This window comes from Neltuma alba, unplaced genomic scaffold (genome assembly GCF_004799145.2).
Source record: "Neltuma alba isolate B1F8T4 unplaced genomic scaffold, ASM479914v2 tig00011299_pilon, whole genome shotgun sequence".
NCBI classification, from domain to species: Eukaryota; Viridiplantae; Streptophyta; class Magnoliopsida; order Fabales; family Fabaceae; genus Neltuma; species Neltuma alba.
The window spans coordinates 1-143,078 of NW_021636008.1; the positions used below are offsets into that span (position 1 = coordinate 1).

Below are 143,078 nucleotides of genomic sequence, written 5' to 3' on the forward strand. Positions count from 1 at the left end.
ACCTAATTCCAAAATGCAAGCCATTAGGGGAATATCAAATACACGTCAAATATCTAATTACTGCCACCTAATCTAGAATTTAACTAACCAGACAATACCTAATGTTATGCTTCTAGATCCTGCTTGTTGACTAATGAGGAAGAACGAGAAAAGTTTGTGCTAACATTCACCTCTTAACTATACTAAGTGCAGAATACGCGCAATTTGTAAGAGGTAGATTTTTTTTTGGGGGGGGGGGGTTACCTAACTTAACTTTAAGCTTTTGCTCAATTTAATTTAATTTAAATCAAAAAAGATATCATTCATGACCAGCAAGACATCCAACTACAACAGTATAAGCTATTCATTCACAACAAGAAAACCAGCATCTGCAGTCCTTCTTTTGGCAGTCAGCATTAGCCATCTTGTTATAGCATGTTCTAACCAAATCGAACTTTGTTCCTACTATTAAATAAGCCTTTGCAAAATACTTTTTTAAGGCAATGGCGCAATGCCAAAATATAGTAAACATCTCATTGTTAATTTAAAGCACTGAAATGAAGGTTAAACAACAAAATAGTTTTTCAAGGAAGTCGTTCTTTTGTAGGTATTGTAAAGTGATACTAATACAGTAAGTGATCAGTAGACACATTTCCATCTGATGGATACAAACCTCTTTGCAGTGCGAGACCATGGTGCACAAAGGCTTTTCTACCAGAACGTGATATGCTTTGGGGTGATTGATGATGTCCATTAAGATCCTGTGATGGGTCATATTTGGAGTCGCTATTACCAAAACGTCACAAAGTCTGCTGTCCAACAGCTCCTGGTGCCCTCCGAAAACCTTCAAAACTTTCAAGTCATACACCTTGCAACGCAGTATTGTCTGCTCAAGTAAACACATGTCCTAATAATTGTAACTGATGTCAAATTATAATACTACCTCCGGTCCTAATTATAAGAGCCAGTTGACTAATTTGAAGAGATTAAGAAAGTAAGTTGAGTTAGTTATTTGTCCTAAATAGATGTTGTCTTTCCTAAAATATCATTACTAATCAAGTGTATTGACTAAAACTATCATTGTTAGAAGGGCTATTTTAGAAAAAAATATAAATATGAGAGATAAAGTGGATTGAGATCTTATATTTAGGATCAAAATAAAAATCAAACGGTTTTATATTAAGTACCGGAGATAGTATACAATTTATACGCACCACTCATTAATCATATTCCATACAATTCTAATCTTAGCTGAATGTTCGCAAATGCTATATGCCACCGCAATTTGAAGTAATTAAACTACGAATCATCACAGCAAAAACCCAATCCAACTACATAAACACGGATAAGAATATTGCTAAAGGGAAATGAAAGAGAGCAGAATCTTACTTTGAGAGGCCAGTTAAAGGACTGTGCTAAATCGAGGGCGTGCTGTTGGGAAGGAACGTGAGGGTCGGCTATGGCGACGACGACGACGCCCTCGGTGCGAAGATGGTACAAATTGATGAGATGCTCTCTGCCCATCATTCCAACGCCTATGATTCCGTACTTCACCGTACTAGTTTTGTGATCAGCAGAATCCATGGATTCTAATTTCTTAGCACAGAACCAGCAGAGGCTTCAGCCTTCAGCTCTAGTGGTGGTATCTCACTGAGGAGTCCGGAGGGGTCATCAACGGTCCCATGCTTGTGAATTGTGATTCTTTGGAGATGCTATGTTCCGTAGCTTTTTTTTTTTTTTTGTGGTACAAATGTCCGTTAATTTAATGATATAATAAAAAGCAATTAAAGATTTGTGCTTTGGTCAAAAATATAAATATTTTGTTGAATCTTTTATCTGATTATTATAACACTGCTAATATTCTTAATATAAGACTATTTAACTAATCTAATTAAATTAAAAAGGTTATATTAGTTAGTTAATTATAAGATATGATATGTTTTTCTAAAAATACTATAATCATCTTCCTTAATATCTTCCCTTCCTCCTCTATTTGATCATGGTTGAAGAAGTATCAATACGGATGATTTAGAAAAAATTGTTAAATATGATAAATAGGTCTTATATTTAAAACCAAAATCAACTCAACAATTAAGTCTTATATTGAAGACCGAAAATATTTTGTAATTGATTCATTTAATAATTATAAATTAATATACTTGAATGTAAAAGATCAAGTTTTTCATGTTGGGTTTCCAGCTTTGTCCAATGATCGCCCGATCAGCATCAATGAACGATTTTTACCACTATCTTTTTCGATGTTTTCTTCTAAAATGTTTTTTTAAATGTTTTCTGGAACGTCTCACTCTATTTTGAAATCATTTTGTTACTCAAAAGGACATTTTTTTTCCTCGTAAAATTACTGCTTAAAAATTGTGCGTGTTATCTGTTAAAGGGACTCGAGCAATTTAGGAGTGTGCTTTTCGTTTCCTGGTTTTGTGAGTTTAATGCTGGTACTTTTTAGTGTCTTTAAGGAGTGGGCTCGCCCCAATTCTACAAACATGGGCTTCATTTAGGAGTTTTCTTTTTAATATAGACAACTCAGGGCTAAAATATAACTAATAAATTAAGAGTTACTATAATGCATGAACCTTATAATTTGCTTTCATTTGGTTTTGCTCCCTATAGCTTCAAATTATTCACAAGCTCTAGTCCCTCAAATTTTTTTTCTTCTAAAACTTTAGACCTTATTTGTTCACCCAAAAAAAAAAACTTTAGACCTTACATTTTAATAAAAATGTTGACATTACAAAAATCTATGATTTCAAATTATAAGGATCAAAACCAAGATGGAAACAAACTATAAGAACCAAGCCTTGTATTAACTCTTAAACTACTGCTCGGGTCTATTTACAAGAAAAAAAGTCACGATTAAAATTTAATTATGGCTTGTTTCTTATGAATAAGCCTAGACATAGTAAGATGAATACTAATTTAAATTTAAAACATCATAACATATTTTCCATATCATAATAAATTAACATTTTATAGATAAATACACATTTTCACAGTTACTCGGTATGCCCAATATTCTCATATCATTCTTCATCAGCAAGTATGAGTAGATGCCCTCAAATGTTTGTTTAGTCTTCAAATTCTCTGGAATGACAAAATCTGCTAGCAGGGTAGAAGTATTTCACAGTAGTGCTGACTACTTCTTGACCATTTTGTGTCCAATGTTTGGTCTGTGCGTACGAACAGTATTGCCTGTAACCATGGATTTGAGTATTTCTACTGGTTTTGGAACTTCGTATACAATACCACTTTTTGTGGATATCCATACTTTATAGATTTATGTCTTTTAATGGGAGGGGCAAAAAACAGACATCCATGTACATTATAGAATCCAGAATTTCTGTCCGTTCTATACATGAAACTAATAAATACTTCAACAGCAGGAGTTCACATGTAAAAATCAATCGACATCCAATCACTAGGTACAAAAATTTTGAAACCCCATTTCACATCTATCAATATGAAAAACACGGCATCCAACACCAACACTACATTTCCTAGACACTTAGGTAATTATAAATTTTGATTAATGACTAAACTTGTTCCGTTGAAACTCATATTGTGACTAGCATTTGTTGTTGCAGAATAAACCAATTTAAAAATAGAATAAGATACTCGATAAAGCATGAGTTCCAGTATCAGAAGTCTTTCCATTTACGAATTTCATGAATTCCTATTTGTGTTGTAAGAGTAGAATACCCAGAAAGACAAGTGATCAATGATAGTGAAACTGAATGCTAAGTAACTAGCAAGATTAAGATCTTTCTGCTTCCTTTCAGGATAAAATATAAAAGAACAACGACATTTTACGGTGTAATATTCCCCAACCCATAATAGAAATTAGGGAGCTACAAGAGATTTCAGATCCGAGAGAAAAAATGGAATGCAAGTCCCAATCATATAATTTCTTGGTATCGGAGTTCAGAATTTGGAGACGAACCCACTAACAAGAAACAGGATCTCATTGCATTTACAATTGACCTAATTTTGAATCTGGTTAAGTCTCCTATAAATCAACTTCAAACATAACCTGACAAATCCAGATCCAGTAAATCGCAGCTCTCGCATTCGGTTACGTCTCTATATCAGAACCTTGTCCCTGAAAGAACAACACACGCCGTCAAATTAGTCTCAACCAATAGCACTCTTCAATCAGACATTCCGAGTTCGCTATTCTGGATCTATTAATTTCTTTCCAAATATCCGCCCATCAGACATTCAAATACTACAGTAGTTTCTATGGCCAACAAAGATATTAGAAAATTGAAAAAAGAAACGAAAAACACATGCCGATAATGCTGATCTAATTAACTAACATTGGTTAGAAAGAAAAGGGAAAATACGGAGGAAAACAAAGGCACACCTACGTCTGTTTGGAATAGGAAGAAGATGAGGGAACGCGCTTGTTCCGGAACATCATGTAACCGACGGGTAATACGACTCCGATCATCATAACGGCGGCTCCCATTAAGTATCTGAGTGGGCTTGGAGGTTCCACCTCTAGGAAAATCTTACCCTGCATCGCGGGAGAACACGACCACAAGAAGAAACTCAATACCAAAATGAGCAAATTTTCGAAGAAAATGAGGTGATCATGAAAACCTAAGAAATACTGATGCAGATCGGGGGGAAATCAATTACAGAAAAGGCAAGAGGGAGGAAATTATTACAGGCATATCGTGCAAAGTCAGGGATCGAATTGAGGGGAAAGTACGGTACTATGCTCTCAATTCTCAAATCTCGACTCGGAATGAGGGGCAAAGTCAGGGATCGAATTGAGGGAAAGTACGGGACCATTGGGTGATTGGAGTATAGCCGGCGGTTTGCGCTTATTGACCTACCGTGAGCATTTTTGTTTGAAAATAATTATGGCCAAAACCCCAATTTAAAAATATTTTATTGGGAGGGATCATGAATTTATGAAATTATTATAAATATTTTCATATTTTTTTCTGTAAAACTTGTGGACTTTCATTGTGATTTTATAAATTCATAGTTCGTGAGAACAAAATATATATTCTAGACTTGGTTCTTTTATTTTTAATCAATAATTTTCTTATGAATTTAAATTGTTATTTGAAATTTTTATATATGGACATTATTTTTATTCTCTTGTTTGGACAGCACTCCAGACAGAAATTTAGACGGTACCGTATGCATGCATTGAGACATTTGCATGACTTAAATTTGATTCAAATAATTTTATTTTTATTTAAATTAATTTTTATGGTTAATTAAAAATAATTAAATACAACGTTATAATTTTGCTGAAAAATTGACTTTAAAAATTTAAACGGTTGCCTATATCGGGCTTCTTCTTTTTTTTAAATATATATAATAAAAATTTATATTTTCTTTAAGCAACACAATCTCAATGTGAACTAACTACATAATAAAATTTATATAAAATTTTTATTCACACAATATTAAATTTGTAATAATCGTATGATAAATATATATTTTTAATTGCTGTAAATATATAATTGTGACTGCTCTTTTTTTTTTTGGTTATGAGTAGCTTTCCGTTCTTAAAAACTAGAATGATGTTGCGAGAATTAAAATGAGGTCTGAAAGAAAAAAAAATAACTATAAAAAAACCATAATAACATATGAGAAGTTATTTTCTAAAACTTATTATTACAAACTACTGATATTAAACTTTTTAATAATTATAGGCTTTTTTTAAACTTTATAACAATTCTTCCAATGATATTTGTTCGAGCTACCTTTGAGCCTTTTGACAATTTGTCTAGGCTATAAGCTGTCTTCCATTTAGTATGCATGCAATCACGAGTCTCAAAATGAAAAATCTAAAAAAGAAAAGCCGTTGTAGTTCTATTCTGTCACCAACCCTTTTCCATTCGCAAAATCATGAAGCAAAGCAACTTTAAAACAAATCATCAAATGTAACCCCGATGTTTTCGGGACCATATCAGTCATGGTCACTGGATTTTCTTTCTTCCTTTAGCTTATTCTTGCAACTAACTAAGAGTATGGTTGGATTAGCAGTGAGAGAAGTTACTTTTTTTTAATCTGATTTTTATAAAAGTCAAATTGAATAAAAATCAAGTAGTGCGATAGGATTCATGTTTAGATTGACTTTTGTAAAAAAAATTAATTTAAGAAGGTGAAACTTGTTTGAATGATTAATAAAAAAATAAGTTTAAATATAAAATAACTGAAAAGAATATAAATTTTATTATATACATTACATATGTATAATGTGATAATTTTAAGAAAATATTAAATATCAAAATTATAAAAACAGAAGGACTTGTTGTATTATTGAAAAAGTTGTAAAATATTTCTTATTTTAATTATTATTTGTACATTAACAAATAAAAATAACAACAAATAAATGTGGATAGCATGATTATTTTCTATGCAAATGACACTTCTTTTGAGGCAAAGGTAAAAGTTACTTCTTTTCATGAAGCTCCTTTTTTTCTATTAGAATCCCAAACAAAAATTTTGGCCAGAAGTTGCTTTTATCGATGAGAAGTCAGTTTGGGATCTCAAAATACCATTGACAAACTCAATTATTTTTACATATTTTGATATTTTTTATATGAGTTTTGTCAACTTAATTGGTTCCTTTTGGCCTTAATTGATTATTAATTGGTTTGATATGTTTTATTTTGAATTATTATTTTATAGGGGCAAAATTATCATATTTTGGTTTAATTGTGACTAATTGATTTTTGAGAACAATTAATGTTACCTTATCTTTGAATTTTTGTTACAGGTTTTTGGAAGATTTTCAAAATAAAAAAATAAAAAAAAAAAAAGAGAAAAGAAAAAAATAAATTAAAAAAAACTAAAATAATAAAAGTGGGGAGCAAAACGTTGCGTTTTGCCCCCTCCCCACTAAACCTATTATTCATATGATCAACGCGAGCAGCGCACAGGAGGAGAGAGGAGACAGACACACGCGAGGTGGGCAGCACACGAAACAGAGGCGACGTTGAACGAGCTGTGAGGCGGGACACGCGAGAGGTACGAATAGAGGCAGTGAACCAGCGGCGTGAAGGAGAGGATTCAGCGTGAGCTTCCACAGCGAAATCACATCCCAGCATTCATCTTCTTTTTTCTTCATGGCTGAACCGAATTGGTTTGTTGGAGCTGTGGTTGTGATGGTTAAGAGTAGCTAAATCCTCCAATTCTCTAGAACAGTGTTTATGGCTTGAACTTGGAGCTTCAAATGGGAGTTTCAACTATTCTAATCTTTACTTCTTTCATTATAATTGTGATTTCTATATCTTAGAATGAATTTTATAATGTTTGAATGGGCTGTGATGATTTATATTTGTATTGAGATTGGTTGTAGTTGTTGGAATCTTTGATTAGCATTTAACATTATGCTATTAGCTTTAATTTCTTTACATTGTACTGGGTCAGACTATGTTTTGAAATTATTGTGAACATTTAGTGGTAATTCAAGATGGTTTGGTTATTGGACTAAAAATGTTAATTGCTTTTCTTTGATTTTCTTTTTGGCTAATTGTACTGAAACAGTTTAATTGTGAATAATTAATATGCAAGGTGACTTGGTGTTGATTATTCTAATTAAACCGAGTCTAGGGGGTGGCCCTTAGAGTCTTTTGAATTTAGCTAACTCCCAAATTAATTGAAGTAATGATAGCCTTAATCATTGTGCTAGAGGATTGCTCTTCCATTTGCTATCACTTGTTAATTTTTTTTATTCATTTAATTCATATCCATTTTATAAACTAAAAATCCAAAAATTATTTACTCATTTTGCATCCTTTTAAATTTTGCCAATTAGTTAATTAAAAAGAAAATCAATCCCTTTCCACGTCAATTCTTTATTTTTGATACTTAGTTGCTTAGGATTTCAAATAAAGGCTCCTCAAAGTGAAATAACCCGAATTTTGTACTATATTGCATTACTTGGATTTATTTTTGATTGGGAACCCCAAGACAAACGACAAAGGCTCTCATCAGCCATCCCCAACACGGTCTAAGGGTGTGTTTGTATTCACATTTTGACCCCAAAATGTATGATTCAAATGGCAAACGGTACTTTTTCATAAAAAGTGGTGTTTGGTTTAATGTTTATACAATTTGACTTTTGGATCTCAAATGGATTTATGAAAGAAGCTAATCAATCCTGTTTTTACCAGTAGGATGTAACGGTGCGGTGGAAAGGTAGCATTTTTCAATTTCTTTCTAATAATAAATTAATTTCTTTGCTTTAAATAGTGGGATGTAACGTGCGGTGGAAAGATAGCATTTTTCAATTTCTTTCTAATAATAAATTAATTTCTTTATTTTAAATGATTTTATTTTCAATTTTTTTTACAATTGTCGCATTATATACATTTAATATTAAATATATACTACTTCCAGTTTTTAATATAAAAGCTAGTTAATTAATTTGGAAAGACTAAAAAAGTTAGTTAAATTAGTTATTTATAATAAATAGTTGTTGTTTTATATTTAGAATCAAATTTAATATCAAACTAACTTTTATATTAAGGACTGGAAGTAATATTACTTAATAAAATTCATATCTTTTTTGTTCATTTTACATATAACTTAACTTTTTCGTTAGTTATCGAAACAAATTTTAGTTTCTCAAACTGACTTTTTTACAAAATCTAATTCAAACATAAATCACATTATACTATCTGACTTTTATCCAATCTCACTTTTATAGAAGTTAGATTAAAAAAAAATTACTTCTCCCCCCACTAATCCAAACACACTAAGGGAATTATAACATGAATATTTCCATTTGATTAAATTAGTGAGTTCACATGTAAATGCACCTCGTTTTGGTGCATATTGTTATATTCAAACAAATGATTACGCTATAAAATACAAGAAGGATGGGAAAAAGAACTATGGCAATCTCTTTCCGACACATGTAGCTTGGCGTCTCATTTTGGCGCTTTGTAACCCATTAAAATACAACTGTCTTCTTTCCTTCATAAGGTAATACTCGAAGCTCACAATAAGATCTGATAGCCTTTGAAAGACATTGTTTCTCAAGGCTCTCTGATTTCTGCACAAAGCTCTGCAGGTTGTCCCTGTGGGATACCCTCTCCACCTGCAAATATAAGATTCAGCCATTTTTACTCACACGAGAAAAAGAAAGAGGCATACTCTAGGCTGTGTCCGCTAAGTTTAGGATATAACATGCACCTTCACAATTTATTCAGACTTCTTCATATACTTTGCAATATATCTTAGTGCTTATAACTGATACAGAAGCCCAGGGAGGCTACACAGATTTTTCAGCAGCAGCATCTGTTTGTATTGTCAATGGGATGATGATCTAAGTCTAACTGCAAGTTAAACTTAAAAGTAAATTTAATGGTCTTCCTTTATCAATGTCACCTATAGCCCATTCACATCAATGTTACCATTTACGCATTGTTGTGAACTAGCCACTGTAACCTGAACAAAAATGGCTATAAATGTTTTATGTGCTCACCATTTGTTCAATTATGGGCCCCGCATCAAGTTCGTCAGTCACAAAGTGACTCGTTGCCCCAATTAATTTCACACCTGCATCAAAGGCCTGCCAACACAATCTAACATATTAAAACTCATGTGTGATTAGGAAGCAACAAAAAGCACAAATGATTAAGTGTCAGCGACTAACCTGCCTAGATGGATTGCCACCCCTGAATGATGGCAACAGACCATGGTGAATGTTAATGATGTCCTTCCCATAGCCCTTTAAGAAGTTGCCAGATAGTATCTGCAGAGGTTAATTAATGCCACATACTTTAGAACAGTTTAGGAAGGAAAAAAAAAAGAAGTCGAACTCTTCAAATCAATTTTATGCGAGATAGTGGCATGGAACGCAACCGAAAGGTAATTATATACCCAAGTCACATTGTCATAACTTCTAATGAATAGCCAATTCTTGCAGAACAGAAAATAGAACCAATTACCCAAATCCCTCTCTTAGACATTAGAGCAATTAGTAAACAAAAAATATGAGTTATTTACCTGCATATACCTTGCAAGGACTGAAAAATCTGTATTCTGAACCAGCTCCAAGATCTCCCCTTCTCTTTTATTCTCTTTGGTTGTGCTTAAAAAATGATAAGGAATGCCATGCCTCTCAAGAAAACGAAAAACATGGGTATTTGGTCCCCTGTCGTGGTTACTGCCAAATGTGCCATTGAAGACATTATTTAGATCCAAGAGGAGGTCAAGGGGGAAATAAAACAAAACAAACGAATGAGAGATATCAATCTAAAGGTGTTATTTCTGAACTTGTACCTAATTACACACTTGATATCCACTGGAAGTCTTCCATCCTGCCACGCATGTAGTAAATCAACCAGGCAATGATCCTACAAAAATAGAAAGAGAGCTTCAATACCCAAACAACAGCAGAAAATGTCACAAGAGAAATAACAACGTCTACCTGCTTTGACACCAGAACAGCTATCCTATATTTAGGATCCAGCGCTGGCACCCTTACAACAGATCTCATTGCATTAAATTCTTTTGAAAGCTTTAGAAAGTCTTCATGCATTTGCACGCGTGGCCATTTAACAGGATCAAATACAAAATCACTGCAATGATCAGCACAAGGTACAGCTTCATTCATAGGTTCAGTAAACCAAAAATACCTCATTAGCTTCTTGTGCCACAGAGCAAAAAGAGAAAGAAAATTGTTGTGGACTTCTTCAAGTCATAAAAGAAGTTTTCTTAGAAAAATAATAGAAATAAAATTGGCAGAATATAAGACATCCGCTTTAATTTTTGAGAAATTGTTTACAGCGAAGTTTTTATTGCCCTCAGTCATTCTCCCGACATTAAAAAGCCAGCTTTAAGGATCAATGGCAAGAAGATTAAATGGGTAATCAGTTACCAGTTTAACTGAGCTCCCATGCCCCCTCCTTCTCTCTCTCTCTCTGTGTGTGTGTGTGTGTGTGTGTGTGTGTGTGTGTGTGTGTGTGAGGTTTAACCTTTATTGGCTTTGATGGGAGCTCAAGCACTCACACTGAGGCAAGCTTGATAGTACACTTGCTAAGAAGTGTCCCTCATGCCTAGGAAATACAAAATTTAAGCTTTACAGCACTAAGCACAGTCCACATTGGTGAATGAGAGAGGATTGGGAAGGGCAAAAAAAAAAAATTCCTTTTGAGAGAAGATGCTTTTTATATCAAAAGGCTTGAAAACTTGCATTGTTGGCAGCTAAGAATTTATAATACTAGCATGGATAAATATGTTAGTTTTTTACTGCATTTGACATGTTGTATCAGTATTTGAAAGTAATTAGAAGTGTCTTATCAAGTACGACGTAATTCTGGATCCGAAATCTTGATTTATCATAGGTTAGCAGCCATAAATAAAACAAATTGACACAGATTGGCTTGATCAAAAATAGTACACTTGAAATAAAAATGAACCAGCACGATAGACTGTATTTCTAAATTCACGTACAAGACATTGGAGCTACCTTCTAGAGTAGAAGACTCGTTTATTTTCAGGTACAAAAACATCAGCGGCGAGAATGTTTCCACCTCTAGAAGCAATACAATCCGACAGCTTGGCTACAATTCCGACCGTATCCTATCACAAAACCAATTCAATTCCCACCTGGGCACCCAGAACGGAACCTCTTCCCACCCGCTTACGAAACTTGGCATCAACAATAATAATTTTCTCGGCAATTAAAAGAGAAATGACCGGAAGAATGAAAACTAAAAAGCGCAAATAAGCATCTAAATAGAAAAGCCATATCATGGGGGTCAAAAATAACAGAAAAGCTAAATGAGAATGTAACTTACAGGGCACTGAAATACATGGATTCCATGGGTGAGAAAGGAAGAGGATGGTGATCCAACAGAGTCGTCAGGGAATTTCAAAGAATTGAAGGACCTGTTTGTCAATCCAACAACTTGAGGGAGGCTGCAAGAGACTCTACGTGCTAATGCCATCCTCTGCTTAAGTTTGCCTCTCGATTTCTCGCTCTATAAGATCGATGAAGTAGTACCAACCACCCGCTTGGTGGGGTTGGTTTGCGAGAGAAGTTGAAGCAGAGGCTTCCTCTGGCTTTGGGTCGATCCAATCCAACCATGTGCTCAGCTCGACGACATGCCGTTTTGCCGTGTAAGGATATTCACAGAATTATAGAACGATAAATAAATAATAATCATAAAATTCTTGGCTTAGAATCAAGAGGGGAAAGGCAGAAGATAGGAATGGCCGAATGGATTCGGAAAAACTGAAATGGGAATTTAAATTAATGGATCTTAATATAAACTCCCTCTGGCCTTAAAGACTATTTTGAAAAAATATATATAAATATGAGAGACAAAATAAATTAGAGTCTTATATTTAGGATCAAAATAAAAGTCAAACGAGGTCTTATATTAAGGACCAGAGGTAGTAATTCATAATTATTTTAAAATTGAGTATTATTAAGTTATTTTCCAACACATAATACTACTGATTCTTAATATAAAAGTTAAATAAATAATTTATGATATTAAAAAGAACTAGTTAAATTGATTAATTGTGTGTTGACTTTTCTAAATTATGTTATTTAATTAATCATGTACATTGGACTATGGAAGTTATCTCTTAATAAAAACCTCTTACAATTAATAGAGATATTTTAAATTTAATATTATAAATGTAGGAGAGAAAATGTATTAAAATCTTTATAACACAATCCAATTTTCAAATAGCCATTATATTATAGAAGGAGGGAGATAGTAGTTTTTTTATAAGTTTTATTATACATATTGTGGTGCATTCGTTATATATATATATATATATATATATATATTGATTACTGTTATAATAATTCTTGTCAAAAAATTGGTGAATTTCTTTTTTTTCTAGAGTATCCTCCTACCGGAACGATAAGAGACTAATCTTTCAGAATACTGTCAGGTACTATAGTGGGAATTCCTTTCAACAGTGGTTTTTACATACATATCGTTCTAAGAATCAAACTCAAGACATGATATTTAAAGTGTCTAAATCTCTATCATTTGGATCAATACTTGTTGGTAAATTGGTGAATTTTAAATTTACCTTCTTTTATTTCTATCCACAAGCGCGCCCACAAGTGTGGGCTGGTCATGGGCGGCTGGTGAGAGTGACCCTTCTTGACGCTGACACTCACAAATTCACAATTTCTTAAAGCATTCAAAGAATGCAAAACCTGACACCTCAGATAATTATTAAGAGATTAAAAATGAAATTATATTGTATTTAGTAAAATTCTCCATTTATCCGAAAAAATACCCCACCACCACCATCACCAGCACTTGCTCCGGAGCCACCACCGATGGCCATTGAAGCATAAATTACCTATTGACTCAGATTTTGACAAATTCTTTTTTCAACATTAAGAAGTTTGAATTTTGACAAGATGCTGTTTAAATAATTTTTTTGATAGTGTAATACTACGTGTTTAACAGATTCTTAAATTTTAGGGCCCTTAGCGCAAAATGTGTATTTCATTTGGTCCTGAAAAGAAAATTTTCCACGTTTTAACTTTTAAATACTACTTCCCGTTCTTAATATAAAATCTAGTTAACTAATTTGGAAATACTAAAGAAGTTACTAAATTACTTTAAAATATTTATATTTATTATTTTTTTTAAATAAATTTGACTCACTTATAAATTAATGTATAATCTAATGATATATATAAATATTTTAGAGATATTATATAACATATGTTATAATTAAGTATTGTTTAGTAACTTTCTTAATCTCCTCAATTAGTTAATTGAGTCTTATATATATTAAACATCAGAGCTAGTATATTATGAGTAAAAGTCAACTGTTTGATTCTCCTGATCTTCATAACCTTGCTTGCTGTCAAAGGTGCAACATTATTACATTCCATTTCTATTCAGATTTTGTATAGATATTTCCGTGAGACCAGGTTCAATGTTCAATGTCAGTTACATTCTCTAAAATCCTGGACTATCTTATCTTAAAATTCGGTAAAAATTAAATTGGATAATTTGATTTATATTTGAATTAAATTTTATAAATAAACAAGTTTATAAAAATAGAAATTGTTTCGATTATTATTCAAATTTTTGTAAGAGTTTGACATTACCGCTATATAAATTGAAAGGCAATGACAAATGAAGATGACAAGCATGTAATTTATTTATTTTTTTCACGCCACAGTACTCATTATACTTTTTAGGTTTGAAATTCGAACTCAAAATTAGAAATTCTGGAGAGATGTGATTGGTGTCATTTGAACTGCAAGACTCCGACGTAAGCACGTAACTTTGCGGACTTTAATGCTTCTTCCATGAACTTATATGGTAAATAAATAGAGCTTCGTTCGGCTTTAATTTGCCAATTTAATTACGTTCTTATCACCAAAAGCCAAATCAAAGCTCCTTGGCTAAGTGGAAATCAAAAGCACAACTTCCACACAAAAACAAGACAGCAAATGATGAACAAATTGGAAACACAAACAATAACTACTCATCAAGGGTAGGCTTCAGAGGTAGGAACAGGAGCATATGAGCCAATGAATATGTCACCGTAAATCAACCCGGCCAAACCGCCACCGATCAAGGGTCCGACCCAGTAGATCCAGTAGCTGGTGAAGTCCCCGGATACAGCGGCCGGGCCGAATGAACGGGCCGGGTTCATTGAGCCGCCGCTGAATGGGCCGGCGGCCAAGATGTTGGCACCCACAATGAACCCAATTGCGATGGGTGCAATAATGCCCAAAGAGCCCTTTTTGGGGTCAGCCGCTGTGGCATACACAGTGTAAACCAGTCCAAAAGTGGCCACAATTTCAAACACTATGCCCTCAAAAATTCCCACTCCTGACGCAAGTCCATGGACAGGAACGGTCTGCATCATTTATAAATTTGATAATTAGTTTACAAACGATCCATCATATCCATCTAAGCATAATACACTTAATTAGAGAGATCCCCTGTATCTTAATTCCAATGTGTATTTTCAGATTAGGATTGTTGGCTATCTTTCCTCAAAGACGGTAAATCCTCCTAACTAAGTTTGTCTCATATGCAAAAATTGGGTATTGAACACCAATCATTTGAGACAACAACCTCTGCTGCTCACATCATTGGTTGATTCATGGTCCCAACTTAGTGCATGTTATGGTAGTTAACTAATTTGTAAAGATTATAAAAATTATAGTTAAATTAGTTATTTATAAAAAAAGAAATGGGTGTTGATTTTCCTAATTAAATATCCCTATAGTTATTTGTATTGGAAATTAACTGTTGACAAATACCCCTTAGTATGTATAAGGAGAATTTGGAAAAAAGAATTATAAATTTAAGAGATAAATTAATTGAAATCCTATATGTATTTATATTTAGGACAAAATAAAATATTTCTACTAGCTCTTATATTTAAGATCAGATGTATTATTAATTAGAAAATTAGAGAAGTCTACTGGAACTTAAACAAAAAAGCTAGTCAGATAAAAATATGATGTTTTGACATATATGGTTTTCGGGGCAATAAACTTTTTTTTTTTAACTTGATATTTTTCCTTTGCTTCTCCAAACCGACTTTTTAATATATCATTCAAAAAAGTTTTGCATGTCAAACTATTTTTTGATAAGCCTATCCAAATATAAACTATTACCTCTCGTCTTATTTATAAAACCTTATTTGTAGACTATAAATGAGGTCTTATAATTAAGATCGGAGGTAGTACTTTACACTAATTGACTTTTTTAGCCAAATCTCCCAACATTAATCTAAATTAAACAAGCTAAGCTAGCTCATTAGTAGTATTTAACTTTATATTCTTATTTCTCTTAAAAAGTTGAGGATTGAGAAGAGATTAGCGAGAAGGCATACCGGGGCACTTGTGACAAATTTGAGGAGGAGGCAAGCGACCAAGGATCCCAGCATTTGGTGAACCCAGTACAAGAGAGCAGTTAAGACGGTTATGTTGCCTCCAATGGCCAATCCAAAGGTGACAGCTGGATTCAAATGGCCGCCGGAGATGTTGGCCGCCACGGAAACTCCGACGAACAGTGCGAATGCATGGGCCACCGCCACCGCCACAAGCCCCGCCGGATCCAACGCCGCATCCTTTGTAACGGCACCTATATATATAAATCAATCCCAACCAACGTCGTCGTCAACCTCATAACATCATTCATATATGTACATATATATATACACACACGTGCATTTTCGATCTTCTTCTTCTTCAATAAATACATAATTCACAGAACGATTATTTAAACTAATGGAGGACTCACCGTAAGCTATGGCTGATCCGACGCCGGCAAAGACGAAAAGCAAAGTGGCGATGAACTCGGCTATATAAGCCTTGATGGCAGCGACACTGAAAGAGTCACTGAAGCTACCCAGAGTTATCTTCACCATTTTTTCTGTCACTCTGAAACAAACCCTAATGGTTAGTAGTTTGATCAGTTTCTGAAACTTGATGCATCAGAACCCTTCCGCAATGGTTTTATATATAAAAGGAGGACTTACGAAAGGGAAGACAAATTGCACCGTCCATGGACCCAAAAAGAGTGGTTAGATAATATGTCATTATTGAAGGCCACCACCCCCTCTCTAGTTTTCGTTGTTTTTTATGTTATTGTCTTAGCCAGACTTTGTTTCTTCTTTTAATTTATTGTTTGTGGGCTTGTTTTTATTTTTTTTAATTGGTTTATGAACGTGGTGACAACTAAGTTAACTTGTATCATATATTAATAATAATAGTGATGAGAGAAATAGTTCAGAGGGACCGTATATATGGATAAGTATTAATTATTCCATCAACTTCTTTTAGATGAAAATGGCTACTCTACCTTCTCCTAGCTACTTCTTCTTGCGTGAGAATCTGAGCAAGGGAAAAAATGAGAGAGATTGATAATTATGAGCAAGTTTTAAATATAATTGGCCATTTAATTATGTTTACCAAAAAAAAGAAATGGATAATTGTGAATCCTTTCTTCTTCTTTTGCTATGCATGGTATCCTATTGAAGGCAATTATATTTAAGATACTGTCGGATACAAAATATGAACACTTCTCCTACAGGCAAAGATTGATTCGCCATGTTGTATCGGATTAGCTCCTTCTGCTAGATTCAATCCTATTGATAATTATGAGTCCTCTCTATACTCATTCTCTTTTTCCCCTCAATTTATGTGCATATGTATTGTTGAATATTCCTTTTAAAGAATTTAACAGTTTGCCAAGAAAAATTATTGTAATCATGAATCCTAATCTCGAATTCGAAAACCTCTAATTAAATTAGTATAACAAATGCGTACATACATACATATATGTATGTATTGCAGAATTTATAAAATAAAAGGAAAAAAAAAGAAGCTGAAAATTACCAAATTTCAAATTGGGTTTAGTAATAACACTTTATTTGGCATTGAAAACACTAAATTTGCAAATAACAACAAATTTTTTTTTGACATTCCTTATTTGGCATGTAATAATTTGTCATTTTTTCAAAATAAAATCACATCATTTATCATTTATAAATAATGCAATTTACTTTCAATTTTATACAAAGCGGCGCAGAGGCCGTAGTGTCTAATTTGCTATAATATATTAATGAGATGTGGACTATTTAAGTCTAAATTAAATAAAGGCAAACCCAATCTTCATGATCGGCTTGAAATAATCAAACTGAGCCACAAATTAATTAAAACGAAACTTTAATAAGGAAACGATTAGATGGGCCGACCATGTTTCTATTTCAGTATTTATAAAGTATACGCTATATTGTTTGGTGTGACATCTTATAAGAAGGTTAAAAAAAAGTCATGTTTATAATTAATATGATTAATTAATTATCAAATACTCTTTCTAATTCTTAATATAAGATCTATTTTGTAGTGTAAATTACATTAAAAAATGAATCTTATATTAAGAAGCTAAATATTTTAATACCACTATGCCATAAACAACCAAGGAAAAAGGCGATAAGAACAGGTCACTCCCCATCCTCACATGTCATCCGATAATTATTACCCACTAATTGCATTGCGTGTATAAGCTTAATAAGGTGCCAAGACCGACCTTACCTTAATATATATGGTTAGGTTTCAACTCTCGTTCCAAGGTAGAATATTCCTAAAATGGTTCTGTAATGATTAATTAGTTGATTAAAAGACAATACTCCTCTCATTTTAAATGTAGGAAGTAACCAAGAGTTGGTTTTAATGCAAAATATAAGTTCTTAAATTATTTCATCTTTCATATTTATCATTTTTTTAAAACTAATCTGTATCTAATCTGTAAACTAATTCTACCTCTGATTAGGATCGGAGATAGTATAATTAAAATCAGATTATATTTGTTATAATTAATTCAATAGCTCTTATATTAAGAACCAAATCAGAAGGGTACTTGATATATAATAACATTTGATTTCAGCAATTAAATAGGTAAGATACATTAGTAAGTGCAAGAATTGTCACAAATTAGCCAATAATATCTTGAATTTTCTCACAAGCAATCCACATGTAGACCCTTAGGGTGTGTTTGGTTTGAGGGGAGGGGAGGGTAGGGAGGAGAGGAGAGGAGAGGAGAGGGTAGGATGGGAGAGGCGAGGGGAGGTTTTATTTTAACCTCATCTTATTTGGTTTGATTAAAAATGAGGAGAGAGAAGAATATTTAATAATCCCTTGTTAGGTTCAAGAAAGGAAGGGGAGGGATGGTAATAATCAATTTACTATTTTACCCTTATATTTTGATTTATATTATTTTTATGTAAATTAATTTAAATATTAATTCAAATAGTATAGTTTATAAAATTCACGCTAATGAAATAATATATGCTAAAAAATCAAATTAATAATTTTATATTGAGGACATTACTTATTATTTGGATTATTATCTTGTGGGTATTGGGTAATATCAGTAAAATTGTTAAATTTTTTATTTAAAGTTGATACCAATACTATTTGTTTAATTTAAAAAAGTTAGCCTCATAATTTAATTTATTTGTTTAATTTAAAAAAGCTAGCCTCGTAATTTAATTTATTTATATGATTGCTGTTAATATGTAATTAACAAATTTCTCATAACATTGAATAGATTCCTATGTAATTTTTTTTACAACAAAATACTTTAATTGATAGAAAATAGTGCACAAACATAATCCAAAGACTATAAAATTAGAACTACAAATACTTACAACTTCGAACCTATCATGCAAATAAATACAAACTTTCATAGTTTATAGTATTTTGCTAACAATACAAAAACTTTCAATAGAGCATATCCATGATAGTGCAAATCAAGTCATCCCTACTATTAAAAAGCTAAAATTGTTAGCACATATCAAAATATACAAAAAGCATCAGTACCTAGACATTATGTTAGGCTTATATCAAAAGTTATCATAATCAAGTCATCATAATACAAAAAGATGTCTTCATCTTTTGCTTAAGTAAAAAGATGCTCCTTGGACTCTCCAAAACCCAAAGTTACAGTAGAAAAATTTATAACTGTTGATAGCTAAACTCAGTTTTCTTAGACATTTCCTCCTAGCCTTTCATGTCTTCTCCGAGAATCTTATAAAATGTCTCCTCTCTGATAAAGAAGGCACCATACAACCTGTATGTGTTTCTTCAAATATGCCCGCTTTTGAGGAACACAATCAGGATTTCTATGAGTACAAATAAGAGGGTAACAGGTGTGGCTGTTTCCGAGTTTTTGAGTGATTAAAATTTGAAATTGTCTCGACCCATTTAAAGAATGAGAGTGAATTGGATGGGATTTCGAAGAACAATCATAACAAAAATATCTAAGAAGCAATTACAATTTGGGAAAAGGAAATTTTGGTGATTCACGCACCGAATATGATTAACTTCAAGTACTGCCACAACAATCACAACTAACTTATATGCTCGGTTCATGGATCGTGTTGCAAACCAAAAGTTAAAAACAACAGCAACAAACAAATCTACATGTAGTTAAAGAAATATACCTGAAAGAAAGTGTTGAACAAGAAGAAAATAGTAAAAGAAGGCATAGATCCGGTAATGAACGGTGAGGACGACGGGCAGCGACAATGTTTTTTGCACACAAGTCGATAGTGAAGGGAGGAGAAGAAGAGAGAGCAGCGAAAGAAAAATATTGAAGCATCTAAAAGAATAACTTTACTTTTTACAGAGGGGCATTTGATGGAATATTATATAGCTAATGAGGGTAAATTAGTTAGAATATTTGGTCTCCCTTCAAAAAAGCCCCAATTTGGAGGGAACCAAAATAGGGGGTGGCCCCTCCAAAATTTTCAACCAAATGAGGAAATGGGCTTATTTTCTCTCCCTTCCTCTACAACCAAACACACCCTTATACATTAATCCGGGGGGGCTTAAAACGCATACACACACTTACATATCTTTCACATGAAAAAAAAAAAAAGAGAATATGTTTGGGTGATGGTTAGCATTAGATTAAATCCCTTTGATAATAGAGAAATGGAGAGATGGGGAGGCTTGCAAAAATTTTAATAAGCTCAATTTAAAAAATTAAAAAAAGTAAGATTAAAAGTTTTTAATTAATTTTTATTACTCTTTTATTTTACATATTTTTTATTAAAATTTTAAAGCTCTATTTTTAAAATTTTTTAAATCAAACTCATTAAAAAAAATTTTCCCTCCATTTCTCTGGGCAAAGTTTCCCTTGCGTGTAATGCTTTCTGATGAGCTCAGGCTTTTTTCTTTCCTCTTTTAAATTGACATGACTGAAAACTCTTGCATATTTGTCACAATGTCTCTAGAATATTCTTAAATTTCAGCGGCTCAATTGCAAGTTGCTTTGATAAATGTGGGAAGATTCTCTCCCTGCTTTTCCATCCCGAGGAAAGTATCTCTATTACGATGACTTTCCATTTTTGCTTCGCTGGCTCAGCTAGGGTCCTATGCGTATATAGCATCATGTGGAGCCCAGATGATTTTATTATTTGAGTATGTATATATGATGAATCAGTGCCTGTTTGGATTCACTTTTATTAAGCTTAAAGTGGGCTTAAATTATAAAATAAGCTAGATTGCAACTGAGGCCTGTTTGGTTTCACTTATATGTGATTGGGCTTATGGAAAAAAGGGCTGATGGAACGCTCGATTCTCATAAGCTCAAGAAAGGAGCTTATTGCTTAGCCCAGAAGAGCTTCTCGCGGGGAAAAAAAAAAAAAGAAAGTGTGGGGTGTCAGATGCTCAGTTGTTTTTTTCCTCTCCCATTTTCATTTCCGTCTCACACAACTCGTCTTTTTCCTCTCCCATTTTCGTGCCTGTTCCTTTTTTCCTCTCCCATTCTCTCTTGCCGCCGTGAGCTGAAGGTCGCCCCGCTGAAGGTCCCTCTCTGGTCGCCGTGAGCACCGTCGTGCGCTTCGAGTCGTGGGTGTGAGGTGTCCGTGGTCGGCTGGAGGTGCTTCTTCCTTGCAAGTCTGAGCTGGTCATGCCGTCTGCAACCGAGGTCGCCGTCGTCTGCCTGTGGTTTCGAGCTATGCGTCGATCTTGTCTTGCGATACACGGTGGGATCTATCTCTAGCTGCCTTCGATTCGGTTGATCTGTTACAGGTTGGTGATTACAATTTTTTCTTTCTTTTCTGGTTTGATTCTTGGTCGGATTTGCTGTCGCCGGTGGAAGTGAAGAGTTCTCCGTCGTCGGTGTTCGGTTTATGATTTTTTCAGTCTGGTTTGTTGCGATGCTCTGTTTCTGTCGCCGGTGGAAGTCAAGTGTTCTCCGTCGCCGGTGATTTTTTCGGTTGGTTTATGATAATTGATTTGTTTTCCTTCTGGTTTTCCGACGGCTTGCTGGTGGTTTTGTGAATTAACGGGGAGCAGAACGTAGATGGTGTATACGTGATGAATCATTTTTTTTTTGGTGAAAACGTGATGATCATTCTGGATATTGTATAAGTGCGCATGAGCTTGTGTATATGTGTATATCAGAGTGTTACACTGATTATTGGGTTGCAATGGTCCTGGAATTTTGAAAGAAAAATGTACAAAAAAACAAAATTTTTTATGTGAAATAGATTGAAGTGTATATCAGAGTGTTACACTGATCATTCAGTGGTTTTATGTGAAATAGACTGAAGAAAGTAATTTGATAACAATTTTTTAGTCATTATAATGCTGGTTTTTAATAATGTAATTAACTACTGAATTGTCTTCCCTAATTAAATTTCTATTAAATAAGTCATTATTAATTAAGTTTCTGTTAAAATATGGCAGTTCTAATTGAAAGATGAACAATTTTTTTTCAAACAATAAGAAAAACAATTGATTAATTGAGTTTTTGAATAAGAAAGCAAAACAGTTTTTGCAATTATAATGTGTTAATTAATATTTTTATATTTCATAATAATAATTGGAGTTTTGATAACAAATGCATTTACAATAATATTAAGAAAATAGTATATATGTTTGTTTGGTGATTACATAATGTGGCTTTCATTATTATATATTTAGGGTTTTGGTTGATTTAGTTAGTTTTGTTTCCATCAAAAGGATAAAGAAATGGACAATGATAAGGGAAAAGCGACATGGGATCCTTACACGACAAAGATTCCAATCAATGTTTGTGCCGAGCAAATAGTGCACAAGGAACGACAAGGAACATCATTTACAAGGCCTGGTTGGGGAAAAATTGAAAAGAACTTTCAAGAAAGGAGTGGGAGAATGTATGACAGAAGGCAATTGAAGAATAGATTTGATATATTGCGAAAAGATTGGAAATTGTGGGATAAACTGATGTCTGGAGAGACTGGGATTGGTTATGATGTAGCCACAAATAGGATTTTAGCCTCCGATGAGTGGTGGCAACGAAAATTACTGGTAATTATTTCCGTTGGTTGAGTTTTAATTTTGAATATCCGTTACGACTTTGTTTGATTTTGCCTAATTATGTTAATGTAATGTAGGTTGACCCTAATTTCAAGAAATTTAGATATCAGGAGTTGATGTTTGCATCAAAGTTGCAGAAAATATTCAAAGATGTTGTGGCTTCGGGAGAGTATATGTATGCACTATCAGCCTCACAGCCCCAGTCGACACTTGTGACACAGGCTGGTACAGAAGAGGAGGAGGATGTTTATAGAGTTGGCCTGGACCAACAGGAAGGGTCAGGGGACAGTGAAGATGGAAATTTTGGAGTTGACCCAACAGCCACTGCAGGATTCACCGATGACTTTGCCGGTTGCAACTTAAACACCCCTACGAGTACTGGACCAAGTGGCTCAGGAAGCTATGGAAAGAGGAAGAGGGGTGAAACATCTGATGTAAAGAAGAAGAAAAAAGTTTCCGCGTCTACTAAAATTTCTGATAGTCTTAGTGTTATAGCAGCTGCTTCTGACAAGCGAGCAGCGGCACTGGTTGAAGATCCCCAAGTAGTTGACAAGGTTTTAGCACACCTGACTACCGTTGAGGAGCTTAATGCATGTGCCAAGATGCTTACGCGGTTGAGGTGGGCTAGGCGAGCCTATTTGGGGTTTATGCATGATAGAAGGAAGTTGTTGGCGTGGTTAATACCGGCAGCACAAGATCCAGACACATGGAAGTAGGCACCTCTAGAATAGGATTTAGTTTAGGATTTAGTTGTTGCACTTGTTAACTTGAAATGTTTGCTGTTTGAACCTGAACTAATGTGACTTGTTGTAGGAACTTTAGTAATGACTATGTAATATATTTATGCTAATTTCTAATTGTCATCTATGTGTTTGGTTTTTCTGTTTGTAGTGTGAAAATTATTTACATGGGGTTTAGTATAGTCCTTATAATGCTTACACTTTGTTGTTATTATAGTTACAGGGTTAACTCCAAAAATGGCTAATTGGAATGATGATTCACAGTGGAATGAAGATACTGTGAGGGATTGGGATGATGATTCACCGTGGAATGAGGATACTTTGAGGGATTGGAATGATGATTCACAGTGGAATGAAGATGACCATTCAAGACGGTTATCCATGATTAATGAGGAATTAACACAACATGAAGCAGTAGGTGCATTGGTTGGTCATTACTGTGAAATGTATATGTTTAAACAACCCTGTAGAACTAGTGAGCAAACAGGAAATTTATGGGTACAAGACATTATGAATGGGCATGATGATCGATGTCCTGAAATGTTTAGAGTGGATAAACATGTTTTCCACCTCTTATGTACTAAATTGGAGGAACATGGTTTGCGAAAGTCTAGGTACATAGGAATTGAAGAAGTGGTCGCGATGTTTTTAAATACGATTGCACATGGACAAAGTAATAGGATGATCCAGGAACGATTTCAACGTTCAGGGGAAACTGTAAGTAGGCACTTTCATAATGTACTACAAGCTTGCCTTGGCCTATCAAGTGAACTCATTCGACCTGTAGATCCTACATTTCGTGGAAGTCATAGAAAAATTGAGAATGATCCACGTTATTATCCATTTTTTAAGGACGCAATCAGAGCAATTGATGGTACTCACATACCGTGTGTTGTCCCCGCTGCAAAACGAGATAGATTTATTGGCAGAAAGGGAAATCCACCACAAAATGTCATGGCTGTATATGATTGGGATATGTGTTTCACTTTTGTCTTGGCAGGATGGGAGGGATCTGCACATGATGCTCGTATATTTGATAGCGCTATTACAAATTCATCTCTAAATTTCCCTCATCCACCTCCAGGTATATGTTTATATGTTCCAATCATGCACGTTTTTAATTATTTTATATTTTCATTCATTTCATAACGTCTGAAATTGTTTCATGAATCTTTAGGGAAATATTACTTGGTTGATGCGGGATATCCAACACCAAATGGATATCTAGGTCCATACAGATCTGAGCGCTACCACCTTCCGGACTTCCGACGACAAGTAGGATTCCAAAATAGTAACGAAGCCTTCAATTATTATCATTCCAGTTTAAGGTGCACAATAGAAAGAACATTCGGTGTCTGGAAGAATAGATTTCAAATCCTACAAAATATGCGCAGTTACGACTTCCAAACACAAGTGTACTTGGTTTGTGCAACAATGGCCATTCATAACCTTATAAGGAGACATTCAAGCTCTGACTTCTATTTTCAACAAGCTGAAGATGGTAATGTAATTGGCGAACATGATCAGACTGAAGCTAGTCAACTATCACCTTCAAATGTCAATTCACAGTCTTCATCTCATATGAATCGCGTCCGTGATGCAATCAGAGACCAAATTATCCATAGCTTATCAATTAATTAATTATGTAATATTATTATTTCATTTCACTTTGTCGCAATACTACTAATTGGAGTTCAAAACAGTTTTATTCGTTCAAATTATGTTTTGCTTTTATTTGCCTAATATTTTTTATGATTTCTCTAAAATTTTCAATTTTAATTCACTCTAAATTTCACCTCTTCATTATATTATCTCAATTCTTTTTTTTTTTCATGTTTCACTTTATATTTCAAATATTTTTTGATTTTTTAAATATTTTATAATTTAATCCACTCATTAAATTTTATTTCTTCATATTATTTTATTTTTATTTTATTGTATTGTCTTAAATCAATTTTTCATCATGTTTCATTATTTATTAAAACTCATGCCCATTTTGGTAATTTTTCAGCCAAAATCACTTTTACTCAACTATAATCCAAACAAGCTTTTTCCAATCTCATTTTTCTAAACTAGCTTGTCTGAACTCCAATCCAAACACAATTCAACTTATCCAATTTAACTTTTACCAACTTCACTTTTCCATAAGCTACTTTTTTTTAAGCTGCTTTTCCAATCGCTGATCCAAACGGACCCTCAATTGAAAGACCAAATCAAACTGACCAAAATGGTTTGATCTAATTTAAATGCTGAACCTAGTAAAAATTAAACCGGTATCAAGATGGTTATGTTAAATCGGCAAAAATCAATAATGAACCAGTTTGAATGATTATATTATTATTATTAGTTCTATTTTTTTATTTAATTCCAAATATTTCAGTTACTATAAATTTGAATAAATTTTAATAATAATTTTGACATTAACGATTATTAATTTTATTTATTGAGAACGACTATTAATTTTATTTATTGAGAAATCATAAATATAAATATTCTCAATGTTATTATACTTTGATATTGTTACAATTATATTATTGTTGTATTTTCTTGTATTTTGTTATTAATAATTACTAATTTTATTATATTTTGTTATTTTTAATTAAATTATATTATTTTAATATGATCGATTTAATTTTGAATTGATCCTAGTTTGATATGCTGACTTTGAATCACTATCTCAACTAATTTAATGTTCATTCTGATTTTTTACTCCTTATATATAATTAAACTGTTCGTTGGAATATTCTCACACATGTCACATACTACTTAATACTTAGTCACTAGAAATTAAATAATTATTTTTTAATGATAAATGTATATTAATTTTTTAAAAAAAATTCTATCTCAAGGGTTGCAAGCTCTAAAAATTTTTGTTTAATTATTTCCATTGAAAACTATCGTAATTAATTGAAAACTATCGTTATTATACACCTATTCGTTAAAGGTTTTTTGGGTTGAGCATTAAAATAATTATAAAAAAACAGCTGTTTAATGCAGCACTAATATGTAGATGATCATCGAGCAAGTCACATGTTGCTATGTATACAACAAAGATTGTGCCAGCCAAAACAGAAATGGGAAATCTCATATGCCTTCCGCATTAGGATGGAAAACAGAGAGAATCTTTCCATATTTTGTCAGCCAAAAGCCCAAAATCGCAATATTTGGATCATGAGATGACATATAATATGCTAATTTTGGTGTTTAATATAAGAGTCAGATAACTAATTAGTAAATATTTAAAAAAAATTAGTTAAGCTAATTATTTATAATAAATAAATATTACCTTTTTAAAATACCTTTGTTAATCATCTGTACTAGAATGGAAACATTTTAACATGTATAATCATTATAAAGACTATATTAGAAATAAATAAATAAATAAATATAGAAGACAAGTGAATTAGAATATTATATTTGGAACCAAGTTGAATCTCCAACGTAACTAGCTCTTACATTTAGGACAAAGTAAGTCGTAGGAATTTGCTAAGTCTTGATGTTAAGGAAAAAAAACTTGTTAATTTTAATTTGAAAGTTGTTAAAATGTATTGTGATTTTGTTATTTCCAACTCAATTGTAAGCATTTTATGAAGAGGCTAGTTTTATTTCCAATTTGTTAACTTTTGATTTTGGAAAAAAAAAACTTGTTAATTTTAATTTAAAAGTTGTTAAAATTTGTTGTAATGTTATTATTTCCAAACCAATTGTAAGCATTTCGTGAAGACACTAGTGTTTCCCAGTTTTGTAAATCTTGATACTAGAAAAAAAACAACTTGTTAATCTCAATTTAAAAGTTGCTAAACGATACTATTTCTTAATTGAAGTTGCTAGTTCCTAATGAAATATAGTCAATACCTATATAAAAGTTGCCAATAAATTGAAAAGTGGCTTGTTATTTTTTAATTGAAAGTTGTTAATATCTATTGAGATATAATCAATACCCATAAGCAAAACACTGATGGCATAATGGTTATACCATACTTTGGCCCAGACCAGCATGGGGTGATGGGATCCAATCTCATCGGTAGCCACCTCGCCAGTTTCGGTGATGGTCGGAGAGGGGTTGGTTTTTTTTTAAAAAAAATAAAATAAAATGTATTTTTATCATTTCACTTTAATTTTAAAATGATAATTTATATTTTTCTCTCATTTTGGCACTGGCATTATGCAGTGTTAGCTTCCCAAATTGGTATCTCATATATTCAAGGTTGTTTTTTTGGGGTCATTTTTCCATTTTTATTTCACGTTGTTGGCCGGGAAAAAAAAAAGGTCAAATATTACCTAGTATAATAATCGATATATCCCCAAAAACCACCTTTCATAAAATTTGGACCAGTGGGCTTGTAATTTTGTAAAGAGGCCTAAAAATCCAGGTAACAGGCCCAATATTATTTAAGGTTGATGCTCAGAAATATATGGTCCGGTAGATCAACGCATATTTTTGTTTAACCGAAAACTGTCAGTTTTATCAAAACATCAAAACAACTCAAACTTGGTTCCTATCCAATATGCCCAGCCAACTTGGGTACTGTAATTGGGCTTTAAAGTGTAAAATGTTGAAGTTGAACTTGAACTGGGTAGTTGCGTGGATAACATAATGCTGTGATGATTGATTTTTTTTTTTTAAATGCAGGCTCAAGACATTGCGAGCTAAAGTAACCCGTATCTTGATAGGTTGGCTCGTATTACCAACTTTATTAATAATATCTCTAAAATGATTGTCTCTAATAGAAAATACCTATGCTAGCAAAAATAAAATACTTACTAAAAAAAAAAAACCTCAAAATATGTACAAGCTCAAAGCTGAGCACCTGAAATATCATCAAGGACATTACTTTTCCTAGATTTCTTTTCAAAGCCTTTCCTCTGATTCTAGACCAATGGATTTCCTTTTTTTTTTTGTTTAAATTTTTATGGTCTGGCTTCCTTCCCTTCAAACAGATATTCCTAATCTGGAAATTGCTCCATGACGCCTAGCCCGCTTATGAGGTCTTCAAAAGTCATCAATATCTCTGGCCCTTGTCTCTTTGGGCGTCAACAAGGAGAATCCTTTCAACATCTTTTCGGCACTTGTCAATATGTACCTGTCATCTGATTTGGCAGTTTTTCTATTTATTTCCATTATTACAATTTTTACAAATTTGAGTCTTGGCTACAAAATACTCCTCCGGTCCTCAATATATGACTCAGTTCTTGAGTTGGTTTTGATTCTAAATATAATATCTATTTCTTATATTTATCAGTTTTCTCTAAGTTACCCTTATAGATACTCTATCAACCATAATCAAGTAGAAGAGGGAGAGAGAGTATTAAGAAAGATGATTATGGTGTTTTAGGAAAAATGTGTCACTTTTTTTATAATTAACTAACTTACCTAACTTCTTTAATCTAATCAAATTAGTTAAATGAATCTTATATTAAGAATAGGAGGAGTAATACCAAATATCAGTTTCACCAAAATATACAAACACCATTTGGCACAAAAGAAATATTGCCTTGCATGAAAGGAAATTTAGCATCCGCCCTCTATTATTCGAGAAATTCATAGTTCATTATACCAGAGGTATTTAGCATCCGCCCCAAACTTTAAGAAATAAATTTTTTTCTTCGCAGGGAAAAATATAACTTAATTTTTTTTAATAAGATACAAGACGTTTGACAATTTTCTTTTTTTTATAGACGTATCTAAAAAAATACATTGGAAAAATTACAATGACGTCCTTAAAAAAAGAAAATAATGACAAAATAAGTCTCAAAAGTAATTATTTTCTACTCTAAAACTTATTATTACAGGCAGTTTAGGTTATTGGAATTTTTTAATAATTATTTTATTTTCTTAGAACCTTATTATAATTCTCTCAAATACATTTGACAACATTAGAATTGTGATTATCATCCATCTGAACATGAGTGATAAGGACTCATTACTATTTCCTTATCCCTGAAAAATGTGCCCATCAAAATCACAAGCTTGACTTTAACAGACATGCATGAAAAAAAACATGCTTATGCGCTTTCTTTGGACAAATACACAACATGGTAAACTTGATTTGTGTTGGAAATTAAGTTTTACTAGGCAATAAAGTGGTTTGACTCTAATTATAAAAAAATAATATGGAAATTGAAGTGTAAAGCGAAAGGAATTAGATTAGTTTTGGTTTTGATCTCCCTATTTTTAATTAGTTTTATTTTGGTCTTTATGCCTAACAATAAGGACTAAAAATTAAGATTTAAGAAATGAAGAGAAAATGCATGGAAAATAAAGGAGATGAAAAAGATGAAAAATGGTGACCTAAGAAGAAAGAGGAGAGAAAACTTTACACTCCGACACATGTAAAATGAAGATGATCCCAAGGAAATTTAGGTCCTAAAAGAGAAACAGTAGTCCTGGGATGATGATAATTTCAATATTGAGATTTAGTAAAAATTAGCCAATAGAATTTAGATTTTACCGAAGGAGTTAGTCCTCTACAACGTAGCGAATTAATGGTTAAATTTCTGCCGATGAAAGTGCTTATATTTAGTGTTCTTGAATATGATTCTCTATAATAAAAGGTATACCTGTGCTTGTTTATAGCAAAAAAAATTAGAGTTGAAATACATAAATGAGGGTGAATTTCGCCACTTGATAGTAAGAAGAGGAAATGAAGAAATTAGAAATGAAAAATAAAAAGGATACGATACATGAAGTTCGAATCTACTAGATACATTTTATACAAGAGAATTAAATTAAAAAGAAATAAAAATGAAAATAAATACACTCCACGTCCCTAAATAGTAAACACCTTCTCCTTGCTTATATGCAACCTCCATCGTTAGATTGAACTCTCTCCACGAGAGCCCCTAGATGGCACCACATAACCTCTTTCATTGCAAGTGATCAATTGCCTTTGGTCGCGCACACTTAATTCTTATCACTTACACATGAAAATTAAATACATAACTAGCTAAACAAAAATTTGAGAATTATAAACTAATTAATAAAATCGTTAAAAATATGAAATAATCTAGAAATTAGTCAATTATATCATCAAACACAAATTTTGTCAATTGAACTCAAAAGCATGAAATGAGGGTCAAAAGCTAATATCAAGCAAGTAAAACAACAAAAATATAATGATTTATCACCCCCCCCTTTCCTAATAATTCTATGTAGGGTATGTAAAATCTCAATAGTTTAATCTAAACTAGTCTAACTCAAGGTGATTCAGTCATGTAAAAGCAAGCCTGATAACAAAATTAGACCAAATTAGATTATGCTAGCTAGCTAGCTCTGCTGGATCAAGTTCTAAACCTTGTTAGTAGGCGATTTGTAAGTACCTCTATAAGCGTTCTTTAAACCTTGAGGCATGCCCTGACCCTAATGAGTTCTTGGGATTCAACTCACCTAAACTTTTTTTTAAAAAAAAGTTTTAAACTAACTGATTAGACACTCAGTCTTGTTCGGTTTGGTTTGGGTGAAATTTTTTTCAATATAGTTAGAGGTTTTGTTGTTGCTAAATGTTGTTGAACATTTTTATGAATTTATGATTAGATCTTAATGTTTTGCATGAGTTTTTATATGATTATATGTACTGTTAACTATTTGAATTAATTAAAATATTGCCTCCCGTATAGGGGAAAATAACAAAAAGAAACAAATCGAGGTCTTGAACTCCCCTCGTTAGTTCAAATGCACAGTGGATCATATCTGATCCAAGCAACCTTAGGTTAGCACTATATTAGATTGGATCATGGCTATGAGTTGTCTGCTTCAATGTGACTTCTTCTTTGGATGAGTTGATGATTAGCCCAATCTGATTTGTTCATGTACGCTCCTAATCTTTTGATCATTGGAGAGCCTCATTGCCCAATGGCATGGAAGGAGTTTTTTTTTTTAAAAAAAAAAATTCTGAAGACAGTAAAATCACTTAAAAAAAAGGTAATTTTAGAAAATATCCAGAGACCTAACTGTCATGACACTGTTTTGCCGGATATTTTGTCATCCGCCCATTCCAGTGGTGCCGGGAAATAAGAATATACGAAGCGACTAATCTGAGCCGCGTATATGATCCAACGGTTCAGAGTCATGGTTACCTTACGGATAATATTTGGTGCTCAGATATGCTTGTAAGTTCGTTCGACTAGACCGAACTAGAAAGCCACGTGTCCAACTAAAACATGACTTTATTTAAGAATATTTTATTAGCACGAAAATGTTAAAACGAGTTTCCATTCTTGAACTGATCACTCACCTAACTAACTTTACCAATTTGCCCCTCCCCAGAAAAAATTAACCAATAACCAGCGAAAACCGAACAAGGTTTTCCACGCCCTGCGATTTTGATTCTCCAAGCTTGATACTTTCAACCTGCGAATCAAGACCGCCCACGTGTCAAGCCGGATACTCGTCGAGCTTTATACCCGTTCGATTCTCATTGTTTATGAGCCAGCGCACCTTTTCGTTTTCGATCTTCTTCTCAGACTCTCGTTTTCTCTTCGGTGGGAAAAAAACAAAAATCGAAGTGCTTTTTCTTCGGCTAAGGAGGAAGAAGGACTGAAGAAGGAATTAAGGGGAAAAAAGGCCACTGAGAAAGTACCCCACACTCTTTGTGCCATCGTGTTGTTGCAGCTTCCTCTGACTACTCTGTCTCTTTCAACGTCGGAACCCTAGTTCGATCCGCCGGGACTCCAAGCAGACGGTAATTGTTTGTTGGGGTTTAAATTGACTCTGGTGGGGGTCTGTTTACTGGGTTTTGTGTTTTGTTGAGGAGAGAGAGGGTTGTAATTACTGACAAAGAATTGTTTTTTAAGTAGTCGATGACTGAACGATTGGGGACTAGCTGAGATCAAACGGGCTGGATTTCCTCGCCGGATGGAGGGAGGTAGCGTCTTTAGACTTACTTGTTCTGGTACTGTTCATGTCCAACTTTTATGAGATATAGGGTACTTTTTTATTCTATTTTCTCGGCAGAGATATTACTTCCGTTGCTTTGAAATGGTGGGCTTTGATTTCAAATGGTTGCTTTGGCTTCCTTTGATCTGAAATGGCATTCGTCCAAAAATGTTTAATATTTCTCACATTTTCACTGACTAATTGGTTTTTAAGGGTGTCTGTTAAAGGATTACGCTTGTTCGATCCTCTGGGAAGATTGGTTCTCTATAATTTTATCTCTACGAAAGGGTTTACTAAGTTTTGGTTGAAGTTCATTTATATTTATACATATATATTTTTGGGCTTGTAAACACAAAACTGCTTGTTGTATTGTACTCATTATTGGAATAATGATTTCCTTTTCTCGCGCTTCTGTTTTAACATGTTGACATCCTCCACGCACAAGGCACTGGATTCCTTGTCTATTTCCAAAATTTGTTAACTTTTGGATAATATATATTTAATGTACTGCTTGGAATAAAGTAGCTTCTTGGGCCACCTAATTATATTTTCCTTCATTTTAGCATTGTTTGATGAGCATATTTGCAAGTGGCATTGGCATTTTGAAATATTGGGTAATGATTGAAATGATAAAACCTGAGTTTTGTTTCCTGTTTGGATATGCTGGGGTTTCAAGTTGCCCTGAGTCATGTCGGTTGCTTATTTATTGTTCAAATTTTAATTTAAATTATTGCATTTCTGTCTGCGTGTGTCTGTGTCTATGCATGTACAACTTGCTCGCTGATGTGTGTTTGATGGATGCGTATACGTCCGCATGATTGGTCCATTGAACGTCTATTCGGGCATCTGTCTGAATGCATGTGTGCTTTCATTTTTTTTCCCTTTTTTTTTTTTTGGGTTAATGGAACCTCATCAAATTAAAAGAAAGAGAAATACACTAAATTAGGCTGTCAGATCTCCTTCATAAAGGAAAAAACTAAGGAAGGAAGAAAAGGCCAAAGAGGTTCAAAAAAAGTGAGCAGGGATTTTCAATTTCTCCACATATCAGGAATAGGGACTCATTTGAAACACCATGCTTCAAGCACTGAAGTGTGGTTCTACAATTCTATCCCATATCATTTGTGATAGAAAGGAGAGATTCCTTGAAGTGCTCCGTCTCACAATCCTCTCGCAGGTCCCTTTCTTTCTCATTTTTTCTTGTGTATTTTTTTTTTCAGGGATATACCCATGGATTATGACGACAATGATTTTCAAAGCCAGAATCTTCATTTAGCTGGTGAAGGGAGCACCAAATTTCCTCCAGTATTAAGGCCATATGCTCTGCCCAAATTTGATTTTGATGAAAGCCTTCAAGGACAATCAAGATTTGATAATTTGGTTGAAACTGAAGTTTTTCTTGGCATTGAAAGCAACGAAGATAATCAGTGGATTGACGCATTCTCTCGAGGCAGTAGCGGCATAGGGTTTAGTTCAACTGCGGCTGAATCTTGTTCTATATCAAGGCATAACAATGTCTGGTCTGAGGCCACCTCCTCAGAGTCCGTTGAAATGCTATTAAAATCTGTTGGGCAGGAGGAATTTATTCCTAGACAATCTGTTATTCAGGAATCAGATGCCTGTAATGAACTGGCGTGCTTAGCTAAGCAAATGGAATCTAATCTGAAAACTGATGGTAAAAATGAATCTCGAGATGTTGCAGGTCTAAAGTTATCTGATAACATACATGAAGATGCGTCTGGATTGAAGAAAAATGAAAGAGAAGATGAACCTCACGTTGGAGTTTCCCAAGCCCAGGAAAATGAATTATCTTTTGATGGGAGTTCAGGCAATCTGGAACTAAGCGATATTTGCAAAAATATTAACCTGCCTCAGTCTGAGGGAATTCGTTTTACTGATATGAAAGGTAAAAATGAAAACCAACAAGAAGTTGAAACTGTGGGTGATGACTCATTGAGTGATAAGATTCTAGATGATTCATCTGCTTCTGGGGAACTACAAACTAGTATTACCGAAGCACCCGTGCAAAATATATCTGCTACTTCCGATTCATTAGATGTTCAACATGCACAAAATCAGGTAGTTGGTGTTAGTGGTGAGCGGCAAGGTGGTTTGACAGCTGAAACTGATAGGCAAGATACAGAATCTTACACATTTAACAAAGATACTAATGTAGACACACAGGCTTTAGATGGATATGCAGTTGGGACTGATGCACATAATCCCGATAATTCTCTTTGTTCGGCATCTGAAGAAGCTTTGAATGGTGGAAGTGTGGTTAAGGGACTTGATCCTTGCTTAACTAATGTGGATGGCTCCTTAAGCATGGTACCAAGCAATGTTTCAGACTTGCAGAAGGAAGAAAGATGTAGCGAGAATATAATTTCTAGTAATCCATGTCTGGACAGTGCAGGTGAAAATGCAGTTAAAGATGTAATGAAAGATGATCAGTCTGCACTAATTGCACACAACTCTCCAAAGGTTGAAGTTAAAGGCAATACTGGTTTTGGGGAAGTAACTGAGATAAATAATTCCAATTGTGGGATTTCTCCTAGTCTCCAGCAGGGTGTGGATTCTGTTGAAAAGAAGACACATGGTGAGGGCACTTCTGCTAAGGAAAAGGAATCACTGAACACTGGCCATGAAATGGATATGGAGGTTTCCGTAAGCGAGGTAGAGGCACCTATTTTAACTGTGGAGGGCAGTGACATTTCTAAAACTAATGAACATGATAATAGCAAGGTAGAAGGCATTTCTTGTTCCAGCATGGGGTCGACAAAATCTTGCATTTTGGGTGAATCAACTTCAGTACGTGAGGGCAGTGAAGCTGGCAAGCTGGATGACAAAAAACTTCGTCAAGATATGCCTAATGTGGACCAAGATTTTACAAGGGCTCCTTCTGACTGTAGCCCAATAAATTGTGATGCTGATAAGGTCCATCTTGTTGATAAAGGAATTGGTTCATCCTCTGTTAGCCCCGGTGGCATGGAAACTGGGTTATCAACTTCCTCAGTATCAGCTGACGTCACAGCAATTGATAATTCAGGTATGCCATAATTTTATAATTACTTAGAAAAGGATGGTTAGTTTTTCATACCTTGTAGAATCTAGAAAAGGATGGTTAGTCTTTCATACCATATAGGATCTAGCTTAAAGTTGTCTTTGCTTTGCTATCTTTCAGCTTCAGAAGCTTTAGTAGATGTTTCTTTCGCATCATGTGGTACAGTGGATGTTCAATCTTCTTGCAATGTTTCCACCCAGAAAGTCGTAGATCAAAATGGTGTTCAGAGGAAGACTTCTCCTGCTGGGTCCAATCCTGTTGTAAAAAAGGAAGAGTCTGATCCCAGAGTTGCTGAGGAAGCACACTTATCTACTCCTGTCGTGTCTTCTGAACTGGGAACTGTTCCTTGCCCAGTTATTGGAACGGAGCACCAGTCTTGTGGTACTTCTAGACAACTGTCTTGTGAGACAGTAGAAAGCTGTACAAAGAATGTAGAGACTTGTGCCATTGGAAATGTTAGTGAGCCTCTAAAAACAATTAATCGTAATCAGGAGTCCGCAAAAGAAATGGATGCCTCTCCATCTCTACCCAAACTGGCAGCAAAACAGGATGAAGTAAACCCACACTCGAAAATTTCAGGTGATTTAATAGTCTGTCCACTTTTGAGTTCCATTTTGATTTATTGTTGATGTGTTACTTGTTACTATTGGCATTCTTCATAGCACCAAATACTCAGATTCTTCAGTTTTCTCCAATTGAGTGTTTTTATAAGAATCTTGCACGTTAAATCATGTTTTAAAATGATGTTAGCATATAAACAGTGTCTCTTGTCAATAATGGCATGTCATGATTCTTCTGAGTGTCATGGGAATTTGCTTCAAAAGATGTACCGTTTTTCTCTACTCCCCTTAGTGCCTGTGGGTCAATTTAATTTTTTTCTGAACAAATGGCAAATTATTGGTTTTCTTTACTGGCAGAACGCTTGGCTGATCTGCTTATGACTGTGACATGTGATCTCCTTATTGGTTTGACATCTATTATTGGTTTGTCAGATGTCAAACTATAAAATTATTGTAGGACATCTTATTAACCTTTAGTTTTATATTGGGAGATTCACACTGCACCTCTATGGACGATCTAGAAGTACAGAAGTTAATTCAGTGTATCGAAGTTCATTCATTGGATATTGCATGCCCTAATGAAATGGGAACGACTCCCTGCTTGTGATAGTACCCCCCCCCTTTTTTTTGGGGGGGGGGGGTTGTTAAAATTATCGTAGTACATGTTCCCACCTTTAACCTTATGGACAAGGTGAGACTTGCTGGGAAATGAACTGATGGACCCTGTGTTAATGGTATACAATGGCTATGTGAACAATGGAAACAACACCCAGGGAAACACTATATGGGCTATGGGCACAAATTGATGAGAGGAGAAAGAAAATTAAGTCCCATGGGAACATGGGAGAGAGAGGCGGCAGAGGAGATGTTGAATAGAGAATTATCTGAGTAACTACCCTTGTGGGTAATGCATTTTTGCTGCTTCTCGTTTGGATGGGGTGGGGTGTTCAGGGGATATTTTGGCAGGGCTGGTAGCTGCTAGACACTGAGTATTTTAGGCAGAAGTTGGGAGGGAACCTTGTTTCTGTAAAGCCCAGAGTTGTGTGTTCATTTTCTTTTTCATACCATTTCGTAGCTCTGTAATTGGATTCTCTGCCTACTTCCTCCTTTGTTTAAGGAGTTGCAATTCATTTTATAAATAAGGGCTAAGTTGCATCCAGCACCAATAGTTTTTTGTGCATTCAGTATCCTTTAGTTGCATCCAGTATCCCCTGAAGTAATTTTTGGTGCAACTTTACCCTTAAAATGTTTTCTCTGACCACCCTAAACTTAGGATATTGAGTGCTGCTTGAAAAGTATATTGGGATGCTGAATTCATCAAAACCTACTTTTAAGATAGAGTGCTACTGGGAAAGGATATTTCCAGCATCAAAATTATTGTAGATACTGTATGGAAAAATACTTTAGGGTGCTGAATGTAACTTGACCCTATAAATAGTTTCTATCAGATGGTAACTTTGTTGGATGGTAATCAATATCTATGATGCTGAGTGGTTTATTTTTGTGATGTGAATCTTGTATACGTATTGTCTTAACATTCATTCAAATGTTATCAAATCTTTTAATGGTATTATCCTGCAGGAGACATGTTACTTTCAAATCAAGGTTGTGTGTCTTCTGCTCCTTTGTCTGATTCTCATGTTGAGTTGCATGAGACTGTGGGCTGTCGTGCCTATCCTGCTGATAATACATGCAGTGCATCTATTACAGTTGGAAGGTCTTCTGAAACTGAGAAGGATGGCAATCAGAATCCCCCCGTTTCTGAGCTTATCAATAGAGATGCAACTAATCTGCTATTGATTGATGATAACTTGAAGGGAAATGACGCATCTAAAGATAAGGGAAGCTTGACTTCTGAGTTAAATGCAGAGGCTGATTTGTCCAAAAAAAATGCTGGAGGTTCAGCTACAAAGGATGTTGGGAATAGCCAGCCGGTTCCGGCTGCTACAGCCAGCAAAGCATCGACAGTAAGTCTTCTTTCAGTTCTTTCAGTTTTGATTCTGTAGTTGGACTCTAACTTTTTTTCTCTCCTTTTCCTAATTGAAGATTGTGGAGGTATCTCCATCTAGGTTAGATCCTTTGAAAATCAAAACTGCAGATGCTTCCCATGGAAGTCCACAAATTTCTGATGGAGAGATAGCACGTAGTGTTCCCAAAAGTACATCTCAGCGTAAAACCAGACGAGCATCTAATAAGAATGCTGGAAAGGAATCTTCTAGAAAAGCGAGTCATGTGAAAGAAACACCTCCGTCAAGACAACCTGAGAGAGTGGATAAATCAAATAATGCAAAGCTCAGCTCACCCCCTGGTTTCCAGTTGATGCAATCCAATGAGATGCTGCAGTATGGCCATATAGATTCTGGCAGTGCAAAGCCGTTTGCTCTGCTAAACGCTTCAACATCTAGTCTTCCAGATTTGAACACCTCTGCTTCTGCTCCTGTACTGTTTCAACAACCTTTCACAGATCTACAGCAGATACAATTGCGTGCACAGATCTTTGTTTATGGAGCTTTAATGTGAGTTCAAATGTTTGCTATTTAGTTGTGATGGAGCTACATGAATGAGATGTCCATAACTGCTCTTGAATCAATGTGTTTTATCAAACAATCCTTGTTCTATGCCAAAATCTGACACACCCACTCCCGTGTATATGAAAAATGGGAATTACTTGTTCCGTTCTATTGTTAATCTTTCATTTTTGAGTGTTATGCTGAGTTTATACCATTCTCATTCCACCACTGTGCTTGTCCTGAATTAGTAATAAATATTTAGGCAGCTTGTTAATATTACCAACTAAAGAATGTTTTAGAACTTCCAGTTTATTAATCACTTGATCCTATTATTCCCACAATTAATATTGCTGCAGTCAAGGCACAGCACCTGATGAGGCTTACATGATATCAGCATTTGGAGGTCCAGGTTAGTTTCTTTATCATGGCCTCCCTCTGCTCGTTTCCTTTAGTCCTTCATTTGAAATAATGGATTTACTGTAAATTTTATGCTTAGATGGTGGAAGAAGCCTCTGGGAGAATGCTTGGCGTGTGTGTGTAGAAAGGCAGCATGGTCAAAAGTCTCTTCTAACGAACCCAGAAACTCCTGTACAATCACGATCTGGTATACCTTGTTATTTTTAATCTGCTTTTTCTTTTTTCCTGAGTTGATAGGAGGTAACTTTTGAGATTTAGAATCTGCAGGTCCTAGAGCCTCTGAATTGGCTAGGCAAGGTTCACATCAAAGTAAGGGCATCTCCTCTCCTCTTGGTCGATCCAACAGCAAGGCTACTCCAGCAGTTGTAAACCCTTTAATACCTCTTTCATCTCCTCTTTGGAATTTACCAACTCCATCTGATTCACTGCAACCCGGTGCACTCATAAGGGGATCTGTTTTGGATTATCCACGGGTACCTTCTTCTTTGCATCCTTATCAAACTCCACCTCTGAGGAACATTCTTGGACATAACACATCTTGGATATCCCAGGCACCTGTTCGTGGACCATGGATTGGATCCCCTGCTCCTGCTTCTGCTCCTGATACCAATTCCCTGATTTCTGCGTCACCTATTTCAGATTCAGTTAAATTTAATTCATTCAAGGGATCTTCTTTGCCTCCTTCCAGTGGTATAAAACCTGTTACTCCAGCGCTTCCATCTTCCAGTGCAGCTCCACAGAGTATCTTTGTAGGGACTGCCCCTCTGCATGATACCAGCAATGTAACAGTATCACCTCAGCATTCTTCTGATCCTAAGCCTAAAAAAAGAAAGAAGGCTATGGTATCTGAAGATCTTGGCCAGAAGGCTTTGCAAACACAATCTCAACTAGAGCTGAATCCTGTTGTTAGTTCTCATGTATCCACTTCTGCTGTTCTAGCCCCCACTGTTGGGAGTTTGCCCAAAACTACTGTGTCTCTGCCCTCTCTATCTCCTGCTGATCACCTCAAAATTGATCGTAATATTGAGAAGAGGTTTCTGTCAGATGAGTCCCTCACAAAAGTTAAGGAGGCTGGTGCTCATGCAGAGGAAGCTGCTGCTCTTTCTGCAGCTGCTGTGAACCACAGCCTCGAGATATGGACCCAGCTGGATAAGCAGAAAAATTCTGGATTGGTGCCTGTTATTGAGGCAGAGTTAGCTTCTGCAGCGGTTACAGTTGCAGCAGCAGCTGCTGTTGCAAAGGCAGCAGCTGCAGCTGCCAAAGTTGCCTCAAATGCTGCATTGCAAGCAAAACTTATGGCTGAAGAAGCATTGACCTCATCTAGTAAGGAGGGTACCTCCCAAAGTAATGGGATCTCTCATTCTGAGGGTATTAAAAACCTGGGAAAAGCTACTCCTGCATCCATATTGAAGGGTCCTAACGGAACCAGCAGCTCTGGCTCTATTATTGTTGTTGCAAAGGAGGCTGCCAGAAGGAGAGTGGAAGCTGCATCAGCTGCTGCAAAACAAGCTGAAAATATGGATGCCATTGTTAAGGCTGCCGAGCTGGCAGCTGAAGCTGTATCACAAGCAGGAAAGATTGTAACTATGGGTGATCCTCTGCATATAAGTGACTTGCTAGAAGCTGGTCCACAGGGTTGCTGGGAAGCATCACGCAACTCTCGTCAGCAAGTTGGATCATCAAAAGGCAAGACTAGAGGTTCATTGAGCATTGACAATGTTGGAGACGATGTCACAATTTCTCGTACACTTGCCAGAAGCATTCCATCTGATGGAGTGGGGATTCAGATTGCTGCAGGTGAGAAGTCACCTCTTCGTAAGGTGTATAATGAGAGATCAGAGGACCGTACGAGAACCCTGGATGGTAATTCTAAATCCACTGACACCATTGAAAAGATTTCAATTGGACCAAGGGGTTGCAATGTTTCTGACTCTGTCAATCCCATTTGTTTGGTTTCAGAATCTGAGATTGAAATGCATGATCCTTCTCTCCCTGTTGCAAATGTATCTGAAAGGCTGGGGGAGAACAACATCAAGGAGGGGTCACCTGTAGAGGTTGTTATCAGGAATTTTTGTAATCTAGTTTATTTAATTGAAGTGGCCACATTAATTCCCTTCGGTTTTACTCATCATATTAGGTCATGGGTCTCATAAAAATCTTGTAGTGTTGCTGTTAGATTGTCTTTTTACATCGAAGCAATTATATTGCAGGTTTTCAAAGATGGAGGAGAGGGATGTCAAGCTGCATGGTTCACAGCGAACGTTTTAAGTTTGAAAGATGGAAAAGCTTATGTTTGCTACTCTGTTCTTGTAGCTGACGGAGGTTAGTCAAGCATCCTTGTACTTCATCAAGCATTAGATTGTCTGAGGAAACTGCACTGTTCATGAATTATGAATAGTGTGGCTTCCTATATTAACTACTTGACCACAAAACCACGCGACTTTTTCATTAAAATCTTGACTATTTGTGTGACTTTTGATGGAGTGATGGACTAGGGCTTTTTGTGTTTAAGATTAAAACTAATTTCGGTACTCTTGAAAAGGAAATTTGCAATGTAAAATTTACTACATTAAACCTTATAACATGCCTTTGCTACTGATTGAAGGTGTTCGTCATAGGTTCAGTAATTTGGTCCTTGGTTTACTACGTTAGGATCCCCCCCCCCCCCAAACAAAAAAGCCAGCTTTCATTAAGATCAAGTAATTGGCCATTACTTTGTGAATTCATTTATTGTGTTAATGAGAAAATTTCTGCTTCCTAGGTGCAGGGCCTTTGAAGGAATGGGTTCCATTAGAAAGTGAAGGAGAGAAGCCACCCAGAATACGCGTTGCCCGTCCTCTAGCTGGTACAAGTTATGAAGGAACGAGGAAGAGACGTAGAGCAGCTACTAGAGATAATGCTTGGTCTGTTGGGGATAGAGTTGATGTATGGATACAAGAAAGGTACAGCCATCTGAAATTAGTCTTGGTAGTCATTTGTAATTGACATTTGATGGATTATGGTTACAAGACAGCCTGTTGAAATGCATAAACAATTGGTTATGAGATAGAAGCTGATGGTAATAGTGTGTTGGGGGAGGTCTTATTCGTATGAATGCTACAAAATCTTTCCAAGGTTCCGCTTATTTGACACTTGTTAATTAATTGGGTGCAATGAAAGTGATATATATTCAACAAAGGAATGATTTTTTATAGGATGATTTTTTTTTTTTAAGAATAATTGTTTCCGGATATATGTGTGTGTGTGTGTGTGTGTGTGTGTGTGTATCTGAATCTTCTGTTTCATTCATAGGATCACAAGATTTTTTAATACTCGAGAAGGGAATAATTTTTCATCATTATTTGTCATGATAACGCCTAGAACTTGCATATTTTAAACTGCACTTAAACTCACGTTGGAGAAGTGCCCCTTGAGAGATCTATCATCCAGAGATGTAACTCATCCTGATTTTACCTTTAATTTTGTCTAACCTTCAAATCTTGTTAAGCTAGGCTAAGTCCACGTTGATATCACCTATTTGGTTTCACAATCTTTTTGTCTTGTTGCAATCTCTTGTTATAGTTCTTGTAATGCTTTAACCCTCTCATTAAGTTGTGCATATTTTCTTGGTATTATGATCTCACATTTGGCACATTTTATTATCAGCTGGCAGGAAGGAATTGTAAAGGATAACAAGAAAGATGAAATAACTGTTGACTTTCCTGGTATAGAAATGATTTGATTGAACACTAGTGTTTCATGTTCTTAGCAATTATACTGTGCTTGAAAATTAATAATCCAATTGATTCTCTGCAGCTCGTGGAGAAACAGCAGTTGTCAGATCTTGGCAAGTTAGATCATCCCTTATTTGGAAGGATGGGAAATGGATTGAATATTCCAGCTTAGGAGCAAATGTTAATTCTTCCCATGAGGTATTTTTCTTACATCTTCCAATGGGGAATTGATCAATATTTAATGATTAATGCTTGCCTGTTCTGAGCTTAAGATTTTGCATGCAGGGCGATACACCACGTGAAAAACGAGCCAAGTTGGGTAGTCCTATGGTAGAGGCAAAAGGGAAGGATAAGATGTTAAAGAACATTGAGGATGTGGATCTGACAAACCCTAATGAATTGCGATTGCTTGATTTGACAGAAAAAGAGAAAGTGTTTAACATTGGTAAGAACAGCAAGAATGATGTTAAAACTGATACACAAAGAATGCCAAGAACTGGTCTTCAGAAAGAAGGATCAAGAGTGATCTTTGGTGTTCCTAAACCTGGGAAGAAGAGGAAATTTATGGAAGTTAGCAAACATTATGTTGCAGATAGGAGTGATAAGGTTAATGATGGAAATGATTCAGTTAAACTTGCAAATTTCTTGATGCCTCAAGGTCCATCATTTCGAGGATGGAAAAATAATGCCAAGAATGATACAAAGGAGAAACGAGGAGCCAATTCCAAGTCCAAATCCGTTAAGTCTGGAAAGCCTGGTGTTCTGGGTAAACCAATCCTGTCAAAAGACAATCCTTCAGCAGATGCCTTTCCTCTCCCCAATGATTCGACAGATCATACACAAAAGACCAAAGACTCTGCAAGCCATTATAAGAATGCATCTGAGAGTGAAAACCGTGTGGAGATGGCATCCTACTCTGCAAATGATGGAGCAGCTGAGGGACCAATCTTGTATCCTCCGTTGGCAGCCTCATCTGATGCTCCTTCCTCTAGCAGGACAACCACATCAAGAGCAAGTAAAGGAAAACTTGCCCCTGCTGGTGGAAAGTTGGGTAAGATAGAGGAGGAAAAACTAACAGCTGAAACTGCTGAACCTCGTAGATCCAATCGCAGGATCCAACCAACATCAAGAGTAAGTATTTCATGTGTTTTGTTCTAGTGCTGAAATTAGATTTTGCCACGTTGCATTTAACAAATTGGCTTTCATGTTTTGTCATTCTTGGAAGTGTGAAAGTGAGCCATCTTTTAACTTTGCACTGCTAAAAAATAATTTTCTGTATTTAATATATTTTTGTCGTCATCTTTGCCTGTTGTGACCGGCTTTGGGGTGGCAGCTATTGGAAGGGTTACAGAGTTCTTTAATCATCTCAAAGATTCCTTCTGTTTCGCACGAGAAGAGTCACAAAAACCAGAATCGTAATGCTTCTAGGGGTGAGGATCCTTACGCGAGAATCTCAATTTTTGGTGATGGGCACTGCTTTTGAAGCTTGTTGAATCCGCTTTATATCATAACTGACCAACTCACTGAACAGGGAATAATCAAGGCTGAAGGATGCTGCTGCAAACCTGCGATGGCGCAGCTCAGTATTCCCACAATTATATGAAGACCGAGATACACCCAAGCCCAGCATAGATGTGTATATTTATAATAGGGAACCTAGGAATGCAGATTCTTGCCATTTCGGCTTTAGTCAGACTAGTGGATAGTGAACTAGGTGTTCATATCGATTTTTAGTTTTGTTTACAAATGTCATTTGATCTACCTAGGTCCAAGTCCAAGGCACTTGTAGGCTGTATATGGAATTTCTCCATGTAGGCTGGTTTGTAGATGTTTGTTGTTGATCAAATTACAACGTGATGCTCCACCTCTCTCTCCTTGGATATCGTCTTGTTTCCTCCCGTCGGTTTAATACCCTGCTTTGCTGTGCTTAGGTTTTCTAACACTGTTTTGTTTCGAGTCCTCATGGATCTGGTACATCTGGTGAGTGATTCACATGAGACGTTAATACGTGAGGACGGACATCATGCAAGATTTATGCTCCTGGGGTTCTTACTAATTTGTGGGGATCAAAAAACTAAATCACTTTAAATATTGATATTTATCTTCTTTTTTAAAATTAAGTTAAACTTATAGATTGATAAATAATCTGATGATATACATATGGTATCTAAAGGAGATTATGTAACATGTTATAATCAAATTATTATTTAGCTTTTTCAATTGATTGATTGGGTTTTATACATTATTAATCACGTAGGGAGTATTTTGCGGGCCTCACCCTCATTCTCAGGATTTGTTCCTTTCCACGGGTTACATCACTAAAGGGCCAATTTCTCATCTAACAGGAAGGAACTGATCTGCCTTAGCATGAAGCAGTTCTTTTGTTGACATGACCCATCAGATATACGTTATTCATCTGATTGGTGCCCTTCGTATTTATTTGAAGGATGATGAAAGAGATGGACACGGCGTATTGAGCTCGCATGCTCGATCGAGATCTTTTGGTGAAATTGTTTCTGCGGATCAAAAAATAGAGAATGCTTCTAAACCAAAGACTATTTTAACAGTTTGCTGCTCAATTTTTGATCAACATATGGTTTCTTTTTTCCCATCGAAATCACTCCCATCATTAGTCATGTACATGAAAAAATGAAAATATTTTCTTCTAAAATTAACAGTATAAATATAATAATATTTCAAAGAATAGTCGAAGATATAAAAGTGAGATAAAGACATAAATAATAGAAAAAACCTCCAATCTCCAAACCTGCACCAGTGGAAAAGTGCATTATGGGGTTCAACAATAATGGTAGAAAGGCTTCAACCAAGCGTCTATCAGATAAACACGAGGACTTTTATGACGTTGTTCAAAAAGTATGGGGAAAACTTTTCGCATATAGTTATGCTCAATTTGCAGATCAATGACGATCTTGAATCTGTGGAGAGATAAAATAAATAGGCCAGAAGAAAATGGGAGGAAAATCTTTTTTTTTTTTTTGGTTGCCAGACACGTTAACCTGTTACAGAGAGAACGTACAGATCTACAAGAATATCTATTAACACTTGCAGCCATTAACGTACTTCATCATATACATAGATATATAAATTAAGCCATCTACCAACTTACTGGATTCTGTCTGCATGCCTTTTGATTGATTGCTCTGACAAAAGTTGAATTAGCACTGACTTGATATCTGCCTTGTGGAACTTGAAAAAGGTGCTCTCATCGACAATTCACGCCGTCAACAAGTAGATTGGCCGGTTTTATTTCTCCCAATGATCCTCACTTGGTCATAAGTTACTTCCTTGTCACCCGCTTACTGTTTTCCTGCTACCTTTTTGCAGCTGAAAACTCTCGAATCTTTCTCCCTCCATTCATTGTGGATTCCGAGTTCGTTGTAACGTTGGTAGCAACATTTTTATATCCATCTTTGCTTGCTTCATCTACAAGTGGTTTTTCACAGATGCAGGAATTGGGATATTCGTGAAATTCTCCTCGTCCAGGCCTCACCTCGTCCGGCTCTCCCATAAATCCTCTTTGAGATATCTTGACCTTTCTGGCAAAGGTATCCCAATCCATCTTATCTCTTGCCATAAACAGCGCACTAAGCTTCTTTGCATTTGGTCTAATGGTTCTTTTGTGACCCAGATACCTCCTGTAATATGCATAATGAAATTTAGCAGGGATGTTAGGGTACTCTTCAAGTTCAAGCCCTTCTCTAATCCAAAAATAGAATATGGAAAAACGGGATATAATAAAAGTTAGGTAATTTATAACCACATGTAGACAAACTACATATGTCTATAACTTTCTGTCTATAAATGAACAATCAATGGCGAACATGCTTCACTCAATGATGAAGTGATAAGGGCATAAAGCTGAACACAAATGCTTCATTAAATTTTGCGTAGAGCCTTATATTATAGACCAACAGACAGAATCTTATAAATAAGGCCAAAGGGATTACTTTTTTATTTAACAAAGCACACTTCACTGAAAGGAACATGGAGTGACATCAATGGAAAAACATGACAATGAGAATCTTTTATTTAAAAAAATTATTTGGACTATCATCGAGTGCTGACCACAAAGGAAAACAAAATTGAGTGAGATTAACACTTCAGTATCTAAATCCAGCATAGACATTAAATAGTAATGCTATAGTTGCTTCTTGGATTATGTGATATTCTTGTCATTTTAAAAAATTGAGATTCAGCTCTACAGATCGTTTGGCCATTTTTATTGAAGCAATGATGTCTAAAGGTCAGAATAACTCTCCAGCAGAATGATGGAATTGCTGATTAAGGAGGCTTAGACCCATAAGAAAAGGAAAAACTTCAACAAGTCCCATTCGGGTGGCTCAATTATCGAAGGAACTCTTCAATTTATGTTCTATCACAGTGTGAATTTCAAGAGGCACTGAATACTTGGTAGTACTCCTTAATCAAGGATTTACTTTTCAACATTGTACCAGCCAAGAGAGAGAGCTAACATCTTAAACAGTTGTAAAACAATCAATAGAGGACCCCTGCTAATTGAAGAGTGATCTGAGCCCAGATCACTATTTATCCCAATTTATATCCTAAAATCTTTATGACCAAACGACAATAACTTGTCTGAGCACTTTCTAAAAAATTAAATGAAGTTACAAGAAATTTCAGAATTGATTTCTTGGTCATGTTTGACGTATTGCCGTCTTTCTCCTTTCCACTAGACCGAAGGCAAATAAGGACATGTAAATATCAATCCTAAATCTAGGCAAAATTACACAGTCCATTCCTCCCTCACATTTTGCGCACAAGTATAACTCAGTCAATAATGTAACACAGTAGCCATATTTCAAAAAAGAACAATCACAATATGACTATAGCCATTCTATAATAAGAAGGAACTTAACCATTATGATTGGCATGCTCTGTGTGTGTGTGAAACGGGAAGCAAATTTCTCACCCCAAGTAGGAAAATACAACAAAGGCTGGCATAATGTTCGAAAAGGTAACACCCCACAACAGCATGAGATTACAGTAAATTTACTTCTTACCTTCGACCAGCAAGTATCTTGGCCATGTTACCATTATTGTTTGTGACAAACACGTCACTATCATCACAAACAATGTAGTCAATGGCAGCAAGACGGGAAGAGAATGGAAGGAAAGGCTTCAGGTCCTCATTAGCAAGCATCTCCTTAGTATACATGTTAGGGAAAAGTTCTCTAAGAGGGCGCATAGTCTCATCCCCACCATATATTTCTCCTGACGCAACATAGAGGTACGTATCATTTGCAAAGCCAAGTGCCCGCAGCATCAAACCAACTTCATGAGGAGTAAGTGGGCATTTTCCTCGCTTGCGCTCTCCATCAGGGCTCAAGTCCTGCAAATTCATACAAGGAAAATTGCCCATTCGTCTTATATCAGCACACAAGTAACAAGGTTGCATTAAGGTAAAAACAAAGTGTAATCAAAGCATATTTAAAAAGGTAGGCTTGCAACACATGCAACAAAAATGACATCATCCTGCTGTTAAGATAAATGAGAAAAAACAGCATTAGAAATGACAGGATTGCAGTCTTACAGGCAATGTTGTCCACCTTTTTCTGATTTCACCCAGTTCACGTCTCTCTTTTTCTCCCCCACCGAAATAACAACCTGAAAATGCTAGCATATCTGGTTCAAACCTGCAACAAATTAATTGTAAATTATGAGAATCCAACATTTTAGGTAATGACAGTTTCCATGCTTCCCAAGCCCCCTTCTGACAAAAGATGCATAAGTAAAGAAGCTGCTGAGAGCAGAAGAGGGAGCAACAATAACAAGATTAGTTGAAAGACTTTCAAGATAAAAGTCCATTGTGTAGTGTGCTTGGGAAAGAGAAAGCACAAGGAAAGAGAGCTTGGGTTAAGATCTATGAAACTTAGATTGCTTACATGAGCAACATGCACCATTCTACTTTAGATGGAATTTAAATTTTAAACTTCATCCATCAGGTTCTTTAAACAAACCTTAGATGAACTGCAATAAATCGGCTTGTCATCTTTCGCATCCTCATTACCAGTCTCTGACCAAGTTCTTGTATGGGTTTTGTGAACCTTAGGGCATGATAATTAACACGACAGCGGAGTTTTTGTAACTCATCATCAAGGTTATTTGCAAGTCTATAATCAAATTTCGTCAATTGCACAACCTGCAAAACATCCCCATTGTTCGTTACTGAGTGCAAAAGCTTCATAATGACAAACATATATGAAATTCAAAGCAAAATAATTCAGGAAAACAGGAGTCCATCCCCATATCGATAGCAGCCTTACCCGTCTCCTTAAGAGGATTGGCAACACTTGATCAAGATAATATTCCGGCTCTGATTTCCTCGGGACACGCATTGTATATGGTGGCTTTTCCATTGACCGCATGATCTTATCAGGAACTCTTTTGACAATAGGAACATCTTTTGCAAGATAAGAAATGAACCAAGAAATGTCGAAAATGTTGATGAAGTCACTGCATTCAAATAAAAGTCTCGAGTAAAAAAACACTAAACTTTTCTTACCAACTCTAACCTAAATAACAAAAGGTTGATAAAATCGGCTATGTACCTGTCATCTTTCCAGTAAGATTGATGATCCAGCTCAGGTACAACTAGAGTAGCATTAAGAATTCGTGCAACAACTACAGCATCCGTTATCTGAACATGATGGTCATTTCCTCATAAGAAAGTCTTTAATGACAGAGTTAAAATCATTAAAAAGTATTTATTAAAGGTGTGAATGATAATTAAACGAGTGACCAGAAGTTCGTTGGCAGCACTCTCTAGAGGGATGGTTTGTAGGATATCATAAAACTTATGTCCTACTTACCCCAGTTCTTTGCTGGTTCAGTCCTCCACTAGCTGCAATAAGCAAGTAGCCATTTGAAGATCGCTCATGCACAGCAGCTACATTATCCAGTAACCAAAATAATAGAGCATGATAAAAGGAGTCATTTGTTTAGAAGTAACACAAACGATAATTATTAGAAATTACATAATACAGCATACATACTCCAACCAGATAACATCAGCGCATCTTGCTCAACTAGAAACAGACGTGATAAACATGCAATGAGATTTTCAAAGTACTTTAACATTACAAAACACCCCCCCCCAAAAAAAAAAAAAAAAACTTCCTTTTCTTGTTTCAACGATTCCATTGGTTTTGACCACCTCCTAGCCAAACTTGCAAAGATGTCCAGCAAGACAATTGTTGCAGTTTAGCCCCATGCAGAAAACAAATTTGACAACGGACAGAATGGGATAAAAGTACAAACTACATGGCAACATGGAGACTCACTATGCTCAGCAGAATTTTCTAAGAAACGTCATTTGTGCCTAAATCTTATTATATCATCAGTCATCACATTGAGTAGGTTGATAAAAGTATCACCTTAACGTACTTTGGGTCATAAATAAATTGAAAAATCAAATTAAAAAGTTAGGAGCAGCCAAATAACGCTATAAAATGGCATTGGCGCCAGATAGTGACTTCAATTTTGGTCCAGACAAACACTGACCAAACACTGAATGGCAATTCGTGCAAGGAAATGCATCCCCGTCGCTATGGTCACTTGGAAGATATGGAATAAGGAACAGAAAGAGGTGGTAAATTAACTTACGAGCAAAATGACGTCCTCTTTCACTGCACCCATAGTAGTATCTAGAATATTGTGATTTCCAAATATCAACTGGCGCACGGTACTCCCCATGCTACAAAGATTCACATCAATTTACTTTTAATTAATATGGATGTCGATGAAGATATGCAAACAAAATCACAACCATAATCTCTGTTGGGTGGCTGATAATATATATCAGAAACCACATTGGTACTAAAATCAAGACAATAATGCAGGTAACAAGTTTCCAATTTGAAACGCCTCAAACCCAACATTACCCATTCAATTGCGTAATGCGGACGCACGCGCTGGAATTCACGCATACGCAGACAAACAATGATTACCTGTCTGTAGTAGAAAGTGCGCTGAACCAATCGTTGAGAGTACCATTCAAGATCAGAGGCCATATGACCTGTTAAAAGCGAAATCAAGCCCAACGCGAATAGCATGAAGCCGCACACCACCGACCAAGAGGTCGGCTTCCTCTGCTGCAATGACGTCGGCGCCGTCGTCATCGATCTCCAGCACACATGCTTATTGATATTCGGGTGCTGTAACAGAGCCAGGTTCGTCGATAACAAGCTAAACCTCCAGGCCTTGGACACGCCCATTTGGGGTCAAAACGACAACCCCCAAATCGCCATCACACCTTTCACTTCCAGAAGCCCATTTGTTTCGGAGCTGCGACAAAACTGAGACACTGCAAGCAGTGGAGAAGAAGCCCGGGAGAGAGAAAGAAGAGAATACGTAAACGCAAGCAATGTGAATGTGAAAGGTTGGGAACAAAGGCTGCAACGTTCCAGATTTCGTGGGGAACCCTAATTTAGGGTTTTTGTGAGCGATAGATTAATCACTGTAGAGTGTGAAGTCCTTGGAGTTAGCGACCATGGATGCGGATGCTTTCCAGAGAGAGAAAACTGAGCAACAGAGAGAAACATAAGAATGCCTTTTATACCGTTGTTTCAATATGTTCAAAGCGGTATAATCAAACTGCTGAGGTCTGTGTGGGAAAGAAAGAGAATTAAGGAAATAATATATTAGTAAACAGCAAGCTATCTGACATTCATCAGATAATTTCGCGATCTTGACATTAAATAGTCAATGATCAAGGATTTTCTCGCGGGTAAAAGGCGAGAAAGTTAAAGAGAAAGAAAACGAAAAACAGAATTACGCAAATGCAAGAACAAGACGGGAAAGGTAGATGCTTTCCTTTCACCTGGTTAAAAGAAACCATCGGCAACTAACGAAGTTGACACCGTTAAAAAATATCGGAACTTGTCAAGGTTAAAATTGGAATAGCAAAAATTAGTTTCCATTATTTTATAAAAGATTGTTGTCCTAAATGCACTAAGATGTCGGGTGCGTAAAATGGAGCTTAAAAAAAAAAATTTCCACACTAAAATTTTTTTTTGTTCTTGTTTGAAAAATAGACAAATAACATGTATATTTATTTTAGACAATAATAAAATCTGTTTCTTTTTATAATTTATACTGTCCAACAAGAAGGAAACAGTCAAAGCTCCCCACAATCATGATAGGTTTAATTATATATATAAAAAAAACTTCATGGTCAAATATAAGTAACAAAAAATTAGACATGTCTATTAAAAAACAATTTAGCATCTAAAAAATATTTTATATACTTCTAATAAAGATAAGGGGTTTTGACAACAACAAAAAAAAAACATAAAAATAAGCTGCTGATTGGATGATCAACAAGTATTGATCCTAGTGAAAAAGATTTTGATATACTCCTCCGGTCCTTAATATAAGACCCATTTAACTAATTTGATTAGATTAAGGAAGTTAGGTAAGTTAGTTAATTATAAGAAATGTGAGACATTTTTCCTGAAAACACCATAATCATCTTTCTTAATACTCACTCTTCCTCTTTCTACTTGATTATGGTTGAAGGAGTATTCATAGGGATAATTTAGAGAAAATTGATAAATATGAAAAATAGGTCTTATATTTAAGACCAAAACCAACTCTACAATTGAGTCCTATATTAAGGACCGGAGGAGTATGAGATTTTGAGTTTAAATCTTTATGAATATAGAAAATACTTTTAAAAAAGTTAATTCCAATTAAACTCGAGACACTACTCGAATGTGAGTCAACTTATATTTAATAGCAAAGTATTCTCCTAATTTTTATACTCCTCCGGTCCTTAATATATGACCCAATTTTTGAGTTAACTTTGGTCCTAAATATAAGACCCATTTCTCATATTTATCAATTTTCTCTAAATTACCCCTATGAATGCTCCCTCAACTATAATCAAGTAGAAGAGGGAGAAGGGTATTAAGAAAGATGATTATGGTGTTTTAGGAAAAATGTGTCACTTTTCTTATAATTAACTAATTTACATGGGTCTTACATTAAGGAGCGGAGGAGTACTACATAAATATATACCACTAGTATTTATTGACACAAGAAGTGGCTTTGACTGGGCTTTAAGTAAGTGCTGCCTGTATTAAGACCAGTGGTTAATGTACTCATGACATCAAAGTTCAAACAAGTAGAGCCAGGTAAGCTTGTTGGCATTAATCCAGTCCAAATTTCTCAAAGGCAGAACTATATTAACAGCTCGAGATTATAAGTTAGGTTGAATTTGCGATTTTTTATTTAAAAAATAGTTTTCATACCACTAAATTATAAATTCATTAACAACCCAACTCAAATCTTACGAGTACAACTTAGCTTTTCAATAATAGTTATATTTGTATATTGCATCTATGTGTATACACATTTATATATTCCAGCCAATCTACAATGTAATTCACTTTTAGAAGAATGATTTTATTCAAAATATAAGTCACTTGAAAAGTAATTAATACTCATTTGTTAATTTTGTCCCTGCAGTTAATGTTTAAGTATAACTCTTTGTATTTTTATCTCTCATTCATAACCTCATTTAATATGGACAAAAATGGGAAAATAATTTTAATTTCAAACATATTTAATGAATTAACTATCATTTTGTAATATTAATGAATTGATTAAAATGATTTATATTACAAATAAAAAAAGAACATGGAGTCCTTTTCATCATTCAACCACTTGCGTCAATTCTCAACATCCAAAATGAATAACTTTATGAAGACTAATTGAATTTCTTTCATGAGGACTTGTTAACTTCATAGTGAGTGAAAGAGAGGAAGAAATTTGTAGGGCTCACAGGCTAAGATGCCTGTGGCGTAGGGCCAGTGCCATATTAAAGCTCGCTGACTTTCACGCCCTCACCACTCACCAGCTCACAAACTTATATGCACAGCCAAAAAGGGGCAATAGGAGTACTCCTATAAGAACAAAGTTAATATAATTTTAAATTTTTATTAACCTTATGTTAAAATTTAACAAATTTTTAATTTTATTTATATTTAATATATATTATATTTTGTGAGAACAAATATAATATAATGTAATAATAAATAATAAATAAAATTGTATATTTATTTGAGAACTTTATCTCTCTACCTTAGAAGTAGGGTCAAAGTAATATCTCTAAATAAACGGTTTTGTCAAAAACATTTTATGGTAAATATATAGATGTAGCTTAATAGTTAAATGTTGTTGGCCAAAAAAACTAAAATTAATGCTGATCACTAAATTGCAACTTGGTGGGTGTATTTTAAGCAAAACATCTTTTTTATTGTCTATATTTTCAAGTAAATTCTCTTTATCATGCGTGCATTAGTTGAAAATATTTTATGATATCAAACGAAGGACTGAGCGTATTGCTTCTTTTCTTTCTTTTGTTTCTTTCTAAGAGGTTGCTTACCATAGTAATTAAGTGGGGAATTATTCATAAAAATCCAATTAAAAAACTATTTATTTCTAAGCATCTCAAATGCTGTATACTGGAACAAACATTTGTAAATTTTTCATACTGAGTGTTGAATTTTGGATTTGATCCTTCGAAATAAATACTTCTTTCAAGCTTGTATATAAAGCATTTCTAGCATTATCATCGAAACCAAAAAAGACTCATCATTTCTGTCTAAAAATTAAATAAGTTTTAAATTTTATTCTTATTTAAATACATATTACCTTAGAAAATGAACCAAAATTAATTATGGGTGTTATAAAAAAATGTGTAATAAATATTTCATATGATATCTTTGCAAAAACAAAAAAATATTTTTTTTTTCATATATCTTATAAAAGAGAATGAAGAGAGTGGTTTCTAAATTTGGTGTGTAAAGAAATTTCCCCGTAAAAGAAGCAGAAATTGAATGATGAAGGATGGGAAATGATGCTTTTCTTGTGTGGAAACGCCAAAGGAACCTTCAAGTGTAAAGTGCTTTGATAGCATCTTTTCTTCAAGGGGTCCCAAGAACACTTCTTCGTCTATGGCCCCATGCCCTAAACACCCTCTCTTCTTTTACCTTTTTTTCCAACTTTGTGTTGCTTTATTTCTCTCCAACCCTATTAAATTAAATTAATGTGTAGGGTTAATAAATTTTTGTTATCTTTTAAGTTTGTGCTTATTTTGGTTTTGGTCTCTCAAATTTTAAACCATAAATTTTGGTCTCTAAAAAATAAAACGGTCTGAGTTTTTATTGAATTATATGAATCAATATTATAAATGAAAAATAAGTTGAGGAACCAAAACCTCAATGAGGACAAATTTAATAGACCAAAGTTTGAATTAATCCCAATGTTTAAATGAAAAATTTGTCAACAATTCATTTTTTTTTCACTCTTACGCCTCTCATGTTTTTTTTTTTGGACACTTTTGAGTTATAGAACCCGTAATCTTCTTTATAAAACAGAGGGTTGAGGCGTTATTGAACTAAGAGATATTTAGCCGTTGTCTTACTTTATATTCCTTCAAATATTATATATAAAGCACAAAAAAAAATGAACTACATAGAAAAGAATTAATTAAAGTTGATTAAAAATAATAAAAAAATATGTACAAAATGTTTTATTTTTTAAAATACTCTTATTTATCGAGAGTGAAATAGTGAATAAAATAATTAACTTAGTCATGTAATATGTCATTAATGGGGGACAAAAATGAATAAAAATACTTTTTATGTCTCTTGTTATAATATTCAAATTAAACAACCGAGTTACGTGATTTAAGAAAAAGATTAAAATTAATTAAAAATAACAGATGCATAGGAAATGTAATTTTGATTTTGGGTTTTGTCCCTTTTTATTAAAAAGTGAAGACAATAAATAATTAAAAGCCAAATAAATACGACTCCATCATTATCATTCCGGTTGCGATGGTCCTGGATGGATACGGTCATTTAATTAAGAGCCTAATTTATTATATTGGCGACTAATTAATTATGTTTAACCCACCGCGCCGACTCATTTGCAATGAATCTAGAAGCGGCGCTAGCATTCCCCTATTCTTTCAACTTGGTAGACACATAATTAATTATCCCAAATTCATTAAGTCAATATTAATTAATGCTTTTAAATTGATCTCCCAGCCTTTTATATACGTCTGGAGAAGTTTCATGACTCAAAAGTTACTCCTTCCGTCTAAAATTATAATACAGATGTAAAAAATGTACTAATGTTTAAAAAAATAATAAGGAAATTTTGAGTTTTTAGGAGTACTTAATGAATTTTTTTCCAAAAAAAAAACATTTCTTATAGATTATTAGAAATCAATTAAGAAGCTGCCATTGTGTTACTAGTGATGAAAATACTACCTCCGGTTCTAATTATGAGAACCAGTTGACTAATTTGAGAAAATTAAAGAAGTAAATTGAGTTAGTTATTTGTCCTAAATAGGTGTTGTCTTTTCTAAAATATCTTTGCTAATCAAGTGTATTGATTAGAATTATAATTATTAGAAGGACTATCTTGAAAAAAATTAAGTAAATACGAGAGACAAAGTGGATTAGGGTTTTATATTTAAGACCAAAATAAAAGTCAAATAAGATCTTATATGAAGAACCGGAGGTAGTATATTATTAAAGATATCATTTTTTTTTAATGAAATGATCAAATTCTGCCGTCTCATTCTTTTTGAAAATAAACATTTGGGTTGCATCAGTAGAGGGGAAAGTATCAATCCCTCGTCAGTCCTCAGTCCTCACTTCGCTTTCTGCGCACAAAAGCCAACTAACTGACGTCGAAGTCTCGCCACGGACATCCGCGCATGCACATGCACCTGGATGGTTCTTTTTTTTTTTTTTGGGTCAAAACTGGATGGTTCTTATTTAAGAGGAGGATCACATTTAAATCTAAAAAAAAATCGATTTAATTACAGTTGAATTCTCAATAAAAGGGAAAATAACAGGCAAAAACCTGAAAATTATGAAATTTCAAATCGACGCACTTAAATTCAATAATTCCCATGAGGTGTGAGATCCCAAAATGGAATTTTCAATGCATCAACTGGCATTCATCTTCACACGTTAGTTCATCCCTAGCGCGCACAACTTTCACTTAGAATGTGCCTAAATTAGTGGTAGTAAAACTGATTTTTATTCTATCTCATTTTTGCAAATGTGAGTTAGATTAAAAGTCAATTAGTATAATGTGATTTATGTTTGAATTAGTATTTATAAAAAGTTAGTTTGAAAAGTTGAATCTAATTTGAATTGATAATGAAAAAGTAAGTTTATATATAAAATGACTGAAAATGGCATGATTTTTTTATACAAGATTCAGTGAACTAATTTATAAAGTTTAAGAATATACATGAGTATTTTAGAGAAATCATGTAACATATATTTTAGCTTTTTTAATGTATTCAAAGTAGTCTATGAGGGATTTATATTAAGCAGCGAAGGTAATATATCATATTAGTACTCCACGTGTATAAAATTTGTAGAGTGTGGTATTGCATGTGTATAAAAATTTATCAAGTCCTTCTTAACAGTTAACTTTTCAATGAAGACATTTTTTCTGATTTTTATTACTTAAATTTTTTCTCCTTTAAATACTTTTCTACATATCAAATTATTGGGTTTGTTGGAGTAATTTTATCTTTTTCTAGTGCCATTTTTCTCTCTCTCTCCGCATTGTTATCGTAAAAGCTACTCAAATTAACTTCTGCGTTAGAGTGACTTTTGTTACATTTCTTTTATTACCTTATTATATAATAATTAGAACTTTTTAGAATTGATATACAAGCCTTAAGTATGGAAAGTTATTAATTTGAAAATTTCAATTCAGTTTACTATTCACTGTTCACAACATTTTGGACCGATTTTGGAACAACTTGTGTGTAATTTGAAAGTCAATCCTGCTAAGAACAATTTTAATTACAGCTTATGAGGGGTTTTATCAGGAACTAAGAACAAGACACATTTCATCATACCAAGTCCTTAATTTTAAAATTACCATAAAGGAACTCCTTTACTCCATAGGTTCTTTTCTCAAAACTCGTTTACTTCATTGTTTGAGGAGGCATGCTTATTTTACTTGAAACCACCTCTTTTGAGTGCCATAGATAGCTTATTAGTCCACTGTCTTCAAACCTAGCTCTGAACCATGTCATTAGGCACCCAACAAAATGAACAATGGTTTCATTAATTGATTCTGAATATCCGTAGACAAGTAAGTCTGTAAACCTATTATTTATACTTGGAGTGTTTAAGTTGTCATGTCCTGGATCCAGTCAATTCGAGACGGGACAAAAAAATTTCAAGATAGGACAACTACTGAACGAGACAAAATAATAACCAGGACAGGACAAGACATGGTCGTCTTGTCCTAGGGTATTTGTGTTTCCCCCCCTTTAAATTCCTTTGTGGTTTTCTTAACTTTAGACTTAAATGGTATGGATTGGAATAGTTGTGTTATGGATTTAAATGTTATGGATTGACAAAATTGTGTTTTGACTATTTTGAACTCTTTGATTGTGTAATAATGGACTTATGGTTGTCTTGGTTATGTTTAAGAGTATTGTTGGGCTCATGGACTCAGTGTTATGTTTAAAGAATATATGTGTGTATGTTGGCTGGCTAAAGGAGCTTTTAGATGGAATATTAAATTTCTCTGGTCATTATATTGTTATTTTTTAAAGTGATGTTAATGGTTGAACATGAGATTAGTGTTTGTGTTTTGCCCCAATGATTTTCACTTTTTCAGGTTTTTTTAGTATTTTTTATATGCAAAATCCTCATTTATTTGCTTATAATTAGGCTTTTTGAAATCTGCATAGTTATTAATTTTTTTTAACTTGTTTACCTTTCAGAAGCTCAATAAAAACACAAATGTTAACTCAAAAAGTGTAGCTTTTTTTTTTGAAAAAAAAAATAGAGATACGGGACGTCTCATCTTGTCCAGGCACAGGACGAAAACCTCATTCTGTTCCTATTCACTGGGACGAGTTTATCTCAGTCCCGTCCTATTCCGTGAACACCCTTAATTTATACACTACAATTAATGGGTCTGAAAGTTAACTGCACAAATTTATTTAATACATATTATTTCTTATAGATGACCTGCGCATATGCTTATGCCCCATATTCCATGTTTATTAGGGATTTCTCTTTTCATCTTGTCCCATTTAGTTTCCCATGAATTAATCACAATCCAATATAACTCCCTATGAACATTAAAGTCATAACCGACTATTAATACTGTATCAAGCTCTAACCTATATTTTGTCATTCCTGATTTTTTTTATCATTTAGTAAAATCAGAAAAAAATAATTTTAGAAAAATAAAAAGAATATAAATTTTAAGATTTTAATACTTACGTTTTTTAATCTTAAAGCTGTAGGAGTTAGCATCGACGGAAGCTGCTATCAGCTGTCTTATCACGTTTCATTAGCTTGATTTCATTGCCATAGCCATCAATCTTTGTTTTGAATTCCAACTTTCTTTTGTGGGCACCTGAGGTATCCCACCATAAGGTTATTTCTCTTTTATTGTGATTCTATATTCTTTTATGAACTTAAAAACCATTTTTGTACCTTCATTCCTATTTTAACACGGTTAATCTCTAATTTTTAGGTTATAATCTATAACATATTTAGGAGTCAGTTCAATTAATTTTTTAGTTCTTATTTTTATCAATCCCTCAATTATTCTCATACAAATAAAACAGAATCAAGAACTTACATAAAAAAACACAAATATCAGCAAAAAAAAAATTGTTCAACTTAAAAAAAACACAAATATCAGCAAAAAAAAAATTGTGCAACTTAAAAACGTTGTGATAAGCACTTAATTCCTCATTTATATCATTTATAATCATAATAGCTAGACATATAACAACTTAATTTTAGATGATTAACAACTAAATTTTACATAATGACAATTTAACCCCCAAAAAAAAATATATATAAAGCGCCATAGTCATAACTCATTAACAAGCCATCTTTCAGAATTGATAATTTCTACCTTGACAATGACAGGTAAATTTCATATATTAGCAATTGCTTGATGAAAATCAATAACTTCATAATTCTCAATTTACAAGTATTGAAAATTGTCAGTGTCAACTGCTCCACTAAAAATAACAACTTATTATAAAGATAATAATTTCTGTTAAAAAATTATAATATTTATATAGTAATTACTAATAAAAAATATTATTAAATATTTTTAACCTTCTAGGTCTGTGACTCTGTGTGTATATTGGGCTACTGACAAATCTAACTATACATGATGCCAAAAGCATTCTTTGATTTTACTACGATCAAATAACACCTTTAAAATGATAACAAACCATATATAAAATTAATCATCAGAAATGGAGCTCTAGAAATTTTTTGGCAAAATCAGATTATGGTAGATTAACTCTAAAAAAAGTAGCCATATATCTTTTTTTTTACGACCTTGTTATATATTATTACTACTACAGATACAATAATTGATATGCTAATGAACACGGCACCTTAATCTTGATTTCAAGTAAAATTAAAAATTTTCACATATTTAATCATATAAAAGGAGAATTCCAATTAAATTCAATTAAAATAACTATATCCAAATTGAGACCTATACTTTTAACAAATTCCTAGTTAGGAATTATAAAACTTATAATAGCTATGAATTATTAATTTAACTACTAACTGTTATTAGATGTCAAAATTAGCGAATGCTCATGTATGTTAATGAAAGAATTTAGATACACAATGAATTAAACGTGAATATTTCTAATAATATTCAATATGAAGCAGCCACTTTTTTGCTTGAAAACTTCTTTTGGTCATGACTCATGCTTGAAAGAAGCAAAGTAAGACGAAAATTTGGGTTTTGATGATGCTGCACTGAATTGGGCCATCTTACCTTTCTATGGAAATAGATTTTCTTTGGCCCAAAGAAAGATAAAATATGGGGAAAGCATTTTTTGCAGCCAAAAAAAAAAAGAGGAAGAAGAAGAGAAAATCACTGAACAGAATATGAGAAAATTGCATAAAGGCCCCACCAAAGAGAAATAAATACAACAAAAATCCTTTAAAATTATCAAATTAATTTGAAGTACCAAGAGACTCATTGTAAGAGATTCCATTTATTCAATTATTAAATTGCCATTTTATTTTTTTAAGTATGTATTGACAACTGAAAAAATAGTCATTAACAATTGAAAATGTAATAATTAACAACCATCATGACAAGTAATAACAATGCATACATCACATTAAAGTCCCACTCAAGAGAAATAAATAAAAAAAAATCTCTTGAAATAATCAATCATCAAATTAATCTGAATCCCAAGAAAGCTCACTGTAAAAGATTCCATTTGTTCAAACATGAAACCTAAACTTGGGATTCTTTTTTTTTTTTTTAATGAGGAAGTATCTGTTAAACCACTTGAACAAATTGGTACAATAGTATCTAATTTTATCATCTTAACACTTACATAAAAATTAACAAAAATAGAGCTTCCTCATTTCACTCTATACCAAATATTGATACCGATGCCATATCTATACATTAGGAACCACATTCTATGGCCCTCACAAAGACTTCGTCATCAGAGCTAGAAAAAATGGTTAGCTCCAACAAAACTAGCTGACAAGCTTAGTGGTTTTGGATTGGAAATTTTCAACTCATTTCGAGCCTAATTGATATGGCTCGCTTAGCCCCTTTTTATTTACTTCTTATTCGAACAATATGACTAGAATGTAAGGTATAAAACCTTTTGTTTCATACTTAACGTCTGTTTTTTTTTTTTAAAACCAATCTATCCTTTTCATACAATTTAAACAATTATGTAAAATATTTGCAAAAATTTGAAGTTAACTTCATCATGAAAACATCTGGGATCTAATTAAAAGTTTCAATTCAAGATATGATAAAAAATAAAAAGTATATTTGAAAATTGAAAAAAGGGTTGGCTAGCTAATGGAGGTTGAGCTATAAAAGTTCAATCCATTTGGAGGTAGGCAGATTCAACTGCCCTACGAACTTGCAGGATGTAAAAGATTAATTAGCTCATTTTTAGGTAATTGGTTTGTTTTTTCTAGCTCTATTTATCTTTGAATTGTGAAACACGGATAAATTTTTTTTTTGGATGATTTAATATTAGGATTTACAAAATAGTTACATTTAAAGTTTCATGGAGAAACTTGGATAATACGACTATTATATTGCTAAGATGTATAATTCTTGAAGGCTTTAGAGTTTGTAGGGACAATTGAATCCAAAAGTTTGTGATTGCCAGTTACTCTATGGAGGTAGTTAAATTAATATTCAGATATAACGTGGCTCATAATTAGACAACTTCTAGCAAAGAACTAGAATGTCCCTTTTAACCACATTTATCACAAGATAAATAATTAATTGTTCAGTTGGTTTGCTAATTAAACACGTTCCATTGATGTTAACTCTATACCGTTACAGTTTTTATTATCAGTCTAACATAGTTTCACATACAAAAAAATGCATTAAAGTGATAAAATTGTCTAAATTTATCTTTATCAAAGTTTCTCTCTCTGCATTTACAAATCGTTCTCGTCGGCATTCTCTCTTCTTTTCCCCTCTTTTCAGTAAAAACAAAAAAAAAAAGGATAAAATTAAAAAATAATCATTAAATACTTTACAAATGACTTATGCTTATGACCAAAAAATTTTCTTACAAGCAACTTATAATAAGGATTGGAGTAGTATTAACTTAGATCCTTTTTTCAGAACACACCCATAGATAGATGCTGATAAATAAAATACTACTTCCGGTCCTAATTATAAGAGCCAATTGACTAATTTGAGGAAATTAAGGAAGTAAGTTGAGTTGGTTATTTGTCCTAAATAGGTGTTGTCTTTCCTAAAATATCCTTACTAATCAGGTGTATTAACTAGAACTATAATTATTAGAAGAACTATCTTGAAAAAAATGAGTAAATATGAGAGACAAAGTGGATTGGGGTCTTATATTTAGGACCAAAATAAAAGTCAAATAGGGTCTTATATTAAGGACCGGAGGTAGTACTTAGCATACTCTATTATCTACAAACTCTTTATATGATTTTCCATAGTCTTTCATCAAGGGGGGTCCTTAATTTCCCTCTGCACACAACAACATCGCAAGCAGTTTCCTATTCTTGTAAGAAACATCGAAATTGTTCTATTTCATTAATAAAAAGTCCATTTATCACCAAAAGAAAAATAATAGGTGCATTTTCATTAAGCAAGGCATGATCTATTATTTTGCGATGTCCTTTTCAAAGTTTATCAATGAGATAATTTATTCTTTGTTTGAGGTCTTGGCCGGGGAGCATATATAAAAAATATAAACCCTTGATTTTTATGATTATTGTTGTTGTTGTTACAGCGTTCATTAAATACTGATTTATTTATTTATAGTCAAATTCTTTTTATTAACCGAGGCTATATTTCTTTTAGCTATACATACATGCTGATATCATCCTTATTTAGCTAAAACACGTCTCTATTTTTCAATACAGAAATCCTAAAAAGTCCATGAAAACCTAAACAAGTTAGCAACTTTTCAACTGTCTTGTCATTTATGTTCACAAAATTCCATATAGTCATTCATAAATGTTGTAAAAATAATTTTAATATATTACCTTAATTTATTTTTTTAAAAAATAAATAAGATTAAATAAAAATATATCAATTTTTCAATAAAAGGTATTTGAATATAACCATTTAAAATTGAACTTATTTATAACGTAACTTTTTATTCAATTGGCCTCCGTTTCGAGTCGTTACAGGAGAATCTTGTTTTTTTATTTAAGAAAATTATACCGAGTTGGAAAAAGTAAATAATAATTATGTATATTTTACAATAAAAAATTCAAAAAAGTTGTGGAATTTTTTACTTTTATATAATGCGAAGGCCATTTGTTAGTATTTTTGGTCAAAAAGGGCCAACTTGTTAGTTTCATTATGTATGGCATGGTTCTGAAATTCTCCAATTAGGATATACAGAACCAATTATTGGAATAAATAAAAAAAATCTGTGTAAAGTAGAAAGTTAATAATAAAGTCTTCGTTTATATTTATATTAATTTGACGGATAGGTAAGAGCTTGGTCAAAAGTTACCACTGGAGTCAATTTGTTGATCAGAAAACCGAAGAACAAGCCCACCAATATTAATCGCTTCTTCTTCGTTCTCTCCTCTTATTATTATGCACTTTTATTTATTTTTATGTTTCTGGTTTTTCGTACGTCACACAAAAGCATTAATATTATCATTGATATATTAATATATGATTGCAATTTTTTTCCCAAAAAAAAAAATCAAATCAAAAGTGAGATAAAGAGAGGGCCCCTTGATTAGAGATGACAATGAGAGCTTTGTATATATTATTCATAGAAAGACGACCCTAAACTTTAATGGCGTATTGAAAGCGAAGACCTTGAATTGACCTTATCATCCCTCCACGTTTTAGAAATAATTGAGAAGGGAAAGCAAATTACTAAATCATGTCTTATTAATCTTCTAGCGAATTTATAGCCGTCCTCCAAGTTAACCTACCACTAAATTCAAAACCCCATTCAACAAAAAATATACGTAACCAATTATTTCAATTATATATATGTCAATGATAAGAAATATATATAAAATCTAAGGTGCAGTGATTAATTCTCACATACTGCTATAAATTAAACATAAATTCAATCAGTCTAGAAGATATACGCATGGAAGTTATTTGCTTATAATTTTTTCAATAACAGAAATCTGTCATATATATATAGCTAATGCATATGTATGTCCGGTTCATGTTGTTATGCTCCTTCTTATTTTTTATATAAAAGCTAAACAATTAATTTAAAAATATTAAAAAATTAGTTAAGTTAATTATTTATAAAAAAATTGTATTGATTCTTTAAAGTGTCCTCTTTAATTATCATTTGCATTGGAATTATATCTCTTGATTAGAATCTCCTTATTATGTGGGATAATGTTCAGAGAAAAATTAAAATTATAAATAACCCTTTTATATTTAGGGTATGAGGGAATATAATTAAGGAGAATTGCAATGAAATTCTAATAAAAAAATAATTATTAAAAAACCCCAATAACAATTTAAACAGCTTGTAATTACAAATTTTAGAGTAAGAAATGATAATTTCTAGAACTTGTTTTGTAATTATTTTTTTTTAGACCTTATTATAATTATTTTTTAAAATTTTTTTATTGCAATACTGTTATATAACAAGTTAATACAGTTGAAAGTTGATCGTTGATCACCACCAAAATTTGGTCAACCAACGGAGTTTTCAACACCTAAACTCGAACGATCATATGGAGTTCGACGACGTACGTTGAAACTTCGAAGGCCCAATAATAATATTATTATTATTCCCTTTTTCTGGGCAGCTTCCGTTTAGGAAATCCCAGTCATCTTCGAACAATATACCAACCACATCCACAAATCCGTTACGTTTGGGAACCTAAAAAAAATTTAAATCATCGAACGTATACGATGATGCAAACAGACCCAGTGGTTGACCCACCCGTAGCTCCACTTCAATAAAACCCCATCTTCTTCCTCGTTAATCTCATCCTAACTTCTTTGTTCTTCGATGTCAACAAGTTTCGTTCAATAACCTTAATTATTTAATAAATTCATATGTATATGTATATATATTATAGTTGACGTCGTCATGATATATATATATATATATATATGATAATCTACCTTGTGGTGCTCCGATTTTATATATGAGATTTTAATAAGTTTGGAGGCTCCGAAATAGAGAGAGCTCTGCGTTTTCGTTATTGATCAGCGCCCAAATCCCGACACAACTACTGATTGGAAGGCGGTTATGTTTCCGTTTTTCCGTTATGATTGTCTCTGGTTCATCTTCTTCTTCTTCCTCCTCTTCTTTTCCCGCCCTTGTTTTCCCGCCAGAATGACGCCCGAAATGGTGACTGTAACGACCAATCATACCCACAACGACGCCACGTGGCGGGACTTCTCGAGATTCCTCCACGCCGAGAGAGGAAGCCAGGTCAGCGGCATGTCGGAGCTGAAGAAGTACTTTAATCACTTCGGATACCTCTCTAAAACGACGCCATTTAACTTCACGGATGAGTTCGACTCCGAATTCGAGTCCGCCGTCACGCTTTACCAGAAGAAACTCGGATTATCCGTCTCCGGAAAGCTCGACTCCGACACGATCTCCACAATCATGGCGCCGAGATGCGGCGTCAGCGACTCCTCCTCGCGTACCCTACACTCCACTCGTCACTTCGCTTACTTCGACGGCAAGCCAAGATGGGTTCGCGACTCTCCGATGAATCTCACCTATGCTTTCTCCCCAGACGCCATGATCACCCGTTTAAGCATGCCGGAAATCCGAACGGCGTTCGAGAACGCGTTCTCACGGTGGGCCTCAGTGATTCCGGTGAACTTTCTGGAGACTTCAGAATTAGAAGCGGCGGATATCCGGATCGGGTTTTACTTCGGGGACCACGGTGACGGAGAGCCGTTCGACGGAGTGTTAGGGGTATTAGGCCATGCGTTTTCACCACAGAACGGGAGATTCCATCTGGACGCAGCTGAAACATGGGCCGTTGATTTCGATCAAGAAGGGTCAAGAGTGGCGGTTGACTTGGAGTCAGTGGCTACGCACGAGATAGGTCACGTGCTGGGGCTGGCCCACACGAGTGATAAAGAAGCAGTGATGTACCCGAGCTTGAGTCCGAGAACGAGAAAGAGAGAGTTGAAGATGGATGACGTGTTGGGAATTCAAGCGTTGTATGGGTCAAACCCAAACTTCACGTTTAGTTCTTTGTTGGAATCGGAAAATTCTTCCAACTTCGCTGTTCGTATTGACGGTGATTTGGCTCAGTGGCCCCTGCTTCTGGCTTTGGCATTGTTCATGTTATTTTCATGGACTTGAAAAATTCTTTTGTATTTTTGTTGAGGTCGATATACAGGTAGGCATGTGTATTTTTCATTCTTTGGTTGATATTTGTAAAGCTGAAGTGAATTAGAACAATGATTCACGCACAATGGAAGGATATAGAAATTAAGAAGGTTGAGTTACGCTAAGGGATTGTTGTTGTTATTCAAATGTTAAGAGAGAAATAGAGAGATAATGATGTTAAGGAAGAATATCTCTAACCTAATGTAATGGAAGATGATGTCAGAAACCATTAATATTTAACGTAAGAGTTAAATAACTAATTTAGAATAATTAGAAAATTAATTAATTTGGTTTTCAATCATGTATTATAGAATTACTTCTTGACGGAAATATTTACAATCAATAAGAATATTTATAAGAAAAATTATAAATTGGGAAGATGATGTTAAAGCCAAGGTTACTCTGTGTACAATAGAATTACTTCTTGGTGGGACTTTTATAGTCAATGCGAGTATTCAAAAGAAAAATTATAAATTCAAGAGACAAATTGTATTAAGATTTTATACTTATAACTAAATTCAACTCCAACTAGTTATTATATTAAAAACAGAAGGTAGTACTTGCTTTTTAATCAACCTGTTAAACAAACTTACTACTTTAGAAAATAATTAATGTGTTGAGATTAAGAATGATTAAATTAGTTATCAACAAAATATCAGTATTAGTTTTTCTAAAATATCTTTTTAATAATTTGTATTGAATATACGTAATAAATAGATGATTTGGCAAAAAAAAATATAAATTATACTTAGAATTAAAGTAAATTTTTTAATTAACCTGAGAAAGTCATTTTGAGCAAATAAACGATAAGCTATAAATTAAAACCAAATAGACAATAGGCCTTTCAAGAGTATGCGTGGGATAGTGATATAACTGATAACTATAGCAGCAGTGATGAGCTAGTTAACCAAATCACTTAAATTGTGAAGTCAGTTCCCATTTATGTTTGATTAGTTAGTTTAATTTTAATTTATGGCCTGCGAAATCTTTCCTTTGTTTGGGGGACAATAAAAATATTTGCTTGAAAAACAAAAATAAGAGTCCTTTTTGGAATTGGATTTGGTCAATTAGCGTGTTTGTCCTCACAACGTTGTTTGTTTCTGTAGAAGACTGAAATGTAATAAATATCGCCCAATTTTTTTCATGTCATTTTCTTACAAAACAGTCATATGAATTTATGAAAGGTTTTAATACATAAAGTTAATCATAAGTCAAGAATTAAATTGATATTAATTAATATTTATCTTTCAATATATAATTCTAACCCCTGAAATTAAATTGATATTAATTAATATTTATCTTTCAACAACTATATTGAATGCCAATAAGTCTGCTAATGATTTTTAGCCCAAAAAAAAAAAGTCTGCCAATGATATTTTAACGGAGTCGTTTATTTTTATCGCCTTTTCAGTTTTCCCTCTAATATTTATACTGTTTGTGGGGGAAATTTCTTAATTATTACAAGCGGCTTGGCATGCTGTTTTAAAAAGTGAGAATTACTAGAAGGTCCTAAAAAAAATTAATCACCAAAAAATCTAATGACAAGTGGTAATAATGAACATGTTATTTCCTGTCCTGAAACTTATTATTACATGTTTTTCAGTTGTCAATAGATTTTAAGGTAACTAAATTCCTTTATTAAGACTTGCAATACTCCCTTTCTGAAATAAATATTTTTGAATATTTTTAATAGAAAATTAAATTATGAAAAATTTGTAAATATTTTTTAAAATTATAAAAATTATAATTTTCATATTTAACTCGTTTTTTTTATTACACATAGAAATTTTCCCAATAGAGATAAATTTATTTGAGGTATTGTTAGGTACTAAATATGGACACCTCTTTTAATGAGCATTTGAACATTGATTCAACATGTTGTGAAGAACTAATCCCTTCTGTTAGACCTAACTTAATTAGTAACTTGTTATTTGATAATACTCTGATTCTTAATATAAAACCTAATTAATTAATTTGAATAGATTAATGATGTTAGCTAAATTAGTTAATATAATATGTTTTCTCCCTCATTCTCCTATTTGATTACTATTAAAAGAATATTAATAGAGTTAATTTAAAACAAATTGATAAAAATATGAAATAGGTCTTATATATAAAAGTAATATTACCTCCGATCCTTAATATAGGACCTCGTTTGACTTTTATTTTGATCCTAAATATAAGACCCCAATCTATTTTGTCTCTAATATTTGTGCATTTTTTTTTCCAAGATAGTCCTCCTAACAATGGTAGTTATAGCCAATACACTTGATTAGCAAGGATATTTTAGGAAAGACAACACCTATTTATGACAAATAACTAACTTAAATCCTTTCTTTAATTTTCTCAAATTAGTCAACTGGTTTTTATAATTAAAACTGGAGGTAGTATTAACTTTTAAATTAGCTAATATATTAAGTAGCCGAAGAGTATACAATAGAAATAAATGAGATCGCAGGATAAAGACAACAATGTGGCTTAAGCGGTAAACGAGTTAGGCTTCTCTCCTGCCAAACTTGTGTGTGGAAACACAATGCTACAAAATGGAAACTGCTCAAACTATTGAGTTTATCTTCTCATCTGCAAAAATATACAATGGGAAGAATGGCATTTAAAGGTGTGTTTAGTATAAGGGATTTGGGAAGAAGGAGAGAGGAAGGGAGGGGAGGGACTTTAATCATTTTCTCTTGTTTGACAACACACAAATTTTAAAAGGGGAGGAAAAATTTTTAAAAATTTTCCCTCCCCTCTCCTCCTCAACCTCTCTTTCAAAATGGGGAGGATTTGGAGGGAAATGGTAATATTTTGTCATGTTGTGACTATTATATTCATATTTTGTCATATTGTGACCATTATGTCTATATTTTGTCATATTGTGACCATTATACCCATATCTTAAATAAAATAAGAGCAAAATTGTCCATATTAAAATATTTTTCCCTCCCCTCCCCTCTGTTTTTATAAATCCAAACAAGATAATATTAAAATTTTTCTACTCTCCTCCCCTCCCTTCAATTAAAATCCCTCTCCTCCCCTCCTCTCATTGAGCCAAATATACCCTAAGTTCCAAAGTGTTGAATTAATAATAGTTAGGTCTCTGAAAATTTTGTTTAAATGAATTAATTGCAAATATCAATTCTGACAATTGCAAACAGGAACATCAATGCTACCTCGTCCAATGATTAATATAAGACTTTATTTGATTTTTATTTTGATTTTAAATATAAGATTCCAATCCATTTTATCTCTCATATTTATGTATTTTTTCTCAAGGTATTCTTCTAATAATGGTAGTTCTAACCAATATACTTGATTAACAAAGATATTTGAATAAAGACAATATTTATTTATTACAAATAATTAACTCATCTTATTTTCTTAATTTACTTAAATTAGTCAATATTTAGGATTGGAGATAGTAGTAAATTAAGAGCTACATTTAAAACTTAAATTCCTTATTTGACGAGTCCTCGTGCATATCAAAGACTTTCTTCTGTAGTAGTTGAATTGCATCAGAGGAACTATCTGCAGAGAAAAATGACGTAAATAAAATAATTAATATCACTTTTAATTTATGAAATTTTGATCTTATTTTATTTTTTTTAGAATTGAAATTTGAAATCAACAATTTTGGTCTCTGAAACAAATCAACAATCTTGTGACATGTTCCAAGAATAAAAAAATTTTAGGTGGACCAAAATGAAGTCAATTTTTACAAAACAAAACTACTTATTTTAAATTTCAGAAATTAAAATCAAAACGAAACAGATTAAAAATAATATCAACCCTAAATAAATACCGCAAAAATACATGATCTAATTACTGGAGCGAGCTTATTATTTTTGCTGATATTTTTGTTTTGCTTGAATTTCCTTAAATTAACTCACACCCGTAAGTTAAATATAGATCTAAAATGTTACTATCACCTGTCTTTAATATAAGACCCAATCAAATAATTTAAAAATATTAAAAATTTTAATAAATTACTTAACTATGACTTATATTATATGATCTCTCTAAAATACTTTCGTATATTATTAGATTATATACTAATTTTGTAAGAGTGATAGATTGGTTTAAAAAATGATAAATATTAATACTTTAAGGTAATTTATTAAATTTTTTAATTTTTTCAAATAATTCAATTATGTCTTAACAATATTAATTTACTTTAATAAAATAATTCTATTAATATTATGTATCAAAAAAAAATTCTATTGTACTACCTCCGGTCCTTATTATAAGACCCCATTTGACTTTTTGTTTGGTCCTAATTATAAGACCCAAATCCATTTTGTCTCTCATATTTATGCATTTTTTTCCAAGATAATCATTCTAATAATGATAGTTCTAGCCAATATACTTAATTAGCAAGGATATTTTAGGAATGACAACACTTATTTATTACAAATAACTAACTTAACTTATTTTTTTAATTTCCTCAAATAAATCAACTGAGTCTTATAATTAGGATCGAGGTAGTATATATTTTAAGACTTTGTTCCTTATCTATGGAGAAAGTTAAGCCCAATCCATCATAAGGCACTTGGCCCATCCAGCCATCCTGGACCTCCACAAGCTTTTGTTTGTTTCTTTTATGTGGGGAGAGGACCTTTGGCGTTGTTGCCTTGGGCTGTAACTTTCGAGGATGACTAGCTCGGCGTCGATTCGTCGATGGCTTCGGCTTGTAGCAAAAAGGCAAGGGGGACATCTATTCCGTCTATCAGGTTAGCTATTAATTCCAACATTCGAAACCCTTCTTCCTTCCTTCAGATCAGTCACCATTTCTGCTACTCCTGCGGTAATTCTACCTTTACTCCCCTTCTGCCATCCTTCTTTACCGGGTTTCAATTTCGTTTTCATTTTGGTTCTTTCTCTGCTTTAGATTTAACAATGCATGTATCCTGTATGAATTTCTAACTTTTTTCGCCGGCAGCGCTGCGCCGGAACTAGGCTTCCTGCGGTCAATGTTCCCATTTCACGGCGCAGTTGCGGTGGCCGGGGTGACGTCTTGTTTGAGCACAATGTCTAGGAGTTGTTGACCGCTTTCTCATGGTACTTTCTGCTGCACCTCTTCCGGCCTCTAATAATTTCACTTCGAAGAATTCCGCTAATAATTTAATTTCGATTTTTTTTTTGGACTGGGGTTAGTAGCTTTCTCGCTTTATTCGATACTATGCTCTCACGGGCTAGTATCGAGTAAGCAATCTTTTTCCATGAACAACAAAAGAGCAATGCATGACAGGAAGGCATAAAGAATAATGGTTACGTTTGGTACTGAGTATTAAAAATAAGGGATAAGTACTGGGATTAGGATTGAAAACATATGTTAATTTCTTATCACATGGAATTAGACAATCCCATATAGACAGGATTGGAGAATATCACCTCTCCCCTCATGGTGTTTCCCAATCCCACATCCCAAGTATATGCAATTACTCATACTAAACATCTTTTTAATATAGTTTTATACTTTTAATCTCAATCTCCATTTCTCATTTTTAATGCTTCGTACCAAATGGGACCAATAAGCTTTGCCCGCTGATTCTCAAACAAAATAATCCATTTTTGTTTGTTATCAAGTGATGGGCCAGTTTAAGCTTGTTTGTTTGTTTGCTGATAATTATAATTTATGATCCCTACTTTTAATTTTCATGTAAACCCATCTCGTGAACCTCTATACAGTCTGGCTTCACATGACACACCTAAAACAAAGAGAACTTTTGATGCTATACTAAACTAATGCAAAATATTTCTAACACATGACTACGAACTCTATAAATTAACATTCATACAAGAGAGCATGATGAACTAGACCTAGCCAATTCACTACTTTTGAGTTCTAACTGGTTGAGGATAGTATGGCTCAGACTAGTGGCAAAGCTTTGGTCCAGTGGCTGGTGGCAGCTCTGCTCATTGCCTTGTTGTGTGTTGCCCAGGCTGTTGTGATATGTAACGTGGAAACATCTAGGCTGAACTTGTGCCGTGCAGCAATTACTGGGAGATACCCACCACCGCCCTCTAGGAGATGTTGTGCAGTCATTAAGCAGGCCAATCTGCCCTGTCTTTGCAGTTACAAGTCTCTATTGCCTGCAGCTGGAATCGACCCCAAAAATGCCTTGGCCTTGCCTGGTAAATGTGGGCTGAGAACACCTCGTAGATGCTGAGGTATTCATCTCAACTTTGAATGAATTTTAATATATGAATGTCATGAGTACCATATCGTGGATCCTTACAAGTGTTTTATGATTTATAAGTTAAGGGGCTCTGTATCCTAATAGGTTAGGCTAGTTTTTTGGGATTAAACTTTTTCTTTAGACTTGTGTTCATAACAAATTCAAAAGTGCTTTTATTTTGAGTCTGATTTTCACGGAGAGGGTTGCCCATGGAGGATTTTGACTCACAAGAAGCTGGGTAAAGAGCCATGGTGTGGACCAATTGTGGACGTAAGCTCTTGAAAGGGGTCTGTTGTTATGGGACTCAATTTGGAGAGTCTCACAAGTATTGTGTGATTTATAAGTCAAGGATTCTCTTTCTTAATAGGCTTGTCTTTTGGAATTAGACTCTTTTTTTGACTTGTGTTCATAACAATGGACGACTTTGGATTTATATTTGGTAGTTGGTATTTGGTAATATATGTTTTGGATTGGACGCTTTGGTAACTGAATATTCCTTGTTGTTGCAGCAAAGTGAACCAACTCTTGAAGAGTCACCACATCCCATCGCAGGCAAACTCTTGGTTTGCCTTCATGTCTTTCATTGACTCTGCTGGAAAGGCTTTTGAATAAGCATTTTGTGCCTCCCAAATAAACAATTAATGCATCTGTACTTATTGCCTTCATCACATGTGTCTGCAAGCAAAAGTTGATGCATGAGTGTCATGTCCCTTTCGTATTGTATAATTCCACTCAGGAGTTGTTGGAAAGCAATTTAAAAGTTTCACTATCTTATTATCTATTTCTGCATATATATGCTAGAATGAGAGTGCAAAATGTATTCCACTTACTTTTAAAAAATAAAATTCATTAAAATATCCTCTCTCTTCCCCCCCCCCTCTCTCCATTTTTCTAGGAGCAAAATGACTGTGAATGTAGGTTTAATTGACAAGAATTAGCTGGAAAAAAAATTATATTACGTGAACTATTTTGTTTAGATTCGACAATGTTTAAATTTGAATCAACAAAATCGAATAGTAAATAATTAATTGTAGCGAAATAAATAAATTAACAAGAATGTTAAAAGCATTTTCTTTTCTTTCTTAGCTTGTATTTTCCCGTGTGTTAAAAATATCCAAACGAGACGTTCAATTAGTTAAAATTGAAGGAGGAGAAGAAAAAAAAAATTAAAGAAGTTAAAATTGCATTAGCCACCAGTTAAGTTATATCATGAATGAGAGATAAATAAGAATCAGAATAATATCTTGTGTAATTTTAGGACAAAATCTAGATTTAGATATGGTAATTAATAAAAAAGAAGCATTTCAACGCAAATCCTTAACAAATTTCCTCTATTTTTAACAGTGAAACACAGGAAACTCAGAAAGAGACAGAAATCTTAGAATTGGTAGGCAGGCATATTCATTAATATCTCTCTATCTCAGTTGGAAAAAACAACAAACGAATTGACGAAATTCCCTGTCAACGAAGAACAAGAAGAAGAAGACTGGTAGGAAACACCAAGAAGGTTAGGTCAGTTTTGTATCGGAACCACACGACAAAGGAAGAAAGACGAGTAATAACCACCGCGTGCGTAGAAGCAGCTATACTTTCTGGCTTCTTCATTCATTTTCGACCAGAAATTCCAGGACCCATTATTATTAATATATATAAACGAAGCCCTCTTTGAGATTGGAAGAAATTTAAAAAACAAAAAAAAGGGAAATTTTGGAATGGAGATGTCAAGTGGAGGAGGAGGAATGAGCAGTGCGATAGAAGATGTGATAATAATGGGAGGATTGATCGGAGTGCAATTTGTGTATGCCGGCAACGCTGTGCTTATGAGTTTTCTTATGGCTTTGGGTCTCACCCCTCTCACCCTCGTCATTTTCACTTCCTTCGCCACCTTCCTTGTTCTTCTACCCTTTTCCCTCTACTTTGAAAGGTCTCTTATATATTCCATTTTCTCTATATGATTTCTCTCTCTCTCTCTCTCTCTCTATATATATATATATATAAGTTCCTGAGATGTTGTGGGTATCTGTTGTTGCAGGACTAAATGGCCCAGAAAATTCAGTCTCAAGTTTGTTATCCAGCTATTGGTGCTTTCGTTTGGAGGGTAAGAGAAAGTGTTTTTTTTTTTTTTAATTAAATGAACCATCGACATGTTAATTGATTATATGAAGAAAGTTTCATGGAGGCAAAAGGGGTTTTTGAATTCAAATGTTCAATCCCAGTGTTACTGATCTAAAGAATTGATGAACAACCTTCCCTTTCTTATATTTCTCTCTTTAGCAACAAGTTAATTATTATTAGCTTAATTACCCGCTTTATAATCGGAGACATACGCATGTTAATTTCAGGTTGAAGTTAGCAAACAAGAAAGAAATAAACCAATTAGATTTAGGATTGTTGGTGGATAAATAAAGTTAGCTTCTTGCTCCCATGTTAATCAATTCCATTCCTCTCATAAGACCATAAGTAGCAGTTCCAACTATAGCTCATCTCGATTATTTCCAAATGATAGTCCACTACAGGGAGTGGTGGTACTAATCAATCTAAGGTAAAGGTGTAAATTTTTTTTCTGAGAGTTTTCACGCACAAGCATAGGATACCTGAAAATTTTTTTTGGATGTAAATTTGTCTTAAAAATTTAAAATTATAACAATAGAGCTCACTAGTGTTAAAAATGTTAAGAATCAGCATCACTATTTCAACGATAAAGGGTAATATTGTTATGATTTTAAATTTTTAGGATAAATTTGTATCTAAAAGGTTTCTGGACCCAGTACTCATAAGTGAAAACTTCAAAAGATAAATTCACCGTAACCTGTTAATGTAATGAAAGTGGTATTGTATTATCTTAGGATTACGGATACCGAACATTACAGAATGAGCAATCCTTGGACAAATCCCCAATGCCCGCCTCATACCAAAGAGGGCCTTAAAGTGCCTCAAATGACAAGGCGCCTACAATAACAATTATGAAATCAATAAATAATTACATCATTGGTTTGAAAATTGTGAGACTTTCACTGCACAGAATTCATTTGTTCTTTGATGTTGATTGAATATTGTAAGTTAATAACTACTCTTCCAGTCATAAATATAAGACTCATTTTATAGTGTAATTTACACTACAAAAAGAATCTTATATTTAGAACCGGAGGAGTACTAATTATGTTATGTTAGACCAAAATGAATTCAATTTCCACATAAAGATTAATTGTTTAGAATTTTCAATGAGTATCTATGTACTTAATTTCTGATATGAATTGGTGGGTGTAGGGTAACTTTGTTCCAGTCGTTATTCCTGAGAGGAATCAATCTAACTTCGCCAGCAATGGGAACTGCCATGCCCAACCTTGCCCCAGGTCTTATCTTTATCATCGCATGGACTTTTGGGTAATATATATGAAATGCTTTTTTTCCCCCCTCTTTTTAAATTAATATGTCAAAACGATATTTTAATAAGGTCTAGTTAAATTGCATGCAAAAACTTTTAGAATTTTAATACAGGTGAAAAAAATTGCACGCATCTATTTCTTTGAACTTTGGATCACAGGAATATAAATATAATTTCCGTTTTTTTCCTAATTAAATAATTAAATTGTGCAGATAAATTTTCTGTGATTTGATATTAATTACCGATTGATATATATTCAAGCTTGCTATAACATAAATAGTAATAGGCTTTCTAGAGTAATTTTATTTTGAAAAAAATAATCTAGAGGTCGTTATTACACCATTTTTAAATCATGTCCTTGTCGCTTATTTTGTTTAAATTGGACCCTAAATAGTTGTTTTTTTTAATAGCAGAAGACCCTAATAGTTTGATAGAGATTTATCCTTGAGAAAAAATAACCTGTTAATTTTAATTTATAAAATTAACATTCATGTACTTTATGGGATTTCTTTCATTCTATTTAGGGAAAAAGATAATAAAATATCATGAAAATTACTGAAAGATAAATCAATATGCGTGAATTTCAAAATTTCAATTTAAACCCTTTGTACTATTTTAAAATTTTCAAATCTTGCAAAATTATGCAAATGTCTTCCACTATTTTTTTGAAAATATTACCACCTCAACACTTTTAGCCTGTTTCTGGCCGCTAGAGTTCTGGTACCTGTGACCTTGCCACTGGGCTGCTGTTGGAAATGGAACTCTAACAACATGTCACCAAAACTCCAGTGACTAGTTGCTGGAGTTTTAGTGACTATTTTTTCTTATATATTGACTACTTTTTTAGCTATTAACTATATTTATTTTTAGAGTTTCGATGACTACTTTTATTTAGCTACTAACTACTCAAGCATGGCGATTGACTACTTTCATTTTTAAAAATTTGGTAACTGCTCTTATTTAGTTATTGACTACTCTAGTTTTGCTATTGATTACTTTTGTTTTGAAAATTCAAAAAATACATTAAGTGTTATTGGAGATCTAATGACTAACTTTTGTTTAGTTATTTACTACTTTTGTGTAATCAATAGCTTTACAAAAGTAGTCACTGAAAATTTAAAAATAAAAGTAGTCAATAGTAAAAATAGAATAGTCAATAGTCTTATAAAAGTAGTCACTAGGAATACAAGCAATGTTGTCATTTCATAATATTTTAAAATTCTAAAATAATACGAGGAATCTTATTTGAGATTTTGAAATTCATCCACTCTAGTTTGTCTTGTAGCATTTTTAGGGTATTTTAATGTCTTTTTTTCTTCTATTTAACAACCCTTGCATTTCTATAAACAGAATTTTACAAATTCTAGAAATTAAAATTATCAAATCAAATAATAAGTACCCAGTTTGAATAAAATAAACTATAGGGACTTGATTTAAAATTGAGATAAAATATAAGAATATTTGGATTAATTATTTTTTAAAATTTGTATTTAATTAATTTGCGTGCTGTTTTGCTCACAGAACGTGACAATTAAAAACATACCTACATTGGGCCCAAAAACAATGAAGAAAGAGGAAGAAAGAAATATGCATGTTTCCACATGATCTATCGTTGGAAAAAATAATCTAACCATAATTAGAAATTTATGTATCTTATACGAACATAAAATGAAGTTTAAATACGTTCTTGTGTCTACAAATATACAAGTTGTGTTGGAAAATTAACTTAAAAAAAGTTAAGGTGCAAATTTGTCTTGAAAGTTTTCACTTAGAAGTGCTAGGCATTATTTTAAAAAAATTTTAGTGTAAATTTTTCCTAAAAATTTAAAATCATGGCAATTTTGCTTTTTGTCCCTCTATCATTAAAAAAATAGCATTGACTGTTAAAATAGTAATATTGACGGTTAATATTTTTAAAAATGAGACAAAAATACTATAATTTTAAATTTTTGGAGCAAATTTATACTCAAAAAGATTTTCAGGTAACCAGCACTCTTAAGCGAAAAATTTTGGGATAAATTTACAACTTAACTCTTAAAAAAAATTAAATTATTTATAAATCGTAAGTAATATGACAGATTTCTCTGATAATACTGTGTACATTGTGAAGAGAGAAGTACGTAATGTTAAAAAAGAAGTTAATTAATTTTGGATGATGATGTGGCAGGTTAGAGAAAGTGGACCTAAGTTGTACGTATAGTAAAGTGAAGATTATAGGGACGATGGTGTGCATGATAGGAGCTTTCACGATGAGCATAATGCAAAGCGTAACGCCTCATGCAGCCACAGCCACGGACACACAGTCTTCTCAGTCACCACATACTCACAATCCCACCTTTGACTCTGACAAAATCATTGGTTCTCTCTACCTCATGGCTGCTGTCTTCATGTTATCCTGCACTATTGTCCTTCAGGTATCAATTCCTTCCAAAAATTTATCCATTTGTTTCAAATAACAAGTTAAACACAAATGCATTTTATACTAATACTTCTAAAAAAAATTTAGTATTTGCAAGTCAAAATTTTATGACATGTTTTGCTATATATATATATATATATATATATATATATGGTTAAGATGCGAATTTGTTCTGAAAGTTTAAAATTGTAATAATATTTAAATTATTATTAAAATATTGACATTGGCCATTAATATTTTTAATGATAAATAGTAAATTGATACGATTTTATTCTTTTGGAACAAATTTGTACCTGAAAAAACTTCATAATGCTCAGTGCTCCTGAGTAAATATTCCGAGGATAAATGTATATTAATTCACCCTTTGACCAGAATATCATAGTTTTTAGGATCAAGGTGTAATTTTGCCTCCAGAAATTTTCACATAGGAGTTGTGGGTATCAAAGGTTTTTTGTTGGATCAGCATTACCCTAGAAGTGTTAACAATGTTAATGGTAAGCAGTAGTTTTTAAAGGATCAGGGCGATTTTACTTCTTTTTTTAATACTTTTGGGATGATATCGATCCAAAGAAAATTTCTGAATACCCACAATTCCTATGTGAAAGCTTCAAGAGCAAAATTGGACTTTAGCCCTAGTTTTTAGAGGCTAGATTGATTAAATGATTGAGCGCAAACGTATATGCAGGCGTTTACATTGGGAGATTTCCCAGCACCCATGACGTTAAGTGCATTGACGTCCCTGTTAGGAGCCATAACCACCATCATTGCTCAGTTGCTTGAGCAGCGCTCTTTTGACGCTTCCTCCTTTGTCAACTTTGGAGCCCTCGCCTCTTATTCTTTGCTGGTATTTTATTCCTTTAGTTTTCTCACTCACTCATTGTACATATTACTTTATAACACACACACACACACACACATTATTAGTTAGTAATGAAATGGGAAATAATAATGCAGTCAGGTGGGTTGGGTGGAATATGCCTAAGCTTCAATGGATGGGCTCTTAAGAAGAGAGGTCCTGTCTTGGTCTCTATGTTCAGCCCTGTTGCTACTGTCTGCTCCCTCCTCTCTTCTCTTACTCTTGGCTATTCCACTAATCTTGGAAGGTGTGTGTACACACACACACACACACACACACCCCTACCTCATCCATTATTTTTTTACTTCTTTTTCTTTTGATCAATAACAATAATGGTGTATTAATTATATATTAATGCTGCATGCAGCATTGCGGGGATGTTTCTGATGTTCACGGGGCTCTACTTTGTGCTGTGGGCAAAAGGAAAAGAAGGTTACGCTAACTTTGATTTTGGCTCAGAGAGTGAGTTTGATGCAGAGAAGCCTCTCCTTAGTTGATTTCTTTTCTTTTCTCAACAAGTAATGTAGTGACCGAACGACGTACACTACTTTTTATCATATCCATCCTTAGCTGTATATATTCATATATGTAGAGCCACATTAAGATTGCAGACTCTAGCTTATTGTACGTACAGTGTATATATCTAGGTAGGTAAAAGGATGATTGAGATAGAAAGTACCCACGTTTTAGATTTGTTTTGTTTTGCAGAAACATAAAAGGATGATCTCACCGACGTACGTACGATATACAAGTTTCTTGCATTTGGAAGGGATTGCAACTTTACAGCTAGAAAACCCATTTGAGTTAACACTCAATTCGCTACTTTAAAAATGATATGAAGCGCAGAAGATCGATCTTGTTGTTCATTGTTCATACCATTTAATCTGTTAATCCGTCTTGCAACCTCATCACCAAAATCAACGTAGGGTTGGCATACATGTGTAGGAGTTTCTAACCTTTGTTTTTGGAGGGGGGTTAATTTGTCTTGGTTAGGTTAGTTACGTTCCTTAACAATATCACCCAAGCTAAGTGTGGTGATAAGAATTTTATTATATATACTCATTTATAATTATAATTTTTCAGAGTAGCTGGGCCTCTATGCTTTTTTAAATTTATGGTCCGGTCAAAACATATGAAGCCATCTTTACAGTCAAATTTTTATGTACCATTAACTCTAGGTTTTACATGTAAATTTGTCCAGAAAATTTTACGCAAGAACTCTGGGTATTTAGAAATTTTTTGAGTGTGTTTTCTTAAAAATATATACACTCCTTCGGTCCTTAATATGGGACCCAATTGTTGAGTTAGTTTTGGTTCTAAATATAAAACTCATTTCTCATATTTATCAATTTTATCTAAATTACCCCTATAGATACTCCTTTAACCATAATCAAGTTGAAGAGAAATAGGGATATTAAGAAAGATGATTATGATATTTTAGAAAAAAATATGTCACATTTCTTATAATTAACTAACTTATCTAACTTCTTTAATCTAATCAAATTAGTTAAATGAGTCTTATATTAAGGACCGGAGGAGTATAAAAAAATCCCTATACATATAATTCTTCGTTAGCATTTTATAGAGGATCATTGTAATCTTACAAACATGTGGAAACTATAATCAATATCAAAAGTATAAAATTTCTAACAAATTTCACAAATCATTAATTGTAATACAGCTAATTCTTTATACGCATGCAATGCATAAAATCCAACTTTTTACACAGAAGCACAGCATACATACAAATCAGAATTTAGACACCATACATATGTGCCAAATGATATAAGAATAATAATGTTTTTTAAGTAGTAGCAAAAGGAGATATTACCCTAAGGTACCATCTGGTATGAAACATTAAAAATGAGGGACAGGGATTGGGATTGGGATCGAGAAAATAGTATTTAACATGAGAGATTATTTATTACATGGGATTAGATAAACTCATATATGTGGGATTAGAGAATACCATGAGAGGAAGTGGTATTTTCCAATCCTACTTCCATAGATTTACTTAATTCCATGTAACAATTAATTACTCATGCTAAAGACTTTTTTAATGATCTTTTCAATTGCAATCTTAATTCTTATTCCTTATTTTTAATGCTTCGTACTAAACAGGACCTAAGAGCTTGTTGGAATGAGGGAAACAGAGGAATGGAGAGGGAATGAAAACTCTTAATAAGTTTAATTCAAAAAATTAGAAAAGTGAGATTAAAATTTTTGAAGTTAATTTTGCTTGCTCTTTTATCTTATATATTCTGTTTATTAAAATTTTACGACCCTACTTTTCTAATTTTTCAAATCAAGCTCGTTGAAATTTTTCTTCTCCTCCTTTTTCCTCCAATTCCCCCCTATCAAACATAGGGTAATGCAAATGAGAGAAAAGGTTAGAGAGAGAGAGAGAGATGAGATTGGGCAAGGACACAGATCGGGCATAGGCTGACCCGGAATAATGATTCGGAGCAGGTGATGTGTGAAGGAGCTTTTGGTTTTGGACGTCCCTAATGTGGCATCTCGTGTTTGGGAGTGGCTTTCTTTGGTTGCCAATAGGTCAGAGCAACGGGCGGGTTGGGCAGCCTGGCCCCAAACCCGCAGCCCGCCCGTTTATGCATTAACGAGTACGGGGTGGCCCGTACCCGTACATAACCCGTTTAAGCCCGTCCCTAAACGGGCTGGGTTAAGTGGGCGGCTTAAACGGGTTATGGGGAACCCGTTTAACAATCAGGGCTGTTCAGGGGTTGTTCGCACTTCGCATTCAAAAATGAAAATAGATGAAAATTATAGTACCATTAATCAAAATCTAAACTCCATAGTCCATACAATCAGAAACCATCACAGATTTCTAATGTTCAAGGGTTCAAGCTTCAAAAGAGGACAATCACAAATATAAAATTGTAAAGGATTAATCATCATCACCACCATAATCATGAGCTTCTCCTTCAGAGTTACTTGAGGAAGTGGCTGTACTTGGAACCAATGACTCTTACTCTACAAATAACAAAACAAATTAAAAAAAATCAACTCATTAATATTTAATAACAAGATAAAACAATATAAATTGAAAATATTGTTGAAGGTTAAAATACCAGTAACGACATTTGCACTCCCAATAAAATTATCTAGTTCAAGGTCATTGAGTCTTGGAGTATTACTGCATAGCCAATTTTGAGCACATATGAGTGCCTCAACCATCTTTGCAGATAAAGAGCTCCTGAAATTATCCAGTATTCGACCCCCAGTACTGAAAACTGATTCAGAAGATACTGTAGAGACTGGTGCAGCCAACAAGTCACGTGCCATTACACTCAAAACTCTATACTTGGGAGCATTCACTTTCCACCATGCCAAGACATCAAATTTTGGATCACGAAAACCACCTAAATCTGCTTGAAGGTATTCATCTACTTCAGAAATTTTCTCTGCATTAACAACGGTGTCTGCAGTGGCCAGGAACTTTTGAAATGTAGAATCAGTATCATCATGAAAAAACATGTCAATGTCATCATCCCCAGTTCCAACACTATCATGGACTTGCTGTTGATCCGCTGTTGATTGAGATTTAGATGCTTCACCATGATCAAGCTCAGCAACACTAGCAAAATAGTGATCATACAATCGATACAAGACATCCATAGTCTTTTTCAACATGGCTTCTCGCTTTGTAGGTTCAGGAAAAAGGTCTTCAAAAGCAATTTTGATATATGTCATCTTGAATCTAGGATCAAGGATCACTGCTATGATCAACAACGGATTCATTTTTTCTGCTTTTCCCCAGTACTTATCATACTTTGTCTGCATTCTCCTTGCCATGTCACTCAAGAGAGAGTACTCACTAGCTGCACTTCGATGAAGGTGAGTCTGAATTGCAACTATATGCTGAAAGCATGTGCTTGTTGTTACAAAATTTGATCCAGAAAATTTGAGGGTCTTAGTGTAGAACAACCTCAAAAACACAAGAAACTCTTTAGCCACACTCCAATCATATGCAGTAGGTGGTTCAGCTGTGGCCCTTCCTAATGTTGTGTCAATGACATCAGCATCATCATCTTCATCATCATAACTTAAGACAACACCCTGTTGGTTTGAAAACAGTTTAACCTTTTTCTTAAAGTAATCCTTGTAATCTTCATCTTCTTCTTCCATCCTATCAAAGACTTTGATGAACTTGACAGCATTTTCTAACATCAGATAAGTTGAATTCCACCTAATCACATGACAAATAAGAAATAAACAATTAAGAATTATCAAGTGAAACTTGACATAATATGAAAATAATACAATTATAGTGCAAATAATACCTCGTGGGGCAATCCAAAGTCAGCAAACTCTTTGAATCAATTTTTTCCTTTTCAACAAGATCCTTGAACCTCTGTAGCCTAGCTGGAGAAGATCTAACAAATTTAATTGCATGCCGAATAAGTTCAATAGACTTATTCATTTCCTTTAGACCTTCACCAACAATCAGATTCAAAATATGAGCTGCACACCGCATTTGTAAAAACTCTCCATCACATATTAGACCATTCCAACTCTTCAATCGTTTCTTCAAATAGGCAATTGCAGTGTCATTAGAAGAAGCATTATCAACTGTAATTGTGAAGACTTTTTCAATGCCCCAATTGAATAAACAATCCTCAATTTGCTTGCCAATTGTATCCCCTTTGTGATTTTCAATGACACAGAAATTTAAAATCCTTTTTTGTAAAGTCCAATTCTCATCAATCCAATGTGCAGTCAAACACATATAGTTGGAGTTTTGTATTGAAGTCCAACAATCAGTGGTAAGGGACACACGGCATTTAGATCGCTTGAAATATCTTTTCAAACGTTTTGCTTCCTCCAAATACAATTGGTAGCAATCCCTGGCAATTGTCCATCGTGAAGGTATCTGAAACCTAGGTTCAAACTCTTGCAAAAGTTCTTTTAGACCCTCTCCTTCCAAAACTCGAAAAGGCAATTCATCCTTTATGATGAACCTTGCAAGAGCCTTTCTACATCTTTCTTGGTTGAACAAGCGATACGATTGAGATGATTGAGAAGACATAGCAGTCAACATGGTTTGTGACTTGCTTGCTTTGTTTGGGTTCTTGGGACACTTTTCAAAATGCCGCCACAACTGTTTTGTCCCAGTTTTAGTTGGATGACTTGCATAATCTATGCCACAATAATTACACTTCGCCCTATGTTTCCCTTTGGTTTGGGTTAATGGCAATCTTGTAAAATGATTCCAAATATCAGATGTTAGCCGCCTTTTCCTCTTCGTTGGTGGTGCTACTTCTTCAGCATCTTGTCTCTCATTATTATTTTTAGCATGTTGAACAACAGTACTTGGGTTTTCAGTTGGACCTTCCACACTTTCCTCTACAACAGTCTTAGCTTTGATATTGTCTTGTTGACTTTGTGCCATTCTTCAATTTCCTTCTCAATCCAAATCAAATTTAACAACAATAATAATAGGAGAAATAAAAATAATAACAGACTAACAATGTGCACATGCATGTCAGTCTTATATATTGCAAATGCGGTGTGCACACAAATTGTTTCAATAACAGACTAACAGTTATATATAACATCAGGATTATGCTTTATCTTGTTAATAACATCTAAAAGCTGATCAAATCCTTTGCCAATTGCCAGAGTAGTCCGCATACATATCAGTATACCAAATGACAAGATTAGCATATTAGAGAAATTGCCAGAGTAGTCCGCATACATATCAGAGAAATTGCAACTTAGCATGACAAGATTATTAGCTAATCATTGCAGTTAAATACTTAAATCTATTGGCAACAAATGCACTCATACATATAGCATATAATAACAGCAGACAGCCAAAAAATCCACTAGCCTAAGCCTAGTCGAGTTGGGAGGCAGAGATAGCCAGACAGCAAATCTAACTAGTAACAACTAACTACTAAGTATTATTTCTTCAATTACCGAGTGAGAGGCTGTGTGACTGCGATCGAGTTGGGACTTGGGAGGCAGGGACTAGTGCGGTGACGGTGATCCTTTGTGAGAGATCGAGCTGCCGAGCTGGCCAGCTGGGAGCCTGGAATCGACGAGAGAGACTGAAAGATCAGCAGCAGAGCAAGTGGGTGTGGGGAGAGCCGGAGAGGTGAGGCTGTGCAGTGGAGAATGCCAGAATGGAGACCGAGTAGATTCAGTTGGGACTTGGGAGTTCGGTCTGTGACTTCAGGACATGGAATTGGAGACAGAGACACCGAGTGAGAGTCACCGAGGAGCCGAGGACTCGAGGTCGACTGGAGTCTGGAGTTGGAGACAGACACCAAGGGTGAGCGGCGAGCGAGTGAGTGACCGTCTGACCGAGGCGAGGAGGAGGCGACTGGTGAGGACTCGAGGGGATCACCGGATCAGGGGAGACAGAGACCGAGTGACGGTGAGTGGTGATCGACTCGAGGAGAGACGAGATTTATATTAGAGATCAGATTCAGGGCGAGGATTCGAGGTCGACTCGAGGGGATCAGCCGATCAGGATTGAGGATTTAGTGATTCACTCAGGCTCAGCTCAGCGGGAGTCCAGGAAGCGGGAGTGCGGGAGGCCGGGAGCCGGGAGAGTCGGGAGCGAAGACGAGATTAGAGAGTGAAGGCGTGAAGCGGTTCAGAGTTCAGACCAGTAGACCACACTCCACAGACATTCAGATTGAGATTTCAGACTCTCAGTCTTTCTTTCACACCAGAGGCGGAGTGGAGCAGAGACGGACACGGTACACGCCTACACGGACACTCATTTGGACTAGGCTTTCAACTATTGGACTGCAGGACTGGTTTTCTTCAATTTAAAAAAAAAAATTAAATGGGCGGGTATGGGTAGCCCGTGACTGTGCCCGTAGCCCGCCCATTTAATTTGTAAACCCGCCCGTTTATTTTCTTTTTTGGGCAGGCCTAAACGGGCCCAATTTCACCGGGTTGCGGGCCGGTGGCCGGGTTTCGGGTTACATGCTCAGCCCTAGTTGCCAAAGCCCTAATAAAATGTTTCTGTTTTATGTTTAACTATTAAAGAAAAGAAAAGGAACTGAAGCAGCGGAAGAAGCCAATTAAGGAAGTTGAAGAATGAGCAAGCAAGAAGAGAAAATAGATGATGATGATGATTATTATTTGTGTTGGGAAAAGAGATTCCACCGAAAAAGGAAAGGTGGAAAGAGAGAGGGACACTTGATTAAGGGGGAACACGAATCACAGCTTGACATTCACCATCCTCCCTCTTCTCACTTTATTTTATTAGAAACCTATAATCTGTTCATCATTTTAATCCTCATAGACCTTTTTTGCTTTCCTCCTCAACTTTGGATATGGCACTATTACAGTCACCAATTTACCTTTTGCAGAAGATCCAAGCATAGAGCGCTGGATTAGCAGCCTTCGCCCTTTGCCCCCTTTTCTTTCTTGGTCAACAAGATTGGATTGGCTTTCGATAATACTACGAAAAGAGTCTTATACTTAGGACCGGAGGAGTATTATATTTTTGGTGCTTGTGGGCATTATATACAGTTTAAATTTACAATATATGCTGGTTTAATAAATGTTCAAATCCATGCTAAAATGATACAATTTCACTTTTTATTTAGTTTTTAAAAAAATTAAATCTATATAATTTTGACTCAACGCAATTCAATTTTTGAAGTTTAACTCATCAATTTCTTAAATTTTAATCATTTAATCTATTAGTTGCTATACTTCCTAAAAATGGTTTAGTCATTCGTGACTCAGTTATAATTTGTTACAAAGCATAGTGACTTGCAAATTATGTAGTTTAAACTTGAGAGACAACTGAATGGTATCAAGTTAAATTTAATTTAATTTTAAGATATGAGTTGTAATTAAATCAAAACTATCATAATTAAATAATTATCTTTTTCTTTTAAAAATGATAACGTTCTGTTGGTGAAAAAAACACAAAATGACATGCAACTATCTAATGGCCTACATTATCCTTTTTATTAATTTATTAATTATTTTGGTAAGCAAAAATTAGTTGAGTTGAATATCAAAAATTATTAAAATTTTATATGATCATCATCTCTTCTTTTTTTTTTTGCCAACGTTATATTTCATGTTCTAACAAAATCCTACTAATGATGGGACTCGAATCCCCACCTTTCCTAGGCATGTTAAAACATTTAAATGGATCTTATATTTATGAAAAGAGAGAGTAATTTATTAATCATTAATATTAATTATTAATTAGCTATTGTTGAACAATTCTATACAGCCATTATCCTCTCTTTAATCCTAAATAGGCTAAAGTATACTTTCAGTCCTTTAACTTTATATAAGGTTTTATTTTAGTTCCTTAATTTTAAAAAGTAAATTTTTAGTTATCTAACTCTAAAACTATTAACAAAAAATGATGATATTAAGCTCCTGAATAGTGATAACATATTACTAAACACTAACATATTAAGTTTAATATTCAAAATAATTATGATTGTTACAAAAAATCATTATTTAAGACTAACAATTTTGGATTTAAAGGACTAAAAATATACTTTTTTAGGTTAAGAGACCAAAATGAAACCTTGTGTAAAATTAAAGGACTAAAAGTATACTTTAGCCATCCTAAATATAAGGCTTAGTCAATTAATAATTAATACATGTAAATTAAAAAAATTAGTTAAATTGGTTATTTGTTATTATTGTATAAAAATGCATGCCACTTTTCCCAAAATACTCTCCAAAAAAGAGGGTTAAATAGGAGATAAAGAGGGTGAAGAAACAGTGAAACTAATTAGGGTAATTTGAGAAAAATATTAAATGAGGAAAAAAAATTAAGGTATGATATTTATAATCAAACTAAATTTTATATTTTTTGGGTAGGCACATGTATTCTTTTATTGGAAGTGATTTTGTTTGAGACATTATCGAACACTTAACGTGACTATCTCTCCCAACAAGAATTTGAACCTTAATTCGCAACTAAATTTTGTATTTAAATGTGAAGAGAGTATCATGTTTTTGGAAATACGTTGATTCTTGTCAAAACTAGTAGCCCTGAACATAATTTTGGCAGAGTAGTAAATGTATTATCAGGAAAATATTTATATGGCATGGGTAACGATTTTTATATTAAAAAAACTTTCGATATATTTGTTATTTTCATGTGTGTTTTGTAGTTTACTTTTTAATACAAAGAGGACTAAAACCTTAGTTTCATACTTAATACTCACAACATTTTTACCTTTTTTTTTTAATGCGATCATATTAACACCAATATAAGATGAAATCACGCCCTTGAAGCATTTGTTGAGTCTTCAGCTTCAAGCAGGATTGGAAGACGAAAAATGTTGTGTTTCTTTTTTCTTTTTCTTTTTTCCCCTTGCCATATCTCAATTATTATGCTAACTTAACCAGCATTTTGAATTCGAGCCCTAAAGTATATAGTTGCATTAAGTATTTATTAAGAGAGCGTTGCTATTGAGAGAGTTTAGTTTTGTGATTTTTATTTTCAGTTTGATACAAGTTTCGATTCTGATGCAACATTTGTTAAATAAATTGATATTTAAATTGAGTAAATATAATTATAAAGATCAGCTTATTATTCCAGGTTCAATAATTGTTATGTATCATACTTTACCTTGTTTTTTTACACCTTTTTTATTTTCATAGAATAATAGACATGATGTTTTATTTATGTTTATATCAAGAATTTATTGGCCAATTTTTTAAGAGGATGCATGAAACAAAAGCAGGTTCGCATATTTCACTCCTTTTTTTCAATTTTCTCCAATTTTTAGGGAGATAAAGTGTGGTTAAGGAACTCAATGATATTTATGATTTAAATTGCAGAAATATTGATATTTGGAAACGAAAAGGAGGTTTGCAGAAACGAAACCATTATTTAAAAAAAAATTACTTGCAAAACAAATAGCCACCAGTAAATGTTCCTCAAAAGTCTTCAATTTAAACATATAACCTTCATAATCTTTCAAATATAATACTTAAATTAAGTTGTTTATATTTATCTCCTATTAAGTTTGCCAATCATAAATGGTTATATGTCTTTTTTCAAAATGTTACAATTTAATTATAAACCCACATAAAAAAAACGAATGTGGGTTTTCTTCTCACTGTTGGAGAGAAAATGACGAGGCTCCCACACCCTTTTTTTTTACTTTTTTTTTTCCTTCTACTTTTTTCTCCTCATCTAAATAAGGCAAAATTTATTTCTCTCATCATTTTCTTTTCTTCCTAATTTTCTATCTATCCAAACAAAGGCTTAAAGTTTGAGGGGTTATATAAAAAACAGAGAAAATTTTAAGTGAGTATGTGGTAAATAACATATTATGCTCTAATAGTGGAAGAATAGAAAAAATTAGTAAAAAGAAGGTTGTATGCATAAACCTAAAAGGTAAGGAAGATTCCATGTTAAGTTTTAAAAATTAAATGAGTTATTTTCATGTAGATCAAATATTGTTTAAAAGATTTTTGTTTTAGTTACCAAAAAAAAAGTGGAATTTTTATGTTTTTGAGGGATTTATATAGTCATTTTTCCTTTAAAATTTGATCGGTCCAATTGGGTGGAGAAAAAACTTGACCTAATTGTACCATTTCTATTAACATGGTTAATGTAGTGCATTGTATAATTTTGGATAAATTGATTTGCTGAGTCACTGAGTCAAATTAAAAGAAAAAATAAATTTTAGCTATAAAAAATGATTTTGGGCGAGATATTAAAATTGTTCCCCACATCACTATCATTTTATCACATGTTGAGTGGATAAATCTAAGCGTTGTCCAAACATATAGAAAGAATACATAAACTCAACTATTTTATAGTCACCACACCCCCCAAAAAAGAAAAACCTCGTATATTTTTAAAAAGCCAGAAATAAATTTAAGAAATCATGGGTAATATACATATATAAACAAAATGAAGAGTGAAAATACCAAATGGACCAAAAAAGAAAACAGAAACTGCAGTAACAGATGTGGCAGAAAGCAGAAAGGGGAAAAGGGGATTCAAATTGGGCAAGTTTTGCATGTTAACCATCGGCTTTTTTCCCTGCGTGACGATCGCTCCCCCATCAAGTTTGCCTCTCCCTACTTAATGACATTTGTTTCACATCTCGTACCATGCAAAATAAATATATGTAGATCTTAGATTCCCCCGTTGGTTTTTTTTAAGTAAAATATAGAAACTAATTTGAGAATTGATTTTCATCTTAAATATAATATCTATTTTTATATTAATATTTTCTCAATGAGATGGTGGGCTTTTCTCACAATAATAATTGAAGTCAAGGTCCATCTTAAATTTGGCAACAACAAAAAGACCATTTTATTTAAGGGTGTTTTGAAAAACATGTCATATTTATTATAAGTAATTAATTTAATTATATTTTTTAATCTAATTAAATTAGTTAAATAATTCTTATTGAAAGAGCATATAAAAACTAGGTAATTAATTTGGTAAATATTAAAAATTAGTTAAATTAATTATTTATAAAAAGCATTTTTTTATATTCTCTTTAATTATCATTTACATTGAAAATACTTTTGGATGGAACCCTCTCACTATATGCATTCAATGGGATAGTTTAGAGAAAAATATTATAAATGTGAAAAATAAAGGAAATTAAACTTTTATATTTAAAACTAAATTAAACTTTCTAATTCTCATGTTTAAAACCGAACGAAGTATTATTTTTTTGAGGGACTGCAATTTTTTTTTTCTTTTTTGAGAATTAAAAGGACATACATCAATGCTCAATGTTAGAAGCTTCGTCCGACCAGCGATCTCTCATTTACATGAAAATTTTTCAATCTAGTTGACAATTAAACTCCTGCTTTGCTATATATATATATATATTGCAATTTCAGCCTTCTTTATAATTAAATCCTGGCTCCACACTGGTTAGACTTGAGAAATTGTCAAGTCTCGTATTAGTCAATCCAGTCTAGCTAGGCTCATAAACAAGAATGTGCAATTTTAAGAATAATCAGAAATCAGAAAAATCATTTATAATTACGGGGCTGTGTTCTTTGCTGGGTGTCTTTTGGTGGAGGAATGCTTGTCACCTACTCCTTTTAACTTCTCAAATCTCCACAACCAAGTTGGTGTGACTCAAAGACCAAAAGCTTTCAAGCTTCCTTCCACCTCTCTCTCTCTCTCTCTCTCTGTGTTAATGGCGGAGAAGCACAAATGCAAGCTCTGTTCCAGAACTTTCGCTCATGGCAGATCACTCGGCGGCCACATGAAGGCCCATTTCGCCACCCTCCCTCTTCCGCCCAGGCCTCAACCACCGCCTTCACCTTCATTCTCGTCTTCCTCCTCACAAGATTCCGACGACAAGGCTCTGATTTATGGCCTCAGAGAAAATCCCAAGAAAAGCTTCAGGCTTGCAGATCCTGGGTTCTCCCTTGTTGATACTACTGCCTCTGTTATTGTTCAGGACCGAGAGAGCGAGACCGAGTCAAAGAACCCAACTCGCCTTCGATCCAAGCGAACCAGAACCCAGAGATTACCATCACCCAAGAAGCCTAAACCAAGTCTCTCCGAGTCGCCCGCTGAACCCGAACCGGCGAGCTCTGTTTCTGAAACTAGCACCGAAGAAGATGTCGCTATGTGTCTCATTATGCTGTCGAGAGACAAATGGAAGAGAAACGCCGTAAAGAAAGAAGAAGAAGATCGAGAAGGAGACGAGAAATCGAAGCGATTCGAGGAGATCAAGGTGAAGAAAGGAGTTCGCGGGAAGCATCAGTGTGAGAAATGCAGAAAGACGTTTCGATCGTTCCGAGCATTGGAGAGTCACAGGAACGTTTGTTTTCGTGATGAACAAGACGCTATCAACAACAACAACGATTCGATCTTCCAATGCCCATTTTGTTATAAGGTGTTTGGGTCTGGACAAGCACTTGGTGGCCACAAGAGATCTCATCTCCTTCAATCTCCATCATCAACCTTGAACGATTCTGCAAGATTAATCAAAGAAAGCTTCATAGATCTCAACTTACCAGCCCCAGCTCCAGCAGCAGCAGAAGATGAACTCAGCGTGGTTTCTGATGCATAATTCTCGGATCGTTCTTCACGCAATTCAGTAAAGCAAATTCCTTTTTAGTTTTTTCCCCCTTATTTCTTGGTTAGATCCAAAAGCTTTAGGTGGAACAACAACAATCATAGCTGTCTGCTATGTTTATACCGTTTTATAGACCTAGATGTTGAATTTGTAGCTAACACACCTGAGATTTCTTTTCTTTTCCTCCATTGTTCCCCCCACAGCAAACCCAGTAATTTGTTGGCATTTTTTCGAGATATAACGGTGAACCATAATATCTTTTTATTTTTTTAATATTTTTTTGGGGGCGTCTTCATGATTGTTTTTGCTTTTATCGAAGTTTTCAGAGATGGTACTGAAGGAGGAAAATTCCATGGATTTTGGGGATGAGAGATTAGTGGTTTGTATTGTGAAAGGATAAATCTGTTGAAAAGAACGAAGCAAGTGGGGTGAGGGTGAGGGACGTATTGTGAACGAAGAATCAGTCAGATTTGTGATGCACTTGTCGGTTATGTGATAAAGTATTATGCCAACCTAATACTTTAAAGATTAGCAAAACCATTGTGTCTAACTAACTAACATCAATTTTCATTTTCGGCTATGATGATAAGCCAAGGGTATTAATTACATTTTAAAAAAAAATTGTACCTGCTTAAAATTTGATGAATCTTTTTAATTCTTTGAAATACTACTACAGTAATTTATAATTTTAAATAGGCTCTATATAATTTTTAGTCTTTCAAATTTACTCTCATTTTAGTTTTAGTTTCTCAAATTTCAAACTCGTTTAGAAAAGCCACTCTCATTGTACCCAATAATGTTCAAATCTAATTCAGTTTGGTAATCATATAAAGAAATAATTTTTGGTTTTGAAGAAACAAAAAATTTTTGAAAATGTATCTTCAATTATATGTTTTGAAAAATAAAGAATTTAAAATTTATTTTGAAAAATTAAAGAAAGAAGTTTGTTCATGTTCTATTACTTTTTTTTTAATCCAAAATTAGAAAAGAACGAGAAAAACATTGTACTTGCATTAATGACAATCATGCTAATAAAACAAAAATATTCTTTTATTCACCCAACCATTTTAAATATGTTTCTCAAAATAATGATTCAAAGATTTTTTTTTTTTTGGTTTTCAAGACATGTTTTAAAAATTACTCCATAAAAAAGGAATATAATCAAACAAAAGTTTTTATTATTGTTCTGAATACTACTCCTAGCTACTAGTCCTGCAAAAAATTTAAAAGTAACTCACGATAGTTAATTAAGGTAAGAGTCAGAAGTCAGAACTGATAATTTTAAAATTTGATGGAATAATACTAAATATGATATAATTGCGTTAGAATTAAAATAAGTTAATAATAATAATAATGCATTTAAAAGTTAAAAGAGGAATATGGTAAGGGTATTTTAGTGATTGTGGTTGCGATTATGCCTCATATATGTTTCGTGCATGTGATGGGTTGCTTCAAAAGAATTCTACCTCAATCCTGGAACTGATTAGAGAATCTTTACGAGTTGATCCTCAGTGTTTTATATTTAAAAAAAAAAAAAAACCTTTTCAGTCAGCGAGAATAACGTGAACCCAGCTCCCAAACATAACATATGGAAAGGAAAAGGTTGCAGTGAAATTCCCATTTTAATCCTTGTTTTGTTTGATAAATATGTCTGTTTAATTAGTGTTTTCCATATACTCTACTATATATAGTGTTAAAGACTGAAATATTAATTTTTTCTGGGCAAAAAGAGAAATTTTAAATTTTAAAAAAATTAGAAGCAAAAGATAAAAAAAATGACAAAAAAAACTGAAAATTACTAAATTTCAAATCAAGTTTCTTAACAACACTTTACTTGGTGTTGTTAATACTCCTCCGATCCTTAATATAAGATCCATTTAACTAATTTAATTAGATTAAGGAAGTTAGGTAAGTTAGTTAATTATAAGAAAAGTGACACATTTTTCCTAAAACACTATAATCATCTTTTTTAATATCCCATTTCCCTATTCTATTTGATTATGATTGAGAGAGTATCCATAGGGGTAATTTAGAAAAAATTGATTAAATATGATAAATGAATCTTATATTTAGGACCAAACTAACTCAAAAATTGAGTCTTATATTAAATATCAGAGGAGTACTAAATTTGTAAATGAAAATAAATTTTCGTTGAATTTTTTATTTGATATTTAGTAATTTTCAGCTTTTTTGTTATTTATTTTTTCAGGATAAACTGAAAAAAAATTAAATAAAAAAACAATAACAACAACAGAAAACAGAAGCCAAGGGGAGGGCATGAGTAGCCTAATCCTCGAAGTCCGTTTTCGCGAATGAGCTCGGTTAATTTTAGGAAGACAGGCATAAATTATATATGAAAATTATTATTATTATTATTATTATTATTATTATTATGTTGTTGTTGTTGTTGTTAGGAATTTGTCTAATTAGAAATTTGCTAAAAGTGCAGGCCTAAATTTAAATTTAAGTATTTCGGCTGGATTTAATTGGGATTCTTCCAAAAATAAATGTTATCTGTTTCATAATCAATAAATATTCAGTTATTCTATATACGTATCCTTTTTTCTGCTTCAAAAAAGGATGATTCTTTGTCCTTTGTTCCTTACTGTCCAGGCCTTCTGGTTGCGTTAATGCGGAGAAATTATCAAAACACAAATTGTAACGACCTCGTTTTGCTGGGGAACATTAATTTGTTAGGAGTTTCACCTAAATTTTAATTTGGTTTTTGTAACTTTTTGTAACTTCTTTTTATTAGGTCCTTAATATTTTTTTAAGAGCAAGACTTAGATCAAATTACTTATGGGTCCATTTTTCCAATCAATCTTCCCATATGTGATTTTTATTATCAATGATATTCTAACGGAATTTTTAAATTATACCCACGTGAATTTTATTATTAAAATAAATCCATTTGCTGAGATTTAATTGGAAAAACGGACATTATAAATATAACTAATTTAACCTAAGTTTTGTCGTTTCTTCAATTATAAGTATTAGTCTCTATTATTAAAAGAAATCCATACGATAAAATTTGAAGAAAAAATGGACCTGATGAATATAAGTAATTTGATCTAAATAGTCCTTATGTGTATAATATATTAATTCTGACTAGGGTGGATATTGACTAAGCTGCATGTAAATTGTCCAAAAAATAAAAATAGAATTTTTAAAAAATAAAATGATTGAATAAAATTTATTTATTATCAACAAAATTATTATGCTCATCATAACTGTACACTATATATATGATTTGCAATCTAACTGATTTTGATTTTATTTGGATCCATGTGACAAAATTAGTTCAAATGTAGGTTGAGACTCGAGTAAGAACCATATTATTATTTATTTTATCAGTTATCAGCACTGTTTAACTCACAAATTAATAAATTATAAGTACACCATCATTACCTATAATAGAGGAAACTATACAGATCCAATTAAAAAAAAAACCACCAAAATTTAATTAAAAACGAGGTAAAATTACAATAACTTGTATATTAATTTTTTACTCTTTTGTTATTAGGACTTAGTATGATTAAATATGATTTAGGAGCGAATTGGGGTGTCAGCTTTTTTTTTTTTTGGCCAGCAAATTAGGGTGTAAGATTAAAATTAAATAGGTAAGTAATAGGATTGAATTAATTAAAATATTCAGATAGATGGATGGAAAGATGAGGGGCGATGGCGACCATAGAGATAGGCGCATTTTTTGGTGACTTGTGTTCGCCATTCTCTCTTGTAAATATATATTCTTCCTGATACTAATTGCCACTCATTACACCACCTTTTATTATCACTTCAATCCATGACTTGTTTTGGCTTAACCTATTTGTGAAGTTTCTAATTCAACTTTTTTCCTAGGTACATTGTACCTTTTTTACTAGAAGCAATCTACTACCTCTGGTTCTTAATTTGATCTTATTTGACTTTTATTTTGATTTTAATTATAAGACTCCAGTCTATTTTGTCTTTTTTATTTGTGTATTTTTTTCAAGGTAGTCCCTCTAATAATGGTAGTTTTAGCCAATAAATTTGATTAGTAAAGATATTTTAGGAAAGACAACATCTATTTATTACAAATAACTAATTTAACTTTTTTTTGATCTCCTCAAATTAGTTAATTAGCACTTATAATTAGGACCGAAGGTAGTATTTCAAACACTACAGGGTACTAAACGTGTATTTTAGATCAAATGAGAATCTTCTTCTTCCAGTGCCAATCCATTTAAGTGACTTGCTTCATCATTTGTTTCCTGGACTCCAAAATAGATACCTCCCTTCGGACTTTTGACACTATAATGTCCACAAAATTTCGTAAAACAACTAAAGTTTAACAAAAGTTATCAAAACACAAAGTTTCATAAAACAACCTAAGTTTAGCAAAAATTATCAAAAAATAATATTTTGCAAGTATAACGCAAACAGAAATGGATCAATTAATAAGATTATAACTTGTACTAATATAAGTTTGAATCACACTATCAATATAATTCAATTGTGAAATTTCTAATTCAATTTTTTCCTAAGCACATTGTATCTTTTTTATTGGAAACAATCTATCTATTTCAAACACTATAGGGCACTAAACGTGTATTTTAGATCAAATAAGAATCTTCTTCTTCAAGTGTCAACCCATTTAAGTGACTTGTATCATCATTTGTTCCCTCGACTCCAAAGTAGGTACCTCCTTTTGGACTTTTGTTACTATGATGTCCACAAAATTTCGTAAAACAATTTAAGTTTAACAAAAATTATCCAAACACAAAAGTTTCATAAAACAACTTAAGTTTAGCAAAAATTATCAAAAATTAATATCTTGCAAGCATAACACGAACAGAAATGGATTCGATTGATGAGATTGTTACTTGTACTAATATAAGTTTGAATCACACCGTTAGTATAAAGATGTGATCATAAGTTGTATATAAGTAAAAGTGAATTCTTAGAACATAAAACTCGTATTGTCACCTAAAAAGGTAATGACATTTAGTCTCAAAAGACTGAATCAATGATGGTTGGCTAAAAAAAAATCCAAAAAATAAGTTATTAATATCAATTCAAACATTTGCAAACAGAAATCTAATTGTAATTTGGTTACATTTGAAGTTTAAATTTCTTGTTTACAATAAAAAGATTATTAAATTCCAAGTTTTTGGCAAATCATCTTTTAGCAAAATTTGTCAATATCCTAACAGTCATTAAGTTATTTTTTGGCCCTAAATGTCATTTTTCCTAACCTAAACTCCACTTAGTACCTAATTTGTGGTTTTTCATGAAAATTGGGGGTAATTTTGGTATTTTGATATTCAATTCAGGTTATCAAAAATCGCTCTCATACAAGGGATGATGAAATTATTTGAAACTTATCTTGGATGCCACGATCCAATTAGCCATTTCCGTTGTCTTACGTTCCGTTTTCAACAAACTAACATAGCATTAGGGAAATGGTCGTGCATGCGACAGGATTATATAATTAAGTAAATGTCTATTCATAAAATATTTTGTCAAGGGGTATCTAACACCACAAATTTTTCTTAGGTTTATATATGAAGTTTTAAAATGATAAAAAAAATATCATGGCTTTTAAGTTAACTAACATTGAATTTTAAACAAACATACAACTCAAGAAAATAATATAAAAATATACATAAAATTTTCAAAATAATTCAAAAATATCACAATCATTAGAAATTTTATGTGTATTTTAATACTATTTTAAAAATTTTATGTTTTTGTATTTTTTTTGGTTGACATATTTGTTAAATAGACAAATTAGTTGACTTAAAAGCATTGATATTTTTACACCGTTTTGAAATTTTCATATGTACTTTTACATCAAAAGAAAGTTTATAGTGTCTGATGTTTTTGGCATAATATTTAATGGATAAATCATTAAATTTGCACCTTAATCTTATAATCTATATAATTCTATGCTGCATTAGACTATTAAAGAAATGCTCCTGACAGTTTTTTTCAACCATATTTTAAGTAAATGTGCAAAAATATTCATAAATTACCTAATAGCCATTACTTTTTGCAGTATGGTCTATACTAATACTATGATAGTACCAAAATACTGTTAACTTAAAATAACAAAAAAGGGTAAATATACAAAAATACTCATAACTTTTTAGCCAAAGTAAAAGTCTTTTTGCATCTTCACCTTTTTTTAGCTAGGAGTATTTTAGTACTTTTATAACATTAGAATGGGCCTCATGGCAAAAAGTAACAGCAGTTAGGCAAATTTAATGACTATGTCATTTTTACTCTGACTCTGCAAATTCATGAATATCTTCGTACCTTTGAAAAGTATCTGGTGTTGCACGCAATTTGGTAATTATCCTATATTTTATCAAATAATGAAGTCAAGTATCATTTTCATTGAATTACTAATTTTGTATCTAAACTTATTTGCCAACAAAAATTATATATAGTTAACCTAATTTTCATAAAGTGAGATTTTTTTAATTAAAACTATATGGCAGTGCCTCTATATATATGTATTTTCCCATACTATTCACCACTTATTTGGTTAAAAAAAAAAACTATTCACCACTTAGTTATTTATTATGGATTCCGGTGAAATAGTTAGAGTTAGCCTAAAGCTTAGCTTACAGCTCGATTGGCATCTTATGCCTCCTCTCATTAAAAAAGTAATGGCTTTAATATCTCATATGATCAAGTAGGAGTGTGTGTAGGTCTCCCCTTCCGAATTTAAATTGTCCATATTAAAAAAAAAAAGTGAGAGATGCCATTATAATTATAATGAGGACTAGAGGCAGTTAGAGGTACCTCCTAGCGACCTCTCATTAATTCCACATAGCACGTTATATTACTTTGATCAGAAATGCACGACATATTTTTTAGTATAATTTATCATTGTAAAATATGTTTTATATTTAAGAACAGATAAGTACTATTTATGATTTAACTATCTCATTAATTTTGGCGAGGTAGTCAGAAGTGTCTTGTAATAAAAATTAAAGGGGTTACTTTGTTATCGTTGCTTTAAGATATCCGAAGCAAGATATTTGTAATTTGTTCATTTAATAGGTTGAATGGCTTTAGTTTAGTTATTAGGTTGTGAAATTGAATGTGTTGTGAGCTTGACTTTATGCTCCTTGCGACTCAGTTCTCGATTTCAATTTATAGCTGCCGATGAAATTGAATGGAGGGATGATTAATGATTTTTTTTGTTTTGGTGGGGAAGAAATTAAGAAGGTTTAGATGGGCAAAGAAGAGGGAGGGTCAAAAGAGGATACCAAACAAATATTGAAAAGAGTATTACGAAACCAGTTTCAGTACTAATCATTAGGGGTGTTTATCAAGCCTGCTAGCCCAATATGCCCGCCCGAGCCCGTGAAAAAATGGTCCTACCCAGCCCGGAAAAAAACAGCCCAAAGAAATATGGGCATTTTTAGGCTGGGTATATTATGGGCAGGGCTGGGTCACGGGCACAGTATGCTGCCCTGCCCGTTTGGCCCTGCCCGTGATATATATATTTATAATTCTTTTTTTTTGCCAGAAATACTTATAATAATATATAATATATATTATTCTCCCCTCATCCATTTGCCCTAAATACATTTAGTGGTATGCATAATTCTTCCTTCTTAGTATCTTTTTAATGTTTTTCTAATCTGGTTTAGTTTCTTTTAGTTTGTTTTTATTATTGGTTGTCTTGCAAAGATGCAAAAGCAAACTCACTTTAGTGTTGAATTAAAAGATATATCAATTTAAGACAAATGAAAGTTATTGATTTGTTGAATTTATTGTGTATTCAAGTATTTATTTCTTTATAGTTGTTATAAGATACCCTTACTTTAACTAAAATTTTTTTTTACCAAGGTATCACTATTTGGGCTTGGAAGCCCGTCCTGCCCAGCTCGTTATTGCCCAGCCCGAAAAGGGTTATGGTTTCTATTGGCAGGGCAAGGCAGCGGGCTGCATTTTGCAGCCCACTCATCTTTCGGGCTGGGCATTGGGCAGGGGGCATGTCCTACCCAGTCCTGCCCATGAACACCCCTAATAAATACTTTAAACTCATCAGATCTGGACTATTTATATTTGATTTGAATGATCCAAATTTAAAATATTTAATTAATTATTTTTAAATAAAAAAACTATTTTTTTAAAAAATGATAGTTAAGAGATTATTTCTATTTTGGATGCTATAACTATTAAAATAATTGTTTTAAATAAATAAAAATAAAAAAAATTAAATCTACACCATCTAAATCAGATATGGACAGTTCAGATCTGATGAGTTTAAGGTGTTTATCAAAGTGATGAGTACCGAAAGTGATTCCGAGTCTTATCATCTATTCATACATTTTTTTATGCCTAAGATCCATAAAATGACCTAAAAGTGAGATTGAAAATTAGTTTCAACATTAGACAAATTCGTCAAATTCTTTTAAAAAAATTAGAAAAAAGTCTCCCATTAAAAATTTTATCAGTAAGAAGGATCTGATAAATTTTTATGCGTAAGAATATTGATACTCTACTCCATTTTCTCTTCTTTTTTCAGATTTTATTTTTCTCAGCGCAATGTTTTCACACAGTGGCCGAGGTCAAAATCTCCATGTACTTTTCTGATTTAAATTTGTTCATAGGGCCTTGGGTGATAAAAAAAAAAAAAACATATTTTGCCATACCACCAGATGAATTAACCATGGGCTTCACGGCACTTGAAGAGACGTATTTGAAACTAAGGCCCGTTTTTTTAAATTAATTGGCTATGAGTACTATAATACTACTTCTGATTTTTAATATAAGATCTTATTTAATTTTTATTTTGATCTTAAATATAAGATCTTAATCCAATTTTTTTATCATATTTATGTATTTTTTTTTCAAAATAGTCCTTTTAATAATATTAGTTATAGCTAATATACTTGATTAGCAAGGATATTTTAGGAAAAACAATACATTTTTTTTTACAAATAAATAACTTAACTTATTTTTTTAATCTCTTTAAATTAGCTAACTAACTCTTATAATTAGGATCGGAGGTAATATTTAGTAAAGGGTTAGTTTTCTTACTCTTGAAACGTGGGTAAACCCAATCCTTTTTCTAAACTTTGTTCACAAAAAGTGAAATAACTATGGCCTTATAAATTGTTGGGCCGACCTATAGCGGCCTTCAACTTTGGGCTATTCGCTGGGTTTAAACTTCAGTCTAGCCCTATGTTACTTAATATCTTTTTAGTAGGTTAACTATATACTGCGCTAGTCTTCCCTATTAGGTGAAGATGGTTTTTTTTTCCTTAATATAAATCACGTCATTCAATATATTCCATAAATATATAATTTTATCAAAAATTAATACTCCTCCGGTCCTTAATATAGGACTCAATTATTGAGTTGATTTTGGTCCTAAATATAAGACCCATTTCTCATATTTATCAGTTTTCTCTAAATTACCCCTGTGGATATTCCCTCAACCATAATCAAATAGAAAAGGGAGATAGGGTATTAAGAAAGATGATTATGGTATTTTAGGAAAAATGCATCATATTTCTTATAATTAACTAACTTACCTAACTTCCTTAATCTAATCAAATTAGTTAAATGGGTCTTATATTAAGGACCGGAAGAGTATTTAGCAAGCATAACACGAACAGAAATGGATTCGATTGATGAGATTGTTACTTATATAAGTTTGAATCACATTGTCAATATAAAGATGTTATCATAGGTTGTATATAAGTAAGAGTGAATTCCTAGAACATAAAACTCGTATTGTAACCTAAAAGGGTAATGACATTTAAGTCTCGAAACATTGAATCAATGATGGTTAGCTAAAAAGAAATCCAAAAAATAAGATATTAATATCAATTCAAACGTTTGCAAACAGAAATCTAATTGTAATTTATTTACATTTGAAAATTAAATGTCTTGTTTACAATAAAAAGATTTCTAAATTTCAAGTTGTTTAAATCAATTTTTGCAAATAATCTTTTAGGAAAATTTGCCAATATCCTAACAGTCATTAAGTTATTTTTTGGCACTAAATTGTCATTTTTCCTAACCTAAACTCCACTTAGTACCTAATTTGTGGTTTTCCACGAAAATTGGGGGTAATTTTGGTATTTTGATATTCACTTCAGGTTATCAAAAATCGCTCTCATACAGGGGATGATGAAATTATTTGAAACTTATCTTGGATGCCATGATTCAATTAGCCATTTCCATTGTCTTACGTTCCGTTTTCAACAAACTAACATAGCAAAAGGGAAATGGTCGTGCATGCGACAGGATTATATAATCAAGTAAATGTCTATTCATAAAATATTTTGTCAAGGGGTATCTAACACCACAAATTTTTCTTAGATTTATACTACTTCTGGTCCTATTTATAAGAGTTAGTTGACTAATTTGAGGAGATTAAAGAAAAAAGCTAAGTTAGTTATTTGTAATAAAATGTGTTGTATTTCCTAAAATATCCTTACTAATCAAGTGTATTGGCTAAAACTATTATTGCTAGAAGGATTATCTTGGAAAAAAATACATAAATATGAGAGACAAAGTAGATTGGAATCTTATATTTAGGATCAAAATAAAAGTTAAACAAGGTCTTATATTAAGGACTGGAGGTAGTAGATGAAATTTTAAAATGATAAAAAAAATATCATGGCTGTTAAGTTAACTAACATTGAATTTTAAACATACAACTCAAGAAAATAATGTAAAAATATACATAAAATTTTTAAAATAATTCAAAAATATAACAATCATTAGAAATTTTATGTGTATTTTCATACTATTTTAAAAATTTTAAGTTTTTGTATCATTTTTTTGGTTGACGTATTTGTTAAATAGTCAACATTAGTTTACTTAAAAGCATTGACATTTTTACACCATTTAAAAATTTTCATATGTACTTTTACATCAAAGGAAGCTGTATAGTGTCTGATGCCTTCGGCATAATATTTAATGGATAAATCATTAAACTTGCACCTTAACCTTATATTCTATGTAATTCTATGCTGCATTAGACTATTAAAGAAATGCTCCTGACAGTTTTTTCAACCATATTTTACGTAAATGTGCAAAAATATTCATAAATTTACCTAATAGCCATTACTTTTTGCAGTATGGTCTATACTAATATTATGATAGTACCAAAATACTGTTAACTTAAAATAACAAAAAAAGGTAAATGTACAAAAACACCCATAACCTTTTAGCCAAAGTAAAGGTCTTTTTGCATCTTCATCCTTTTTTAGCTAGAAATATTTTAGTAATTTTATAACATTAGAATGGACCTCATGGCAAAAAGTAACAGCAGTTAGGCAAATTTAATGACTTTGTCATTTTTACTCTGTGCAAATTCAGGAATATCTTCGTACCTTTGAAAAGTATCTAGTGTTGCACGCAATTTGGTAATTATCCTACATTTTATGAAATAATGAAGTCAAATATCATTTTCATTGAATCACTAATTTTGTATCTAAACTTATTTGCCAACAAAAATTATATAGTTAACCCGATTTTTCACAAAGTCAGATTTTTTTTTTAATTAAAACTATATGGAAGTGCCTACATGTATTGTCTCGCACTATTCACCACTTAGTTATTTCTTATTGATTCCGGTGAAATAGATAGAGGTGGCCTAAAGCTTAGCTTACAGCTCGATTGACATCCTATGCCTCTTCTCATAAAAAAAGTCATGAGTTTTATTTATATCTCATATGATCAAGTGGGAGTGAGTGTGTAGGTCTTCCCTTCCGAATTTAAATTGTCCATATTAAGAAGAAAAAAAGTGATAAATGCCATCATAATTATAATGAGGACTAGAGGTAATTAGAGGTGCATCATAACAACCTCTCATTAATTCCATATGGCACGTTATACTCATCCGGTTGTAAATTTAAAACTTATTTTATAGTGTAATTTACACTATAAAATAATTCTTATATTTAAGACCAGAAGAATACTACTCCTCCGGTTCTAAATATAAAACCCCTTTCGTAGTGTAAATTACATTACGAAAGGGGTCTTATATTTAGGATCGGAGGAGTATTTATGATTTAACTGTTTCATTAATTTTGGTGAGGTAGTTAGAAGTGTCTTATGATATAAAAAAAAAAAGAAATAAAGGGGTTACTTTGTTATCGTTGCTTTAAAATCTCCAAAGCAAGATATTTTGTAATTTGTTGATTTAATTGGTTGAATGGTTTTAGTTCAGTTACTAGGTTGTGAAATTGAATGTATTGTGAGCTTGACTTTGTGCTTGTTGCGACTTAGTTCTTGATTTCAATTTATCGCTGCTGGTAATATTGAATTTGGGGGGTGATTAATGATTTTTTGTTTTGGTGGGGAAGAAATTAAGAAGGTTTAGATGGGCAAAGAGGGGGAGGGTCAAAAGAGGATACCAAACAAAAAATGAAAGGAGTATTACCGTCTATTCACACATTTTTTATCCCTAAAATTCATAAAATGACACTAACAAACCGTTGGTTAAGTTGGTAGCGGCCTCACCTCCGTAAAGAGGAGAATACAAGTTCAAATATCGAGAAGCGCATTTGTTGGGAGAACTATTCCTTAACCACTCCAAACCCGAAAGGGATTAGTCTCAAGTCTAATGTGACTTGGGGATACCCTTGTTTCATCTAAAAAAAATCCATAAAATAACCTAAAAGTAAGATTGACAATTAGTGTCAACATTAGACAAATTTCTCAATTTTTTTTTAAAAAAAAATTGGAAAAAAGTCTCCCATTAAAAATTTTATTAGTAAGAAGGATCTGATAAATTTTTATACATAAGAATATTGATACTCTATTCTATTTTCTCTTTTTTTTTCAGATTTTATTTTTCTCACTGCAATGTTTTCACACGGTGGTAGATGTCAAAATCTCCATATACTTTCTGATTTAAATTTGTTCATAGGGCCTTGGGTGGTAAAAAAAAGAAAAAAAGAAAACATATTTTGCCATACTATCAGATGAATTAACTATGGCCTTCACGGCACTTGAAGAGACATATTTGAAGCTAAGGCCTGTCTTCTTAAATTAATTGGTTACGAGTGCTATAATGTTTAGTAGTGGAGTCTTGACATGTGAGTAAACTCAATCCCCTTTCTAAACTTTTTTTTTTTGCTAAAGCATAGGGATCCTCCTATTAAAGGCAATTTTATTCGAGACACTATCGGGTACTAAATGTGAGTACCACTTTCGACAAGGACTCGAATATTAATTCGTCATGTTGTGAGAGACTAGCTCCTTTTGCTAAACCCAACCTTTTTGGTCATTGCTAAACTTTGTTTACAAAAATGAAAGGAAAAACCATATTGGAGGTGCCTATACTTTTTTTCAATTTTTAATTTGGTACCTATGTGTTTTTTGTTCTTAACTAAATCTTTATTTTTCCTCTATTAACATCATTAATCCTTACGTAGAGACTAAAGATATCAATAGAACAAAGTTATAAGAGCTAATGTTGCTAAAAAGATAAAATTAAATGTTAATAATTAGAGAAAAAAACACATAGGTACCAAATTAAAAATTGAAAGAAAGTATAGGTACCTTTAATATGGTTTTCCCTAAATAAAATAACTATGGCCTTATAAATTGTTGGGCCGACCCAACCAGTGGCCTTCGACGTTTGGGCTTATCTTTGGGCTAGAGGCTTAAACATCAGTCTAGCCCCATGTCACTTGACATTTTTCAGTAAATTAACTATATACTACTCTAGTCTTACTTATTAGGTAAAGATGGTATATTTTTTTTCTTAATATAAATCATGTCATTCAATTTATTTCATAAATATATGATTTTATCTCTAATTCATTATTTTGTAGAATGTTATTTTCTTGAAAAGTATATATATAAAATAAAGATAAAGTTAGAGAATTATTAAAAGGTAGAGTAGTATTCAACATTTAGATCTTATTTTTCAGGTGCATTCATCTCCTAATCTTCAGGATTTTGAATGGATGCACTATAAATAAGATCAGGGTGCTGAAAGTAAATAAAAGTTGACACTACGGTATTAAATGCATTATGAAAAAAATCAAGGTGCTTGATGCACCTATGAACCCATTATTAAATTTTAAAGTAAAGTTAACAAGATTTCAGATTTTTTCATTTCAACTTTTAATGAAAATGTTGGAAGTGCTTTAAAAATAAAATTAGAGGAGCAGTCTTTAAGAAGTATAGTTAAAATTTTAATCCTTTAAAAATAAAACCTCTTGATCTTAATTACTCCTCCGGTCCTAATTATAAGACCCAATTGACTTATTTGAGGAGATTAAGGAAGTAAGTTAAGTTGGTTATTTATAATAAATAAGTGTTGTTATTCCTAAAATATCCTTGCTAATTAAGTATATTGGCTAAAACTATCATTATTAGAAGGATTATCTTGGAAAAAAATGCATAAATATAAAAGAGAAAATGGATTGGGTCTTATAATTAGGACCAAATAAAAAAGTCAAATTGAGTCTTATAATAAGGACCGAGTAGTAGCATCCATGCGAGATCTCTTCTGGTTAATGAAAAGACAATGTGTACATATGTGTGTCGGTGTGCACGTTTCAACGTTCAAATCCATATTTTATTATGATTTATGTTTTTGGGTGATATATTTTATTATGATTTCTGTCGACCGTACAGCGTGATTAACGTGCGGATCCAATCAAGCTCCTAAGATGTAAAAGGAAGTGCTTGATGAGTTTGCAACTTGTTTATTTGCATACACTTCAATTTAATTTAATTTTAGATTGTGTGTGACAATAAGCAACTGACACGTGATTATTATCATTGCGGTTTCCTAATTGCCTTTTTATTGTCTCATTTGGTATATGGTTATACACTACTTCCGGTCCTAATTATAAGACTTCGTTTATAGATTATAAATAAGATTTTATAATTAGGACCGGATTTGCTATTCATAAGGTAGAAAGAAATTTTTTTATTTGATTTACAGGTCATATTATTAAAATTTTTATATGAATGATAATTTTATTTCTTATTTACTATTGTGCAGCCCTTGCGCTCATGGTAAATTGTTATAATGTACCAGTATATTAAATACAGATAAAATTTAAAGAGTTGTTAAATTTTAAGACAAAGTTAATAAAATATGTTAGAAGTGAATTATAAATAAGATCAGATAATATTTTTAGTAGGTTTCATTGAAACCAGTAAAAAATTTAAATTTTAAGAAAAATTGCAATAAGACCCCTCAATATATAAAATAGCAATCAGGGACCCTGAATTTGAGAAATTGCTCACAAGGACTCGGTCTCAATTTGCAATTATGAAATCATGGTCAAATTACCAAAATACCCCTCTTTAATTTTTCTTTCCAAAAAAAAACACCATTGCCTCGCCGGAATCCGACCGCCGGAGCTCCGCCACCTCGGCCGCCGGCCGCCGGAGCTCTGATGCCAGCGGCCGGATTCCGGCGGCCTTCCTTATTTTTTTTTTTGAAACTGTTTTTTTTTAAAATTGGGGGGAAGTGAGGTTGGGGGGATTTGATCCCCCAACCTCATGCTTCCCAAAATTAGGAATGACCATTGAACCAACAAATTTTTGCTAACATCATAATACAAAAAAAAAAAAGTTAACTCATTTACTCTTGTTCCAGGTGATAACAAGAATAGATTTGAAAATAACAAGTTCTGATTATAAAATAACAAGTCTGGGATTAAAATTTAACAACACGTTTTTTTTTATAACAACACACTCTGTTGCAGGTGATAACAACAATACATTTGAAAATAACAAGTTCTGATTATAAATAACAAGTCTGGGATAAAAATTTAACAACAACGTTTTTTTATAACAACACACTCTTTTTCAGGTGATAACAACAATACATTTGGAATAACAAGTTCTGATTATAAAATAACAAGTCTGGAATTAAAATTTAAGAGCACCCTTTCTTTATATAACAACACATTTTATTCCAAGTGATAACAACAATACATTTGAAAATAACAAATTCTGATTATAAAATAAGAAATCTAAAATTAAAATTTAACAACACATTTTTTATAACAATTAATTATTTTATACTTTTGAAAAATAAATTATTTATAACTTATAAAAAGTATTTTAAATCTATTTAATTTGCTAAAAATAATTTTTATCTCCAATTTATAATCAAAACTTGAAGTGTAATTTATTATAGATTAAAAATAATTTTTATTGTTCAAATTTATATAAAAAATTTAGGGAAAATGACAACACACTTTTTTAATTTTTTTTTAAAAATTTTTAATCTATATATCTATACAACTCATTATAATATTTTTATATTATTTCATTCTTTAAATATTAAAATTTATTATTAAGTTTTAAATAAAATATTATAGTATAAATTTATTATTTCATTCTTTAAATATTAAAAATATTTTTTATATTTAAAGAAAAAAATAGTATTTTTAATTATAAATTAGAGATAAATTTCATTTATAATTTGAGAATCAAAAAGTATTTTAATCTACAATAAATTATACTATAATATTTAAATACTTAATAATAAATTTTAATATTTAAAAAAAGTATTTTTAATTATAAATTAGAGATAATTTCATTTATAAATTTAAGCATCAAAAAGTATTTTTAATCTACAATAAATTATACTATAATATTTAAATACTTAATAATAAATTTAATATTAAAAAAAATTATTTTTAATTATAAATTAGAGATAAATTTGATTTATAAATTTAAGCAATCAAAAGTATTTTTAATCTACAATAAATTATACTATTTATAATTTATAAGAAGTAGTTTGATTTATAATGAGTTGTGTAGATATATAGATTAAAAATTTTTTAAAAAAAAATAAAAAATTGTGTTGTCATTTTCTCTAAATTTTATTTATAAATTTGAACAAAAAAAGTATTTTTAATCTATAATAAATTACACTTCAAGTTTTGATTATAAATTGGAGATAAAAATTATTTTTTTAGCAAATTAAATAGATTTAAAATACTTTTTATAAGTTATAAATAATTTATTTTTCAAAAGTATAAAATGATTAATTGTTATAAAAAAATGTATTGTTAAATTTTAATTTTATATTTCTTATTTATAATCAGAACTTGTTATTTTCAAATGTATTGTTGTTATCACTTGAATAAAATGTGTTGTTATATAAAAAAAAGGGTGCTCTTAAATTTTAATTCCAGACTTATTATTTTATAATCAGAACCTGTTATTTCCAAATGTATTGTTGTTATCACCTGAAAAAGAGTGTGTTGTTATAAAAAAAACGTGTTGTTAAATTTTAATCCCAGACTTGTTATTTTATAATCAAAACTTGTTATTTTCAAATGTATTGTTGTTATCACCTGCAACAGAGTGTGTTGTTATAAAAAAAAAACGTGTTGTTAAATTTTAATCCCAGACTTGTTATTTTATAATCAGAACTTGTTATTTCCAAATGTATTGTTGTTATCACCTGAAACAGAGTGTGTTGTTATAAAAAAACGTGTTGTTAAATTTTAATCCTAGACTTGTTATTTTATAATCAGAACTTGTTATTTTCAAATGTATTGTTGTTATCAACTGCAACAGAGCGTGTTGTTATAAAAAAAAATGTGTTGTTAAATTTTAATCCCAGACTTGTTATTTTATAATCAGAACTTGTTATTTTCAAATGTATTCTTATTATCACCTGGAACAATAGTAGAGTTAACTTATATTTTTTTTGTATTATAATGTTAGCAAAAATTTGTTGGCTCAATGGTCATTCCTAATTTTGGGAAGCATGAAGTTGGGGGATCAAATCCCCCAACCTCACTTCCCCCCAATTTTAAAAAAAAAAACAGTTTCAAAAAAAAAAAATAAGGAAGGCCGCCGGAATCCGGCCGCCGGCATCGGAGCTCCGGCCGCCGGATGGCGAGGCAGGGTGTTCTTTTTTGAAAAAAAATTAAAGAGGGGTATTTTGGTAATTTGGCCATGATTTCATAATTGCAAATTGGGACCGGGTCCTTGTGAGCAATTTTTCAAATTCAGGGTCCCTGATTGCTATTTTATATATTGAGGGGTCTTTATTTGCAATTTTCCCTAAATTTTATTAACTTTATATTAAAATATAATAAATTTTCAATTTTTTTTACTTCTATATATTTTTGAAGAAAATAATAGTTTACAAAATAATAAATATATTAAGTATAAAATTATATATACATATACTAAATCTTATCATGTGACTTACAACTCTCATTCCATTTAAATAGAAAGATTTTTTCTTCTTTTTATAAATCATATCATTAAATTTTTTTATACAAATATATAATTTTATTTGTTATGTATTATTATGTAGAATTTATACTAATAAGATATATATATATTAAAAAGAGTAAAATTAAAAAATTATCAATTTTTAAGACAGAGTTAATATTTTTCATGATTATAATAAAACATCTTGAAAGTAAGATATAAATATAAGAGAAAGAGTATATATTTTCTTTTGGTAAAACAGAAGCAGCGTATTAAAGACAAAAAAAAAAAAGAAGAAGAGAGAGACAGAGAGTTCTTTTTTATCCTATAAATGATATCGAAGGAGTGGATGGGTAGAATCCGAGAAAATAATGGGACAGGAGGGACCACAAAATGAGACGGTGATGAGGTGTCCAATAATTCCACAATCAAAGCAAAATGGCCAACTTAGCTTCGCTTGGATCTACTCAATATTTTGATATTGACTATTGAGTACTCAGACAGGAGCATGTAATTAATAAATCACTTTTTTCCTGAATTTTAAAATACAGATTATAATTAAGCTGATAAATTATTTTAAATAATTCCTAAAAAGAATCAAATGCAGTAAATAAGAGGAAATTATTATGAAACTATGCGATATACAAAATTGTCATAAAATATAAAAATTAATAAATACTAATTAAATACAAAAATACCTTCTTTTGTGAAATTTAAAAAAAAAATCACTTTTCATAAATACTTTTTGTTTTAGAGTTTTTTAAATTAAATTTATTTTTAAGATTGAACAAGCGGTCCTCTAGTGTGCGCCCACCTAAGTTCTATTTTCTTGATAGCACATGCCCACCTAATTTTTTCGGAAAATAAAGAGCCCTCGCCAAGTTCTAATTCCCACTGCAAATAATCAATAAATCTAAATGGAATTATTATGACCCACAACAAGAATTTAAGCCTTATCATCAATTTATTACTTAAATTATTATTATTTAATCTATTAATTATTAATGTGACATTTCTTATTTTACTATTAAACATGCTTATTCAGTTATTCTTCTATTGGATAATTGTTCAAGACACTATTCTATACTAAATGTTAGTATATCTCCCCCTCAAAATGTGAGATTAATCTTTTTCTTTAGATTCAACCTTATTAATATTAATGTCACATATCTAATTACACATTTTAGGATTTTTCTTCTCCTATGTTTTTTTTGAAGGACTAAGGATTTGCTTGGAATAACTTATAAGCAGTTATTTTATCGTGATTTATAAATACGAAAAAAATATGTGAGAAAGTTTTGTCCTAACTTACATGATGAGGCCTAATTGTTGTGTTTTATATAAAATTCGAGATGATTCATAATACTTTTTTTTGGCCTAACTATAATATTTATTGGCTAAAGTATACATTTGGTCTTTAACTTTGTACAAGGTTTCAATTTGGTTCATTAACTTTAAAAAGTATACATTTGTCCTTTAGCCCTAAAATCATTAGGTTTTAATGATGATTTTTTGTAATAATATGGATGTTTTGAAAATTAAATTAATATGTTAGTATTTGAGAATATTTTATTAATATTTAAGATTTAATGTCATCACTTTTTAAAAAAATTTTAGGGTTAAAGGAGAAAAGTTATACTTTTAAAGTTAAGGATCAAATTGAAAATCTTATATAAAATTAAAGAACTAAATATATACTTTAACCATATTTATTAATAATAAATAGTAATTAACTAGGATTGATATGATTTTGTCAATAAAAACTGATCATAGTAATAAGAGTTCAACTAAGTCTTGCACTTGACGTCTATAAGTGCTCTTTGATAATCAAGATAATTTACAATCGAAGTTACTTTATCTTTTATTAGCATGATCGTCATTAACGAAGATACAATGTTTTCTAATTTTGGAGAACAAGAGACTACAAAACATTAAAAAAATGTTGCGATTACTAACGGAGTTTGATCTAATAAAAAGGCAAGCCCCTCATAATATGACAAACTAAGATTTGAATTATTGCTAGAGAAGTGTCTATATTTAGTGCCCGACAATGTCTCAAATAAAATTGTTTCTAATATTAGAATACTTGCACCTTAGCAAATAAAAAGGTGTTGTGACTTTTTTTTGTTTCTCATAACAAATTTTATTTTTGTTGGAAAAATTGTAAAAAAAATCTTGAAAATTGAAAAATTACATACAAAAATCCTTTCATAAAAATTATTATTATTTATTTATCATTTGTTATCAAAACCAATATTAATATTGCAATGAGTCCTTACTTATAATTTTTCTATTTTCAAAGTTCTTTTGTTTGCGATTTTTTTTTTGTTTTTAAGAATAAAAAACCACTTTGAAAATAGAAACTAGATTTGTCCCTTAGATTTTCATTTTTTATGACAATTAAAATGAATATAAACATAATTATTCCTTCAATGCCCCAAAATAATCCCAAAACAAACTTACTGTAATTATTATTACTAGCTCTATACTAAAATATAATATAAGAATTAATTAGAAATTTATTTTGGTTCTAAATATAAAACTTAAATATATTTTATTTGTTATATTTATTTATTTTTTAAAAATAATTGTCATAATAATTATATATAATAAATATATATAATTAATAAAAATATTTTAAAATAATAATATTTATTTATATAATGACTATAACATTAACCATTAGAGCCCTAATAACTTCATATATAAAATACAGAAATTGGTTATTATTCTTTGCAGGTGAGGGTGGTAAAGGAGGTCCTGATTCTCAACTTTTGGCGGTGGCTCCAAGGCAGGATCAGACATCGATGTACAGTACATGCTACGCGGACCCGGATCTCTCAACTCACATAAAATCTGGCGGTAAAATATAAATAGGAAAGTAGAAAATATAATAAAGAAGAAAATGAGGAAAACAGATTGCAATCAAAAATCTAAAATTGAAAAACTTAAGACGCTGTTGGTGGTGGGTGGGGTGGTGCGAAATCGGGGGCTTTCCCATACTATCTCCTTCTCTCTCTCATTGTCTGCTCATCCCTCAATGGATCTGTAAGTTAATTTGTTTTTTTCTTGGAATTTCTGCTTTCTGGCCGAACTGTCTGTGTTGATTTGAGGCACAAGTTTGCACTTTGTGGTTTCTGTCTGGCTGGATTTCTGGCTCTTGGATTGCAGGAATTTCATAAATCCCAGATCCTCCTTTTTATTTTGGTTTCTGTATCCTTTACTTCATTTAGGTCCTAAGGGGCAGCGTCTAGGATATTTGTTCTCTCTGGATCTCGAGTTTTCGTTGACATTTAGCTCCAAATTTCGACGTTGAAAATTTCACACGTGGAATTAGAGGTTATACGAACTTATTTTTCTCCTACCCGGCGAATTGGTTTGAACCTTCGGTGCGATCTGAAGGACTCGTGAAGGATTAGGGTTTTGGCGATGGCTTCAAATCCTCCATTTCATGTGGAGGATCAGACCGATGAGGATTTCTTTGATAAATTGGTGGAGGACGAAGTGGAGCCTGTTAAGCCTGGCCAAAATGATGGGTATGTTTCCGATGATGCGAAATTATTTGCAAATATGAGTATCAGTGATGCTGATGCGGCATTAGAGAATTCGGACGCCAAGGAAGGTGGGCTTGGTGTCACAGGTGAACATGGCAGTGCGAAATTGGATGAGGGATTGGTAGGTGCCCATTCCGAAGAGAAAAATTCATCGGTATCCTCTAGTTCAGTTATGTCTGATAGCAGGATCTCCACCAGTAACGATGAGATGGGATCACAATACACATCGCCTTCAAATGTAAATAACAGCAACGGAATCATCAGTTCAGAGGTTAAGGAGATAGGATGGAATTCATTTCACGCTGATTCGAATGGAGGTAACGTGTTTGGTTTGGACTCTGACTTTTTTAATGAATTGGGAGTTAAATCTGGAGACTTACCGGGGAAAGCAGAGAAAAATTTAAATACCGAGGTGAAACATGGTTTTGAAGCTCAAAGTGATGGCGTAAATACTTCATTCAATCACATGCAATATGAAGACGGCCAAGGTTATAATGCATCTATGGAACAAAATACAAGTGGGCATGATCAAAGTAGCAGTCAATGCTGGGAAGATCTTTATCCAGGTTGGAGGTATGATCACAACACCGGGCAGTGGTATCAAGTGGATGGCTATAATGCTACGTCATCCGCTAATGAGGGAAGTGTTGAAGCCAGTTCTGCTGTGAACTGGACTGCTGAATCTAATGGAACAGCAGAGGTTTCTTACATGCAGCAATCTGCTCAATCAGTTGCTGGAACTTCAGCTGAAACTGGCTCAACAGAGAGTGTCTCCACCTGGGGTCAGGTTTCACAAGGGACTAATGGATACCCAGAACATATGATCTTTGACCCTCAGTATCCTGGTTGGTATTATGACACAATCGCCCAAGAATGGCGCTTGTTGGAGACCTACAATTCACCCATCCAATCTACTTCTTGTGGACTTGAAAATGGGCATTCCTCGACCAGTACCTGGTCACATGATAATAGTAGTTTCTATGGAGAGCAGCAACAAGCGAGTGCTTACGAGTCACAGGGTTTGGTAGCCAGGCTGCCGGTGGCAGCTGGGGTGGTTCGTATGGTATCAATGGTCAGCAAGGTCTAGGCACGTATACGACTGAGACTGCCAGTAAAAGTGGGAATAGTATGAGTATAATTGGAAATCAGCAATTGAGTCATGCTTACAGTTCAATTTATTCGACAGAGAACAATCAATTAAATACTTCTAGTTCCTTGAGATCAGTTTCATTGAACAAGAATGTAACCCATAGTCGTGGTTTGTCTAATGGAACTGTTGAACTCCAGAGCTTTGTCCCAAATACAGATATTGTTCAGCAGTTCAATCATCCAAATACAAAGTTTGATGAGCAAAAAGATTATTCAGATCATTATGCTGAAAGTCAGATGCCCCCTACTTATTCTCAGCAGTCATACCAGGGTGGGCATCACTTTTCTCATGCCCCTCATGTTGGAACACCATCCGCTGGACGTCCTCCTCATGCTCTTGTAACATTTGGATTTGGTGGAAAACTCATTGTAATGAAAGATTCTAGTTTTTTGAGCTCATCATACGGAAGCCAGGTTAATTTTGAATCCCTCTGTTCTGTATCTTAGTTCATTATATACTTCATTTGATACTGAGAGACGTCGAGGTGCTTCAAAGTGTATTTTTTTTCCATCTTTTTTTCTAGCAGTGATTTCTTAGAGGAATAACACTCTGTATTCTTTCTAATCTGAAGGATACTGCACAAGGCTCTATTTCTGTGTTGAACTTGATGGATGTTGTCATGGGAAACACTGGTTCTACCAGCATCGGTAATGTTGCTGGTGATTATTTCCGTGCCCTGTGCCAGCAATCTTTCCCAGGTCCATTAGCTGGGGGAAGCGTTGGAAGTAAAGAACTGTACAAATGGATAGATGAGAGGATTGCACACTGTGAATCGCCTGACATGGATTTCAAGAAAGGTGAAAGGCTGAGACTGCTCTTCTCCTTGCTTAAAATAGCTTGTCAGCATTATGGGAAACTACGTTCTCCTTTTGGTACAGACGCTATACTAAAAGTAAGATACATCTCTAATCTGTCGGCTTCAAATTCTTTTTCACATCCTTGCCTTGTTATTTTCATTTGAATCTGTCATCCTTTCCAGGATTGACTAAAATATTATTGAGGACTGCATTATGCATGAGATCGATTGCACCCATGTTCAATTTTTATTGTAATGGCATGTTTCATGAATGCATATTTTAAATCCCTACCCAAGGAAAAATCCCTACCATCTCTATGGGCTACCGTGCAGTGTTTTTATCATGATATCGTGGATGATATGCACACATTTGTTTCTGTATATTTCAGAATCACGTCTTTGTGGAGTGGCCTATGATTGCTGCGTAACATGACTGTTATATCTTGTTCTTCCTTACTGGATTAGAAGACCATAATTTTGAGGCTCACTTCTATTGATTTAAGATATCCGGTAGACATGGTAGCGGACCTGAGATCTCCTCTTCCTTGTTTGCTTCAAATAAGAAATTTTTTTCCCTTTCAATGGTGCATTATAAGGCCACGAAGTAAACCCACTGCAGAGTTTTGAATTAATGATTTATATGGTTTAACTTTTTTGTTTTTAAGTGATTTGACTTTATCTATCAAGCCTCCTTGGTTGTTTGTGGTTCTTAATCATATTCTGGCAGAAAACAATTACTCAAGAGATGCCTCTGCCTGCTATACCTGGTGACCTTTTGGTTGTGTATGAACAGGAAAATGATACTCCGGAGTCAGCGTTGGCAAAACTCTTTGCATCTGCCAAGACGAGTGGCACAGAGTTCTCTCAATATGGTGTGCTGAGCCACTGCTTGCAGAATTTTCCTTCTGAAGGACAACTACGGGTGTGAATTATGTCAACTCCTGAGCTTTTCCTTCCTCTTAGATTTTAAGTCAGCTTGTTTTAACTGGTTTGGATTTTTGACAAAGGCAACGGCTTCTGAGGTGCAAAATCTTCTTGTCTCTGGCAAAAAGAAGGAGGCATTACAGTGTGCACAGGAAGGTCAATTGTGGGGACCTGCTATTGTTCTTGCCTCACAACTTGGTGATCAGGTCAGCTGTCTATTTTTAGAGTGTTGAAAACTGCTACTGGTGCTGAAATATATTACCTAGACAATTTCTTAGTATGTCTTACAGTCTTTTCTTAACCCTGCCATGATTTGGGGTGTAAACATGGCTGCGTCTTTGCAATGCAGTTCTATGTTGATACGGTGAAGCAAATGGCACTTTGCCAACTGGTTGCAGGGTCTCCGCTGCGTACATTATGCCTTCTAATTGCGGGGCAACCAGCTGAAGTTTTCTCTGGTGACACCTCTGTTAGCGGGCGTCTTGGTGTTGCTAATGTATCTCAGCATCCTGCACAGGTGATCTAAATAGAATAATATTTCAAGCCATGGGATGGCTATTATGCAATCATGATGTATTCTTACTCTTTTGGTTTGATAATTGCGAAGATTCTTGTTTTAATTGGCTACAAAAGCTTATACTTTTGCCTTTTGCCTCAAAATTTCAGGTTGGATCTAATGGTATGCTTGATGATTGGGAGGAGAATCTGGCTGTAATAACTGCAAACAGAACAAAAGATGATGAACTTGTAATTGTTCATCTTGGTGACTGCCTGTGGAGGGAAAGAAGTGAGGTATAAGTGTTCTCAATCATGTTCTTTTTCTGCTTAAATGTACACTTGCTTTATTTCTAAAACTGTTATTGTTATTTTTTTTTTTAAATTCTGCTTCTGATTTGAGACTCATATCTTAGATTATTGCTGCGCACATCTGCTACTTAGTTGCTGAAGCCAACTTTGAGTCATACTCAGACAGTGCAAGGTTGTGTTTGGTTGGAGCAGATCACTGGAAATTTCCCCGAACTTATGCTAGTCCAGAGGCCATCCAGGTTTATTGAACTTCTTTTATTGACGCCCACAAAAAAATGGATTTTCCGTTGGATGTGCACGGTTTGAAGTTGGGCATGTTATGTATGCTAATTTCCATATGTTTATGGCCCCCTCCCCCCCAACTCACATTCAAGTTCATCTATCAATTACTTCAATATTTTTGCGATTGAGGTCCCAGCTAGGCTCTTCCATAATTTTTATTTAAATTCTTGCCTTAGAAAAAAACATTTGCATCTCCTGAATAGACTTGCACACTTGTAACCCTTGTTTTATCTTCAAATCAATGTGATAGATTTTTTTCTATCAACCTTCTATATGTTATTAAAATAATCTTAGTGGTGGCTCACTTGTGTCACCTCGGTATATCTGGCTTTCCCAAAAAAATATAATGTTCATTATGATTCAATTTATGCTTCTGGAACATTCTAATTTATCTTTCCTGATGGTTACTTTCACAGAGGACCGAGTTATATGAATATTCAAAGGTGCTGGGAAACTCTCAGTTTATTTTAGTTCCATTTCAGCCGTATAAGTTCATATATGCATACATGCTAGCTGAAGTGGGGAAAGTTTCAGACTCTTTAAAGTAAGTTCATAAAACATAATGTGATGTTGTGTTTTGCATATTCTGTCTTCTCATGTGCATGTTACTTCAGATATTGCCAGGCAGTATTGAAATCCCTAAAATTTAGCCGCGCACCGGAAGTAGAGAATTGGAAACAATTGGTATTATCTCTTGAGGAGAGGCTTAGAACCCACCAGCAAGTAATTTCTTGCCCTTTATAGAATTTTCGTCATTTGGTTACTGGACAGCCTTGTTTCTTTTTAACCTGAGAATAAAATTACAGGGTGGATATGCTGCAAACTTGGCTCCTGCGAAATTAGTGGGCAAATTGTTAAACTTTTTTGATAGTACTGCACATAAGGTTGTTGGTGGTCCACCACCACTTGCTCCAACTTTATCACATGGAAGTGTTCTCGGAAGTGAACAACATCACCAGCATATGGCGCCAAGAGTATTCAATAGCCAATCAACAATGGCCATGTCATCATTAGTTCCATCTGCTTCAATGGAGCCAATAAGTGAGTGGACAGCTGATGGTAATAAAATGATTAAGCCTAATAGAAGCGTTTCAGAACCAGACTTTGGTAGGAGGCCTAGACAGGTGTGATTAATTCTTTAAGGTTTAGTCTGAGGGTTTTTTTCTTTGCTCTAGATTGTGTTAGATTGCCTTTCATTTATGTATTTGAAGTTTGAACTTGATGAAAAAATCATTTCAATTCATCACAGGAAGCAGCCTCAGCTGATGCAAGCAAAACATCAGTTTCAGGGGGGGGTACATCTCGCTTTTCTCGTTTTAGTTTTGGCTCTCAGCTCTTCCAGAAGACAGTGGGGCTCCTGAAACCACGCTCTGGTCGGCAGGTATCATTTTATGCATGGCATGTTTTTACATGTTGAATCTTTATCTTTTCAATAATGCTTTGCAGCACATATTTAAATGTTTCTTATTCTGTCGGACTATATGAAGGCTAAACTGGGTGAGGAGAACAAATTTCATTATGATGAAAAGCTAAAGAGATGGGTAGAGGAGGGTGCTGAACCTCCAGCTGAAGAAGCGGCACTGCCACCACCTCCAACAGCTGCTGCTTTCCAGAATCCTAAAACTGAATATGACTTAAAATCTGCACTGAAAACAGAAGGATCGCCCTCTAATGAGGGTTCTGATTTAAGAAATTCCACTCCTGGACATACTCCAGGGATCCCACCCATGCCACCTAGCTCAAATCAATTTTCTGCTCGTGGACGCATGGGTGTTCGTTCAAGGTAACGGTTCTAATCTTCTTATGATCATGTTGTAGTCGGCAGCTAGGAACAGCTTTGTTGTGATTGGTCTATATTGTTTGCCTATTCTTTTTTGGCCAACATCTTGTTTGCTGAATTCTTGTTGGTTATTCTATTATATTTGAAGAACGTGAAATTGGAGAATCTTGAGAAATTATAAAAATTATAGCACTTAAAAAGATGAAGTTATCATAATTGCTTCTTAAGATGTAGTTTGTTTTACCCGGTCTGAGAAAGTTATATTTAACTAAAATGCACAAGTATTTAGGTGCTGGCTCTTCTGTGTAGCCTGCTCATTTTCCAAAAACGAGTGAAGGGTTTCTTTTCGATAATTTGTTACTCTTGGACAGCATTGAAAAGGGAAATAAACTTGATGAAACTGCTTACGGCCTATGCAGGTATGTTGATACCTTCAACCAAGGTGGGGGGACCTCTGCAAATTTGTTTCAGTCTCCTCCTGTTCCGTCTGTCAAGCCTGCTCTTCCTACCAATGCAAAATTTTTCATTCCTGCGCCAGCACCTTCATCAAATGAGCAGACAATGGAGTCTGCAGCAGAAAGCTATCAAGAAGATAGTGCAGCTAATAATGATCCATCAACATCTGTCACGCATGATTCATTCAAATCCCCCAATGATCCATCGTCAAGGGGTATGCAGAGGTTTCCTAGCTTGAATAACATCCCAAACAATTTAGCAGCGCCAAATGGCACTGATTCTCAAGCCCCTCATTCGCGGCGAACAGCCTCGTGGGGTGGTGGAAGTTTTGCTGGTTCATTTAGCCCTCCAAAGGCTGGTGAAATTAGGCCTCTAGGGGAAGCTTTGGGGACGATGCCATCAAGCTTCATGCCAGATGAGCCTTCAGTGCGCCATAGTGGGAGCTTTGGTGAAGATCTCCATGAGGTTCAACTTTAAACAGATAATACAGCTGTAAATATCAAATTTTGCTTTAATCAACAGAATAGTTGAGACACTGCTGCTTATAAGAATCGTGGGATACATCAAGTGGAGTTCATGAAGAAGCAGCCGTCTTTTTTTCTTTTTTTCCGCTGCCCTTCCTCCCCTTGTCATTTTTTAAAAAATATATTGTCAAATTTTTTGGGTTCTCAACTCCTGAATGGAAATGTTTGTGGTTGGCTCACTTGATATTAGATTTTTAATTTTACATGCCAAGGGAGTTGGGCCGCCATCTCACGCTCAAGGAACCAGTGTTTTACAGAAAGGGAGGGATAGAGGGTCTGCCTAGGAGAGTAGTGCAGTTCATTTGTTCATTTTATTAAAATTACACTATGTCCCTCGGGGAAAGAATATGGCCTCAACAGATCGAGGACAACAGATTAGTGTACGAAATTGTGAAAAATAAAAGCTTGTACCCTTTGAATTTGTCTCATTTATGAAATTGAGTTTAGTTTTTGAATTTTGCCGACCAAAGCAAACTTATTATAATGGTTACTACTTTATATTCTATTGTACACGACATTACATTACGTTTCATTTCTTGGGATAAGGTGCAAATCAATCCATAAAGTATTCCATGAGCACCTGACATGGACCGTTTAACAAAAATATTAGTGAAGAAAATATTATACTCACCCACTATATATATATATATATATATATATATATGTATTTTTTCAATTTTTTGCGCGTGGATGGCCATGCCTTGGAGCTAATGAGTCACAAATTGAAGGCATTGCTATTATAAATTAGTCATGTGAGGGAAAGAGATGAAGAGGAGGGTGACTAGGATGATTCCCGCTCGTCGCCACAAAAATCAACATGTCTAAATTTTTCGATAATATTGAGAAACGGAGCGACGGAGTCGTTCGGAGCGAAAATGCTATGCAATGATTCAAGGATTGTTTGTTAAAAGGACAACGTTGCTTGATTTAATGGTTGTGACAGTTTTTCACCATTTTGAAAACATCATTTGCATTTTTATTGTGATATTTTTGTATCATTCTAAAAACTTCATCTATATTTTTTGCACTAATGAAAATTTAGGATGTCATGTGACCATGTCGAAATATCTTAGTAGATTTGTATATGGGGGATTACAATTAATTTCTATAAAAGAGAAATAATTTATCAAAAGGTCCCAGTAACAACCTCAACAGCTTATAATGATAAGTTTTATAGTGAGAATAATGACATCTGAGACTTGTTTTTTAATTTTTTTTTCTTATCTGGGACCTCATTATAATTCTCTCCGTATTTTAACCCGGTCAGCTAAACCGGCTGTGACTCCCAACATTACGGAAATTTTTTCCATTATTCCTTGCAGGTAAGGGCGGAAAATGAGTCCCTGATTCTCAAGTCTCAAACTTTTGGCGGTGGCACCAAGGATCATAGGTGGATGTCTAGTACAACTACATGCTACGAGGACCAGCATTTCTCAACTCTCATAAATCTGGCTGTAAAATATAAATAGGAAAGTAAAAATAATAAAATAACTAGAAAATGGGAAATTGGTGGGTGGAGTGGTGCAAAATGGGGGGCCTTCCTATACTCTCTCCTTCTCTCTCACATTGTCTGCTCATCATTCCATGGATCTGTAAGTTAATTTGTTTTTCATGGAATTTCTGCTTTCTGGCCGAACTGTCTGCGTTGAATTGAGGCACAAGTTTGCACTTTGTGCTTTTCGTCTGGCTGGATTTTGCAGGAATTTCATAAATTGGAGGTTGTCCAAGCTTAATTTTCTCCTCCACCAGCAAATTGGTTTGAACCTTCGGTGCGATCAGGAGGACTCGTGAAGGATCAGGGTTTTGGTGATGGCTTCAAATCCTCCATTGCATGTGGAGGATCAGACCGATGAGGATTTCTTTGATAAATTGGTGGAGGACGAAGTGGAGCCTGTTAAGTCTGTTCAGAATGATGGGTATGCTTCCGATGACGTGAAAGTATTTGCAAATATGAGTACTAGTGATGCTGATGAGGCATTGGAGAATTCGAACGCTAAGGAAAGTGAGCTTGGTGCCAAAGGTGAACATGGCAGTGCGAAATTGGATGAGGTATTGGTTGGTGCCCATGCAGAGGAGAAAAATTCATCGGTGTCGTCTAGTTCAGTTCGGTGCGATAGTAGGATCTCCCCCAGTAACGATGAGATGGGATCACAATGCACATCGCCTTCAAATGTAAATAACAGCAACGAAATCATCAGTTCAGAGGTTAAGGAGGTAGGATGGAATTCATTTCACGGTGATTCGAATGAAGGTAACGTGTTTGGTTTGGACTCTGACTTTTTTAAGGAATTGGGAGATAAATCTGGAGATTTTCCAGGGAAAGCAGATGAAAATTTAAATACTGAGGTGAAACATGGTTTTGAAGCTCAAAGTGATGGCATAAATGCTTCATTCAATCATATGCAATATGAGGACGGCCAAGGTTGTAATGCATCTATGGAACAAAATGCAAATGGGCATGATCAAAGTAGCAGCCAGTACTGGGAAGATTTTTATCCAGGTTGGAAGTATGATTACAACACCGGGCAATGGTATCAAGTGGATGGCTATGATGCAACAACGTCCGCTAATGAGGGAAGTATTGAAGCCAATTCTGCTGTAAACTGGACTGCTGCATCTAATGGAACAGCAGAGGTTTGTTACATGCAGCAAACGGCTCAGTCGGTTGCTGGAACCGCAGCTGAAACGGGCTCAACAGAAAGTGTCTCCACCTGGGGTCAGGGTTCGCAAGGGACTAACGGATACCCAGAACATATGGTCTTTGATCCTCAGTATCCTGGTTGGTATTATGACACAACTGCCCAAGAATGGCGCTTGTTGGAGACCTACAATTCCATCCAATCTACTTCTTGTGGACTTGAAAATGGGCATTCCTCTACCATTACGTGGTCACATGATACTAATAGTTTCTATGGTGAGCATCAACAAGCTGGCGCTTACGAATCACAGGGTGTTGGTAGCCAGGCGGCAGGGGGCAGCTGGAGTGGTTCGTATGGTATCAATGGTCAGCAAGGTCTGGGCACGTATACGACTGAAACTTCTAGTAAAAGTGGGGATAGTATGAGTACGGTTGGAAATCAGCGATTCAGTCATACTTACTGTTCAAGTTATTCGGTAGAGAACAATCAATTAAATACTTCTAGCTCCTTGAGATCGGTTTCACTGAACAAGAATGTAACCCATAGTCGTGGTTTGTCTAATGGAACTGTTGAACTCCAGAGCTTTGTCCCGAATACAGATATTGTTCAGCAGTTCAATCATCCAAATACAAAGTTTGATGAGCAAAAAGATTATTCAGATCATTATGCTGAAAGTCAGATGCCCACTAGCTATTCTCGGCAGTCATACCAGGGAGGGCATCACTTTTCTCATGCCCCTCATGCGGGAAGATCATCCGCTGGACGACCTCCTCATGCTCTTGTAACATTTGGATTTGGTGGAAAACTCGTTGTCATGAAAGATTCTAGTTTTTTGAGCTCATCATACGGAAGACAGGTTAATTTTGAATCCCTCTGTTCTGTATCTCTGTGTTCATTCTATACTTCCTTTGATATCTGAGAGACTTGGAGGTTGCCTCTTGTATTTTTTGTGTTTGAAAGTGTATTTTTTCCCATCTCTTTTTCTAGCAGTGATTTCTCAGAGGAATAACGCTGTGTATTCTTTCTAATCTGAAGGATACTGCACAAGGTTCTATTTCTGTGTCGAACTTGATGGATGTTGTCATGGTAAACACTGGTTCTACCAGCATCGGTAATGTTGCTGGTGATTATTTCCGTGTCCTGTGCCAGCAATCTTTCCCAGGTCCGTTGGTTGGGGGAAGCGTTGGAAGTAAAGAACTGTACAAATGGATAGATGAGAGGATTGCAAACTGTGAATCGCCTGACATGGATTTCAAGAAAGGTGAAAGGCTGAGACTGCTTTTCTCCTTGCTTAAAATAGCTTGTCAGCATTATGGGAAACTACGTTCTCCTTTTGGTACAGACGCCATGCTAAAAGTGAGATACATCTCTAATCTGTCGGCTTGAAATTCTTTTTCACATCCTTGCCTTGTTATTTTCAATTGAATCTGTCATCCTTTCCAGGATTGACTAAAATACTATTGAGGACTGCATTGTGCATGAGATTAATTGCAACCATGATCAATTTTTATTTTAATGTGCTGTTTCATGGATGCATATTTTAAATCCCTACCTTATCTGGCCAAGGAAAAATCCCTACCATTTATATCGGCTTCCTTGCAGTGTTTTTATCATGATATGCACATATTTATTTCTGTATATTGCAGAATCACGTCTTTGTGGAGTGGCTTATGATTGCCACGTAACATGACTGTTAAATCTTGTTCTTCCTTGCGTGATTAGAAGACCATTCTTTTGATGCTCCCTTCTATTGATTTAAGATATCTGGTAGACATGGTAGTGGACCTGAGATCTCCTCTTCCTTGCTTGTTTCAAATAAGAAAAAATTTTCCCCTTTCAATGGTGTATCATGGGGCCTCGAAAGTATTTACATTACTCAGAGTTTTAAATTAATGATTTATATGGTTTTCATAACTTCTTTTAGTGATTTGGGCAGATTCATGAATGTCATGATTAGACTTTATACATCAAGCCTCCTTGGTTGTTTGTGGTTCTTAATCATATAATGCCATAGTACAATTTCTCAAGAGATGCCTATCCCTGCTATACCTGGTGATCTTTTGCTTGTGTATGATACAGGAAAATGATACTCCTGAGTCAGCGGTGGCAAAACTCTTTGCATCTGCCAAGACGAGTGGCAGAGAGTTCTCTCAATATGGTGTTTCGAGGCACTGCTTGCAGAATTTGCCTTCTGAAGGACAGCTACGGGTGTGAATTAAGTCAACTCCTGAGCTCTTTCTTTCCCCTTAGTTTTCAAGTCAGTTTCTTTTGACTCGTTTGAATTTTTGCATAGGCAACTGCTTCTGAGGTGCAAAATCTTCTTGTCTCTGGAAAAAAGGAGGAGGCCTTACAATGTGCACAAGAAGGTCAATTGTGGGGACCTGCTATTGTTCTTGCCTCACAACTTGGTGATCAGGTCAGCTGTCCATTTTTTGAGTGTTGAAAACTGCTACTGATGCTGAAATATATTACCCAGACAATTTCTTAGTATGTCTTACAGTCTTTTCTTAACCCTGCCATGATTTGGGGTGTAAAAATGGCTGCGTCTTTGCAATGCAGTTCTATGTTGATACGGTGAAGCAAATGGCACTTCGCCAACTGGTTGCAGGGTCTCCGCTGCGTACATTATGCCTTCTAATTGCAGGGCAACCAGCTGAAGTCTTCTCTGGTGACACCTCTGTTAGCGGGCATCCTGGTGTTGCTAATGTACCTCAGCATCCTGCACAGGTGATCTAAACAGAACGAGATTTTAAGCCATGGGAAGGCTATAATGCAATCATGATCTGTTCTTACTCTTATGTTTGATAATTGCAAAGATTCTTGTTTGAATTGACTAGAGAAGCTCATACTTTTGCTTTTTGTCTCAAATTTCAGGTTGGATCTAATGGCATGCTTGATGATTGGGAGGAGAATTTGGCTGTAATAACTGCAAACAGAACAAAAGGTGACGAACTTGTAATTATTCATCTTGGTGACTGCCTGTGGAGGGAAAGAAGTGAGGTATAATTGTTCTCAATCATGTTCGTTTTCTGATTGAAGATACACATGCTTGCTTTATTTGTAAGACGAATTCCTTTTTTGTTTTTTATTTTTTTTTTGAATTCTGCTTCTGATTTGATACTCATATCTTAGATTACTGCTGCACACATCTGCTATTTAGTTGCTGAAGCCAACTTCGAGTCATACTCCGACAGTGCAAGATTGTGTTTAGTCGGAGCAGATCACTGGAAATTTCCCCGAACTTATGCTAGTCCAGAGGCTATCCAGGTTTATTAAACTTCTATTATTGGCCCCGAGAAAAAAAATTGGATTTTCTGTTGGATGTGCACAGGTTTGGATTTTGACATGTTTTGTGTGTGATAGGCTCAAAATATGAAATCTATTTCGCAAGTGCACGAGCAGTATCAAGTAGTAAAGAGTGAATGAAGTATCTTTCCCATGGGAATTTGGTACCAACAGCCTGGTTGAGCATCAATGTCATACTTTTGCTTAATTTGAGAAAAACACAATTTGAAACAAAGATAAGACAGAAATAAAATCTTAGAATGATAAAGCAAATCTAAACTATAGATGCTAATGCTAAGAGTGAGTCTAAACTACTTGAGTTGTGACTTGGATTATTTTAGTCTTGATTGCTTTTTAGTGTCTAATTTCTCCCCTTAATTGCAGTTAGAGTTATGTTTGCTAGGCTAGGACTCCTAATTACCTAGACCATCTTTCAATTCCCTAAAAGGCATCCCAATTATGTCAATCCCTAATTCCATAGGTGATTACTTAAACAGGCTACATAAAGTAGAAGCCTAATGTGACTATGTAGGGTCGATAGTTACTTTTCTATCCTATAAGCAAATCAAGGTATTTGGTGCTCGAATACTCAGTCGTACGGGATTCGATTGAAGGTCTAGTCTAAATTCCCTATGTCTAGGCTCCTTTACACACCCCAAAAAAAAAAAAAAAAGAGTCACAATCAAATTTCTCATCTTTCAAAACAATCAAGCACACAATTGAATCATCAAACAGCGCATTAAAGCAAGTAAAGTGTGAAATTATCATCTACTAATCCATAATCAAACCACAACAATCCATTGCAAAGGGTTAACTAAATAAATTCGACATTCTCATGAACAAAATATAGAGCAACCCAAACATAAATAAAATCAAATTCACAGCAGCCCAGGAAAGTTTAGAATAAAACAGCATAGAGAAATGAAGAATAAAAGAGAATCAAAACGGAAGATTTAGGAAGAAGAACAAAGACAGAAACAGTGTGCTCAATCCAGCTCTCTTCTACTTCAGTCTGTCTCCCAAACTCCAGAACAGTCTCGGCCTGTTGAGCTCCTCTCCTCTCTTCAAACTTATTGCAGCTTGGATTCCATGAAGAAGATATGCTGAAGAACTCTCTGAGTGCTCCCCTAAAAAACCAGTCGCTCTGAGGAACAGTGTTGGCGTCTCTCTTTTCCCAAGCAGAATACTAATCGAGCCTCCTTCCTCCTCCTCTTTCCTTGGATGAAGATGATGAAATAAATCTCCAAACTTGTCCTTGAAGAGGATGAACTATGGCTGCCTCTTCAGCGTCCTTAGTTCTCTCCCCGTCTTAAGTTAAATCATACCCCATTCATCCCCCACGGTGTTGTATTGCTGTTGGAGAAATGAAAAAGAAACAAATAAAAGGAAAAGAGAAGAAATTAAAATAAAGTAAAGTAAACTAATTTTTTTCTCTTTTTTTTTTAATTTCAGAATTGTACATCATTATTATTTATTTTATCCTAAACTCAACTATTTCTATTTTTGTTTAAAAATTATATTATTTACAATGAAATCCTTAAATGATGCACATAATTAATCTCTTTTCAAAAACTCAAATAAATCCCGTTTCTTTTGCCTTGATGACTCCCTAAATGCACCAAATTATATCTCAGATCTAACTAAAAATGGGGAGTCATCAGTATGCTATTTTCCAGATGCTTATAGCTCCCCCTCACCCCCCCCCCCCCCAAAAAAACCAGACACGCTCAAGTTCATTGATCCCTTGATCGCTTCAACTCTTTGGGATGGAGGTACAAACTAGGCTCTTCCATAATTTTTACTTAACTGCTTGCCTTAGAAATAGGATTCACATCTCCTGAATAGACTTGCAGATTTGTAATCCTATGTTTATCTTAAAATCAATGTGATAGGTTTTTTCTATCAACCTTCTATATTAAAATAATCTTAGTTGTAGCTCACTTGTGCCACCTTAGTATATCTGGCTTTCCCAAAAAATATAATATTCAATATGAGTCAGTACATGCTTCTGGGAAAACTCTAATTTATCTTTCCTGGTGGCAACTTTCACAGAGGACTGAGTTATATGAATATTCAAAGGTGCTTGGAAACTCTCTGTTTATTTTACTTCCATTTCAGCCGTATAAGCTCATATATGCATATATGCTAGCTGAAGTGGGCAAAGTTTCAGACTCTTTAAAGTAAGTTCATAAAACATAGTGTGATGTTATGTTTTGCATATTCTGTCTTCTCATGTACATGTTAACGTCAGATATTGCCAGGCATTATTGAAATCTCTAAGATTTAGCGGTGCACCGGAAGTAGAGAATTGGAAACAGTTGCTGTTTTCTCTTGAAGAGAGGCTTAGAACCCACCAGCAGGTAATCTCTTGCCCTTCATAGAATTTTTGTCATTTGGTTACTGGACAGCCTTGTTTCTTTTTAACCTGAGAATGAATTTACAGGGTGGATATGCTGCAAATTTGGCTCCTGCGAAATTGGTGGACAAATTGTTAAACTTTTTTGATAGTACTGCACATAAGTTGTTGGTGGTCCCCCACCACTTGCTCCATCATCATCACATGGAAGTGTTCATGGAAATGAGCAACACCGCCAGCATATAGCCTCAAGAGTATTCAATAGCCAATCAACAATGGCCATGTCATCATTACTTCCATCTGCTTCAATGGAACCAGTAAGTGAGGGGACAGCTGATGGCAATAGAATGACTAAGACTAACAGAAGCGTTTCAGAACCAGACTTTGGTAGGAGGCCTAGACAGGTGTGATTACTTCTCTATGGTTTAGTCTGGGGATTATTTTGCTTTCTCTAGATTGTGTTAGACTGCCTTTCATTTATGTGTTTGAACTTGAGGAAAAAATCATTTTGGTTCATCACAGGAAGCAGCCTCAGCTGATGCAAGCAAAGCATCAGTTTCAGGGGGTACATCTCGCTTTTCTCGTTTTGGTTTTGGCTCACAGCTGTTCCAGAAGACAGTGGGGCTCCTGAGACCACGCCCTGGTCGGCAGGTATCATTTTATGCATGGCATATTTTGCAATGTTGACCCATCTTTTCAACAATGCTTGGACAGTATATATTCAAATGTTTCTTACGGACTATATGCAGGCTAAACTGGGTGAGGAGAACAAATTTTATTACGATGAAAAGCTGAAGAGATGGGTAGAGGAGGGTGCTGAACCTCCAGCTGAAGAAGCGGCACTGCCACCACCTCCAACTGCTGCTGCTTTCCAGAGTCCTAAAACTGAGTATGACTTGAAATCTGCATTGAAGACGGAAGGATCGCCCTCTAATGAGGGTTCTGATTTAAGAACTTCCACTCCTGAACATACTCCAGGGATTCCGCCAATGCCACCTAGCTCAAATCAATTTTCTGCCCGTGGACGCATGGGTGTTCGTTCAAGGTGATGACTTCAAATCTTCTTATGATCATGTTGTAGTTGCCAGCTAGGATCAGCTTTGTTTTGATTGGTCTATATTGTTTACCTTTTCTTTTGCGGCCAGCATATTGTTTACTGAATTCTTGTTGGTTATTCTATTGTATTTAAAAGAACGTGAAACTAAAGAATCTTGAGAAATTACAAGACTCATAGAACTTAAAATGATGAAGCTATCATAATTGCTTCTTAAGATGTAGTTTGTTTTACCCGGTCTGAGAAAGTTACATTCAATTTAACTAAAATGCGCAAGTAGCACAAGTATTTAGGTGCCGCCACTTCTGGGTAGCCTCCTCATTTTCCAAAAATGAGTGAAGGGTTTCTTTTCCATAATTTGTTAGTCTTCGACAGCATTGAAAGGCAAATGAACTTGATGAAACTGCTTATGGCCTATGCAGGTATGTTGATACCTTCAACCAAGGTGGGGGGACCTCTGCAAATTTGTTTCAGTCTCCTTCTCTTCCATCTGTCAAGCCTGCTATTCCTACCAATGCAAAATTTTTCATTCCTGCGCCAGCACCTTCGTCAAATGAGCAGACAATGGCGTCTGCAGCAGAAAGCAATCAAGAAGATAGTGCAGCTAATGATGATCCATCACCATCTGTCGTGCATGATTCATTTCAACCCCCCATTAATACATCAAGGGCCATGCAGAGGTTTCCTAGCTTGAATAACATCCGAAATAATGGTGTGGCGCCAAATGGCACTGATTCTCAAACCCCTCGTTCTCGTCGAACAGCCTCGTGGGGTGGTGTAAGTTTTGCTGGTTCTTTTAGCCCTCCAAAGGTTGGTGAAACTAGGCCTCTAGGGGAAGCTTTGGGGATGATGCCATCAAGCTTTATGCCAGATGAGCCTTCAGTTCGCCATAATGGGAGCTTTGGCGTAGATCTCCATGAGGATCATCTTTAAACAGATAATACAGCTGTAAATATCAAATTTTGCTTTAATCACCGGAATAGTTGAGACACCGCTTATGCATATGAGCATCGTGGGATGCATCAAGTGGAGTTCATGAAGAAGCAGACGTCCTTTTTCCCCCCCTTCTGCCGCTCTTCTTCCACTTTTCATTTCTTTTATATATTTTGTCAATTTTTTTGGGTCCTCAAGTCCTAAATGGAAATGTATGATTGATTATGGTTGGCTCACTTGATGTTAGATTTTGAATTTTACATGCCAAGGGAGTTGGGCCGCTCATCTCATGCTCAAGGAACTAGTGTTTACAGAAAAGGAGGGATAGAGGGTCTGCTTAGGAGAGTAGTACAGTTCATTTGTTCATTTTATTAAAATTACACAAGGCCCCTCGAGGAGAGAATATGGCCTCAACAGATCAAGGACAAAAGATTAGTGTATGAAATTTTGAAAAATAAAAGCTTGTACCTTTTGAATCTGTCTCATTTATGAAATTGAATTTAATTTATCAATTAGAGACTTAAGAGTCCTCTTCTTTTCTTTTTTTTTGAATTACAAGGCAAGCTTAACGCTTGGGAAGTTTAATCAAACACAGACATTAGCTACGGGCGACGCCGCTCCCGGGTTGGAGCTCTCCTAGTCAATTCTCAATTGATCTACGCATATAGCGAGAGGTTCCTGGAGATGAATTTTATTGTTGCTAACATTATGAGCATCTCTGGCAAGGTTATTAGCACATTTGAGTGCTTCTCTGTACGTGTGGATGATCTCGAGATCCCAGCAGGAAAAAACAAGGGCTCTTATATCCTCCACCATACCTTCCAATGGGTGTGTGCTTCTGCAGTCCCACATCACAAGATTCACCGCCACCATAGAATCTGTGTGAAGCTTGATTTGTGTTAGTTGCATTTCTTTGCATATAAGCAGGCCTTCATAGATCGCGTGGACCTCTGCTGTTGCTGTTGATGTGAATCCTAAGCTTCTTTGAAAACCCATAAGCCATTAGCCTTGTTCATTTCGAATGACTCCTCCACAAGCTCCATGTTTCTGTGCCGTGACTGATCCATCAACGTCTATTCTGATGAAGCCTTGTGGTGGTGCTGTCCATCTACACTCTTCTCTAGCAGGGGTCTGATATATTTGATGCTTTAGTCTACTGTTTTCCACTCCTTCCATGCAGTGATGTAGGCATTGGCGGTAGACCTCCCCTGTCTATCGATGTACATCCCCAAAGGCTTTGTTGCACCTGTTTTTCCATATTAACCAACAGGCCGTTGCAAAGACACTGTGCCATGGCCACCGTGCGACTCTGCGTGCTACTAGATTTGGTCTTCGGGTCCGCTTCAGCCATACCTGCAGATTTCCACTAAAAAACACGGGAATATGTTGGGGGTTAATAATAAAAAGCCATACACTTTTTGCAAACTCACAATCTCTCAAGGCATGAATTATGGTTTCCTCACTGTTACACTCGAAGGGACACTCAGTAGGAGTATTCTGACAGTGTTTCGCTCTAATGGAATTTGTGGGAATTCTCTCGTGTATGACCTGCCACAGGAAGAATTTTATTCTCTCAGGTATGCCCCATCACTAGAAATCATGCCATTGATTGTTAGCCGACTAACTGCTTTCATTTTTGATGAAGCGATAAGCACTTTTAACACTGAAGAAGCCATCATTCGACAATCTCCAAAAGAAAGAGTCATTTTCTACTTGTCGGGGGGGTTGTACTGATCTGATTTTCTGGATGACCCAGCTTGGTAGTACCTCTTTCCACTTGTCTAAATTCCAGCTTCCATTACTTACGACAAAATTGACAACTGTATCTTCAGGGTCCACAAGGTGAAAATTCCTATCAATGTATTGCACCAGTAGTCTATCAAGTGGGGTCTAAAGCTCACTCCAAGCTTTTATGGTTCTGCTGTTATTTATCTTCCTACTGATCCCCGTGATAAATTTCTCCCATACTAAAACAATGGCTTGCCAAACAGCTGATTGATTTATCTTTTTCTCTACTATAGGATATGTGCCCGATCCATAGAGATACTTGGTCCTGAGACATTGGACCCAAAGCAACTCTAGTCTAGTTAGGAGCATCCAGCAGAGCTTCATGATGAAAGCAAGGTTCTGGCAACGTAGATCACAGATATCAAGGCCCCCTATCTTCTTGTCGCTCTTGATGGTCTTCCAAGATATGAGATGCATTTTTTTCATATTTGGATCTTGCCTCCAGAAGAACTCCCTACTTAGCTTCTCAATCTCCTGAGGGACCCCAACTGGGAGTAGCAGGGTTTGCATTTGGTAGAACGGTAAGGAGGAGAGCACCGACTTGATAAGGACGGATCTTCCTGCCATGCTAAGATATCTGCCTTTCCATTTTGCCAGTTTCTGATTGACTTTTTGTAAAATTGGCGCATAGGTCGCTTTGATGCCCTTTTGTGTAAAATCAGCACTCCTAAATACTTCCCCAAATCCGCTGTCAAATTTATACCTAGCAACTGACTGTAGGTATTAGCTCTGGTAGCATGGACATTTGTTGAAACAAAAGCTTTGGATTTTTGAAGGTTTATATTATGACCCGAAACCTCATAGAAAAACGACATCACCTTCCTGATTTCTGCCATTTGCTCCTCAGAGGCTTCACTAAACAGAACCAGATCATCCACGGAGAAGAGATGGGATATCATAGGTCCTTGACTACTTAAAACCATAGGTTTCCAGTTCCCTTGTCTTACTTCAACGTCAATCAGCTGTCCCAATCTTTCCATACAGAGAACAAATAGATAAGGGCTGAGCGGGTCACGCTGCCTCACACCTCTACTTGGAAAGAAGTCTTCAGAATGAGTACCATTCCAGGACAACTGCATCTTAGCCGTTGACACACAACACATCAAGATCTGAATAAACTCCTCCTTGAATCCTATGCTTTCCCAAGTGAACCTGAGAAAATTCCAATCCAGCCTGTCATAAGCTTTTTCCATGTCAACCTTGACTGCCACAAAGCCTTTTCCACCTCTTTTAGTTCTCATGGTATGGATGGCCAATGATGATATTATCGCAGCTCTGCCTACCCTTGATAAAACTGCTTTGGTTTGGTTTCACCAAGATATCCATCACCCCCTTGATTTTGTTGGTTATCACTTTGCTCAGTATCTTATAGCAGACGTTGCACAAAGAGATGGGCCTAAAGTCTTTCAGGCGGGTCGGGTGGTCTTTTTTCGAGACCAGTACAATTTTTGTTTGATTAATCTCCTTTATTGTTGAGGGATCTTTGAACATATTGGCTATTAGAGAGCAGATTTTAGAGCCCACTATTACGCATCGAGATTGGAAGAAGTGCGCATGCTAGCCATTTGGACCTGGTGCTTTAAAGGCTCCTATCTCGAACGCTGCGTTCTTAATTTCAATTGTAGACAGGTCCCTTTGAATGACATTGAGCTGTTCCGCCGTAAGTGAAGGAAAGTTCACTGGCCAAGTATTCACCAATCTGACACTTGGGTCTCTGGTGTATAGGTTCCTGTAAAACTCTAATGCCAAGCTTCTCATACCCTCCTGATCTGTCACCCAATTCCCACAGTTGTCTTCCAGAGCTTCAATCCTGTTTCTTTTTCTCTTCATCACACAGGTTGCATGGAAAAAACTGGAGTTCCTGTCACCAAACTGGATCCACTGGCACCTAGATTTCTGAAACCAGATTATTTCCTCTTGCTGATTTAATTTGCTATAATCGCGCCAGAGTTTCTGTTCCAGTCTAGCCAGCCTATTACAAGTGCTCGTGTTCCTTACCCTGTCAATGTCCTCCAGCCTTCGAATAATTTCCTTTTTCTTTTTGGGAATATTCCCCACTTTTTTCTCATTCCAGGTCATTGCCCGCTTCCTAAAGACTTGTTGTCCTTCCTGCCAATGCCTGTTCTCCCAAGAACATCTAACTAGGTCTTTGAAATCCTCCTCCAGGCACCAAGCTGCCTGATACATGAAGGGATGCGGTCCACTCTTTATGGGAGTATTTTCACCAGTGACCATAATGACTCGATGATCAGATTTAAACCTGAGTTGGTGAAAGCATTTAAAATGAGGATGAGAGATCTCCCAATCAAAGTTGCAAAAGGCCCAATCCAATCTTTCTCTGACTCCTTCTCTCTCCCACGTAAACTTATCCCCAACAACCGGCAGTTCCAACAAATCACAAGAGTTTAGGCAAGTTCTAAAATGCGACATCGTCTGATTACCAGGGGGTGCTCCTCCTATCTTATCTTTAGGATTAAGGTACGAATTGAAATCACCCAGGACAAGCCAACCATGGTCAATAGTTCTTGCTAGCGTCCTCAGAGAGTCCCAGAGGGATTTCCTTTTAATTACTGATGTATCACCATACACAAAAGTGACAAACACACTTCTCCCTGAGGCCTTGTCAATAATTCTGCAATGTAACAGTTGTGTAGTTGACCAGATGTAATCCACTGAAGCTTCCCAGTCATTCCATAACTTGTATGCCATATTTCTTTGTTATATCTTTCAGTAACAGTGGGAAGGATCTGCTACCCGCCCCACGGCAGTTCCAAGAAGAGATTATCATTAAAACGGATTTAAAGGAGGGCGTGAGAAGAAAGGCTTACAGATCCGGAGGTTTGTTCTCCTCTCCCATTGAAACTTCCATTCTGCTTATCGCAGTTTGCTGTGGGGACTCTGTATTACCCGGATTATCACCGACCTCTGTTGCATCATGAATGATTATTGCTCCTGCCTGGTCCTCTGTCACTCCTACCATGTTTCCAGTGCCGGTACTGGATGCTATACCATGACTATTACTTGTTTCCCCAACATGTGCCGCATCTTTAAGAAACTCAAGACTAGCCTGCTTATTCTGGTCAACAATGATTCTGGTCACAGTAGAATTAAGGTCTCCACTCACCACTGAATGTGTCTGTTGGCCCAATGTTTTTTGGTTGGGTTTGGGTTTGTCAACTTGGATCTTGCGGGCTTCCCTGAAACCCGTTTTTGCTCCGTTGGGATTCTCTTGGATTTCTAGTCTTGTGGACCTCATATTTTCTTTCCCACGACCCAAAGGATTGGATACCGTTTTCAGGTTTGGCTTCTGCTTTGCTTTGCCTTTAGTGCTAGGTGCTGTCATCTATCTACTCTGTCCACCTGCCTTTCCTTCATATATGGCCAGTGCTCACTGTCTATTGGGGAGCGTGTTGGGGTCTCCCGAAACACTACTAGCCAGCTCTGGTGATACATCTTCTTCCTCTTCAAGGTCTGCTATAGTTGCAAATTTCGACTTGTAGGTACCCATGCTTCCTTTCTTGTCTAACTTCAGTTTTTGACTTGAGTTTGACATTTTCTCCTTGTCCTTGTCAGTCCTCGAGGAGCGTGCTTTACTGGTTCCTTTCACGAACATCCAGGGACTGAAATGTTCGTCTTCCGGCGACATTCGCGGCGGAGCTTTGGGCTGCGGTGACGTCGCGTCTGAGGACTGAGCGCTCGGTTTCCAAGAGCAAGTTTCACTTGTGTGTCCATACCTCCCACACCCAAAGTAGATGAGTTTCAGCCCCTCATATTCCACATTGAACAGGGCAGAGGTGCAGATGATTCGAGGAACCAGTTTCTTTTGTAAATTGATCTCTATACAAATACGTGCGAATCTGCCGCGCTCCACCTTGGCTCTGTCTTTTTCCAGGTTTGCGATAGTGTTCATGTCTACCCGGAGCGTCCTTCCTATCATATCGCCAATTCTCCATATGAACTTCTTCGAATAGCAATGTAATGGAATGTTCGGGATTCTCACCCAAGTAGCAATTCTTCCCAAAGGATTGTGGAACGAATCAAAGTAGGGTGACCATTTTTGTACCAGGATACTGTGCTGTGCCACTACCCAAGGGCCTTCAAACAGCACACGCTTGTATTTTCCCCCAGCTCTCGTCATTGCTGAAACGAACCACGAAGTAGTTGTTCGGTAAATCAATTAGTTCAAAGTCATTAAATCCCCAGATTCTGCCCAGATGATCCTTGAGCCTAAATAGATTTAATTTTGCTCCCAGTACTGTGATAATTAAGGCATTGTTCCACTTTTTGCATTCTTCGTTGAATTTTTCCTCAGTTATTAGCATCACTGGATACACCTCCATCATCTTTTTTATTTCATCTGATGGTTCTGGTAGACTCCACGTTTGGTCCAGGACATCCGAGATTAGCGTATCTTCTTCCATTCCATAACTCCCATTGGCTATTCCATTAAAACCTTGCCTTTTGCAGCCCAGCAACAAATCCCTGTACGAAACTGGAGTTGTTTTCTGACTGGGGGGGGTATCTCTAGTTTGCTCTTCCTCAAAGCACCCTTCAGCGTCCTCCATCTTATCCGACATTAGAGTGTCCTCTTTTACTTCCTTCTTTGATTTTTTTTGCGTTCGTTATTATTTTGCTGTCTTCCAGCTCCCGATTAGGTGGTATTTTCCAGCAACAGGGCTCTCCCATGAGGTTCGAAAACATAGTGGCACGAAAACCAAGAGAGAGAAAAGTATCTTTCCTTTCTTTATGTTTTAAGAGTCCTCTTCTCTTGTTCTCAAATGTTCTACAGACGCATGCATGGCATCTCCCTCTGGGTACAAAATTAGATATCGTTTTTTATTATGGATGCTAAATTTATTACTTCTCTGGTTGTTAATGCATGATTTAAATAACTAATTTGAGTAGATTAAAAATATTAATTAAATTATTTAATATGATATGTTCCTTTTATAATATCCTAAATATTTTTCTTAATTCCCTCCCTCCCTCTTTTATTGTTGGAGAATGTTAATAGGGTTAATTTGAAAAAATAAATAAATATGTGAAATATTTCTTACATAGAGAATGAACATTAACTCCTCAATTGGTTTTGCATTAAGGATCGTTCTTTCTTTTTGCTTTGTTATTTTAATTTTCAAAAAATTGATCATATCTTTAACAGAAAAATTAACTGAGCACTTTTCTATCATAAAATAGGAAGAAGTACTCATAAATCCAATGCAAGAAAACTAAATACAGAATAATTCCAGAAGTTTGAACATTTATAAATCAAATTTAACAATGTATGCTTGCAAGTGAAACTTACATATATATATATATATATATATATATATTATGTCATAAATGAATTTCTTGAGACTTCTCTATATTTAATTTTCTTATTGAGACCTCTGATTAATTTTCCCGCAAAATATTTTTCAGAAGTAGAATGGTCTTTATAATAGAATAGACTCTTAGCAAGCCAGTCCTGCATGTATAATTCAGAAAGAATAAAGTTCACTTACATTCAACTTTGACACGCAATATCATAACGTGCAAACAAAAACACAGTATTACATCTTTATCACTTCAAAAAATAATCAATTATAACATTACTATAACTTCTAAACGTACAAAAGCATTTATCAGAACATCCACTCTAATATCCAAGTTTCTTCCTCGCAAAATATCAAGGATACTTCAAGTGGATGCAAGAGACTCAAATGTCTCAACATAACATTTAAATTTTACATGAAAATTAGGGTAGAAAGATCAGTGCTTCAAATATCTGCAAGTTCACTTCTAGAATTCGGCAGAACCAGGAGTTCGAGGAAAAGGGATCACATCCCGTATATTGTCCATCCCTGTTGCAAATTGCACAAGCCTTTCAAAGCCCAAACCAAATCCCGCATGAGGTACTGCAAACAAGGAGATATGGTGTCAGCCTGTATCAGTGCATGAGTTTAATCATTTATCAGTACGAGCATAGTGATTTTCTTTGATATATACATAAATATAAATATAAATATAAATATAAATACATGTATTATAAAGGACATTAGTTTCGGTGTATAAGCTCTGCGGAATTGATCATGCCAAGAGTTCTGAGAAGACAATGCCATGGAGGAAGAAGGGGAGGAGGGGAGCTTATAAGGAGGATGCTTAAAATTTGGAAGGGAAGGTCAAATGATTTGATTTATGATTTATGACCGATTAACATATGCTAAAAGGGAAAGATTTCTTACCAGAACCGTATCGGCGCAAATCGAGATACCAACAATATGCATCCTTATTCAGCTTTAAGTCATCCAGACGAGCTTCTAAAAGCTCAAGACGTTCTTCTCTTTGGCTTCCCCCAATAATTTCACCAATCTGACCAAAGAAAAAGTCATAAAGTCATTCCTAACTGGCAATCAAATAATTAAATACTATGGTGATACCCCATGTATTATCGATCACATGTCTGCATCCTCACATTTGCAATAGATGGGAAGGTGGTGTTGGTCAATGCTCATATAATATTCTCCTTCTGTCCTTAATATAGGACCTAATTGGGGAGTTGATGTCGGTTCTATATGTAAGACTTATTTCACATGTTTATCAATTTTTTTTCCTCAAATTAACCCTATTGATATTGTCTCAACAGTGATCAAGTAGAAGAGGAAGGAAGGGAGAGAATGGAAAAAGATGCTTAGGGTGTTTTAGAAAAAAACATATCATATTAACTAATATCCTTAATTTACTTAAATTAGTTAATTAGATCTTACATTAAGGACCAAAGGAGTACTTCCAATTTTATGTCAGTATTTCCAAGCTTGAATCAGAATTACTTTCAAATAAAGCCAAGACATGCTGTTCAATGGCAACAACACCAGAAGAGAGAATATAAAATTTACCTTTGGAACTAGCATATCCATTGCAGCAACTGTCTTTCCATCATCATTCTGCCGCATGTAGAATGCTTTGATATCCTGAGAATGTTCCATCCGAAAACTTCAGCACAAAGTAAATATACATGTATAGCAGTATTATGTCATATAATGTTGAGAAACCAAAGTCCAAAACCCCTCTGAGGGAAGAATTTGCATTGTTAATCCTCTCATAGCTTTTACAAGAGAGATGTAGCAAAAAAATATAGAAGTGGAGGATGGGTAGGAAGGCAGGGCCTAATTTTGGTAAAATATTCTCACCTAACACTAAATTTTCTCAGTCAATTAAGCCCACCTTGGGAGTTTTAATGTGCGAAGAAAATAGGGGAAGAGTAGCCTGCCTTAGGATAGTCTCTGATTATAACAGGGCATCCAGCAAACGCCTCTTCAGTTATATAACGCTCATGCTCGCTCTGCAGATCACATCCCCATTTTACCTACAAAAGGAAAATAGTAGAAGAGATTGGATGCATCACTTGGAAGCAACTGGAACGTGAAAATTATAAAGCCTTGCGATGGGACATGCCAGCAAGAAGCAGATATGGATTTAAGAATAATAAATAAGTAGCAAAAGGTTATTGCAAATGATAAATAAATAATTATAAGTTACCGGGAATTCAAATTTCTTCTTTGCTCCCAAAAGCAGATCTATTGCTTCAGTGTAGGTTATTTGTGCAAAGTCTTTATCTGCTACATCCTTTTCACAAGAATGGAAGAACAACAGAGTTATCAGGGCATGTTGATGATTAGTGTTAAGATGTACAATCAAAACATCAGATAAAGAACAGCAATAAGACGGTTACACTGAAAACTCATACACTCAAGCGATCAATGATTCCTTTCTCAATCCATGTATTGAAAAAATCCATATCCTCCTTGCAGTTGTCTAGAACATATTTTACCTTCAAGAAATAAATATATTTATCAACAATCTTTAATATGAACAAATAATATTGTAGAGCTTGCCCAAACTTTATAATAGTTATGAAGGATAACATACTACATACTGTAGATAGGCAGTTGCACAGGCCATGTCATCATTTAGATCAGCAAATGCAAGTTCTGGTTCAATCATCTTGAGAGGGGGGGGGGGGATAAGACACATCTTGATATTAGTTTCATTATACATGCATGGCTAGAGGAAGTAAAACAGGAAAAGCGAGGATTAGAAGCAAAAAGGAATACATTCTCAGGATAGTCCCTGGAAGAGTTCACGCTCATTTATATTGGACTCAAAGAAATCAGAAATCACTAACCCAAAATTCGGCCAAGTGTCTGGAAGTGTTAGAATTCTCTGCTCGGAACGTGGGACCAAAAGTATAAACCTAAATGATTACAATATTCAAAGTTCATTTAAATTGCCAATTCTACTCAGAATAACAAAAAAAATTACAATATTTTTTAAGAAAATGGAGTTATGTGTGTACATCAGTAAGAGCAGTAGCATACGCTTCACCATTAAGTTGGCCTGAGACAGTCAAGAATGCTGGTTTACCAAAGAAGTCCTGATGCATAAAAAATGGTCAGCATTAGAACCATTGGACTTCAATATTCACGTTGCAAGCTTATTCATCAGGGAAACCCAAAGAGAATAGATCTCACTCACTTGAGACCAGTCAATTAATCTGTTATTGATTGTGGAATGGCATCAACAGGAGAATCAGCAGTTTCTTGAGAATTTGGTATCTGTAAAATTTAAGATACTAATCAGATTAAAAAGAAATTGAGAATGAAGAAGTAGCACTATCTTTCGTTATTTTGAAACTAATCTCCTTCATTGAGTGAAGTTATTGAATGAATGCTACATGCAGTGAAAAAACAAAATAACAAGCACATACTATCAAAAGGTGAAGGCACAGATCACACAACAGAAGGATTAATAAAATAATGCTGATTGCATGAGATCAGTAGACCTATAACTCATGTTGCCAACCCAGATTGACAACATTGAAGATTTGTCCTTTAAAACTACACCACCACAGAATTTTGGAAAAATAATGCTGGAGGAATGACAGTTAAGTCTTAAAAGTTCAAATTAATAACAATTAAGTCTCAATATTTTGCCAAAATATGAGTTGAAAGGACAGATTCAAATAGTTGCAAATATGGAATTTTTGTTGTAAATCAACAGGAGTTACCTATGAGACTTAAATGTTTGGTTTGCAACTGAGATTCTCATATTTGCAACATCTAAATCAATATTTGCAACTCATCTTCCAGAAAAATCTTTTAAAACCTACCTGTTGTTAAATTGATCTTCTGGGACCTAAGTGTCATTCCCCCAATGATATTTTTCCACATTAAAATGATAGTTTCTCACTTGATTTTATACTAATTTTTTACATCCCTTTTTTTCAGATGCTTGGCCGTATTTTAGTTTGCTTCATAATCACACGGATTACATGCCTTCCTTTCCACATAAGCAGGATTTAGCAACAAACATTTTGTTTATGAAGTTTATTTTTTGTGTTTGGGAAGGGTATGGGATCTGTACACCCAAAGTACAATGTAGAGCAGTACCGCAAATCATTCAATAAAAATATTCATATTAGACGAACCCTTAGATGGCACAGCACATACCAAGGTAGTCACACAAAACTGTTCACCTGCCCCCTCACAATCTGAGGCTGTGATAATAGGACTTGAAACCCACACAAATCCATTTTCTTGGAAGAACTTGTGTGTAGCATAGGCTAATGTATTCCTAACCCTTGCAACCTGAAACCATTTTGCACCAATAAATAAAAATAATAATAAAAGCTGACAGTATTTTTCCCACCATTACTAAATAATCGCCTATCTTTCCTAGGATAAGAAATTCATTGACTGAATCTGTCACAATGATTTGAGGCACCATGGTCGATAACAAAAGTCAAACAACGTTGATTTTATGCATGCTAAACATGCAACATATAATCAAATATGACCAATAATTCCACATAAAATTTGGCAAGCTTAGATCCAGCTCATATCATCATCCTGGCATCAACTGATCTCACATATTAGGAAGAATGCAGCAAGAAGAATAATACAATGAATTTAAAGATAGATACAAAGTTTAACATAAATCACCAAAGCAGATAAATTAATGGTTATTTTATGCAAAATCAAGCAAAGATGTGAAGAGGCTATTGACTAAATACGCAAAAAAAAAAAAAAATTTGGGGGGGGGGGGAGAGGGACATACCGCAC

General features: G+C 34.1%; 15 protein-coding genes and 1 long non-coding RNA gene across 26 annotated transcripts in view; 8 read left to right on the top strand and 8 right to left on the bottom strand.

Annotated features, from left to right (window-relative positions):
* Positions 1–652: 652 nt before the first annotated feature.
* LOC114711569 (inositol 2-dehydrogenase/D-chiro-inositol 3-dehydrogenase-like) lies at positions 653–1,665 on the bottom strand (the record flags this gene model as incomplete). The annotated part of the gene is made up of 2 exons (XM_028895981.1): positions 1,369–1,665; positions 653–823 (listed from the first exon to the last, which is right to left on the bottom strand). Coding segments are annotated over exons 1-2 (366 nt in total), but the record flags the coding sequence as incomplete, so codon positions are not given.
* A 2,048-nt stretch (positions 1,666–3,713) lies between these two features.
* On the bottom strand, positions 3,714–4,775 carry LOC114711587 (uncharacterized). The gene is made up of 2 exons (XR_003737150.1): positions 4,358–4,775; positions 3,714–4,093 (listed from the first exon to the last, which is right to left on the bottom strand). It is a non-coding gene; the product is annotated as an uncharacterized LOC114711587 (long non-coding RNA).
* Positions 4,776–8,730: 3,955 nt separating this feature from the next.
* LOC114711586 (formyltetrahydrofolate deformylase 1, mitochondrial) lies at positions 8,731–12,033 on the bottom strand. Of its 2 annotated transcripts, XM_028896001.1 has the most exons (8): positions 11,775–12,033; positions 11,444–11,556; positions 10,403–10,553; positions 10,255–10,328; positions 9,979–10,138; positions 9,626–9,724; positions 9,455–9,541; positions 8,731–9,067 (listed from the first exon to the last, which is right to left on the bottom strand). In XM_028896001.1, the coding sequence occupies exons 1-8, from the start codon at positions 11,922–11,924 to the stop codon at positions 8,921–8,923; spliced, it is 981 nt and encodes a 326-aa protein (XP_028751834.1). In that variant the 5' UTR covers positions 11,925–12,033; the 3' UTR covers positions 8,731–8,920. The 2 variants fall into 2 exon arrangements, with proteins under 2 accessions (XP_028751834.1, XP_028751835.1); XM_028896002.1 differs by lacking the exon at positions 11,444–11,556 and having other exon boundaries at positions 11,775–11,931.
* A 2,206-nt stretch (positions 12,034–14,239) lies between these two features.
* On the bottom strand, positions 14,240–34,418 carry LOC114711568 (probable aquaporin TIP2-2). The gene is made up of 4 exons (XM_028895980.1): positions 34,413–34,418; positions 16,230–16,381; positions 15,820–16,070; positions 14,240–14,832 (listed from the first exon to the last, which is right to left on the bottom strand). The coding sequence occupies exons 2-4, from the start codon at positions 16,354–16,356 to the stop codon at positions 14,458–14,460; spliced, it is 753 nt and encodes a 250-aa protein (XP_028751813.1). The 5' UTR covers positions 16,357–16,381; positions 34,413–34,418; the 3' UTR covers positions 14,240–14,457.
* LOC114711577 (uncharacterized) lies at positions 22,475–23,517 on the top strand. Its single transcript, XM_028895994.1, has 2 exons — positions 22,475–22,792; positions 22,879–23,517. Exons 1-2 carry the CDS (start codon positions 22,475–22,477, stop codon positions 23,515–23,517), a joined length of 957 nt encoding a protein of 318 aa, XP_028751827.1.
* On the top strand, positions 32,011–44,572 carry LOC114711564 (uncharacterized). 9 transcript variants are annotated; one of them, XM_028895975.1, is made up of 18 exons: positions 32,014–32,222; positions 32,338–32,432; positions 33,634–35,459; positions 35,595–36,053; positions 37,616–38,001; positions 38,081–38,550; positions 38,901–38,953; positions 39,041–39,148; positions 39,220–39,434; positions 39,513–40,824; positions 40,921–41,015; positions 41,172–41,283; positions 41,723–41,903; positions 42,607–42,665; positions 42,757–42,872; positions 42,960–43,805; positions 44,008–44,104; positions 44,206–44,572. In XM_028895975.1, the coding sequence occupies exons 3-18, from the start codon at positions 33,644–33,646 to the stop codon at positions 44,220–44,222; spliced, it is 6,342 nt and encodes a 2,113-aa protein (XP_028751808.1). In that variant the 5' UTR covers positions 32,014–32,222; positions 32,338–32,432; positions 33,634–33,643; the 3' UTR covers positions 44,223–44,572. The 9 variants fall into 9 exon arrangements, with proteins under 9 accessions (XP_028751803.1, XP_028751808.1, XP_028751802.1 ...); XM_028895970.1 differs by having other exon boundaries at positions 32,011–32,222; positions 32,338–32,405; positions 39,220–40,824; XM_028895969.1 differs by having other exon boundaries at positions 32,335–32,432; positions 39,220–40,824.
* Positions 44,573–45,509: 937 nt separating this feature from the next.
* LOC114711566 (O-fucosyltransferase 29) lies at positions 45,510–51,254 on the bottom strand. The gene is made up of 9 exons (XM_028895978.1): positions 50,663–51,254; positions 50,319–50,409; positions 49,526–49,602; positions 49,265–49,353; positions 48,980–49,169; positions 48,674–48,855; positions 48,247–48,349; positions 47,717–48,045; positions 45,510–46,330 (listed from the first exon to the last, which is right to left on the bottom strand). Exons 1-9 carry the CDS (start codon positions 50,927–50,929, stop codon positions 46,006–46,008), a joined length of 1,653 nt encoding a protein of 550 aa, XP_028751811.1. The 5' UTR covers positions 50,930–51,254; the 3' UTR covers positions 45,510–46,005.
* A 13,974-nt stretch (positions 51,255–65,228) lies between these two features.
* Positions 65,229–66,722, top strand: LOC114711567 (metalloendoproteinase 1-MMP-like). Its single transcript, XM_028895979.1, has one exon. It carries the CDS (start codon positions 65,491–65,493, stop codon positions 66,568–66,570), a length of 1,080 nt encoding a protein of 359 aa, XP_028751812.1. The 5' UTR covers positions 65,229–65,490; the 3' UTR covers positions 66,571–66,722.
* Positions 66,723–72,149: 5,427 nt separating this feature from the next.
* On the top strand, positions 72,150–72,766 carry LOC114711574 (putative lipid-transfer protein DIR1). The gene has a single exon (XM_028895989.1). The coding sequence runs from the start codon at positions 72,459–72,461 to the stop codon at positions 72,762–72,764; it is 306 nt and encodes a 101-aa protein (XP_028751822.1). The 5' UTR covers positions 72,150–72,458; the 3' UTR covers positions 72,765–72,766.
* Positions 72,767–74,484: 1,718 nt separating this feature from the next.
* Positions 74,485–80,520, top strand: LOC114711575 (WAT1-related protein At5g47470). 2 transcript variants are annotated; one of them, XM_028895991.1, is made up of 8 exons: positions 74,485–74,697; positions 74,806–74,871; positions 76,041–76,157; positions 78,326–78,572; positions 79,263–79,421; positions 79,532–79,680; positions 79,801–79,895; positions 80,142–80,520. In XM_028895991.1, exons 1-8 carry the CDS (start codon positions 74,486–74,488, stop codon positions 80,147–80,149), a joined length of 1,053 nt encoding a protein of 350 aa, XP_028751824.1. In that variant the 5' UTR covers position 74,485; the 3' UTR covers positions 80,150–80,520. The 2 variants fall into 2 exon arrangements, with proteins under 2 accessions (XP_028751824.1, XP_028751823.1); XM_028895990.1 differs by lacking the exon at positions 80,142–80,520 and having other exon boundaries at positions 79,801–80,134.
* Positions 80,521–82,338: 1,818 nt separating this feature from the next.
* Positions 82,339–84,843, bottom strand: LOC114711578 (zinc finger BED domain-containing protein RICESLEEPER 1-like). The gene is made up of 3 exons (XM_028895995.1): positions 83,735–84,843; positions 82,523–83,640; positions 82,339–82,397 (listed from the first exon to the last, which is right to left on the bottom strand). Exons 1-3 carry the CDS (start codon positions 84,841–84,843, stop codon positions 82,339–82,341), a joined length of 2,286 nt encoding a protein of 761 aa, XP_028751828.1.
* A 6,570-nt stretch (positions 84,844–91,413) lies between these two features.
* Positions 91,414–92,715, top strand: LOC114711585 (zinc finger protein ZAT9-like). Its single transcript, XM_028896000.1, has one exon. The coding sequence runs from the start codon at positions 91,580–91,582 to the stop codon at positions 92,462–92,464; it is 885 nt and encodes a 294-aa protein (XP_028751833.1). The 5' UTR covers positions 91,414–91,579; the 3' UTR covers positions 92,465–92,715.
* Positions 92,716–113,709: 20,994 nt separating this feature from the next.
* LOC114711572 (protein transport protein SEC16A homolog) lies at positions 113,710–131,705 on the top strand. The gene is given in 14 exon segments (XM_028895987.1): positions 113,710–115,223; positions 115,226–115,767; positions 115,926–116,246; positions 116,944–117,072; positions 117,158–117,280; positions 117,424–117,591; positions 117,741–117,866; positions 117,986–118,120; positions 118,580–118,707; positions 118,778–118,886; positions 118,970–119,287; positions 129,726–129,854; positions 129,953–130,248; positions 130,680–131,705. Coding segments are annotated over 14 exon segments (4,179 nt in total). The 5' UTR covers positions 113,710–114,079; the 3' UTR covers positions 131,191–131,705.
* On the top strand, positions 122,424–129,613 carry LOC114711573 (protein transport protein SEC16B homolog). The gene is given in 11 exon segments (XM_028895988.1): positions 122,424–124,418; positions 124,598–124,918; positions 125,642–125,770; positions 125,856–125,978; positions 126,122–126,289; positions 126,437–126,562; positions 126,695–126,829; positions 128,900–129,027; positions 129,099–129,207; positions 129,291–129,344; positions 129,347–129,613. Coding segments are annotated over 11 exon segments (3,246 nt in total). The 5' UTR covers positions 122,424–122,732.
* Positions 131,706–134,535: 2,830 nt separating the features above from the next.
* Positions 134,536–135,687, bottom strand: LOC114711579 (uncharacterized). Its single transcript, XM_028895996.1, has one exon. The coding sequence runs from the start codon at positions 135,685–135,687 to the stop codon at positions 134,536–134,538; it is 1,152 nt and encodes a 383-aa protein (XP_028751829.1).
* A 2,744-nt stretch (positions 135,688–138,431) lies between these two features.
* LOC114711557 (asparagine--tRNA ligase, chloroplastic/mitochondrial) overlaps positions 138,432–143,078 on the bottom strand; it is a 6,859-nt gene continuing 2,212 nt past the window's right edge. The window contains 13 exon segments of the mRNA XM_028895961.1: positions 138,432–138,875; positions 139,203–139,329; positions 139,854–139,928; positions 140,228–140,323; positions 140,497–140,583; positions 140,705–140,788; positions 140,887–140,961; positions 141,143–141,211; positions 141,314–141,391; positions 141,493–141,518; positions 141,521–141,572; positions 142,467–142,604; positions 143,074–143,078. The exon segment at positions 143,074–143,078 is cut by the window's right edge and continues 100 nt beyond it. Coding sequence (XP_028751794.1) covers positions 138,760–138,875; positions 139,203–139,329; positions 139,854–139,928; positions 140,228–140,323; positions 140,497–140,583; positions 140,705–140,788; positions 140,887–140,961; positions 141,143–141,211; positions 141,314–141,391; positions 141,493–141,518; positions 141,521–141,572; positions 142,467–142,604; positions 143,074–143,078 — 1,028 coding nt within the window. The 3' untranslated portion in view covers positions 138,432–138,759.

What these genes read in the sequence shown, in the direction of transcription:
- LOC114711586 (XM_028896001.1), bottom strand. Translation starts at nt 11,924, where the DNA reads ATGGCATTAGCACGTAGAGTCTCTTGCAGCCTCCCTCAAGTTGTTGGA. An exon ending in TCCATGTATTTCAGTGCCCT is followed by an intron (nt 11,557 to 11,774) that starts GTAAGTTACATT and finishes GTTTTGTGATAG; the next exon opens with GATACGGTCGGAATTGTAGC. An exon ending in CGAGTCTTCTACTCTAGAAG is followed by an intron (nt 10,554 to 11,443) that starts GTAGCTCCAATG and finishes TGATCATTGCAG; the next exon opens with TGATTTTGTATTTGATCCTG.
- LOC114711568 (XM_028895980.1), bottom strand. Translation starts at nt 16,356, where the DNA reads ATGGTGAAGATAACTCTGGGTAGCTTCAGTGACTCTTTCAGTGTCGCT. An exon ending in CGGATCAGCCATAGCTTACG is followed by an intron (nt 16,071 to 16,229) that starts GTGAGTCCTCCA and finishes TTATATATATAG; the next exon opens with GTGCCGTTACAAAGGATGCG. An exon ending in AATTTGTCACAAGTGCCCCG is followed by an intron (nt 14,833 to 15,819) that starts GTATGCCTTCTC and finishes TAAATGATGCAG; the next exon opens with ACCGTTCCTGTCCATGGACT.
- LOC114711577 (XM_028895994.1), top strand. Translation starts at nt 22,475, where the DNA reads ATGGACAATGATAAGGGAAAAGCGACATGGGATCCTTACACGACAAAG. An exon ending in GGTGGCAACGAAAATTACTG is followed by an intron (nt 22,793 to 22,878) that starts GTAATTATTTCC and finishes AATGTAATGTAG; the next exon opens with GTTGACCCTAATTTCAAGAA.
- LOC114711564 (XM_028895970.1), top strand. Translation starts at nt 33,644, where the DNA reads ATGGATTATGACGACAATGATTTTCAAAGCCAGAATCTTCATTTAGCT. An exon ending in TCCTGTACAATCACGATCTG is followed by an intron (nt 39,149 to 39,219) that starts GTATACCTTGTT and finishes TTTGAGATTTAG; the next exon opens with AATCTGCAGGTCCTAGAGCC. An exon ending in ATGTTAATTCTTCCCATGAG is followed by an intron (nt 42,873 to 42,959) that starts GTATTTTTCTTA and finishes TTTTGCATGCAG; the next exon opens with GGCGATACACCACGTGAAAA.
- LOC114711566 (XM_028895978.1), bottom strand. Translation starts at nt 50,929, where the DNA reads ATGGGCGTGTCCAAGGCCTGGAGGTTTAGCTTGTTATCGACGAACCTG. An exon ending in TGAACCAGCAAAGAACTGGG is followed by an intron (nt 49,354 to 49,525) that starts GTAAGTAGGACA and finishes CATCATGTTCAG; the next exon opens with ATAACGGATGCTGTAGTTGT. An exon ending in AAGATACTTGCTGGTCGAAG is followed by an intron (nt 46,331 to 47,716) that starts GTAAGAAGTAAA and finishes TGCATATTACAG; the next exon opens with GAGGTATCTGGGTCACAAAA.
- LOC114711567 (XM_028895979.1), top strand. Translation starts at nt 65,491, where the DNA reads ATGTTTCCGTTTTTCCGTTATGATTGTCTCTGGTTCATCTTCTTCTTC.
- LOC114711574 (XM_028895989.1), top strand. Translation starts at nt 72,459, where the DNA reads ATGGCTCAGACTAGTGGCAAAGCTTTGGTCCAGTGGCTGGTGGCAGCT.
- LOC114711575 (XM_028895990.1), top strand. Translation starts at nt 74,486, where the DNA reads ATGGAGATGTCAAGTGGAGGAGGAGGAATGAGCAGTGCGATAGAAGAT. An exon ending in ATCATCGCATGGACTTTTGG is followed by an intron (nt 76,158 to 78,325) that starts GTAATATATATG and finishes ATGATGTGGCAG; the next exon opens with GTTAGAGAAAGTGGACCTAA. An exon ending in TCGCCTCTTATTCTTTGCTG is followed by an intron (nt 79,422 to 79,531) that starts GTATTTTATTCC and finishes ATAATAATGCAG; the next exon opens with TCAGGTGGGTTGGGTGGAAT.
- LOC114711578 (XM_028895995.1), bottom strand. Translation starts at nt 84,843, where the DNA reads ATGGCACAAAGTCAACAAGACAATATCAAAGCTAAGACTGTTGTAGAG. An exon ending in ACTTTGGATTGCCCCACGAG is followed by an intron (nt 83,641 to 83,734) that starts GTATTATTTGCA and finishes TCATGTGATTAG; the next exon opens with GTGGAATTCAACTTATCTGA. An exon ending in GAGTGCAAATGTCGTTACTG is followed by an intron (nt 82,398 to 82,522) that starts GTATTTTAACCT and finishes TTCCAAGTACAG; the next exon opens with CCACTTCCTCAAGTAACTCT.
- LOC114711585 (XM_028896000.1), top strand. Translation starts at nt 91,580, where the DNA reads ATGGCGGAGAAGCACAAATGCAAGCTCTGTTCCAGAACTTTCGCTCAT.
- LOC114711579 (XM_028895996.1), bottom strand. Translation starts at nt 135,687, where the DNA reads ATGGCATACAAGTTATGGAATGACTGGGAAGCTTCAGTGGATTACATC.